The sequence below is a fragment of the Balearica regulorum genome, chromosome 29 (genome assembly GCF_011004875.1).
Source record: "Balearica regulorum gibbericeps isolate bBalReg1 chromosome 29, bBalReg1.pri, whole genome shotgun sequence".
NCBI classification, from domain to species: domain Eukaryota; kingdom Metazoa; phylum Chordata; class Aves; order Gruiformes; family Gruidae; genus Balearica; species Balearica regulorum.
This window is the reverse complement of record NC_046212.1, coordinates 1,373,569-1,509,976: the sequence shown is the minus strand read 5'-3', so window position 1 is coordinate 1,509,976 and position 136,408 is coordinate 1,373,569. Positions and strand designations below refer to the sequence as shown.

The following is a 136,408-nucleotide window of genomic DNA, read 5'->3' as shown; positions in this document are numbered from 1 at the left end:
GGGGCTCTGGACCCCACCACCCCCAGTCCCTGGCCACCCAGGTACAGCAGGAGGGTCAGGGTCCCGCAGTGCCAGGACAGCCTCTCCTTCCTGGGCCCAGGCAGAGGAGAGGAGTTCAGCGAGCAGACCCAGCCTGGCAAGAGCTGGGTCTCCCCGTTGGGGCAGCCCAGAGGTAGGTGGGTGCCTGGCAGGCATAATGGCAGCAAAGTGGCTCTCTCCGATCCCGCACGTTCCCCCTGCTGAGCACCAGCATGGGGGAGGTGGGGGGTGTCTCGCAAGGCAGAAAGTGCCCGGGGCCCACAGGTCCCAGCTGCAGGATGCTCCCCCCAGCCCACGGGGTCCGCAGGGGCTCCCCAGACCCTAGTGGCCCCCCGAGCAGGGGAAGCTGGAGGGGGCCGGGGATGCTGGGAGCCAATGGGAACTGGCCCGCGGCTCCCCCACCACCGCGCTCGCCTCCCCCGCCTGCCGCACACCGCTGCGGCCCACCCAAGTCGCAGCCTATGGGCATAAATTTGAGAGCCAGGCGCAGCCGGGATTGAGGGGAATCTTCCCTCGGTCTCCTCCTGCCAAGAAACTCAAACTGAAACACATTCCTCCTCCTCTCTGCCAAGAAAACAAGGAGCGCAGCCAGCGGCAGGAGCAGTTGAAGCAGGGCTGGCTCCAGACGCCAAAACACCGCACAGGAGGGGGTCAGGACTGGCCATCCCCCTCCCCCCCAGCTCCTTGCCTTTTATTTCCTGCAAACACATCTAAAATCTGTCATCTGGCTTCAGTTTCCTGAGGACACTGGGGAACTGGGAGGGGGGAAGGAGACAGGGGAAGGCACAAAAGGCAGAGAGGGAAAGGGGATTTAGTGAGCTTGTGCTGCAGGATGACAGTCAGGATGTCTACATCGGGTGGCGGAGCAGAGACGGTGGGAAGGAGGGAGAGACACATGTCGGCACTGGCCGCCCTTGGGAGACGTGGCGGCAAGAGGAGGAGGAAGCTGCACCCCACCGCACCCTGAACAGGGCAGACCCCGACTCCGGCTCCTGCCTTGCACCGGGACCGCTCCCCACTCCTGACCAGCTCTGACAGCCCCAGGCCGGCCAGCCCGCAGCAGTGGGTGCAGCGTGCTGCAGCAGGGTGGCTGCCACCCAGCCCAGCACACGCGGGTGGCGGGGGTCCCCACCTGTGCCTCAGCACTGTCTCCATCATCTTCTGCCCCAGGCCCAGCCCCGGCAGGGTTAACTGCCCCAGAGTCCCACTGTGGAGGAATGTGATGTCAGGGCTGGATTGGCCCGCATGGCCAAGATCCCAGCCGATAGACCAGCAGCGCTGAGCTGTGTGTGGCACAATCCATCAACCCGCCCAGTACAGCCCCCAGCGTGGGGGGCCTGGGGAAGGGCTCTGTGTGTGCATGTGTTTCTGTAAGCATGTGTGTGTGAATGCACAAGTTTGGCCATATGTGTTTGTGTGTGCAGAGAGGGATTTGTCTTTATGTGTGAGTGTGTTTTGGGGAGGTGCTTGTATGTATGTACTCACAGACATATGTGTTTACATGCATGCTTACACTTGTGCTTGTGCCTGTCTATATGTGTGGAATGTGCATATGCGCATGTTGGGGGCTACAACAGTAGCTAAGGGGGAGCTGCTATATGTTTGAAGGCCCAGTCACCCCAAAACCTTATTCGCTGAGGGAGCAAGGGAGGGCCAGAACAGAGAGAAGAGGCAGACAGAGAGCAGGGTCCAGCAATGTGGCAGGGGCTAGGGCGGGGAGATGCCCCAGAAGGCCACCGCCGTGTATCCTTCCCCCCCTCAGGAGAAGTGGGCTCTAGCCCTGGGGTAGGCAAACCCCTGAGTCCACCGCAGGCACAGAGCCCTGTGACACCCCTGCAGCCTCCAGCAGTCTTGTGACCCAAGGTCAGCCACGTGCCCGATTGGTTTAACCCTACAGGGCCTTAGGAAAAACATTGATCTGGCTTAAGATCTGCCTTCCCACACTGGGGCAACAGTTCAGACAGAGCCGCATCTGGGGCGGTTCTGCAGACACAGAGCAGGAACACAGCAGAGGGCCAGGCTGAGCTGCAGCACGTAGGTGCAAGTAGCAAGGCTGGAAGAGAGCTGCTGGGGAGCCAATGTCCCTCATGGCAGCAACAGCTCAGGATCAAGGGGACACGTCTCCTGCATGCTGTATATGAAATTCCTCCCTGGAAGAAGCCCCTTTTCCTTGCCCTGGGACCAAGTTGGGGCCAGGCCAGTCTGCACTAGGGAGCTGCTTCCTCTGACCCCACACACTTTCTCATCTCTGCCTCCAGCAGAAGTGATGTGCAGACCTCCCGCCCAGCTGTCTCGCCATGCATCTGACCCCACTGTTAGGCCAGGCCTTTAGGGCGAGTCCAAGCTCCTCTGCATGGGGCAGCTAATCTGCACAGGACTGCAGCTGCCACAAAGCACATTGCTTCAGGTTCAGGGGGTCTGAAAGGGGACGATTCAGGGTCGTGATCCCATGCTGGTGTGGGCTGCCAAGCTCGTTTCAAGGTGGTCCTTTGCCTGGAAAAGATGAGGGAGAGAAGAACCAGCTTTGGGGGAAGTTTACACATGTGTGGAGGGAAAGGTACAGAGACATCCATGCCAGGACAGATTCAGGACATCCTCCACTCGATTCTTCCTCCCTCCCTCCCTCCCTTCTCCAGCCCCAGCTGCCACCTTCAGAAAACGTAAAACATCCTCATTCCCCACCCCATGCCAAAATTCTTCTCTGCCCTTCGCACCACTTCCAGTAAAGACCAGAGGTCCCTCCCCAGCCCACCCATCCCTCCAGCAGCACAGCCTTATGCAAGCCACGGTACACCACCACCCATACACTGCATCTCAGCAGAGGGGCAAAACAATCCAGCCCCTCGCTCCCACATGCATCCACACCCACTCACGACCATGCACTGACATGCCTTTAGACACGTTAACACATGCTAACACACGGGTGCTTTGGGAAGAGGGGAAGGCAGGCCAGCCTGGGGTACAGCCCTGGCTGCCTGGTCTCCAGTGTATCCCAGGGCACAGCCAGCCTATGGAGGAGGGCTGCAAGGGTGGGAGCTTACAGCTCCACACTTTCTTTGCCTGTTCCCCCTGTAAAGCAGGGACCGCTGGCCCTCAACCACAAGCTGAGCCACTCAGGAAGCCGTGGCAAGCCGGGCAGGAGTGGTGGTGCTTGATAGGTGGTCCCTGGGCAGGCAGGCAATTGTCGCGGGCTTGTATGTTGTTTGCTTTGGCCCCCAGCACACGCTACCTCTGCAAATTGCTCACATAAAGCCGCTTCCCTGGTCCCTACCTTCATTGGGCTGGAGGCTGGGTGGGGGCAAGGTTTTGGGGTGAGGGTAAGGGAGGTGCACACATGGCAGCAGCTGCTATAAGGAATTTTTATGCTTCCCCCTTCCTTCCCAGTGCTGGAGGGAAACAGCAAAATCGAACATGTGGGACTCATAAAAGACCAGCTCTGAGTCATGGCTGTGGGAGCCCCTGCCAGGCACAGCTCCTTCCCATGGCATCAAGGCATCATCCCCTACCCAGCATGCTCCCGTGTTACACGGAGGGACACCCCCAGAACAGGGGCTGCAATGCAGGAAATCCTGCCGTCCCGAGGAGAGAAGGTAGGACATGGCAGGCAGTGGGCTGCAGTGTCATCTGTCCTCCCACTGCAGTCCAGGTAGTACACACTGAGCCTGTTCCCACCCCAATAGCTCCATCCTGCAGGATTCCTCAGAAGATGGGAGCAGGAGGATGTGCAGGACCTGGCAGGGATTTTGACAGTCATTAAAGGATTAGGTGTACAATAGCAATCCCTTTTAATCTGTGGAATTGCCTGTCTCTTGACACACTGAGCATGGAGCAAGGTAAACACAGCACTTGGGGATTTAGGAAGCATAAGTTGCTCCTCCTTTGGGGGAGGAGACCCCCTCTGTCTGCTGAGAGGTGGTTGTAGGGATGCCCTCGGGGTGTTCCCAAAAGTGCCCAGCCATCCCTTGCCTGCTGGGACACATTTATTTCTCCCAAAGTATCTGCCACTGGTGGAGGTGGGTGGCACAGACACCTGCTTTCCTGTTCCTTCGCTGGAGACCTGCTCTGCCCATACACACAGCAACCCCATCACTTAGAGCCATGTACTCTGCCACCATGGGGTCTTTGCTCCCCCTAGCTCAGGGGTGGGACTTTGACAGTGGGGCTGCACCACATCTGGAAACATCCCTCCCACCCCGCCGCAGCCTCAAACCCAGATGCAGCAGAGCTGAAACCCGACTCTGTGTTTTTGCTGCTTGTTCCCACTCCGGCAGCTATTTTATCAGCTGTTCACCTTGTTATTCTGCAGCTTCTGATGGGTTTTGATGTGCCATAAGGATTGGGGTGGGTACACTTGCTGTATCCCTGTGAGGATTTCTATAGAAGAATCCTCAGTCTCACCAAGGATCCACTCAATGGACCTTTTTTATTTATCACATTACTGGGATTGCTAACACCAGACGATATCAAAAGAAACCGAGGCACAGAGAGACTCCAGTACCACAGATGCAACACACCAACCAAGCAGATAATTGTGCACACATGCACATACACAAACAGGTCCCTCTGTATACATGTCCATAGGTGTGCACGCACATATATGCTCCTGCGGGACGCTCTGGGTTTACGAGGATTGCTCTCCCTTCTGACGAAACACCAGACACTCAAGGTTCCCCTCTTCAGGTATGTCAGTACAGATGGACAAGAACAGGCCTGGTGGCCTGTAGAAGGAAGGAAACACAACACCACGAACACCCTTTTGTAAAAGCCATGTCACACATGGGTATGCACATGTACAGGTGTGCATATGTCTGTGTGCAGGTGAATGTGTGTATGTGCATGTACATGAGGGTGCATGCAGGTGCATGGATGTGCAAGGGTGTGCATGCTTGTACAGCATGTTGGAGTGGTGGGTAGAATGCTATTCCCCAGGGACTATGGGCTAGCCAGCCTCTCCAGCACTGCAGCCGGAGTCCTGAGCTGCGGTATGTCACTCAGCATCCTCCAGTTGCACTGGAAGAAGGGCCTCCACGTGTTTCAGCCCATCCGTCCACCCACCCTTCACACATTCTGGACAGCAAGCCACAAATCGCCCTCCAAGCCCAAGCTCAACACCCGCCTCTGCTCAGGCTGCCCTGACACGACAGCACGCGTCACAAGGTGTCCACGCTGACTCACTTCCCTGGATGGAAACCTCCCTGCTCCAGGGAGATTCTCACAGCTCAGCCAGCTCCAGCACTGGGAGGGGAACACAGAACTGAGTTTACTCCACCACCTCCCACTACACCAGTCACAGGGGCCTGGTGACCTTCAGTTCCCAACCTGCTCCTGATTTGGTGCTTGGCTTTGTGATAGAGAAGACCCTGGAACATGGTGGAGATGAGGACCATCCCCCCCGCCCCCAAGCAACCAGTGACTTGGCTCCAAGCAGGTGCCCAGAGGGCCCCACAAGTCAGCTCACAAGCATTACGGGGAGCTCATGCATGTACACAGTGGCAGCTGGGCTGGCAGATGCATGAGGGCATGCACTGGTGGACTCAGGCAGGATGTCCCAGTCTCCTCAGAGGTGCTGGGATCCTTGGTACTTGGGGAATTTGGCATTCTACCAGGCGCAGGGAGTTTTGGTGTGGATCTGCTCCAGAGTCTCCGTTCCCAGCAGACCCCCTTGCCCCCAAAGACCCTTGCTGAGTAACAGTAACCGTCACTGTGCTGGAGAAAGCCTCAAGGGAGGGCGCAGACCAACCCAGCTCGCACTATGCAGAGACACATACATCAATAAACCAGCTTCAAACAGCCACAACAGCACGGAGGGGACAGTGGGTACCTTTGCCATCTCCTGTCTCCCACAGAAGCAGCTTTTGCCTCAGGTGGACACAGCAGACCTAGACACACTAGGAAGTTTTCTTAAGTGTGAATTTCTGAAGGAGAAACTTCATCCAGCTGCTTCCTCTTCTCTTCCCCCGATCCACCCCTGCACCAAAACCCAGTGCCCGCCCTCAGGATGCTGCGTCCATCAGCTCAAGTTTGTCACGCATAGTCTACAGAGCAGAGTGAGGGAAAACTCAGGCATCTGGGTATCCAGCAGCATCTGCTAGCCCCTTCCATCCCTTCCAAGGCTGAGCACAGGACCCTAGCTGCGGTTGGATATCTACTAGTTTCCCAGACCTCAAACACAGCATTGCAAATGCCACAGCCGTCTAGTCCCACTCCGACCCAGCTGCCTGCCTCTCTCCATCCTCATCAGAGAAGTGTAGCCCTCAGGCTGTCACTGTAGTGCTGAGTGCCCCCCACTATGGTTAGGGACCATCTAGGCATCACATGTGCCCGCAGGGCCTGGCCCAGGGCACCATGACACAGAGAGGGTAATTCTCCAGAGAGACGCTTCTGCTGCCTTCAGGCCTTCCTGCATCCCTGGCTCACTGAGAGCTTGGTGCAGTTTGGGGGTGCCTTGCAGGCAGTTCTGGTCAGACCCCAAAAAGGGTGGCCTGTACCCACACAGGCTGCGTTAGTTCATGCTCAGCCGCAAGCTGGGCTGACCAGGTCTCACAACACCCTGCTCAGGGGCTTCTCACACTGGCGATGCCGGTTCCCTCCTGCTCCTCTGTGCCATGCCTGACCCTGGCCAGGCTGCTCCGCCGGCCCCAGATTCCTCATGCCAGCCAGGGAGCAATGCAGAGCCAACACTGAACCAAACGGTCCTGGAGGCTTTGGAAAGGCAGCCAAAGGGTGAGTATCCAGCGGGGCACAGAAGGCACTTGAAGCCATCTGCCAGAGAGGTCAAGCCTGGTCTCAGCTGTAGGGGGGCTCGAGGCTGAGCTCCCTCACCCAACCCACCTGCCCCAGCCCTCCAAGTACTAAAGCCAGCAGCAGCCCTTGTGCAAGCATGCAGGACTGACGGACACTCAGAACTGGCAGAGGCAAGGACTCAAGGTGCTCCACAAGTGATGTGAAAAAGCTCTGCCCTCCCCCCCAAAACCAGAGAGGTTTGATACATCTAGGCTTCCTTTGTCACAAACGGTTGGACCAAATGACCTTTCCAGGTCCCTTCCAACCTGGGCTGTTCTATGGTTCTAAGATTCTAGGTTTCCCTCTACTGTAGCCTCTGCTACAGCCCACATGAGGAGGGAAGAAGCATGGCCCCAGGGCCCATGGGATGAGGGCTGAGAAGCCAAGGTGTGCCAGGACCTGGGCATTTTGCCGTGGTTTCTGGGAGGCTCCTTGGGGTGCACAGAATCTCCCTGCGCCTGACTCCTGCCAGATGCTTGCCCACATGGCCTGGCAGGCTATCAGGGGAGCAGGAGTACCCGTTATTTCAGTGCCAAACCCTCCTGCCCTCAGAGCCTTGCCCAGGGCCCCAGGAATGGTGAGTTCTGTCGGTGGGGATACAGCTGTCTGCTCCAGCTGCGGGGTGCGTGGACTGGGAGGCAGTTCTGTGCCCTGCCAAAGCAGCTGGGTGCAGAGGCCCACGAGGTGGCTGACAGAGCCCTGTGTACATCACGACCGGCCCAGGGTAAGAGGGCCCAGGACGGCCAGCAGCTTGCACCAGCAGTACGAGTGGCACTGCTCACCGTTCACGTGTGCCTGGGGACAGTCCTGCAGCTGCTGTGTCACTCGGGCCAGGGCAGCAACTTCCACCCGGTCGCTGCTCCCCGTCCAACAGCCCCAACCCGAGCAGCGGTGGAGCTGCCTGGAGCCGGGACCGCCATGCCCAGGAGCCTGGAGCACGCTGCTCGGGCTGCGAGGGGCTTCACTGGGCGGGCACTGCAGCGGCGCGGCCGCAGCAGCCCACCCACCCGGCGCACGAAGCGCGGCGGGAGCGTGAGGGCGTGTGAGTGGGTGTGAGCACGAGTGTACGTGACGAGGAGCGCGGCGGGGCTGTGGCGTTCGGCCCGCCTCGCGCTGCCGGTCCCCCCGCGGCGCACTCGCCCCGTCCCGACCCAGGACGGCCCCGGCCGCCCCGCGCGGTCCCAGCCCGCTCCCGGCCCCAGCCCCACTGGACCCCCGCGCTGAGAGCCCCGGTCGAGGTCGCCCGGCGCCGACGGGACGCAGGAGCGGGACGGCCCCGGCGCGGCCCGGCGGAGGGTTTGGCGCCATCCCGGCTTCCTCCGGGGGAGCGGGGCCCACAGGCACCCCGAGCCCCTACCCGCGGCCCCGACTCGCCCGACGGCTCCTACCTCCGAGCGGCTCTGAGCGGCCACGGGCGGGGCGGCGGGTCCCGGGGGTCCGCGCTCCCCCTTCCCTCGGCTGCAGCTGCGGCTCGGTCCGGGCGAGAAGCGGCACATCCAGGGGGACCCCGGCGGTCCGGGCGGGACGGCGCGGCGCCCCCCGCACTTCCCTGGGCGCCCAGAGAAAGTTGCCGGAGCCCGGCGGGGGCGGCGCGTCCCGGTAAAACCGGCGGAGCCGCGGGTCCCGCTCCGCCAACTTGGGCGGCGGGCGGCGGCGCCGAGCGCTCTCGGGACGGAGACCCCGGCCGGCAGCGCCGCCCGGCTCCAGCCACTCCGAAAACCCGGGCTGGATCGCGCACACGCGCGCACGCGGGGCACGCGCGCCCGCCACGGCCATGCACACGCGCGGGGTCTGTGTGCACCCCAGACAGCCGGCCCGTGCGCGTGCATAGGTCCTGCACGCGGGCCGTCCTGCACATTCACAGCTGTGCACATGTGCACCCGTGTCCATGCATAGGGCTGTGCACACGCATAGGTCCCGCACGTGGGCGCAGGTACCCGTGTGCCTTCGTGTAGGCACGTGCAACATTTGCACACATCAGCACATACACAGAGGTGGGCACACACGCGTGCACCTGTGCATGAGTACACAGGGCGCAGACAGCAGGCACGCGCACAGATACCCCTGGCATACATGCATCTGTGTACACTTGTGTGCAGAAGCATGCATGCATGCAAAAACAGACCCACATGCGTACACCCTGCATGCATAGTGCAGACCTGTGCGTAGAGGACAACCACAGCACGCGCACACACAGGACGTGCAACCACCAGCCAACACTCCTAACGCTCAGCCTGGCCCCAGCGAGGCAGCCTAGGGACCAAGGTCCCAGCACCCAGAGAGGCCACAGCTCCCCGTGCAGGTGTCCCAGGAGAGCTGAGGGGGGGAGCGGGCAGACATGGGGTGTCTCAGGCTGGCACCTCCCAGCAGGGCAGCATGGCTTCAGCATCTCAGACAACGCCGGGAATCCAGACAGAGCCTGCACCCATGGCCCCGGGCATCACTGACCACCACCCAGCAGGAGTGAACCCACGTCCCTCAAGAGACCCCTGGCGGGGGTGAAAGGAGCTGGTGGCTTCAGCGAGCCCTTCTGCTCAGGATGCTGCCGAGGAAACCCTGAGCTGGGTTGTGCTTTGGGGGGAAACCGCCGGGAGGAGGGACTGCGATTGATAGGAAATTCTGCGCATTGGCCGAGGTCTGCAGGGGCCACCGTGATCTGGCAGAGGCTCATGGCAGTGACACCGCAGGGCAGGATTCTGAAAAGGAAAGTGCTGCGCGGGTCCCCACCTCTCCGGGGCGCTGCCGTGACACGGGCGGCAGCACACCGGGCAGAGGAGAGCCGACGCCAACAGCAGCCTCGGCCGCTGGGACCACGCAACACCCGGGCCACCCCCTCAGAGTGTCCAGAGCCGCCCTCACTCCAACATCCCGTGAGGTCCCCGGCCAGCCGGCTACCCGGTGTGTGCTGCCGGTGTGCGGGGGAGTCCGGGGAATGGGCAGCGCCTCCTAGCGGAGACGGGCGGAGCCGCCTCTCCACTGGCACCCGCGGGCGCTCGGGCCCGCTCCCAACGAGGTCCGGTGGGGCCGTTCCCCGCCCTCGCCCCACGGGCCGGTGGGGCCTTTCCCCAGCGCCACCGGCCTGGGCGTGGCGGGGACATCCGTCTCTTTGCATCACCCCGCCTTGAAATGATGAGAGAGCAGGATTTTGGGTGCTATCCCCGTGAGAGGGAGCTGGAGCAGGGTAGTCCCCTGGCCCCTCAGGGCGCTGAGGAGGGTACAGGCCTGGGGGGCAGTTATGGTCCCTGTCTGGGGGGGTGCACAGGGTTCAACAAGCAGGGGTTCTTTCTCCAGCCAGGGACTCGCATCCATCTTCATCCACTTTGTGAGGCCAGAGCTGGGTCTCTCCTGGGCTCCCACGTGTTCCTCTGCCCAGCAAGATTGCCCCAGAGCAACGGGGCAGCCAGACAGAGGTGGGGACCAGGTCTTCCTCCCTGGGTCTCCCGAAGGCAGCTGCACCTCACATGCCTACCCAAAGAACCAGAGGGGCTGTGTACAGACCATGTCCCTAAGGTGATCTTGCCTCTAGTGGGCATGCTCTACAGCCTCTTCCTTCCCCTTGAGCTAGCCCTCTTATCCTTCCAGGTGATTCCATTCAGCTGCTTAAGGAGATGAGCCCCCCCCCCCCCCATTCCCACCTGGAAATCCTCCTGCCTCCCCATCCTGCAAGCCACTGAGATGTCCAGCAATCCTCCCGGGGCTGCGCTGATGGGTCCCCTGGGTGCCTCCTGTTCAGCCATAATGTCTGTGGCTCAAAAAGCCTTCTCCCACCCCAAAATCTCCCCTGGCTGCTTGCCCCATGACTCATAGCCCGACTGCTGTCCCAGCAGTTCTCTCACCTGCATCCCAGTGTGGTACCAGTGCCTGCAGTTTAGCCTCTGACTCACCACCCAGATGTTTCTCCACTGCATCAACAGTTCCAGGGCTACCAAGTGGTGGATGGGTTGAGGATAACACACACTGCAGGGCCTGAGACCACCTCAAAGGCCTGACAGCGATTGTTATTGGCATACAGCCTGATGTCCCTCAGCCGCCACCACAGCTGTACATCCCTGTGGGGGCAAAGTCAAGTCCATCTCTGTTTGTGTCACTGTACAGAATGCAAGCAGAGGGCTGGGGCTGAAGCAGCTCAGGAAGCAGATTGCAGAACATTCTGCTCCCTTCCCCAAATGGGTCCTATGCCCCAAACAGCCTGCACAGCCAGCCCCATTTCCTTGAAACAGCCTAGCCTTGGCCATCTCACAGGGTCTACAGGTAGCAAGGTCCGGTCACGTGCAAAGGGAAAGCAGGGCAACATTGGTACCTGCACTGAGACAGACAGGAGAGAATGCGGCTGTTTGAGCAAGAGTGGTAAACGGGGCCTGGGAGCTCCAGGGATTGGGGGCTGGGGGGGGGGGGGGGGGGTTGGGGGGTATAGGCGGAAATTGATTTCTCACCCGGCAGCACTACTTTTCGTTGTTGTTTGTTTTTACAACAAAGGTCAGTCCCCTCCTGTGCCACCATGACTAAATGTAGGGGAAGAGCCAGGCTGGCCCTGGGTGCAAGCAGCTATTTCAGGGAAAGTGGCCTTTGCCCACCTGTCCCTAGCCAGAACGTGACAGCGTGTGTCAGTGCCAGCAGGGCACAGCAGGGAGGCAAGATGACCTCCCCAAGACCTGCTTAGGCCTGGGGACCCTGGTCCTTCCTGCAGCTCTGCCCTCACTCTATTTTCCCTAGTCCTTGCTCCCTGACTGCTGGGAAAGTGAGTCCAAAGCCACGAATGCCCTGCCTGGGCAGCGCCCCACCCTGCCCCCCCCCCGGGACCTCTGGGCCCAAGATTGGCATTGCAGAGCCTTGCAGCCCAGAGCAGACAAGGCAGCGGGACCACCAGGGCTGAAGTGGGGCTGGACCAGGAGCGGGGCTTAGCAAAGGGGCTGTTCCCGGGGGTTCCTGCAGGAGGAGAGCCTGCTCGGAGGGAGCATGTGCCCCACTTTGTGCATGCTCAGCTCCCCAGGTGACCCCAGACACATTTTTGTAGGGTCATGAGCATTCTCATCCTGCCCCAGTGCTCAGCTGCTCCCAGCTCCTGCCAGCTCCATCCTGCTCACTGGGATGATGCTGCCTGTGTCTAGCATGAGCCTGAAGATGATGGAGCTGTACCACACAGAGCCTGACCTCAGAGCCTCTTAGCAGGATTACCCCTGCGGTGGGCATTCTGCCTTCCTCGGCATTAGCCTGTCCTCCCAGTGCCCCTGCGTGTCATCACGCACCGGAGTGCACCACAGGAGTAGCTTTACGGCATGACCCATGCCACAGCTCTGGGAAACACCCTCTCCACTGACCGCATGGGACCCCCAGAGCAGAGGGACAACATGGGGAGTACAGTATGAGAGAGATTTCCGGCAACACCTCAGCTCCCAGTCATGGCCTGCAAAAGATTGCTCCCTGCCTCAGTTTCCCTCCCCATTGTCCTAGCCTGAGATCAGTTCCTTTCCCTGCCAGCCACTCCCAACACAGCAAGGGGCGAGGGGGGTTGTCTCTGCTCCCCAGGGAGGCCCCAGTACACAGGGGAGGTGGCAATGCCTAAACAGCCACACACAAACACACACACTCACACAAGGGGAGAACAGCTAGCCATGTCCCGGGGTGCCTCCGGACAGCTGCAGTGGATCCAGTTCCACAGCATCAGCCCAAAGGTGGTGGGTGCAGGTGAGAGGGGTTGCCTGCATCCCTGTTTTGTAATAGGCATAAGCAGCTCAGCAGATTTACTCCTCAGCTGAGTGTGACCCCAGCTAAGCTACCAGGAAAAGCTCGCCCGGGCATGGGGCACTGTACAGGGCCAGCTGTGCTGCCCACACTGCCACGGCCTGTCCAGGCTTCCCTCCTGGGGTCTGAGGCCTTGCCCCAAGACCATGCACCTCTTCCCAAGGGGCCATCTGCATGGCCAGACAGGTCCAGGTCCCTTTTGCCACCAGCTTTGAGCCCCATGGGTGGAAACAACACTCGAGCAGCTGCCCCCCCAGCAGCTCTCAACTGCCAGACCCCAACCCTGCCACATCCCCCACCCCACAGTTAATCTTGGCCTCCTGTTTAGGAAAGTTAAAGCAGCTCAGAGCAGGACCAGATGATCACCGAGATTAAAGACTTAACGGTACTACTGCAGCCAGCTCAGCATCTCGGCTCTGGGCTGGTGGGTCAGCGTGTCAGTGTGTCAGTGAGTCAGCACATCATGCACACACGTGTGGACAACCTCCCCCCACACGCATGGAAACACACATTCACTGCGCCAGGGAAGATGCTGTGTTGCTGGCAAAGGAAACCACGATATCTGACATTTTTGTTGGAAGTCTCCCTGTCTGCTCTCCCCTCCAAGTTGCATTGGTTAGAGCAAAAGTGCTGATATGAGGAAGGAGCAGGGAGACTGTAAAGACACTGCGCACATACCCGAAATCCATGCCTGCAATTCTTGGCGTGTGCATGGCAGCACATCCTCCTGGGGGCACAGACACCGATAAGGTGCCCCATTGTGTCAGCAACACACATGCTGGGGCTATGCGAGTGCCCAGAAGGCTGAGGAATCCTGCAGGTGCAGTTGGCTTTTCTCCACCAGCGGAGATATTTTGGGGAGCGTGGGTGATATCCCTGCAGCCTGGGGGGGGGGGGGGGGGGGGGGGGGGGGTGCCCGCTGCGGCCGGCTGATGAAAGCTGCCCTTTGTCCACTTGCAGGGTGCAGCACAGGGCCAAGCTGGGAAAGCAAGTGGGTTTGTCCCCAGATAAAACGGCCCCAAACTGAGCTTTGAGCAGGCGCTTGCACAACAAGGACCCAGGCCAGCCATGTGGGATCCCAGAGGGATGAGCAGGGGGCATTGCCTCCCACTCCAGAAGCATCCCACCCAAAATTACACAGGAGACTCCCCATCACACACCAGCTTGGGCATTGCCAGATTCTCTGACTGGCTGCCATGGGGTTGAGACTGGGGTCACTGGATGGTATGAGAGGGGGTTGGGGAAGGTTAGCGAGACACGGTTAGGGTACAATCTCTAGTATTTGTGGTGGGGGCACAGGATTTGGAGGTGGGCTGTGGTTCACTGTTTGAGGTCACCCCCCCTGGGATCAGAGTCTCCAGCACCATGGTATTCTGAGCTCCACTGGGGAACTGATCCAGGTGGAGAACAGCATCAGGTTGGGTTATGCCTCCCAGTAGTACCTGCCCTGCTGGGAAACAGCTTCTTTGATGCTCACATTACAGGCCAGACCCCTCCAGCCCCCAGTGAGGTGGTACCCAGTCCCCAGCCCCTGCCCTATCCCTGGGTCCCTCATCCACAGCGAAGAGCCCTCTGCATAGCTGGGCTCACACAGGGTCTCAGTGTGCAACACCCCATGGCACCCAGAGAGCCCCAGAAGCATCACAGTTCCCCTCACCCCCCAAGCACAGCAGTGCTGCCCACAGCTGCTAACAGCTTGCTGCTCCAGCCCCAGAGCCTAGCATCCTCCCAGCCTCAGGCTTCTGGGCCAGGAGAAGGACCTTCACACCAAGCAGGACCATTTCCCCCAACCCATTTGTGCAGCTGGTGCCAGGAGAAAGCAGGCAGAGCCTGGATGTTGCATTTCCACCCATTTATTGGGGAAGCCGCACCAAAGTATTAAAATAAATTAAAAGCACAGGCCACGTGGGTCCATTGCATACATGAGTATCAGGAAGGCAAAGGCAGAGTGGGATCTTCAGTAGAGAGGTGGGTAGACAGGATAGAGCACCAGAGAGTCCTAACAGCTGCAGAAACCTCTACCGTAAAAGTAGTAATAGCTGCAAAAGCAGAGGTACCAAAAAAAAAATCTGTACCTTTAGTATGGTCTGAAAGGCAGAGTCAGACCTCCTTGTAAGGAGGCACTGGGCTGGAAGAGACTTGACTGGTGGGGTGGGCAGCAGGGAAGAAAAGCACAAACCCAGGGAAATTAAAGGGGAAATACACAGGACCTGGCCAGGAAACAAGGCCATCCTTCAAGGCTTCCTCGGAACAGAGGATTGTATCTAGTCATTGCAGTTTTGGAGTTCTTCACAAAGTCATACCCTTCATCCTCATCTTCCAAACCTGTTATTTATGCCTCATTCCACCTGTCCCCACCAATAGCCCCAAATGTGATGCAGGAAGACTTGTCGCAGTAGGGGAGAAAAGCAGGACTGCCTCTTGTCCTCCAGTTTCCCCCTTAGAGGAAACAGACCCGTTCCCACATCCCACTCTGCTCTCAAGAAAGCCAAGTCCCAAAATGCCACCAGACGCTCTGAATGTGAACAAAGCAGGGCCCCCTCACCCCACACACAGAGGGGAACAGCCACCAGAAATGTGAGATCAGCTCAGGACCAGAGGGATGCTGCCAGTCCAGAGTCACCAACCACCCACAGCTCAGGTTTGGGCAGTCTGATGTGGCCTTGGCTCTGTCCCACATCACCAGAGACCCCTGCTCCAGGTGCTCTCTGGAGAGAACCCCTGCTCCCTCTGGTGAGGACCCTCTCCCTCCCTCCCCTCCCCGCCCTCCCTCCCTCCCTCCCAACCTTTCCAAAGGGGTCCATTGCACCACAATCTGACTCTAACTCAAGGGAGCTCTCCAGCTCTTCCCTCTCTGCCACCAGAGAGACAGAAGGGGGAAGGAGAAGGGGGGTACCCATCAGGGCTTCCCCAACCCTAGCTACAGCCACAGGCATCAACAATCATGTCAGGGATGTCAGTCTTGACAATGTTGCTGTTGCGATCGAAGTAGAGGACGGAGAGTGGCCGGTGTCGCGTGGGCACACAGCAAGAGTGCCCTGATGCCTGGATGTTGTTTGCTTTGACGAGGTTGAAGACGGCTGTGTGGAAAGAAGAGGCCATCCCAGGGCTGCCTGCCACATGTAGAGGGCACTGGCCCACACAGTAGTTTATTTGGTAGCCCTCAGGCTTAATGATCCAGTCGTTCCAACCGATGTCTCTGAAATCCACATAGTAGTCCTTGCGGCAGCAAAGGTTGGAGTTCTGGCTGCAGCGGAGGCTGCGCTTGGCCACATGGTGTCCTGGCTCCCGCACCTTTGCCTCAGCCACCAAGAAGGGCTGGTGGGACCGGCTGGCATTGACTATCGCTGCGATACCACCCCTGTCCCCACGGCTTTCCAGTTCCAGCCGCAGGGTCCTGCGCTCTCCCCCAAAGAAACTCTGCAAGGCAGGCATGAGGGTGAAGGCACGCCAGCCGCTGCCCTTAGCGCTCAGTCGCCTCTCACTCAGCAACGTGCGATTGCCTCCCACCAAATCACCTTCCCCACCAGCAAGGAAGATTCTCAGGGTGAGGCTGGCTACCAGGTCTCGGGGAACTCGAAGGTAGAGCCAAAGCTGAGCCTGCAGGATGTGAATGTCCTGGTCTCGTGTACGGCTGAACTGGAACTGCAGCCCCAAGCCAGAGGGAGATGTGGGCTCTGATGGGAGAAAGGGATGAGGAGGTGAGTGCTGCAGGATGCTAGGGAAGGTAAGGCTGCACCACCATCCTGCACATCAAGGCCAATCTCTCTCAGCTTTTTCTCAGGAAAAACCCGCAGACTTCCCTCCACAGGGCCCTCAGTCCATCCCCCTCCCTTCCTTGGAAATGCAACCTGGAGGGGGCTTGGAACGGGGGACTGTCCCACCCTGCCTGGCAGAATGGGCACAGAAAAGGCGGTATGGGGCACCTGTTCTCACCTGGTGCTTTCCCTTTCCTGCACAGTGCAAGGCTAGAGAGTGTTTTCAGCCTCCCCACCCCCACCGCCCACCCCAAGTTGTCCTCACAGCTCCCAGGTTCAGCTACTGGGAGTACCAGGCACCCTGGGTTGCCCCCATTCTTCAGGAAGGGGACAGGATTTGCCACACTTCAGGTGTAGGGTCCCAACTGGCCAATGCAGGAGCAAAAGAGGGGCCATCTCTCTTTCTCCCAGGCTGAGCCCTCCTGCATCAGCAGCACGAGGAGGTCACCCGTACACAGCAGGTGCATTAACCAACACTTTAATCACAGCCTGCAGAGCTGTAGGCACCCTCACCCGGCTACAGAGGAGGCAGATGGCCAGAACTCAGGCCCCAGTGGTGCTGCAGCACCCCAGGGTTCAGGGGCTGCACATCCTTGTGGGTCCCCACCAGCCCAGGGCAGGGAAACCCTGCCCCAGGGTCTCCTGCAGTCTGGCTCCGGGCACAGCCCAGCTCACCCAGGCCCTGTCGAGGGCCCTCGGGGGCCACGTGGGCGACCACGGGGGTCGTGCCCCGCTGCCCACGGGCCCCACACACCCACCTGGCTCTGCAAAGCTGATGATCTCGTAGCCCCGCTCATCGTCGTCGGGGCCCCGGCGGGCACCACCCGCCTGCAGCCGCCGCAGGGCGCGGGCCACGGCCGCGCGGGGCACGGCGTGGGCAAGTCTTGGCCGCTCGCGGAGTCGCAGCTTCTCCAGCAGCTGCCGCTTGGCCGCCTCCTCCAGCAGCCGCCGCTCCGCGCTCGCCGCACACGACGGGCAGCGCGGCTCCGCCGCCGCGCACAGCACCGCCGCCAGCAGCAGCCACGGGCCCACGCCTCGCGCCGCCATCGGCACCGACGGGACGGACCGGGCCGGCACCGGGAGTGGCGCGGTGCGGCCCGCCCGCTTTGGGCACCTGCGGCCGGGGGCGGGCCCGGCGCCCCCCCGCCATTGGCCGGCTCACCTGCCTGTCCCGTCCCGTCGGGCCGCGGCCGGGGCGGGGGATTACCGGGATTAGCCCCCCCCCCCCCCCCGCGGCGGGGGCGGGTGACGGACGGTGCCCCGCTGTCCTGGGTGAAGGGACTCCGCGAGCAGTGGGGCGCTGTCCCCCCCACTCCGCTCGGTGTGAGGCCGTTGGGGTCCCGCGGGAGGGGCCCCCCGGACAGAGACAGGCATCGAGGGGGACCGAGCACCTGTCTCTGGCCCCGGTCCGGCCCGCGGAGGGCACCGCGGGGGAGGCACACGGGAGGCTGCATGGGGGGCTTCACACGAGTGTGTGCAAATAGCGGTACGTGCAGAGGTGTGTGCACAAGGGGCTTGCACACACGTGTGCACGGGGGCTCTGCCTGCCCACAGCTCACCTGAGCATCTCCCCGGGGGTGCCGAGGGAACCAGCCAGGCACCCCGTGGGTGCAGCAGGGCGCCGAGCTCCTCTGCCTCATCCAAAACCCGCGGGAGGTGGGGGCTGGGGCAAATCTTGGCCGGGTGGAGCAGCACCCATCCTGGAACAGCCTCACCTGCCTGCCCATGGAGCCTACAGACTTGCCCCACAACCTGCGCATTGCCCCCCGGGCACCTCCTTAGCCACCCAAGCAGGGCCAGTCTCCTTTATTGCTGACAGAGGACCTGGCAGGGATCAGGAGCTGTTACCAGGATGACCCCTGCAGCTCCCTGGGGACTGTTCACGTCTCTGGGCTTTGTCACTCCTACTGTGTGATGGGCTTGGGGGTTTGAGCCTGTCCTTTGGACTGCCTGGTCCAGCTTCACCCTGGGACAGAGCCAGGCAGGGCCAGGGAAGGTGTATATTATGATCCCTCCTCCCCACAAATTAAAATGGATGTTTGTATGTACTGAGGACTCCTGAGGTGGCAGCCAGTGTCACATCAACCTGAAGATGTTCTTCGGATTCTTAGCCCCAGATGCTGTGCTTACAGCAGGGCGCATGGCCTAAGCCAGGGCAGGGTTCTGTAGAAATCGCCCAAAAGTGGTGCAAGGTGCCATGCTGTTGGGGGAGTGGGAGAGCCCAGCACTCTTGTGCCAGAGCAGGGAACCCACAGAATGCAGTGGGAACCTGAGGCCCAGCCAGCCCTTCAGGCATGTCCAGTGCCCACCGTGCCCTGCAGCACCGACTCCAAGGTCTTGACCACACAGAGCCCCTGCCTCTGGCCAAGCACAGAGGTGACGTGTAAACAGAGTGGGCTGTCTGGGAAAAAGCACCCACCGGAGATGATGCAACCGTAGTGCAAGGGGCAAAGTTCTCAGCTGGCTGGGCCTGCTGGCAGCTCCCAGAATAGCCCAAGAATGTCAACAGGGAGGAAAGAGTGGGCACAGCCTGGCCTGGGAGAAGAGTTCCCAAAGGTCCTGTAAGCCCCAGATGCAGGCAGCACACAGGCAGCACTGCCTGGACACCAGCAGGGCTGAGCAGATGGCACTTTAATTCAGCACGGGTGCACTGTGCATGTTCACAGTGCACATGCACTCACTTGCACAGATGCTCAGTGGTACATACACACCTGCACACTCCCTTGCAAACACATGTTCAGTCCCCCATCCCAAATTTTTGGGTAGATGCTCCGTTTGTGGTCATGCTCACATGTGCACGGCATGCCCAGTCCCTTCCGTGTTCCCATACTGGAAGTGGAGTGTTTCCTTTCTGACTCTCAGGGCAGGTTAAATTCCCCACAGGGCAGAGCTTCTCCTGCCTTCAACCCATGGAGGGAACCAGGTCTGACATCCTCCACATGCAGCAAGCTGGAGGGAATCCCAAGCTGCACCACTGAGTGGCACAGGCCCAAGTGCCAGGCCGGGGGGGTCGTTAAAACCTCTGTTTTATCTCCCAGCAGCCACACCACAGCTTCACACATGCAGGAAAGGAAAACTGAGGCATGATGCCATGCTGAATTCCCCCTTCCCTGCCAGATCCACAGAGCCAGGATTGGGGCTATGGCACAGCGTGAAACAGAGGAGGCAAAGAGTTGTGGCAAAAAGGGTGAATTACTCTCTAACCCACCATCCTTTCCAGGCTGGGGAGCAGGGTCTGCCCAAAGGGATGAATCCTTTCTAACCTGCCAGGATCCATCTGCACTGGCCAGCACCCCATAGCTGCCACCATGAACCCCCATTTCACCTCCAGCTTAGCAAGAGCATCCAATCTGCCGGCCCCCCGGCACCACAGCTGCATGCCCCCCCGTGCACTCTGGCCCACCAGATCTAGGCCAGGGGTCAGCGCGGAGCTGTGAGTGGTTCTTGCACCCATTGCATAAGTGTGTTGTTGCTTAAGCAGTTCCCAGAAAGCAAAGCCCAGGGACCGGCCTGACCAAAATACGCCCCCCCAGGTCTCCCCAGGCCCAGCACTTGCTGCACACATGGCTTCTGGGCCTCCGACCTCGTGTCCGGTGGGGCAAGCGTGGCACCTGACGACCTGACCTAGAGGTGCCAATGGACTGGGCTAGGCAGGACCCCCCCCCACCCCCGGCAAGAGCTCATGCACCAGCACCTGAGCATGGCTCCAGCCAGAATGCCTGTTTCTGTGCCGCTCTGCCACTGCTGTCAGCCGAGGAAGTGCCAAAGCCAGCTGTGACCCTCGCCCAGGGGCCACAGCACAGGCCAGGCTCCAGCACTGAAGAGATGGAGAGGATCTCCACGGCCCCCTCTCCCCTGGGGCAAGCACTGGAGGCTGCAGACTGGAGGAGTACCCAGGCTGGGGGCTTGAGGGCTGCTGACAGGGCTGGTGGCACAGCAAGTGCTGGAGTAGGTGCCAAACGCTTTTGAAGGAACAGTGCTAAGGGGGTCAGCCCGTGCCCCCAGCCAGCATGGAGAGGGAGGCTGGGGCGAGGACTGGCAGAGGGCTAGAGGTTGGCGGGGCTGGGCAGACCGGGGTCCGGCCGTGGGAAGGGCACCAGGCCAGGGCTCACGGCCAGAGAGGGAAGGTCGCCGGCCCCACTTCCCTCGGCGCCCGCACTCCTCAACCTGCTGCAGCGGGCCGGGCTGCCTACCCCGGCGCCCGCCAAGGAAGAGAGGTGAGGGAGCGACCTGTCCCAGCCCCTCCGCGGCCTGGCCCGGCCCCACTGCCCCCGGCCCGGCCTGCCGTTTCCCCGAGCCGCGGCGCCTCTCGCGGCCCACGGGCGCCACCCGGCGTTGCGGGGCGAAGCCGCTCCCGGTCCCAGGGGCTCCGCCGGGGCCGCCCAGCTCCGCCGCGGGGCCGGGCCTGGCGGGGGGGGCCCTTCGAGACGGGGGCCGGCAGTGGGGGACCGGCACCTCACAGCAGCCAGACCGGAGGCACCCAGTGTGGACCGCCGGGTGCTTCGCAGCCCGGGGGCTGCTGGCTGGAAACTGCCCGTGACACTGAAAATTAAAAATTAACCCTTTTCAAGGCAACAGCAGGGGCTTTCAGGAATTCCCACCCCTCCCCTGAGAGCCAGGCCCTGCCGAGGGACACCCTGGCACACCACGCTTGGACCTTTGCTTCAGGGTCTGTTGATACTGGCAAAGGCTCCTTCCAGGAGCCACTGACAGCAGCCGCACATCCCTGTCCCCTCCCGGAGCGGAGGCCGTGCGGACAGCACCTCGTGGAGCCCGTGTTCCCCTCTGTGTCAGATCTGGCACAGCCCAAGGGCATTGCCCGAGTGCTGGGTCGATGCTGTCTGCATGGCATCTCCCACGCTGGGCCAGGTTGGGGGGGCTGCAGGGCCAGCTCCCTGCCAGGCTTACTGGTCCCTGTGGGACCGATGTGGGGGTATCTCATGGCAGCTGGGCATGCCTGCCTGAGACACCCCCTCCAAAGACCCCTGAGTGGACAGGGGACTCCAGCAGAAGTGTCACAGCAGGGGGAAAGGGGACACGGCAATGTGAACACTGCCCTCATCCCCTCTCTTTTCCCACCAGCGAAGGAGTGGATGCCCAGCGGGAAGTTGCACCCTGCTACTCTCAGGTTTTCTGTTTTCCTCCCTGACAAGCTTGACTTGGTACTCTGCCTTCACACTTGCACCAAGGTTACTTTTGCTGACAAGGGAGAAGACTTGCAAAATAAGCTAAGGCTGTGGTGAAGCCCAGATAGTCATTTTTCCATGTGCAGCTTGCTCGGGCTATAAATACACAGCTCCTGCCTGAGCCACCAGCTGTGTGGACTGAGCAGCTCTTTGGGGGGGGGGGGCCCTGCCCACCATGGGCTCCTGCCCTGTGCTAGTCCCATGGCAGGCAGGGAGGCAGCTGTGCCTAGCTCCAGGGGGTCACCCTTCCTTGGCTGCACCCTCTGCACCCTGCAGTGTTCCCCAGGTGGGAATGCCACTGTGGGATTCCTCAGCCTTGGTCACCCTTGCCCCATGCTGTGAGTAGGGAAGGGGCTGCAGGCTGCACCCAGGAGTCCTGTTTCCTGTGGGAGTGGGACATGCTGCATGCGTGAAGAGGAGGGCCCGTGTTGTGGGACCCTGGACCCTGCTCATCTGGTGAACTTCTGACCTGAAGGCATGTTTTCAGGTGGTTGGCAAACCCCCAGGACAATGTGTTCTGCCCTAATCTCAAACTGCCAGGGACAGGGAGGGGCCTCAGAGACCGGGACCCTTCTTGGGGGAGCTGCTGATAACCGAGGCACCCCAAATCAGCAGGACCTTCACATCCATTGGGATGCAGCTGCCCTGTGGGGCTTGGGCTGGCTGTACCACAGACGAGGTGACAGAAGGCAACATGGTGACGACTCATAGGTCCGGGAAGGTCTGGACTGGGAGATGCCCCCCATCCCTGTGCCTGAGGGCAGAGGCAGTGTCCCCACAGGGCTGGCGGACAGAGCCTGCCTGTCCTGTGGTGTCTAGAGAGCGCATGTGCAGCCCAGCAAAGGGCAGAGCTGGGGTTTGGGGAGCAGGTAGTGAGATGGGGCTGTTTCAGGCAAGGTACCCATGCCCCACAGAGGCTGTGCAGCAGCGACGAGCAGCCAGCCCCACTCTGCTCTGAGCCCCATGGGGAGTGGGGAAGTGCCCAGCAGGAGTGCTGCAGGGCCAAGAAGGGGAACTGGGGGCATCCCAGTCCTGCTCGAGGGCTTGCAGCACCTACAGATGCCTCAGCTCAGGGTCTCAGGCTTGTGCTCCCCTGAGCTGAGGCATCTGTAGGGCCACAGGGCCCAGCCAACTGCTCCTCTGCCCCTTCACTCCGCCCCTTTCTGCCCACGCCTGCTACAGCCTGGAGAGCTCAGCACTGGCCCCAGGAAAGCTGTTTGTTCAATAAATACAGACAGTGAAAGAGGTGTTGGGAAAAGAAGGGGAAAAAACAGGAAAAAAAAAAAAACCAAACACCTAAACCCTCTTTGGATTTGCGCAAGTGGCCTTGGGTCCCAGACAGTATTGATCCCCAAGTCTTCCACCCTGCCTGTGCAGCAGCGGGGTCAGTGGGAACCCTTCAGGTCCGAGTCCTGGAGACACCAGGGCCTGGCAGCCTGGATCTCAGCACTGCGGCTGCTGCGACCTGATGGGGAGATGCGGGTCCCCGCTCCAACAGGGGTCGGTGTGAGTGCCTGCCTCAGGACGCATGCAACGTGGGCAAACACTGTTTCCTGCTAGTGGTTGTTCCACCCCTGCTCAAGGTGTCACAGGTTCCCTGGAGCAACGTGGACCTTGGTCCCCGCTCCGGCCAGAGCTGCTCTTGGCTCTGACCACCACAGCCCGATCCTAGAGTGAGACAGCAGATGCAAAGCTGTCCTTGAGGCCAGATTGGGAGAGGGTCTGACACCACCCTCCTCCATCCACTGACCCTCTTCCCACCTGGTTCGTCTCTGTCCCCAGCCTCTGCGGTGGGGTTGTCGGTGCTTGCAGGGTGGATCACGGGACTGCAGTCACCCAGCTCCACCCCAGCCAGCTGCATGCACCTTGGGGGATTGCTCCAGGAGTTCCCCTTGTGAACCTCCCTCTCCCACCCCCAGCACCCTCTCCCTGCTTTCTCAGCCCTCACACATGGGGGACACGTGGGAAGCAGTGAAGAAACCCTAACACGAGATTACGTAATGGGGCTGATGTGTCAGAGCCGCCCTTTGCCCCCAGCTCTCACGGCACTGGCATGTCCCACTTTGCCGCCAGCCAGGCTGGCAAGGGGCAGTGAAGGGGGCAGCTGCTCTCGGCCACAGGACAGAAACGTGCCAGAAGGTTGCTCCCCTGTGAGGGAGGCAAGGGTGGGTGTCCTGGGCACCGTGGCTTTGGCGGTCTTGCCTGGCAGTCTCTGTTCACTTTAAAACAGAGAAGAGTTGGTCAGTTTTGTCCTGACTTGGGACAAGAATGGCCAAATACAGATGGGTTTGGTGGAATGGAAAATTTGGCCCAACCAAGCAACGGTGCCTTCTCTGGTGGGAATCACAGGCCCCCTGTGTCTGGGGGTTCCCATACCATGTCCTGGATCTGGTTGGGACAAGTCAGGGGTTCTGCATCCCCCTGGGAAAGGCAGTCAACGGGCAGAGAGCATGAGAGCTGTGGGGGCCAGCATCACTGCAAGTCTTTGGGCACAGTGTGTCCTGGTGGTAGATGCCCAACTCTGCTGCCTGGGTTTTATAACGAAGTCATTGGTTAGAAGAAGACTGCACGTGGCAGAGAGGGTCAGTTCTGTGCCATCTCAGGGCTGTCTGTGCTAGGGCACATCCACCACCTTGCACCTTGGGGAGAGGTGGAAGATGCGCTTGCTCATGACAGGGCACACAAATGTGTACACATACATGTGCACACAGTACAGCTAAGAGTCTTTTATTGAATACCAGGTAGCTGGGATGCTTGGAGAGGGAGACACTTTCCTCCCACTGGGATCGATTTCCCCTTCCTCACCCACCTCAACCTCACGTCCAGCTGAGGAGTAGGGCCCCATGGATGGCCCTCTCCCCTCTGGCCTAGCCATCCCCCAGCATCTTTTCAGCTTCTATCTCCTCCAGGACCCATTACCTGAAGAGCACATGTTCGTGCTGCAGCAGAGGGCTGCAACATGGCCTTGGTCTGGGACCATCAGCAGGGCAAGCTGGGGCTGCCCTGAGCGGCTCAGGGAGTCGTGCTCTGCAGAGTCCTGCAGGTAGAAGTGTCTGGCGTCCATCAGGAGCCAGTCTGAGAGGCCGTGGCTCATAGGCAGAGAGGAATCCATGGGCAGATCTGAAGGGGGAAAAGAGCCATGTGGGAGGTAAGGGAGGAGAGGACTTGCAGATTCAGCATCACCTTTGATGCTTCAACCTCAGGAGGAGAAAACACCTCGGCAGAGTTTCCATCTCCCAGCAGCTCGCCAGGTCTCACACTGCCAGAGAGGGGCCAAGAGGAGGGGAGCCCTGCGCAGCACAGGTCCTGCCCTCCTGCCTCAGGCAGCCGGTCAGGTACAACCGCAGGCATCGACAATCATGTCGGGGATGTCGGTCTTGACGATGTTGCTGTCTCGATCATAGTAGAGCAGAGAGAGGGGGCGACGCTGCGTGGGCACACAGCAGGAGTCCACGGCTGCATCCGCATTGTTGGCTTTGATGAGGTTGAGGACAGCCGTGTGGAAGGAGGCAGCGAGGCCAGGGATGCCAGCCATGTGCAGGGGGCAGAGCCCCACGCAGTAGTTCATGTGATACCCCTCTGGCTGGATGATCCAGTCCTCCCAGCCGATCTCCTTGAAGTCCACGAAGAATTCCTTGCGGCAGCACATCTGAGAGTCCCCACTGCAATCAATGCTGCGCCGCTGGACCCGGTGGGGCGTCCTGGCCCGGGCCTGGGCTGCCACAAATGGCCAGTGGGAATCACTGTGGCCAGCTAGGAGGGGAGACCCCCAGCCCTCTGCCACCTCCAGCTCCACAGTGAGCCTCTGGCTCCCTTGGCTGAACAGGCTCTGGACAGCTCGGCCCACATCCAGTGTGGCCCAGCCGGCCCTCTGCACCTCCAGCTGTGTCTCGCTGGCCATTGTCATGTTTGGTCCCGTCGGGTCTGGCTGCAAGAGTCTGACAGTGACAGGGTGCGGCCCGGAGCTGGGGACTGCCCAGAACAGGTAGAGGGTGGCTTGTAGGATCTCGGTGCTCACAGCCAGCTCCCAGGTGAAGCGGAAATGCAAGCGAATGCTGCTGGAGGTGGAGGACCCTGTGCACAGAACAGAAATCAGTCAGAAGGTGAAGGGAGAAGCGGGGCGGGCTCCCCCAGCTGCAGAGCCAGAGCAAATGGGAGGTATCTCAAAACTGGGGAGCAGGGCACAGCACATACAGGCGTCGAGGGGCCCCCACTTCCCTGCACTGCTGCTGCTCCTCCTTCTTATGCCGCTTTAAAGCAGCAGCATCTCAGCCTGGTGCTGAATGCAGCAACCCGGCGCTGAATGCAGCAACCTGGCTTGGTTCCACCTCCTCTGGCCTGATATCCCCCTTGTCAGTGAAGCTGCTGGAGGATTTTGGAGTAGGTTATCTGGCTGTATAAACCAGCCTTGGATTTAAGGCAGATGCGCTGATTTGCACCTCCAGGATTACCTCTGCTTTCCACGGCTGGAACCATCACCTGACATTGCCTCAGCATGTCCCACCCTTGCTGCTGCTCAGGCTACAGAGCTGCATCTCATCCTCAGGAAGGAAGTGCTGACAGGGACCGTGACAGCAGTGCTGGGCTCCTTTGGCACAGCTCTGCCCATGAGGACACGACCCCCCCCCCTCTGCCATGGTCTGGCACAGCGCAGCAGGGCGAGAGACTGGGCTCAGCCCCACGGCTCACACCGGCTCCTCCGTTTCCAGCAGACACTCCACTGAGCCAGGAGACAACTCCCCATTGTCCTCATGTATGGGAACACAATGTACTGCAGAGGAGCATTGTTTCCAGAGGTCTTCAAGGACACGGCAAGCCCTCACTATCCCATGCAAGCCATACAAAGGCCTGCAAGGGGGTGTGTGGCCCCCCCCCCCAAGCAGCAGTTTGGGCTGGGCAAAGTGGCAGTGCAGAAGGATGCTCTGCAGGACGGAGCAGTGATTCTGCTTCTTTCCAAAGAAGGCTGCTTTTGCCTGGGAGAAGTGGGGGTACAGGACCCTGTTTTTCCAGTGATACTTGTCAGGACCCTTAGGCATGTTTTGGGGAGCTCTCTCCTCCCAGGAATGCGGCTGATTCTGGAGTGAAATGTGGCAGCCCACCACTTGGGGTAGGAAGTGGAAACACAGCTGAGTGCAGGGAGCAGATGGGCTTTGGAGACCTAAGTCCACACACTGTGAGCTAATGGGGAATCTAGGCTTAAAATCATGTTTGGAAAAACATGGGCATCTGATCCCTCCACCTCTAGCATAAATGGGGAGGGTTCAACAGAAAGGGACAATAAATTCACATGATACAGCAGTCTATCTCTGCTCCTGCACCCATCCCTTTGCCCCACCATATTCCACATGTAGATGAGAGGGGCCCCAGAGCCCCAGTAGTGCTTCCCCTGCCCATGGTGAGGGGTGGCTCATTGGGGTAAGCTTGGGATGCGGATGCAAAGGTTCTGGATATGGAGCTTCTCATTGCCACTCCTAGCAGCAGCATGCCCACCAGCCCAGTGCATAGCCTGGCATTGCTTGCAGGAGCGTGATGCCCATGTGTGGAGCTTTTGAAATGTCTGTGCAGAGGAAACCTCTGTGAGAGGAGGAAACCTCTCACCACCTTCCCCCAGGCAAGACCTTCCTTCCCTCCGTGCCCCCCACCTCAGGGCCCATCCCACCATGCCCATGGGATGCAGGGTCTGCATCATACAGACCTGACTCGGCAAAGCTCAAGATCTCATATTCCTGCACACCCATCCCAGGACGCACGTGTGGGATGCTGCCATCATGGGGCATCCCTGGGGAGATGGCTGTGTCCATGCGCTGCGCACGCATCCTGCGGAGAGCAGTCAGGAGGGTCCCCCTGGACATGGGCTGAGTGATGTTGGGCCTGTCTGGCAAGCGGAGCTTGGAGAGGATGCTCTGCTTTGCCAGCGCGATGAGGACGTCCCGCTGTGTGGTGGGGGCCAGGGCTGCCAGTCCACAGGCTGGGCACCACACTCCCTTGGGAGCCGCCATCCTCAGAAGGCTCAGTAGTAGGAAAGCTACCGTGGTTGTCATCTCCAGTGTCAGGAGATGACAGCTGGAGGGTCTCAGCAAAGAGCGTTCCTCCAACTGTCGATAAGCCGAAGTCAAAGTGGGACAGCAGCACTGGGGCCGGGAGTGCAGAGCACGGCAGCGCTGGACTCCACGGGAGCAGAGAGTGAGGAAGGGCTCGTTGTCCTGACGTGGCCACAAATATTGGCTGATCCCGGGTGAGATAAACGCCCCTCTGATCCCACAGGAGCCTCTCCCAGGCACGGGGCAGCGGCGGCACAGCTCGCCCCGGGTTAAGGTGGACCCGGGCAGATGGTGCTCCCGCTCGGGGGGGGGGCTCAGCCCGGGGTTGCCCGCTCGGCAGAGGCTGCCCGGGGCCTGGGGCTTGGCCCCAGGCAACCTGCTCCGGTGAAGGGAGTCCACCCCAGTCCCACCTTGCTGCCTCAGGGTGGGTGGCCAGGTAGATGGCAGGGGTCCACGCGTACGGCGTGGAGCCCGGGGCGCAGTGTGGGACCCCCACGGTGCGATGCGCGGCCCCGGAGCCGGGGGGGAGCCCGGGGCGCAGTGCGGGACCCCCACAGGCGCGGTGCGCGGCCCCGGAGCCGGGGAATCCCCCCCGGCTGAGCTTCATCCCGCGTGCTGCGCTGGGGGGGCGGGGCTGCCGCGGTGCCAGTCTCCATCCCCGTGACCCCGCCCCCAGACCCTCCCCATGAAGGCGGTGCCCCAGGCTGGCTCCGCCCCGAATTGCCGTAGCGTCTTCCGCTCCCCGCTGCGGCCTCCGCCGCGCTAGGGGGCGCTGCCGCGTCTCGCCCGCCTTCCACAGCGCTGCGTCTGGCAGGTTGCTACGACAACGGGCGCACGTTGGGCGCGGTATGGTGACGTAGTGCGCACGGAGCAGTGACGCAGCGCGCACGCACGCCGGGGGAGGGGCCCGCCGCTTCTTTCCCCCTTTTTTTTTTTTTTTTTTTTTTAATTTCTGTTTCTTTCCTCTTTTCTCCCCGCTCCGGCCTCCCCCCTCCCCCTCCCATCCTGTCCCCCCGTCCGCCCGCCGTCTCCGCCGCCCCGCCCGGGCGGCCCGCGCTGGCCCAGGTTCGGCCCGGCCCGGCCCGGGGTGGTGGCGGCGGCGGCGGCGGCGGCCCCGCGGCACAGGGCCCGGCCCGGCCCGGTAAGTGCGCGCTGCCGGAGGCGGGGTCCGGGCGCGGTGGGGGGCCGGGGTCGGAGCCGGGGCGGGCCTGGGGCTCGGGGCCGGCAGGGCGGTCGGCGGTGCCCCCGGGCCGGGCAGGGACGCGCCGCCCGCGCGGAGCCCTTCTGCGGTGTCCTCCCCGCGTCCCTGTTCCGGCCGGGCCGCGGTCCTGACTCTGGCGTGTCCCTAGGGCTCCTGCTAGTGCGGGCCAGCGGGTCGGGAGGGCGCGCCCGGAGGCGCTGCCTGACTCTAGGCCACCCCTCTTGGGGGAGCGCTCGGTGCTGGGGTCCGGCTGTGTCTCCGCCATCTCCGGGCACTGCTGGCCGTTGGGGCTGGTGAGGCTCGCCGTGGTTTCGGTGTGTGGAGGAGTTCGCAGCGGGCCGCTTGCCTCGGCAGGTTGGCAGAGCACATGGTAGCTGGGTGCTCCTTGCACTGTGCATCTCTGGCTGGCCCGGATACAAAGGGCATCCCTGTGCGATCCGAAAGTGCCTGAGCTTGCTGTGGCTGCCTCTTCCCCAGCGTTCTGTGTGCAGTGCAGTACTTGCAAGAGGCTAAAGAGGAAGGGGAGCAACAGGTGGGAGAGCAGGCCTCACGTTGTTGATGGCCAGGCATCCGTTCTAGTACACAATAAGGTTTTCTGGTACCCTCACAGACAATGCCTTTGCTTTGAAATGCTTTCCTGGAAACATTTTTGACTTCTGGGGCCCTGCAATGTGTAACAAGAGGAGTGAAAACACTGGAGAGTCAGTTGTCTTCTGATGTGGTTAGAGTGTGTTCAGGAGGGATTTCAGAGGGTCTGTGTAGGCTACTAATAGGATACACGGAAGGGTTGTTTTGTTACTTGTTAACTTGGTGTTCCCTGCCCTGTGACACGTTTAAATCCTCACAGTGCTTTTTTGGGTACCTGTAGATCTTTGGGCTGTCCACCCAAGTGTCAAAGTTGCCTCTTACATCTGCCAGTGCAGTATTCTGGCAGCAAGTTTCACAGGTAAGTTGATATTACTCAAAGTCTTCCTCTGATCTGCTTGAAATGGTCTGATAGAGGTTGTCCTTCTGAGCTTCTGATACAGTGTGTAAATAGATGTAGCTGGTGGATTGTTACCTCTCTTCTGTCACTCACTGTGTGAATATTTTTTAACCCCTTCCCTTAGTTCCTTTAGAATTTGATCTAGACTATCTCTTTCATTGATGGCAATCTTTTCTGGTTTCCAGTCATTATTCTTTCTGGCTTCTTTGTTTTGAGATGGGCAAGAAAGCCAAGCCCAGGCCTAGGCTGCTGCACTGGCCTCTGGTTTTATAAAGGGCTTGATAATCCTCTGTCTTTCAGAAACTGCTTATAGGGGGATGTTTGTCTTTCGAAAGCTCCTGAAATGGTGGGCAAGGCTCTAACCAGTTCATAACTGGCTCTTTGAGGGCGACTTGCAGACCCTGATGGTTTTGTGCTGTCTCTTATTATCGATTGTTCCTTAAATGAGCAGCTATTCCAGCTCTTCGTTAGGCCACAGAGGATCTGAACTTGTTGGTAAAGCCCTTATTTGCCTCTCTTTAGGGTCTGCACTTGCTTCTGCTACAGCTGTGTCCTTTTGACTTACTCCAACTTATTTGTCCTGCATAGGGTTAGGTGTAAAATTCGTCTTATTTCACTCTGTCCCAGGATATGCCCTTTTCTGCCATATCTTCACCTGTTTCCCACTCAGCCTAAGGCTAACTGTTCACTGCAGTGTGAGTGTGCTATGTATTGGTGAGCCCGGCTGCCCTGTACTACAGTTAGCTTATCTATAAAAAACAATGAAGGTGCAGTGGTGAGGACGTTGGGGCTGGCTGTACAGACCCATTCTAAATGTTGCCTTGAATTTTAATTTGAGCATAAGGTTGTTCTTTTCTGCCCTTCAGTAGTCCTACACACAGTAGCCCCCTGCACTGTGAAGTGTTCCTTGTGAGGCAACTCCCTGCTCCTAATAAAATAATAATAATAATTAAAAAAGTGGGAAGGAATGTCACCAGAATCCTTGCTGTTCATTCCTGAACATTTGACTTGTGACCTCTTGGGAAGTTTAAAATTCCCCCACATTGGTTTCCAGTTAAAATGTGACATGGGTGATCATCCCACCCCCCTCATGATTTTTGTCTGAGAACTGTCTGCGATGGTTTCACATAGTGTAATTGTGCCCAAAATCAGGTGTTAGAATTTTCAGAGGGGCAAATTGATTCCTATTACTGAGAGCTGATTTACCAGCTTGGAGCTACTACCAAGCACCCTACTCAACACATCTGTCTAATCTGAATGACCTGTTGTTTGTAGGTATCTTAACATAGAGACTGATCAGTTCAGAAATGCGTTGGCTTTTCTCCTGAGCACTTAAGGCTGAGTTCAGCTGCTTTAGCTCTGCCTGTTCTTTGTTTACTTTTGTGATGCTTCAGTGTTGACAAAAGATGTCTGGAAAACCAAGGTGTATTTGTAGCCATATATGCTGATAATGCAGCTAGGTGTGCCTTGGGAGTGGGAAAGGAATGAGCTTCACTGCAAGGAACAATAAGCAAGCTTCTGGCAGAAGCACCAAGCTTCCAACTTTCCAGCACAGGCTTTATTTTTCATAGAGCTCAAGGATGCCACTGTACAAAGAAACCATGAGTTTATTATAGCTTCTGCTGCTTTTGCAGCTTCTGTTCATGCAAAGTGATCCATTAGAATCTGAACCACTCTGCTGAAGAGGATTCAGATGCAATGTGAGCTGGAAATTCAGAGTTGCCGTTAATCCTGCACATGTCGCTGAGTAGGTACAGATTACTGGCTGTCTTCATTTTTGGAGCAAAGTCAAAGCTTAATGACCGTAAGGAATCCAAAGGGTTGGGGAAGAGAAGTGCTGGAAAGAAGGCTTGATAAAGGGAGATAATCTGCTTGGGGAGCTGGAAATATTGCCAAGCTTTGGTGCCTGTTTATCACCAAAGGAAAGGCTGTTACAAGAGTTACATCCTAACAGTAGGGAAGGGGACGGGGACGAAGAAGCTCTTTGGTATGGTGGTGTGGCTGCTTCTTCAAGACCCATGGAACAGCAGAGCTGTCCTTACCTGCCAGCTGTGCTAAGAAGGCTGACTGGTGTTGCAGAGAACGGATACTGTAGAGAAGAGTGCGCTGTAGGCCACAGATATCCCAAATCATTGGTGTGCACAAGAGTTGTTTTCCTCCATCTGCATGGGGAGCAGTGGGAGTATGTTGTGGGACCTGGTTTGATGTCAGAAAGCAGATGAACGCATGCCTGTTTACAAATCAAAACAGTGTCCTTGCGAATTCTTAATCTTTGTCTCAGTGCTCCAGTGTGTGTGCGCGCATTTACAGATATAAAGTGGGGGGTTTTTTGTTGTTTTGTTTGGGTTTTTTTTAATAGAGTAAACTAGATGACAAGGAAAGATGTTAGACTGATTTTCTTCTTCTCTGTCCACCAAGATGGCAAAGTGTGGTGTTTGATGGCAGCTTCACTGGATAGTAAACCGTTATTCCAGACTCCAGGGATTGCACAAGTGAGGATGGATCTCAACAGGTTGTTTGCAACGATGGCACTTTGCTGGAGTCAGCCACCTGGCTTTTGAGGAGCTGGATTAAGACTCCCAAATCAACTCCTGCCACTTGTGAAGGAGAAGCATCACTTGGATATCGTCCTTTCTCTTACCTTGCCCCCCTGCTCATAAGTGGGGAGTGACTGGGGTCTGGTGGCCTAGAGGTGAGTAGGAGATGGAGCCAATTGACCCCTTAGTTACCAGACACTGCAGTTTTTGCTGAGTGGATTCTAAGTGACAGTTTCAGCTACCCGCATAGCATGAACAAGATGAAACCTGGAGTGATTTAACGATATCGGACAATGGTTTGTAGCATTGTTTTCCTCTTTGGCTGAGTCTTAGTAGCTTTGCTTAGGCCTTTCTAGGATCAAAACCGAGAAGTTACATTCTGTGGTGTAGCTGTATTTCTCTCCACTCAGAGATATATGTATTGATAGTTAGTCAAGCGCTGCTTTGAGCTGCAGCCATCTGACCGATGAGGTCTCTAGGCTGGTAGTCCATTCAGCAGTGTGGAATTAAAGGAACTAGTTAGTTCTCTCAGATTTCTTCTCCAGTATCTGTTGATGTTTTGGGACAGGATCTGCAGTCTTCCAGAGTACTAGACGTTGGGCTGGAAGAAGCAGATGCTTCTAAATCTAGCTGTGCATCTTGCCAGAACATAATGCATCTTAGAGCACACTGTGTGGCCTCTTGCATCCTGCAAGTTGCAACATTAGAAGGTACCTTCCTCAGCAGCCTGCTGTGTGGTGTACAGAACTATGGCTATGCTGACCATTGCAGTTAATCCCTTACTAGGGCAAATACAGTATTTCTTTCTCTATCTAAATGGTTGCTCCAGGCTCCCTACAGACTCAGGGCTAGGAGAACATTTTAGAAGTGGTTATGCTGGGCTTAAGTTTTTGAGTTTTCTTTGTGGCTGAGAGTAGTGCCAAGGTGTTTTGACTGCAATACTCCACATCACATCTAACTAGGAATGAGATGTAGCTGGTTTAAACAGCATGGTGCTGTACGTGGTTTTTTGGCTTGTATAACAAGCATGAGCTAAACCCAGTAAACAAGGTTTAGTGTGATGTACTACGTATGTCCAAAGCTGCACTGACTTGACTAATATTAGGTGTTATGTTATCCCTTGAGTTAAACTGTTGTGACTTTGCACGTCTCGTTCTAGTTAAGTAAAAGCTAAGGCCTGGGAGCAAGCTAGTGCCTTCTCAAGTGAGATGGATGTTTAAGGAAGCAAGTCCCAGAGGACTTGCCAGACTATATGCAGCCACTGTCTCTGTAGCTGGGAAACTGTTGCATAAGGACCTGGGATTCTGCTATTGCCTGTTGTTGGGAGAAGAGGTGGCAGCATTGCTTGGTTTCACAGAAATTGAAGAAATGTTTATTGTTCTTGCCTGTCCCTGTTGTAGTTCTCACAGGTTGGTTGCAGCAGACTTTAAAAGGGGTTGGAGGGAAGAGAGGGGTCTTGTCAACTGAATTAAAAGGGAAGGAAACTGTAATATCAATGGCAATGAATTGGCTGTGGGAGAAGCAGACCCTCCTGTTCAGTGCTGGGCTGCAGATGAGCGCAGTGGAGAATGTCCATGTCAAATCACTTCTTCCAGCTGTTCTCCAGTACCTCTTGTTCTGCCTGTGATATCCTATCCTCTCATCAGAGCACAGGTGCATCAAGTTCCCCTTATAGTAGTGATGCCATTTATGTTGCTAAATTTAATACAGCGTCAGTGCTGCTATTCTAAAATGCCATTTTTAGGAGGAAAATGTATAAATCACCCATTAAAAAAAATAATAATACTTTTTAAAAAAGCCTGTCTGTAGGACTGGTCCCAGGCTTAGCTTCAGTTCAGTGCTTAAATTCTTTTCAGTGCCTAAATTCTTTTAGAATCACTGAATGTTTTGGGCTGGAAGGAACCTTTTTAAAGAACATCTTGTCCACCCCCCTGCAATGGGCAGGGATGTCTTTTAGTAGACATGATTGTCCAAATCCCCATCCAACCTGACTTTGAACGCTTCCAGGGATGGGGCATCCGCAGCTTCTCTGGGCAGCCTGTGCCAGTGTCTCACCACCCTCATCATAAAAAAATTTCTTATATCCAATCTAAATCTACTCTCTCGCAGTTTAAAACCCTTGTCCTGTCATTACAAGCCATGGTACAAAGTCTTTCTCCATCTTTCTTATAAGCCACTTCTAATTATTGAAAGGCCACAGTAAGGTTCCTTCTTCAGGCTGAACAACCTCAACTCTCTCAGCCAGTCCTCAGATCTTGTGTTCACCTCCACCACTCTACCTTTCAATTATTTGTAAATGCGATGTGTGAACCAAAGCTTTTTCTGATTACAGTGGAGTTTGGATTTCCCCCACTGTCTTCCAGAGTTCTGACGGATCTATTTTATTTGTTGTCTTCCGAATGCCAGTGTAACAATGCGATGAGAGGCAGGAAATGCATCTTGGCACCTGAGTGCTGAAGACTTTTCAAAGGGCTATTATTTTGCTAAAGATAAACTCTTAATATGATGTTCTTGCCAATATTCTGTGCCTCTGGTACTTCCTCTGCACGCCTGTGCCGAATTGCGTTTCTTGTCTTAAAAGTCTTCACAAACATACTTTTGTGGCCTGGTCCAAAGGTCCCAGCAGAGACTGAAACCCGCATCAAAATGACTTGATGCCTGTTGAAATTATGATGAACCACTCGCCATGACTGCAGGGTCAGAAAACTTGTTCTTCAGCCCCTAAAGTGAATAAAAGGCAGAAGACATTTGTGTGTCTCTGCTTGTTAAGATAACCCTGGCAGGGAAGTGTAATGTTGGGAGGAAATAAGCCCTGTGTGCCAAGTGTATTTAACTTTTACCTTGGTCTGAATCTGTTTTTAATGACGTATTTTGGAAGTGCCTGCAGCTGTAGATGATGGTGTATCTTAAAGACTTGGAGAGGTCAGAGAAGTAAGTGGCAATGCTGATTAATGCTGCTGGGTCTGTAGCAAGGGAAGGTGGCACTTCAGCTGATGCTACGTTTGCATCTCAGTAACTGAGGCTAAAGCATCAACCTTAAAGAGGTGCAATAGTTAGTTTTGGATGCTGTTTCCAGCTTATGTCAATCCTAGTTTCTAATAATAACCCATTGTCCTTTTCCCAGTGTCTTTCATCTAAGAGTCTCAGTTCCTTAGAAACAGCAGTTGCCCTGGGAATCAATGAGGTGTGAGTAACACTTCTGTACTGTTAAGGAGCTTGTAGCATGGGGTGGAAGTGACTCGGCTTGAAAAAAGCCCAAAGTCCTGACCTTCAATCACCACCTCTGCCTGCATGAACTGCTTCCTCTTTCTGGTGCCAGATGTGACAGAAAGGCTGACTTTGCCTCTCTAGTGGCTTTTTTTACATGACCATCGCTGTTTTTTAAAGTGTAAATTTCTGGAAGTTAATACTTGCAAATCGCTCTATTTAGAGTGATTAGATTATTTTGTTGCTGTATGTTTGTGGTTTATTGCAGAGGTGCTGAGAGCCTTGGATATCTGGGTGCTTCATGTTTGGATGCTGTTTGTTTTGATGGACTTCATGGATGGATGCAACATCTCAGCACCCGCAGCTGGTGGTGGCGGCATGGTCTCCTCACTCCTGCTAGAGAACATTGCTCTGGGGAGAAGGCATGGTGGCGGAAATAAGTTTAAAGCTAATATAATTTGTGGGGTACCTTACTCTGTGCAATGGAATACAAAAAGAGAATTGATGACCAGGTAGACTCTGTTTCCAGCAAGCAGACAGGTTTATGTCAATACATTTGTCTTTAATTCTAGCTGATCCTTCCCAGCACTTCAGATAAAGTGAAGAAGGGTGTTTGCAATGTTTTTTTTCCTTTTTCTTTTTTTTAAATGCCTAAAGGCTCGTTCTCTGGCTTAACTGTGGGATGATTTGGCTGTGATTTAGAGGTAATCAGTGCCACCTATTAACTTCCTCTACCAAGAAGTTTTCCTTTGTGTCTCTGCCCATTAAGATACCTGACGTGGTCTCTGAAGACCAAGCATGGTGACTCTGTGGAAAACCAGCAAAGAGACTTACTGTCACACCTATATTCAGCAGTCCCCAGACATTCAAAATACCTTTGACTTGCTTAATGTGCGAAAGTGCTGGCAAAAGAGACGCTGCTACTCACCCAGTGTTACGGAACAATGATAGTTACAACATACACACCCTGTTGCTTTCCCCACCCACTCTGGCACCATTGCAGACACCTGACCAAGTTCCTGAAGGGTCTCATAATTTGGTTCATTAAAGCCTAGATCCATCAATGATCTAGTGTATATCCTGTTTATTTTTTCATTCTGGATAACTGCTTTAGGATCACTCAGAAATCAGCTGCCTGGCAACATGAAATTGCAGATACCTAAATGAACTGCAATGCTTTTCATCTGTTTCCATAAATGTAGCCCAAGTACCCCAAGCTCACAGCAGCTTCTCCAGCTTCTCCAGCCTGTGTGTTCCCTGTTCTGGAGCACAAGGCAAGTGCATGCTGCAGGAAGCCTGGAGAAGTCCAAAGAGCTTGGGTGGCCAGAGCTGCTTGGAGAAGCACTGGGACATAGAACAAGGAACATGGCAAAGTTCAGGGAGGCCTTCCCTGTCAGTGCCACAGCAGGGGCTAATAACAAAGCTGTTTTGGTCATTCCCCCCTGCCCCATCCTGTCCCTGCCCACAACTGCATGTTGAGGGATTTAGAAGGGGGGTTTGCAGCACTAATATATTAATCCTTTCTACCCCATGGTGAGTAGGTGCATGTAATCCCTGTTTTACAGGTGAATGATCTGAAGAACAGGGAGAAGAAATTATTTGGCTGAGCTAGCATCAAAAGACAGAGCAGAGTGAGGGTAAGAACCCAGGAGTCCTGCACTTTCCTGGTTCACAGGCTGGTGCACTGCCGTGAACAGCTAGGAGGGTTTATAACTCAAATGTGTTGTGCTGCTAAAGTCCTGATTCCACAGGCTAGGTTTTTTCATTTGCTGAATGGCCTTCTTGTATCAGTTCGTTTTGATAAGAGCTAGTGGTTGTTCTGAGAAAAAGGCTGAGGATGCCTGAAGGAAGGAATCATTCTGGAGGCCAGCACAGAAAGTGTCCCTGAGAAATCTATTTTTTAAGTGATGTGACAGCATGAGTATGGGAGCACACAGTACAATCTGTAAGAAAGCCCTATGTTTCTTGTGGCTATTGGGCAGGAGGTGAACTGCAGTAATTGTCTACCTTAAGATTTTTACTGGAAGTATGATTAATCCATTCACACGATGGAGCACTTTAATAAAACCATGTATAGATTTCTTTCTCTCTCTCTTTTTTCTTTTTATTTTTAAGACCTGGATGTGACATTTGAAAGGATAGTGGGATGTAGTTGAGGGCCAGAGTTAGTTTCCCTCCCCCTTCAAATATATCACACTCTCCTCCATCTTTTTTTGAACCTTTTCTTGATTTCTCAGTCCTAGTAAACCCAGCTGGAAGACAACACGACCTACTTCCCAGATTGAAGCAAAGGTGAGGTATGCTTCTGCAGAGACATTTTTGTGTCTGAGTGTGGGCAGAAGCAAGAGGAAGGGCTGATGATTCCCTGCCTGTCAGTGCCGGGATTCCCCTGCATGCGTGTTAGTGGGGCGCATGTGGATTTATGATTTCATATAAAGCCCAGTTTCATTATGTATCGGGAGCACAAGCTGTCTTTGTGTACTGCAGGCTGAGTCACTGCTGCCTCCCAGTGAATTTTGGTGATGATTACTGAGTGTGGGCAGATGCAGCCTACTCTTTATAGCAGCTCGCTTGTATTTTTTTAATGAAGTTTTAAAATTTTTATATTGCTTTGACATCCTTTTGTTTGCAAAACTAATTTCTCTTGAGCTGAGTTTAGACACAAGAGCCACTTTATTACAGAAGGTGTTTGCTATATCTCAAACTGACCTCTTTTTTTAGGCATACTATCTATTAGGAAATTGAATCCTGTCCTGCTTGCTTCCCCATGTCCAAACCAAAATGAGCAGGTGCTTTGAGCCCAAGACTTCAGTTGTGATTTGACCTTGGGAGGGAAGGGGGAGAGCATGGACAGAAAAGAGAATGAAGATCCAACAAGGGCAAGTGTAGGGTCCTGCACCTGGGGAGGAATAACCTCAGACACCAGTACAAGCTAGGGGTGGACCTGCTGGGAAGCAGCTTTGCAGAGAAGGACCTGGGAATCCTGGTGGACAACAAGCTCTCCATGAGCCAGCAGTGTGCCCTCGTGGCCAAGAAGGCTAATGGTGTCCTGGGGTGCATTAAGAAGAATGTGACCAGCAGGTTGAGGGAGGTTATCCTCCCCCTCTGCTCTGCCCTGGTGAGGCCACATCTGGAATATTGTGTCCAGTTCTGGGCTCTCCAGTACATGAAAGACAGGGAACTACTGGAGAGAGTCCAGCGGAGGGCTACAAGGATGATGAGGACTGGAGCATCTCTCTATGAGGAAGGACTGAGAGAGCTGGGTCTGTTCAGTCCGGAGAAGACAGAGAGGGGATCTCATCAATACTTATAAATATCTAAAGGAGGGGTGTCTAGAAGAAGGGGCCAGACTTTATTCAGTGGGGCCCAGCGACAGGACAAGGGGCAATGGGCACAAACTGGAACACAGGAAGTTCCATCTCAACATGAGAAAAAACTTCCTCACTCTGAGGGTGACCGAGCACTGGGACAGGCTGCCCAGAAAGGTTGTGGAGTCTCCTTCTCTAGAGATATTCTAAACCTGCCTGGACGCAATCCTGTGCAACCTGCTCTAGGTGATCCTGCTTTAGCAGGGGGTTGGACTAGATGATTTCCAGAGGTCCCTTCCAACCCCAACCAGTCTGTGACTCTGTGAATCCAGAACACTGGGAGAATGCAGAGGTGCTTGTGTTCTGCCTCCACAACTGGGTGCAGTGCAACTCCAACCTCGAAGTTGCTTTCTCCCTTTAAAATGACAATAGCTATTGTGCCCTTTCCCATGTCTCCCCCAGATCAGGTTCAAATGGAGGCTGGCACTGAGATTGCCTTCATTTAAACCAGGACACAGGGTTTACAGAAGCAGTCTACCTTGTTGGTGCTGGCTGGACATATGCGAAACCCTCTGTGCTGAGTGCATTTCGGACCTTGTCTCGCTAGCACGTAGGTCCCCAAAAGTGGGAAAGTGGTACTGCAAAAATTGCAGTTTTCACGCATGTGATGTATCTGTGGGATTTTAGCAGCCTAAGCAGTGCTGGTACCATGAAAATTCTGCTCTCTGGCCTGATGCTGTGTTTGTATTGGTACAAATGTGCTTCATCTGATACAGCTGCTGCTTGCGGGAACTTGGATAATGAAACCTCTGGCCTATAACCGTCTGTGCTGAGGGTTGTACCAACATAATTACATGAATAAATGAACTGTTCTGTGAGCAGCAGAACTGGTGAGCCTGGCTTCTTAATGATCAACGTCTTGTGGATGGCTTCTGTGCTGAAGCTTGATCTCATGATTCTGCCGCTAGTGGGAGCATTAATGGGTTCTTTTTTATCTGGTCACTTATCAGAAGGGTTTTTTGGAGGTTTTAAGTGTTCTGGCAGAGTACCCTCACAGTGGTTGCTGTGTTGAAATGTTAGTTGGACAAGTAAGAGGCGCACACAAATTAGGTCAGCACAATTATATAAACCTTGATTATTTTTTAAATTTTTTTTTAATTTATCTCTCTCCCTGCCTACCCCCCCCCAAAAAAAAAAAAAAAAAAAGTATGCTGCTAACAGCATGTCCCTAGTGATCAAGCCACCCTTGGCTAAGGAGTCTTCATTACAGGCATAACATGTGCCTGGAGTTAAAAACTTCCCAGAACTGAAACCTATAGCACTGCCGTGCCTTCTCCCTTGATAAGGCACAGTCTGTTTCTTAAGCTTACTCTCCTGATAAATTTAGGTTTGTATCCAATGGACTTGTAAAATGCAGAGCAATACTTTTTTATTATTTTTTATTTATTTATTTTTATTTGGAGAGGAAGCATCTTGGTAACAACTTGTTCGGGAATAGTGTGGTTAGGCGTTGTGCAGAGAAACCCTTGAGCAATATTGGTGGCTAAAAGTAATCCAGGAAAATTCTCCATTGGGGTTGCAGGAGGGAGGTTGGGAGGAGAAGTTGCTACCTGCTGTGACCTCGAGCAAGCAATATTCTAATCGGGGGCTGAGGCATAAGTGGCTTTTTAACGTGGGAAAGTCCCTTGTACATGGGATTGACTTCAGGTGGGTGCCCATTACAAGCTTTTCAAAATTTTAAATGTACAAAACTTTGAAATTAGAAATTCTGAGGCTATTGGGAGATTTATTCTTTTCATAACTGCAATTCTGATAATGTATATAAAATTACTAGGTCCCAAGACAGTGGTTGGACTACTTTCATTATATCTTCCTGTAGTACTATAAAGTAACATTACATGCTTTCCAGAAATAGCAACTGGCTGTAAGACAGCATCACCCACTCTGTGGATAACTCAGGGCCACTCGGTGCCAGGCGTGCAAGTTCTGTTCATTCACCACTGTCCGGTAACAGGCTGACAGCAGCCAGTGTGTGACCCCTGCTTGTAGAATGTGCCAGTGGGACCGTGAAAGCCTGAACTTTGAGGCGAGGCAGGGAAAATCCTAAAGTTAGACCTAATGTGACTTTTGTGGGTTTGCTTTGTAAATGCAGGTGCATGTACTGCAGCGACATGGGCTCTTCCTGGCCGCCCACAGCTGCAGGAGGCAGGCGGCTTTGCAGGGTGCCCAGTGCTCATTCCTCCTCTCAGCTCACGGAGATGCTGGGCTGTTGCAGCATGGGCTTTTCAGCTGTCACACAAGTTTGTGTGTCTTTTTTTCTCTGCCTTTGAAGCCCCTTTTCAGCATCTTCTGAGCAGCAGTTCACATTTCAGGTTAAATGTGATCATGTAGTTAAAACTACATTAGCACCCAAGCAAGGTAACAGGACCACATGAAAGCACTGGAAGGTGAGATACTCAGTTTTAGGCAAGATTTCCATTAAAGTTACCCTTCAGAGAAGCAGATGGGTGTTGACTTGCAGTGCTCCAGTGATTAAGACTAACACAATTTTGTTCACCTTCGCTCAAATTTATGGCAAAATACATTTTGGGGAGATCTTTGCTGAAACCAGAGCAGCCACTTGCTTATGATTTCCTCTTTAAGACTGAGGTTGCTTACAAGCAGGTATCAGGTCTATTGAACTTCCTTTCAGTGGCCTTTTACTTTCTTTTTGCTTGTCCTCCCATGTCTTCAATAATTTATTTTTTTTTAATATTTGGGAGAAAACCCCAAAATACTTATGGAAAACTTCTGGATACAGATTTATTAGGTTTTGAATTAACTGTATGTGATAGTATTTTATTTTTCCTTATCAAAAATTCACTCTGAATTTTCTTATTAACTGCAGTTTCCTGTCTTACAAGTACTTGGGAACCTGGTATCATTCTTCACGAGGAAGCAGGGAGGGATTGGTGTCTTTCTGGTGTTATTTTTTGAAACTGCGAGGAGGGGGGAAAAAGCAGCCATCTGTCAAAGTATTTTCACAGGTTCTGCAAAACCTGGAAAGACCATCTTTTTCTTGAGAGCAGCCCAATGGCAAACTGGGATAAAGGGGCTGTATCTGTGACCAAGGCTTCTTCATAATTAATAGTAAAGGTGAAATGTGGTAGGTTCTACAGCTGAAAGGAGGAACTCCTGGGTCTGATAATGGCCTTTCTAACCTTACTGACATCACTTCTGCTGTGTCTTAATTCCCACCACAAAAATACAGGTGACACCTATATTGCAGACTTGTTCAGACAGTTGAATGTTTTAGGTTAGCACAAAGTTTGGTTTGGTTTTGGTTTTTAACATGCAGTTATTAATGCAGGAAGTGCAATGGAATCCGGAGAGAACAGTTTTCTGAGCTCTTTGTGCTTGTTGCCTGAGGTGGTGATGGTAATGTTTGTATAGTATATTTAGATATTTTTGTATATTACATATATTTTGTGGGATATAAATGTTGGGACAGTTGGCCAACAACTGATGTTATAAATTATGGGTGGAAGTGTCTGAATTTAAGGTAGCTGGATTTAGAAGAGAAGAGCTGAATGGAGAAACAGGCTCTAATGGAAAAGAAACAGTCGGCCCTGGTTTCACCTTCACACCCCAACAGAAAACAGATTGTAGTAAGTTTAAGTTCTTAAAGCTCAGCGTCCATTATCTGACCTTTATGTGTGCTCTCCACCTGAGCAGGACACACAGGTAAATGGACAATCCTTGAGCCTGGACACCAGGCCCATACTGGTGCCCATACTACTGCGGAGTTGCGGCCACCCTTGCAGGGAGGATGGGCAGGTACACACTCGCTGTACGTCCTCCCACTCGTGTACTTCCTGCAAGGTCTTCAGCATGGAGGCTGTTTCTGGTTTTTTGGGTGTATGCCTTGCTGCAGGGCTGTGATCCAGAAAGGGTAGCCCTGGTTGCTGTTGCCATGTTAATAATAATAATTGATTTGGATTCCCAATTTAATGGGTAAGCAAACAAACATCTGCTGGGATCAACGTGGAGAGCTGGGTTGCTGCAGCATCCATGAGCTGACACGCGTGCTTTAGTTCATGCCACCTCTCTCTGCTTTTCTCTCCTTCCCCTCCATTCTTCTGGCATCGGCGCATGTTCTATTTTTAAACCGTGCTGCGCTCTGTATTGCGGCATTTCTCTTCCTGAATTATTTATCAGTGTTTGGAGCTGAATGGAGTGTGCTACGTTTTTTCCACTGCTCATTATTGCCCACGTGTCTGTCTTGAGCCATTGACAGATTTGGTTCATGTCAAATCACGCTAGCCTCAGCTTGAAGAGGGGCTGGTGGGGCTGGGTTGCAGCCTGTGCAGGATCATTTAGATCTGTGTCTAATACCCTCCTTCCTAGAGCAGGCAGGGAGGGGATGGTTGCCATGATAACACATCCTCAGCTGAGCCAGATTTGAATGGAAGGTCCCTTTTTAAAACAGAAAATAAAGTAAAATTTCTTTTTTTACTGCCTGGAGACTGGCTTCAGCCTAGGAAAAAGACACCTCCATGTACATGTGTGTGCACGCACGTGCAGAGAAGACAGCGTCAGAGACTGTGGGCATGGCTGAGGTTGACTCAAAACTCCCTGGTGGGGAGGTGTTTAATTTTTACTTTGTAGAAAATGGTAATTTCTTTTAAATGTAAACCCCTTCTCTGTTCCTCCCTGCCACATCCAGTGCAGGCACCCTTATCCATCAGAGATGGCAGCACAGCCTTTAAAAGGAGGGGGTGGGCAACATGTTTCATCTCTGAAGGGTTTTTCTGGCTACTCACTAAACTTAATTTGCCCCTTCCTCTTTCTTCCTTGAGTGTCTCTCGGCTATCCCTTCCTTTCCCCCCTTCTTATTCTGGCTCTCCTGTATTCTTTTGCCTTTGTTTTGTCCCTCTGAGCTGATGGATTTAGCTACTATGCATCCCTGCTGCTTCTGGACTTTCTTCCTAATGGAGCTGGAGGAGACTGCTGTCCTTTCCGTTGAATGGCTGGAGGGGAAGGGTTTGGCTGGAGGGAAGAGCTGCCCTTTCCTTGCAGTTGCTTTCCTGCTATGGAAGGTGTCAGGAAGAGCAGAGGCGGCAGCTCTGCCTGCATCCCCTTTACAGAGTTGGTCCAGAAACATCTGCAACTAGAAAATTAATCCTGTGCCATGTTCAGCTCCCACATTGGGAATGTCTCGCTGGCATGGAGCAATTGAGTGCTGACTCATAAGTGACATGAGGCTTACTGTGTCTTTATGTCCTTGGCATAAAGCAGAGGGAGGGCTGAAGTGGGGGAGAATTCTGAGGGCAAGGTGGTCCCAGTAACAGTTGAGCAAGGGACTGGACAGTGCATGTTTTTAAATGCTGAAGTGTGGTAGATGCAGCTTGCTGTGAGCACTGTGGCTTTGAGCAGCTGACCAGTGCAATGTTCTGCAGTGTGCTGTGGAAATGCAGCTGTGATTACTGCTAAGCTACATGCTTTAGTCCAATGAAACCCAAATCTAGGCCAGTGTGCTTTTTTTTTTTTTTTTTCTCCTTCCTCTGCTAGGCTCTGAAGTGAAGTACTAATTCTGCCTTAGGATCTAATTTCTGAATTCTTCTCTCTTAGGCCAAGTGCTCACACTGGTTTTAGGTCCTGGGTGTGTAAGAGTCGCAGGTGCCTTTACTTTGTGTGTGTTCATGCAGCACAGGGAGTGATGCTGATTCCCAGCAGCAGGGTGAGCTGAGGACAAGGTGGGCCAGGGCTTGACTTGGACCTGGCTTCTTTGGGCATAAGCCAAATTTGTCTCTTTTCTGGTAGAAGCAGCCATTCAGAGTTCTTGATGGCCTGGGTTCTTCTGTCCTACTCACAACTCTCTGACTTGTGACTTTTGAGAGTGGAGTCTCCACTGTGCAGGTGCTATTATTTTTTTTTCCTTCTATGTCCCCTCTATTCCTTTATTGTGGCCTCTTCTGAGGAGACCTTGGGCCTGATAAGAAAAACATGCTGGTTGTAGGACTTATGTGAAAAGATCTTTCAGGTGGTCATAGTCTTGACAAGGAATTTTGGCTGTTCTCCCTCTCTTCCATTTGTGTGCCCCATGGAAAAGGATGAGTAAGACCAGAACATCCTTTCTTCAGCTCCAGCTGTGAGTATTCTGCTGATCTCCTGCTTTCTGCTCTTCCATGGGTGCCTGGATGTTCATGGAGCTGTTTTCACAGGACGTGTTAGAGTAGGTAGCTTCCAGCAGCAATGTGCTGCCATTCTCATCCTTCCCACTTCCTGACTCCAAACACAAAGAAGTCTTTTCTACTGTATGTACTGACCTACAAAATAGAACAAGCCTGTGACCTGGAGGACTTAGGAAACATTTTTGACTTGCTGTGTGTGCTGGTGGTTATAGTGTCTGCCTAAGAGTGTTCCCTGTCCAAGCTGATCCCAGATGCTTGGTGTGTACCTGGCAGCACCCTCAAGTTGAGTCGCATTATGTAGCCAGCTCTCCAAATCTGTCCTGCAGTCTGCATGCTCATAATGTCCTTGGAAGGGGATGCTGTCTGGAGAATGTGTTTCTACCTATGCACTTTAGTAATTAATGATAGCTTGCAGCCTGCTGCTGGATGCAGTGAGCAAGGTCAGTTCCAATGCAAAGAACAGTCTGTGACAGAGTTCTCTAGCTGCTTGAGGATTGCTTTCTCTCTCTCCTCCCCATGATGATGTGGTGGCTGAGGCTGGCAGAAGTGAGAGCACTGGTGTTTGACATGCCTGCAATGAGGAGTTTGTCCCAAGCTCTTTTGTTTGGGTTTTCTCCCCTACTCTAAGGGAAGAGGGAGTTTTCTGGTCTGGGTGGGTAAATTAATGCATTTAAGTCCATCAGTAATGCTCTTCTCCCTTTCTAGCTGCTGTTGGTGTCTGATGCAGGCTGCCTGGTACGTGTCTGTGACACGGGAGAGCCCGGTCCTTGACTGATGGTGGGGGTTTGCACCAGTGCCATCCCAGCAGTTTGGTGTCACAACTCTTGACTTCCCCCCCCCCCACACCCCTTTCTGATGGGATTATATCCACTACCTAATCGACCTGTCTTCTCTCAACAGAAGCTGGGCTGGGCAAGTCAGAGCCTTGGTTCATTTGATACATGTCTGGCAGGGAGGGAGCATGTCTTGGTGCTTTTTTTTTATTTGCTCTGCAATGTTACTATGTTAGACATAGGTGGGTTCCCAGTAAGCTAGGAGCACAGACGATACCTAGAGCTGCTGCGTCTTTTCTGTGCCCCGCTTTCACTGACCTACCTTGATTGTGTGTGTGCACACACATGCACACATGTGCATAATACCTCAGCCAATGGCTCTCAGGTGTGAAAAGCAGGAGTCCTTTCCACAGGGCTTTGTCCAGGCTGCTGGTGGGGCTGACTCACTCTTCGTTCTCTTCCTCCTCCCACCCAGGATTTACTGTCTCCCCATCTAAGGGGAAAGATGCAGCTTAGGAAATCCTCTTACACACATGTGCTTCATGAAGATGAAATGCTACCCACTCACAGTGATCATGGGCATTGTTTTTTGAAAGAGCTCGACATGCCTACATCTGTCCTGTCTAGGGCAGGTGCTTGTGTCCTAGGGCTGGAAGGCTTTCTCACTCAGAAATCTGTCCTTGCTGAGCCATCTGATAGGCATCTAAGTGCTAGAGATCAGGTTTGCAGGCTCAGGTTATGGAGCTTCTTTTCGTTCTGCTTTAATGTTGATGTTAAGAACTGACAGTTGAGTTTCAACAGAAGGTCCTAAGCTGATTGTATGTTCTTGCTTGCTTAACATGCTCTGCCAGCTGGGCTTCTTTGAAAACAGGAAGACCCAGTAGAAGGGAAGAACAGTGTCCCAAGTTCCCTCCTTTTATAGTACTAAACTTGCCACTGCGGGGCTCTGGAGTAGAGGGTGCCAGCAACTATCCTTAACAATGCCGAGTTGAAACCCAGCAGACCACAGATGCTCCTTAGCAAAATAATGCTCTGTTAGTCTCACTAGGCTTTGTGGAGATTTTAAGGCTCTATGTGGAGCGAAGATCCTTGGCCTGGGCAAGGCATGCTGGAGCACTGCTGGACCTGAACTCCTCTGTGCCTTTCTGTTGCTTTGTCGTTTGCAAAGTAGCTGCCACAGCTTCCTCAGGGCTCAGAACTCCAGGTTTGAAACTCCAGGGGCCTGCCTGGGTGCTAAGTGACAGGAGTAAACAAATCCAAAATAGATGAGCTAAAAAAGGGGCGGGGGGGAACCCTGATGCTGAGTTGTTAACCTAATCTCAGTCTGAATCTGGCAGCTTTGCTGGGTTCAGCTGCCACAGGGAGTCACTCTGAGCACATGCTTTCTGCCAGGCGGACACGAATGGCCAGACTGACTTCCTACTGAGCAATCCACGGAGCTGTTGCACATACAGTCACTTGCTACCTCTCAGGGCTTGCTGTGCAGCAGACTGAGGATCTGTCATAGGAGAGCCTGTGAGCTCAGCTGAAGGCCCTTATCCTACAAGCTTGCACTGCTCAGCCAGTGGTGACTGTTTCTCAAAGCGCTTGGGAGGTCATGGTTCAGTTTCCTTGGACAGGCACCTTCATTTTACAAGTTCTTTGCAGAATTGGGAAGAAAGAACTTGATGTGGCCAGAAATAGGAGGCATAAAAGGAACTTGAATACTTTGGATCTGTCTTCCTTGCACCTTCTGATGGAGAAATCTCATATAACATCTATGAAGCCTTTGCATTCATCCAATGTGGGGTCGATTTAATCGTAGCCCTCCACTTGAAAATGCTGGTATAGCATTGGAAGTGACTTTTGTCTTCTTATCCCCTGTCTTGCCCCTCTGTCATTCCTTTCTCTCCGGTTCTTTAGCCACGGGCCCCCTCTTCAAATTTCCATGTTGCTGTGGGCAGAAGCAAGGAAGCTGTTTACTGCAGGCAGGATCACAGCCGTTTCGGCAGGAAGAGGAGAATGGCTGGCCAGGAACATTCACCTGCTTTCTGCATGGGCATGACAGGCTTGATTCAGAAGGCTTTGAAGCAGATTAAATGTATGCATGAGCTTCTGTCTTAAACTTAAGCCCTTTGCAGAGCAGGGCTGCTTTACAAACTTGAACCTCAGTTTGTCATGGAGCCGAAATGTATCGTGTTTCTGTCGTCTGTCTCCTTGCTTTTTAAAAGCTTTATTGGACTTTTTCTTTGGCTGTAGCAGGGGACCATTTAGAAGAAACTGCATTAATTTAGTAAAAGTGATAAAGGCAAGTCCTGAAGAGGCTTTACCAGCACAGCACTACGCTATTTGCAATGGATGCTGTCAGTTAAAGCTGTGCATCTCAACCTTTTTGCAACTGTCTCACTTGAGCCTCTCCATCTCCTTGAGCCCCAGGCTGATCCTGCCTTCTCCCCTTCATCTCCTTTCTCTTCAAAGCTTTTGTCTTTAGGCAGCTGCCCTGTGAGCCCTGCTGCCCCTTGTTCCGCTACCAGCTCCAGCACTGCCAGAGTTCAGCCTGAGCAAGGAGCCTCCTGGAGCCCAGCAGCTGACCGAACTGATGGTGTTTGAAGTCAGCACTGGCCCTGCAAGACTACACTCTCTTCAGCTCTAGGTGCACCTTGCCTATGATGGTCTCCTGCCCAGCAGGAACGATTGGCGCAGAAGAAGAATGATGCCTACCTGCTGTTGACCAGTGTTTAGAGCCGAAGATCTCCATAATCCAACAAGAAGCAACTTCTGAGCCTGGCGAGGGACAGGACATGCTCGCGATCCTTTGCAGAGTCTGCCTGTGCACGATGCTCAGCAAGGCTGCCTTGTGCGCTTGAGAATAAGCTTCAGTATATGGAGAGGAAACTTGATTGCAGTCTATGTGCCTGTAGAGTCCTCAGGTCTGGGATAGAAAACCCCTTTCTGGGGAAAACTTAAGCAAGTGAGCAGTTTAAAACCTCTCTAGGGCCCTTGGCATTTCTTGTTTCCTGTCTCTGTCAGTGTTTAATCACTAGTAAATGAGCAAGAAAAAAATAAGTTAATTAAAACTATTTACAAACTGACCCCTTAGAAACATTATGTCAACAATGACGGGAGTGAAGCAAGACTGCCTGAAACCTACCTTGGCACGTGTGGGGCATTCTGCAAAGTGTAGTCCATGCACTTGAATTCTTCTGGAAGATGCTGATGTTTGCTGTGGTATCTCTTCTTTGCTCCTGCACTTATATTTGTGTTGCCTCAGTGCTTGGCGGGGGAAGGATGCTGTGTCTTTAAAGCCTTCTCAGGGCTGTGCGGAGGCAGTTCCATTGAAGTATTTGAATGAGAGCAGGAGGGGGGTGTGCATGTGGCTATTGGCAGAGCTCTCTATGACATCCCTCTGAACAGCTGGGCTCTGCTTTGCTTCAGAGCTGCTTGTCAGAGCAATTAGCTTGCTGTAGCAGCAGCAAAGATCGCTAGCATTTTATTCAGAGTTGAGTGCTGGCGGGGGCTTCTAAGAAGCAATATTATCTTGGCAAAATTCCTCTTGAACTGCTTGTGGCAATGAAGTCTCTATTGAAATTGGGAAACAGATGACCTGCTGAGAGTGCAGAACCACCACGGTGAGTTTATTTTTAGAATAAGTCTTCCAATTATTTTGAGCTTGAGAAAGATTGACCAGAGACTTTTCTCCTCCTCTCCCCATACCCCAATCATGCAAAATACAGCATAGATATAAATGCAAGTGAGTATTTCAGGGATGGGGACCTGACATTATTCATCTCTGGTAAGTGATGGGATTTCTGCTGGTTGATGGGGTTAATTTAAAATGGTGCTGTATTAAAATGAATATGTGGCTCTGTGATCCCATTCAGGACTTGAGAGTGTGAGATGAGCTTTCTCCTTCCTCTTTTTTGTGATGCTGGGGATGCACCTACAGGAGACGGGGGAATCCCCAATAAGCATACTGTACTCTTCCATGTCATTAAGAAGTTCCCTGTGACGGTCTCATGGGTTGTCCTTATGTCTTAGCTTGGTGTTTATGCAGCTTGGTCCTGGGTAGTTTCTGTTTGTTTTGGAATGACAAAATACTCCCTGCTGTTCTGCTGGGTTATACTTTAAAGCAATTACTTGTTTGAAGCTGGCTAGTTGATGAGAAATGTTGACTAGTTAATTGGCTAAGTGCCATATTGGTGTTCTATAGGACTATATTTGAGTTCTCATATATATATATTAACCCCATTTTAAAATTATTTTAAACCTATCACAAATTGGGTTTGGTTTTAGTGGAATCAAGAGTTTGGATTGCCTTTACCTCCTTCTCACATGTTCCTCATCCAGTCTTGCCTAAAAACAAGATACTGGGAATGATGCTCCCTTCATTTGAGTTTTAGTGCTAGGAGCTAGTTCTCTTGGGCTTGAGGTATTAGCCAGTTACTGTACTGTGGGATCTTTGTTCAGGTGCATTGGACCTGGTTCCTTTCCCCTTGTGTCTTTAAAATGCTTATTTAAAATGGAAGCATCACCTGTGGCTTGAGGATCTGCAAACAGCAGCAACAGCTGCTGCAGTGAGTGGTAAGCACTTCAGCAGGTGAAGGCTGAGTTCATTTTGCTGAATGCTGTGGGAAGAGGAATACCTAATCTGCTCTTCAGACTCCCCCTTCCCTGTCAAGTCCAACTTTTGCAGCTGGCAGCCAAAAGATTAAGTTGATTTTTTTTTTCTTTTAATTGTCACTCCCCATCTTTGTTCAATTTCTGGGTCTCACCTGGAAAACAGCCACAGTGTCTTGTATTTGCTGCGTACCCCTTGGCTACATAGTGTGTCAGGTGGCTCAGGATCCTCTGCCAGCGTGGTGAGAAGCAGGAGCATCAGCCTTGGAAACAGAAAGGGAGATAGCAGCCCTGCTTTTTGCCTTCCTCCCAAGGAGGTTTGCCAGGAACTGGAATGCTTTGGGCCTGATTAGTAAAGTTTGAGGATCTACTTTGCCAGCCCAGGTCAGCTGAGGAATGGTAAGCAGGGCTGGGGAATACCTTGCTCTCTCAGCCAGCTTTTTAATGTTTGTCTGGCACAGGCATGAGACAAGAATGGTGCGCCAGCAAGAGGATAAGAGCTGTTTCTAATGTTGTGCATTTTTTCTGAGCCTGGTTGCCACCTCTGTATCTGCAGGTGTCTCCTACCTGATGTGGTATTTCATTATGGATGGGTTCAGGTGGAAGGAGTTCTGCTTGGGGTTCTCTGAAATAATTAGGATGTGTCGGTGGGAGCTGTGCCAGGGTTTTCCTCTGAGCCATGGAAGGGTTAACAGAAGTTGCTGTTCAATGCTGTCCTATTGCATCTTGACACTGTAGAAAGTAGGTGGATAATTCCTTGCTAGCTTTTCAGGAAACCCCTGTGGTGGACAGCCCTCATTAATTGTTGCTGGGAAACTGCTTTGACGTCACAGGAGCGGTTCCCTGGTCTTCAGATGAATACAGGAATAGCTTGTCATGGGGAAAGGAAAACCTGTGTGAAATGGAGAAGGGAACTCTCTTGCAGGGAGACTCTCATCTAAGATTTATCTTTTCTTTCTCCCACTGTTCTGCCTAGGGACCCTCAGAGGAGCTGTCTGCAAAAAATTTACAGCACTATGTTTGGACAAAATGTGAGCTGTTCCTTCTCAAGAACTGTTTATATTGATGGCTTCTGTGATACTTTCACTTTTTAACTATTGGCTGGAGGGTTTGGCTTTTTTCTCCCCCAGATTTTGTAAATGAGGGGTGAGAGGGTTCTTGCTTGGATTCATTGCAGCTCCCAAAATAAAAGAACAGAACAGCAGCATCACTGTTTTGTTTGTTTGCTTTTTAATGTCAAACAAATAATATCCCCTGAGACTGACAGAGGGCAGAGCAGAGGGACTGAAGATGGCTCCTATTGCTGTGAACTTCAGGCTAAGAGAACTTTTAAGCCTGAGACTGTTTAAACCTACTTTCTTCAGTATAATTTGAACTCTCTTTCTTTGCAAACCCTCCCGTGGTGTTTGTGCAATAGGTTCCTTTCTCCCAGTGTTGGCCAACCTGTCAGCTTCTGATGGCACGTAGAGCTGTGGGCACCTGATAACTGTAGCAGGAATGCACCACGTCTCTTTTTCCACGCCTGCAAAATAGGTGCAAGCAAAGTTTACCCATACAGTTCAAAGTGCTGAAGAGCTTTTTGTACCCAGGAGAGCAGCAAAGAACGTACTGGGTTGCTGACTGAGGCCCGTGTTTCCAGCTAGGGCACTAGAGGGCTTGAGAGTAAACTGTCTTGCAAAGAGCTGGTACAAGGTGCCTCAATGGTGAGATGGATGAGGCACCACTGTCCATGTTGACCAGGTACTGCAAACAGAACTCCATTCTCCTTTTCTTGTCGGGTCACTTGAACATAAAAGCTATTCCAGTGCATGGTGCCATAACAGTCTATAACAGATGCATTACCTTAAACTGGTTTCTAACCATTTATCAAGGTTGCTCACTTGCATCTTCATATGATACATCCCTCTGCACACCATTTTCTCCTCTCGATGCGTATAAAAAGGAAACATGCATCAAAAATCCAGCAGTAAGCCTAGTTGGGGTGGGGAGGAGGCTTTCAGCGGGATCTGGGGATCTTTACAGCCTCTGGCTTTGGTGCTGAACTGAATTATCTTCCCCAGGAGATCTCCAGCATACCTGAATCCAATGATTGCCTTCTTTCTGTGTCGTCAACTTTTCACAGCAGAAATGAGATCGGAGCTCTGCTCTTGCATAGCATATAGGCTGCTTTGGGAGTAAAAAGAAAGGATCTGAATATGGAGGCAACCAAGCTGGATTCTCTGAACACATTGGTCAACTCTACATTCAAGTTTCCTGTCAGGCATATGGCAACTCTTCCTGCTGCTGTTCCACCCAGTCAGCAGTTTTCATGTATAGGGAAAGAACCCAATGCACTCTTCCTTTGTCGTTTTGCTGTTTTCCTTTGGTTGTGAGCCTCTGAGCCCCTCAGCTGACTCAGTGATGGATGGTGCAGTGGACATTGTCATCTTTGTATTCCTGGGAAATGAACAGAATCTGCGTTACTTCACTGATATGTCATTTCTCCCCTGTGTCTTGGTTCACGTGGCAAGGATGTTTCCGAGCATCACACCTGGGGGTGGCAGGACATGCTGGGATACCCTCTTAACTGTAGTAGGGAATCCTTCCTTGATTTGATACTTTCTCCTGTTTTGAAGGGTCAGAGCTCTGTTATGAATGGAAGTTCTCTCCCTCACTGCTGACATTCAGCCACCTCTGACGTGAAAGCTAGCAATTTAAGTTGCACGAAAATAACAGTGTGGCCTTTGGAGCAAGAAGCAAAGACCTGTCTTGAGTGGGAACATCTGGAATGGGAAAGAAATTAATTGTTCTGCTTTGAATTGTTCTATGCTGAGACAAGTGCAAAGGGTTCTACCATGAGCTTTTCCTTCCACAAGAGGCTGGATCTCAACACAACAGGTACCAGATTAAAAAGTGCAGAATGTCCTGCAGAGCACATGGAGGCATTGGGTAGGTGGCTGGACATATTCGTGTTTCAGACATGATTCAACAGCATCTTCTGTTTCCTTCCCTCGCAGGGAAGAACAAACACCTCTTCCACTCCTCAAAGGACTTCTGCCTTCCACGTGCTGCACAGGATACTGTGTTGCTTACCTTACAAGATCTGATGAAGTTTCTGTCTCAGGCCCAGATGTCGTTCTTCCTGTCCTGTATGAGGGCCATGCTCTCGTGTCAATGGTGAAATGAAACTATGACTTGAGTTAAAGTGGTGTTTTCCTGATTGTTTGGTGCGGTGGAACCCTCCTGCTGCCTGGAACTCATCTGCGTGACAGGCGATTACCTCTGCTGTGTGCTCCCTTCACAACAGCTGCTCTGCCTCATGTGTTTTCATTTTAGTGGTGCTTTTTGTTTTATCTTCTGCTGAAATCTCTTTTTCAGTGAAAACTACTCCATTGTGCCTAGGCAAGATGTGTTGGTTTAATAGCAACTTTCAGACTGCAGTAATGTAGATGTTTATGCATCCCCAGGGTGATGTGGTCCCAAAGGCTTTGGCAAAGGAGGCCTGCATTCCTCTTGCTTCCGTGCCTGCTTGGGGACTGCAGTGCTGCCTCTTATTTTCATGAGCCAAGATCCCTAGATAGAGCAGGTAATTCACGAAGGTAAGGGAAGTGAACCTGCCCTGGGGAGGTGGCAGCCTGCTCATGAGAGTGCCATTTGTCAAACATGCAATGAGTCTTCAGTGTTGACACATCCTTCCTGATGCAGTACTGGTACTACAGTGTCCTGCTTACTGCCTTCCATGGGGCCGGGCTTGGCTGCAACAGCAGTGTTCTGGATAAAAACCCTGAGTTGCATCCAGGTGGAAATGGCAGGCTATTAAAGTTTTTGGCTTTTTGAAGCCCCTGCGTGAAGCATGCTGTATCTTTTTGATTCTCTCTTTCTTCAGATGCCAACGCACCTTTATTGTTCTGGCACATTTGATTCCTGTGCGTCATGTGAAGATGATTTTGGCAGTCCTGACACTAGTTGTGTCACACTCTGGGAGGACAGTAATAGCAAGTTGACACCTATCCTGATTTTAGTGCTTACATTGATTGGGGGAGGTAACTAAATAACTGGTTTTGTTTTGGTTTTGTTTTCTCCTGAAATTATCTTGTGGTTTGAGGCGTTCTACATAATGAAATCCATGCACGTACTGCATAACTGAGAACTACTGCCATGGTCATAATTCAAATGTTTCCCATAATGCACATACTGGCTATTGTGCCATTTAACATTGCTGACTGCGCCTGTACAAGTGAGAAGCCTTTTTAAAAGTATTTGAAATGAAGAGCAGCTCTAGGATTACATCTCTTCTCCAGGCTCCAGTTCCTACATTCAACCAGAGATGCAGAGGCGAGCCATGGCCACCACAGCTCAACTGTCGCAGACACTGGTCTCTTCCTAGGCATTATGGTCGGTGGAACAGACCCAGTAGCTGCTGCGCTTAAGCCCCTCAAAACCAAGCGGGCAGTGGCTCTACTGAGGGGCTGAGATGGGTCCCTCTGCAGGGATTCTCTTGTAGCTGCCCTGCCTTGCAGCACAGGTGTCAACAGCCAGGAGAGCCGTTAGCACCTTAAGGTGCTGCCACCATTTGCTCAGCAAATGTGAACTAGAGCTTGATATGGGGGCTTTCCTCAGCTGTGGATAAAGGCAATTTAACTGGTGTTGTCTTACCATCCTTGGAATTATTTGGGAGGGATATGTTGGAGACCTGATATTCTGGAGAATTAACTTGGAGGGCTTTCTATCTCACTTCTATTTCCTGTCCCCTTGTTCATATAAGTTTTTTCCCCCCCCTTTCCACCTGAAGTGAAATCCTTCCATCTGCATCATAATTTCACCTCTTTGATGTAATGTGGGGGTGGAGATTAAGATTTAAAGCAATGACTAAGCACTTGGGAGCCTATGCACTGTGCAGTCAAATACATCTGGCCTCCTGTTTTGATTTGGTTTTGCTAGGTTTTGTAGGAACTGTATGGTAGTGAGGAATTAAACCCCTCTCTTTGATAATAAAAAAAGCAATGGAGATAATTTGGGACAGGTTACTTCACTGGCTGAGAGAGTTGTAGCTTATGAGTGTTCCCAAGTAAGGTTTCAGGGCTTTCTCAGTGAATCAGGTGCTCATTCTAGTTAAAGCTTATTACAGGGAGCTGTTTTCTCCAACAGGAGGGAAAGGGAGTGTGCTTGAAAGGCTCTTTATCTGCCTGTTTTCAAGCTGAGGCTGCAGATTTTTTTTATGGGATGCCCCAGTTGGCAGTGTTGGTGCAGGCAGCTTACATTTTGCAGAGCAGACTGGGAGCCCAAATGGAGCCTGGGAGGGAGATGTTTTGGGAGCTACGTGGCGTTTGTTGGTCCTACTAGCAAAGCCTTTCATTACAGCCTCTTGTTGCATCTGGTAGGTGTACTTTAATGCAGCAAAAATTTTACCAGCTGCTGTGCCCTGGCAGAAAAGAAGACAAAAGTCTCTCTGAAGATCCCTTGGTGCAGAGAGGGAGCACTGTGCTGCCTGACTTAGTAGAACTGAGGAGGCTTTAATGCCTTGAATTTGCAGCACCCTCTCCACCTCACCGCCTCCACTTTTTCCTGTGAAAACCTTTTTTTCTACAGCAGACGCTGTGCTCAGGAAGGGGAGCAAGGAGAGGGAATCTAAATCACCCCCCAAACTTGTCTGGTTGCTCCTAGTGATAGAGCCCGTTGCCATGGAGCTGCGATTCTGATTGGTTGACCTGGAAGCCAATGAGCAAATTGTTTGTGAGAGCATCATCATTTAACCTTGCAGGAGGTACTTACTCAGTGATATATGATGCTAATACTAAAGCCTTACGCAGAGGGGTGAAGTGAAACGCTCAGATGCTGGAAAAAGGCCGCTGCTTTCCCCCTTCCCTCTTACGGGCTGGTTTGTTGGTTTTAATTACCGGTTGTACCAGCAAACCTCCCTTGCCTGGGCCAGCTCTTCCTGCGCAGTTCTCCTCTCGGTGCTCATTGACTTTGTCCGTCGGAGCAATACGATGGGGACTGTCCTGCCTGCCAGTGAATCGCCAGCCTCAGGTTGTTTATTTCTGACCCCTCAGAGCACTTTAGCTCTGCTTAGCATGTGATTGGATATGTTTTGTTTCTAAGTATGCTTTCTTTACATTTTATAACCAGCCTGAGGATGGAGAAAACCGCTGTTGTTATGGCTATGTCAGGGTTTCTTCTAGGCGGCAAGGCTCTGCAGCCTTCTCTGTTGCATTAATGTTGATGACCTGGGCCGAGCCTAAGGCTTTCACTCTGCCCTGTTGAATGCCTTTTGGAGTGAGTCTCAGAAAGCAAAAAAAGAATTGGTTAATAACCAAGGGAAGGAGCTGAAGGGGAAATGAGTCAAGATTCTTCTTCTTTGAAGCAAATTCTTAATTCTGGTCAAAAAGGCTGTAAGCATGTAAACTTACCGCTGTGGTCGTGGCTTGGACAGACACTGAGAAAGTGGAGCCCACTCACACTTGTTTCCTTTCCCCCTGAAAACTGAGAGGTAGCTTAACTCTCTTGCGTGGTGCGACGAACTACCTCAGATACCTCTGTCCTACTGCAACATAGGAGCGTACATGTAGGCAGCTACAGCCAAGCAGCCATATGTCTCCTTTGCACCCTCATTTAGCTCATAGGAGCGTGTCGGTACTCTGAGAAACAAGGCCAGGAAGAGAGTGTATTTAGCAGTAGGCTTCCTGCCTTCCCCAGATTTGCTGCTGGATCCATCCTAACTGTAAATGCCAAAGTTTCCTGCTTTTATTCCCTGTCTAACCAGGACCAGCTGCTGCCTACGTTATTATGGCTTGGCAGCTGCAAATTGCAGGTAGCAGGAAGGCAGCAGAGGTGGAATTCCGTGTTCCCCTGCAGGGTGAAGAGTGGGATGTAAATCTGTCCTGGCTACCCCTTCACCTGGCCCTTGGCCAGCATGCACAGAGCGTTCATGCTGTCACTGCCTTGACTGGCCTTGTTACTTTGCCAACCTCCAGACCCAAACCAAAAAAAATCAATGGCAGCTCACCCACCTTTCTGTTGCTCCATTATTCTCTTTTCTGACACAGATTTAGTGTCTTCCCTAATGTTGCATCTACGTAATCTTTTCATCTCCCTACCAAGGCACAGCTCAGTCCCACCCACCCCACCAAGTCCTCTGAACTTCCACTTTTTCTGCAAGCCGGTGTCTGTCACAGCAGATCATGTCTGCCGCCCCCTCACTGCATCCCACGTCTGTCCTGGGGGAGCAGAGCTGATTCATTCATACAGAAAGGAAACCTCCTCTTGAAAGCATCACTATTGAGAAGCACTAGCAGTGCATGTATCTTCTTTGAATTTTATGTGCAGGGAAATATCCTGGAGGACTGCTGTCAGGGATGGAAGCTTTATCAGGAGGGAGCAGCCCACAAATGTCAATTCTGTGGCTCTGAGTAGTCCTCTGTGGAAGAGGAGAGGGAAAACCAATGATACTCCCCTTGTTGTGATGCTGAAGTTACAGTGCAGTATGATGAGAAAAGATCCTGTTACCCTTCTCAAATTTGACTGAGGTGCTTGGCTTGGGGGTAAAAACTTGTTATGGGGTGGCTGTTGCAAAGAAAATGAGCTGTAGAAAACCTACTCCTTTTATTTTAGTGCGGAAATTCTCCTTTTAGATAAGTGTCATGTGTGCAGTTCAGGTGGTTCCTCATGCCTCCCTTCCCCAAATCTGCTACAGATTCTCCCAGGCCTCCAGACCTCCCACCAAGGAGGCTGGCGTGCAAATCAAGCAAGTGTTCCCTTTTCCTTTCCTGACCTAGTTCCTGTTGGAGGCATGACAGCAGAGCACGACTCTGTCGCGTGGGGGCTCACCACCCCATGCAGCATGCTTGCTGTAAACCTGGGAGTTCGATCGCGGTTCCTATTTGCAACTCTGCTGGGTACCCAGCCTGCCAGGGTGAAGAACAGACCCTTGCAGCTGGAGGATGGATGCCTCTGTGATTCCCGAGGGAAGCTGCTTCCTGCAGGGGTGCTCCAGGAGACGCCTGCCTATGGGATCATCTGTGGCTCTGCACACTGTCCTGTGGGACTGCCAGGAAGGGGTAGGGAGCAGCAAGTGATCCATGCAAGGATCTGCACTGATTAGCATTCAGAATAGCAGATTGAGGTGCTCTTGCCCTCTCCCCCACCTTTTATTTGAGGTGGATGCTTGGAAATCATTAGTAGTCAGAAGGGTGTTTGCAGTACCATCTTGCAAGGCTAACATCACAGCAGAGTGCTCTCTGGTTCCTTTTCATTAACAAGTGGCTTTTTTCTGCCAGGAACCACCAGTCTGGTTGTGGGACAACCTGCTTGGTACAGTGTGATGATGCTGGGCTGAAGGAGCCTGGCTCAGCACTGCAGCAGGATCTTGCCCAGTTATGTTTGTTCAGTATTGCCCCTTGGGTGAGAAGAGAGCCTCTGGCACCTCATGTCCTCGTCTTGACGCTTTCATGTGTGCTATGTAGGAAGTTGCTTATGGAATTAACAGTGGGTTCTTGTAACCTTCCTGCTCCAGAAGGAACGCACGTGAACGGTGGATGGGGTCTCCGAGCAGTTCTCTCTAGTGAAAAGTACCTTGTTTTCATACAGTGCTGGGATGTACCCGCTTGCCTATATCAACGCATAGTACCCACAGTCGCTCAGCTAGGAATACGTGTATCTGCCTTGAAACATAAAGTGGACAGTGCAGCCCTGTCGGCTTCATCTGTGCCAGCTTTTTTTGTTTTCCTTGCACCCTTTTTTCCATGAATTTTCTGGGGTCAACATGGGTGTTTCCTGCACAACATCAAGTCCTTGAGTTAAGTCACTTTTTCCTTTCCTGGTTCTTCCATCTGTGGCTCTGAGCTGACAGCAGCGAGTTTTAATTGCTGGGGGAAGGTCTAGAACAGGCAATGATAGGTGTGAAAAAAAGCTAAGGGGACCGTAGCTTCCTCCTTTTGTCAGTGTCTTGTTCTCTCAGTCGGATCCAGCGCAGTGCTGGCATCTCCCAGGCACGCTTGCTGCATGGTACTATGGTTTTGCTGGCTGCAGCCCTGCCATGGGGGTAACACACAGCATTTTCCATTCACCACAGGGCATCTGTCCTGGATGTCTTAATAAGCTTGTAACGAATTCTCTGTAAGAATCCATCGACTAAAGCAGTTGATTGCACTCCCTTTCTGTATCTAGATCTGGAACAGATTCCAGTAGCTGCAATAAGAGTCAATTGCATGTTTTATGTTCAGCAGCCCCATGAATTAAAGGGGAATGAGGTTGAATTAGTTAATGAATATTAGCAGTTCCCGTGCAGAGCCAAGAGTCAATAAATCTCTGTGAGATCTGACTCTTTTTCAGCCATGTTCTGCCAAAGTAATTAATAAATTGTTAAACATCAGCTGTGTTTACCAGTGCCTAGGCCTTTTGTTTGAGCCTCTCTCAAATTCAGGCTTCCCCTTTTCTTTTTGGAAACTTGTCTCAATGGGCCTGCCTTCATCCAGCCTCCTCATCCGTCATCGGGACAAACATTGGTTTCTGTGCGAGCAGTGTCTCTAGACAAATGTGTTTCTCAGTACCAGAATCCCTCTGCAGTCCTACATAAGCTGTTTTAGCCCTCACTCAAGTTCATAGAGGCCTGCTTTGAGTTGGCCTAGAGGGCTGATGTTTCAATTCTAGACAATTGGTTTGGAATTAACAGTTAATTTGATGAATGGCTATGTGGAGTGTTCATTGCTCCTGTTTAAGACTGTCAGCAGACTGAGGCACGTATTGCTGCCCTGTCTAGGTTCTGCTCTAATGCAGAGGTGGTTTCGGGGGCTTTCTGGGCTACCTGTGTTCTTGCTAATCAAAAGGAAGCAATTAAATGCAACTTTGTCAGGAAGCATTATTTTTTCATCTTAATCTGTAATTTGACTGTTATTGTTCGACTCCTACTTTTCCTGAAGTATCTAGCCATAGGCAGCTAGAGAGCAGATATCAGGGGTTGCCTTATTTCACAGGAAGAACCAGAGCAACGTCTTGGCTATGACGCTGTTTTCTCACTGAAGATTTGACTAATTGCAAGAAGTACTGGGCTGGGATTTGGGGGGGAAAAAAATGCAAATTCTGTTGTTGTTGTTGTTGTTTGTCCTGGGGCAGAGAACACCTCTGGTTGCTTGAGTTTATTTCGCTTACTGAATTCCCTGCCTCTGGCTGTTTGCTAGCATTAGGACTACCCTCCATCTCTCCCTCGCATCCAGTAAGTTAGAGGGCAGAGTGCACTGCGGGACCTCTGTGTATCTAAGGCTTTGTTCAGCCCTGCCAGTGTCTCCAGAGTCCTGGTGAGAATCATGGAGCTCCTGCAATGTCTCCGAGAGCCAGGCGCTGCAAGGGGCTGCATCCAAGGGGACGAGTGGGTGGGCTGTCATTGGAGTGCTTGGTTTGGGGTCTTTGTGTACAAGATGAGTTACAAGGAAGTTACAACCTACATGTGCAAGAGCTCGTGTTCCAGATAGACACTTTCTCCACCCCCTGGCTCCCTTCTACCCATTCTGTCACCTCTTCTGGCAGGTGCCCATTACTACGTTGTAGGGCTCTGAAGATGTCAAACAGCAACACGACACAGGAGTCTTTGGAAATAATGAAGGAGTCTGAAAAAAAGGTGGTTGAGGAATCTGTGAACAAAACCAAATATGTATCCAGGTCACCAAGCAAGGAGGAAGTGGAGAAGGATGCAGGGGAGGAGGTCAGCGTGCGCCAGGAAGCTCAGGTAAGTGTGCAGACAAGTGGGTAGTCCCTTTGGGCAGCTTGTGGAGCTGGGCCCTCTCCTTCCACTTGGCAACACAAGCTAGTTGCTATCCCTTCCGAAAGGTGCCTAAGCCTGTACTTCCACCTCCCGAGGGGGTACTATGCAGTACAGACTGTGTTGTTCACAGGCTGCTCTCTTTCTCTTTGGCTGAATCTGTTCTGCTTAGAGTGGAATAATTTAAATATTCTTTGAGCCTGGGAGAAAATGAGGCTGGTGTGCTCCTGGGGGCAGGTGTGCACAGTCCCCAGGTTCTAGTCCCATGGCTGTTACCTGCCTTAGTCCTTTCTTTGACCTAAGGATCGCTTAATGTGAAGTCATCCCAGAGGGGTTTCAGGAATGGTGCTTGGCCATTGCTTTGCTGCTATTAAAAATGCCCAAATAGGAAATGAATGTTTTGGGATTTCATTTCAGCAAGGGGGGGGAAATAATCTGTGCAAGCATCATTTGGGGGGGTACTGGGACTTATTCCTGCTGCTCTGCTGTCCTGTCACACGTGTTTTTGGCTTAGTGTTGAGCTTGAAGAAATGTCCCCCAAAAAAACCTGCTGAATACTTCTGCGTTTAAAGCTGGTGGCTGGCACCAGATTTGTTCAACCACTGCATGGGCAGACACCAGCATTGCTCAGAAAGAGCCTGACTTTGGCCACTTCATAGTGTGGAATGGGGAAAGATTTCATAAAAAGTAGGGATAATAGATGACTCAGTGTCTCTTAAATCAGAGCAGCAGTGTGTGTCTCATGATCCACTGTGTTAGAACCCCCTTAGTGTCCCAGGAATGGTAGAAGACTTCTAGTTTTCCCACTTAGAAGTGTGTCATGCACCTCCACCTGTATGCCCTGCGATCCCATGGTTGTGCTGGTTCTGTCAGAAACAGAGGAGCTGAGTCTAATCCATGTGAAGTTTCTCAAGCCATTTTTGCCCACCTGGGGCCTGACAGGACAGATCTCCAGGTCTTCCCATTTGTGCATGCTTCCATTGCTGTCAGGTAGAGATTTTTTTCAGAGTCATTTTAGACACTCGGTGTTGTGCTGCCTTGCACAGTAAATACCATTTACAGTGTATGCATTCAGATTAAGCTTCTTACCTTCTCTTTCCTTTCTTCACAGAGGCGAACTTCAAGTCATGGACATGCCAGAAAAAGAGCCAAGGTACAGCCTCTTCTGACATCCCATTCTTCTTTTGGCCATTCAGAACTGAGTTGTTAGCCCAACCGTAGGATCGTACTCTCAAGTCTTTACTGTCTCCAGAAGCAACGTGCAGCAGCACATGGTGGTTCAGCACACGCTTACCCATGAAGGAACTGTTTGCTGCTATTAACTGCCGCACTTGTCCCCTCCCCAGAGCCCAAAACGCCAGAAATTAAATTCAGAGGTGTCACTGGAGGGACAGGGCAGTGCACTGGCCTGTTACACTCTCCGGTTAAAAACCTGAGTTGAGTATAACTGTCTGGTTGCACATAAGGTCTCTTTTCTTCAGGGAATATCACATTTCCTCCCATAATGATGGCACGTGCATGTTAGTTAATCCAAAACTTTTGCTATTAATAAGCACCAGGAGACACCACTGTTCTAGAACGTCGTTTGTAGGCAAAATCTTGGGGTAAAAATGCAGCCATTGTGTGATTTTTAATTTATTTTTTTTTTACCGTTCTTAGCCTTAACCCCAGTTTTTCTTTGCAAAATGTGATAATTACTAAAGCAGCTTATCAGAAGTGGCCGTGAACTTTCCAGACTTGGCAGTTATAGAAACACAGCATAATTTAGGAGTCCATCTAGTCCAGCTGGGATTCATTCCTATCAAAACAGGGTCAGCTGTGACAACTGACTAGGTTGTTCAGGGCTTAATTTTCAAACTGTGTTTGGAAGGACAAAGGTTTCTTCCCCCCCCCCGCTTTTTTTTTTTCTTTCATAAAAGTTCAAACCCAAATGAAGACAGGTTCTGCCCTGAGGCATGGGAGAGAGGGGAGACCAGTTAAATTTGTAACAGGAGTTCTACCTGGGGTTGTTCTTGATGAAAGTAATGTACGAAAGAGATGTGCTGCTTATGACCTACAGGGTGTTCAGAAAAAAATATTCTAATGGTTCTGTTTGGTCTTAAAAGCCAGGACTCTGTGCAGTACACAAACAGGCTGTGATTCCAGGTCCTGCCCTGTCCATACCTAGGGCAGAATGTGTCTGTGCACCTCAGCCTTTTCTCCATATTGTTGATCCTGCCTGGGATCTCATGTGACTGGTTGATAGATTTCTTTTTTTTTTTTTTTTTTTTCTATTTGTCACCCAAGTGAGTCAACTTGCCAAGAGTCCTGAAAGTGCAAGTTTTATTTTAAGCATTTTCTCTAAGCACTACTACATTACCCAAAATAACCAAAGTCATCAGGTCAGACAGACAAGGTGTAAATGGGATTACAGCCTTTTAATTAAGAACAGTAACAATCTTCACATCTTAAAACCCAATAAAATAGTTGGTTTCAGCTATATCCTTTGTTAGTGGTTTTAATTCTTGCCAGGTGAGGAGGGGAGAGGCTGGAATTGCTCTGGCTGAGAGCAAAGAGTGCGTGAATTAAGGCAGTGAACTTTCTTACCTAGATTTTGGTTGGTTCAAATCTTAATCAAAGCGTGAAGGAAGAAGATAACTGATTTGCTCTAGGACTCCAAGCCTTTGTATATTCCTGTTTGCTGCAAGTAGCTGGTTTGGTAGTCCTTCTTTTTAGCAGTTTAATTAACAATGACTGCATGACTGGCTTGGTAACACAGCAGCATGAACTTAAATGTGTGTGTTTTGGCTGAGGTGTCTTAACTATACTCTTTCTTTTCCTTCTCCAGTCTAATTCAAAGCTTAAATTGGTCAGGAGTTTGGCTGTATGTGAAGAATCATCTAGTCCCTTTATGGATGGGCTACTGGAGTCCCAGGTAGGCCTAGAATGAGACAAGCTGTGGAGCGTGGAAGCCCAGAAAATCCACATCTTGCTCGAAGTGGTGTCCTGTCCTGGGCTTCTGCCTCTGAGAGCCAAGAATTTCTCACAAGAGGCCGCTTTTGAAAGAAGCGGTTATGCCTGTGAGCACTGCTCACGTGTGTACAGTCACAACCCTTCTCTTACGAGGAATCATCTGCATCAACTCATTGGGCACCCACAACTACTCAAGTTGTGCGGGCTCATGCCCCTGGAAGTGGATGGGAATTCACCTTCACAAAGCCCCTGGGGTTTTGGCCATGGGAAGGAAGTTCTTATGCAAGCCCTCTCCTTGCACCTCAGACTGCAGTGACCGGAAACAGCCAGCTCACAGAGAAGTGATAGGCAGTGCTCTGCAGAGATGATCCCTATCTGTGGTCACTATGGGCAGTGACAGAGAAGCTGAAGGTGGGCAGCAGTCAGGGAGGTGCTGAGAACCTGTCTGCCCTGGCAAGAGCAGGGAGGTTGAGCTTTCTCTGTCCACACAAGCTTTAGAAGCATGGGATGCTGCAGTGTGCAGAGATCTGAGCTGTCTCACTGTAGATCAGGTTGGCCTCTAAGCCTTTCCACTCTTGAGGCTGCTAGCTCTAGAGGTTGCTCTCCTGTCTTTTGTTTGGGTTTCACTTAGAACTGTAGGGTCACTAGGAGGACTTTTAAAACAACCATAAGCACGCATCATGGTGCCACGGAACCGCACTAGCATAAAGGCAGAAGGGTGGGGGAAGATCAGGTGGCACAAAAGGTAATGGTTTTATAGTTGGTTTGAACTTGAATTTGAGAAGCGCATCATCTGACATTGCCTTTGACAATCCTACTGGTGTTTAACATTTCCTCCCATGGAGCAGTGAATTCTCAGGCCATGCTGGGCAATTGCAACTCGAGAGAGGAGGTGAAAAGAAACATCAGAAAGCCCCATGTGGCACAGGGACCACTCATCACACCACACACTTTTTGTTGTGTTTTCTTCTCGTGCCCTTTTTCTTTCCAGGTTAGACAGTAGAGTCTTACTGAAATGGTGCATGACTTACCTCACCTTAGGCACTCCTGAGTCCAAAATGTAATAGCATTCTATCAGCTTTGAGCAGGGAAGCACGTGACTTAGATTCTGAGGTGATCCAGGCGAGGCAGGTTTTCAACAGTGACAAATGCTGTTGTGAGTCCCCCCGGAGCCTGCCAAAGGCTTCTCATTGGGAGGAGGGTGGGGAGAGAGACTGCTTCGCTCTCAGAATGGGGCCTCTTATGAAACGTCTCAGATCCGCGGCCTGAATGCCTTGCCTTTCTGTGATGCCTTTCTCAGCCACCAACATCTCCAGCCATGGCAGGGGTTCCAGGGACTGTCCAAGTGACTGAGACCAGCCTGGTTTGTTTTGTTCCAGGACATCATTCAGTTGCACGTTAGCTGCCCCTCTGACAAGGAAGAAGAAAAGTCCATGAAAGATGGGGCTGAGAAAGAAGAAAAAGACAAGAATAAAGAAAAGGCACCAAGGAAAATGCTGTCTCGAGGTCAGGTGCTCATTTGAACAGGGCAGATCCTGTCTTACCCGCTTTGAGGATTCTGCTGGCCAGTGGTACAGTTGGAAGCAGAGCAGTTATCTCTGCCAATGACTGTACAGGAATGTATGATTTTTATAACAGCTGGAGCAAACCATGGGGAGGGAAGGGTTTCTCTAGATTGGGATGTGCCCCAACAGACTTGCAGAGTCTGTTCCTGCATAGTTTATAGTGATCTGGTGGCTTCTTAAATGTGCAGATGCAAACCCAAGAAGACCCACTGTAAAGACTTTTGCTTTCAGTTTAGATTTGATTTCATAAAACCTGCCACAGGTGGCAAGATGTGAGGTTGCAAGAAGGTGAGCTAAGTTTCTGTTGTATGATCCTGCGTGTATGATTTTGGGGCACAGAAATGGCTAAAAGATACACGTTTAATCTGGTGAGCAGATTGCACTTGAAATCCTTCTACAGACAGCAACTCGGTGCTGGTGCAGATTCAGTTTCACTTATTGTTTTTTCTTTGATTGCTTTTAAATTAGAAAGGGTGCGGGGAGAGGGGAAGAACATGTCCAGTGGGGCTTTCCAGCTAAATAGCCTGTGGGATCAAAGGTGCAGAAGTTGCTTGTACAAAAGTATGGTATACTGCACTTGCAGGGGCCTCCTGTAACAGCATGGAATATCCTGAGTGGTTGGTTTTAGAGGCAAGGTTTCCTTCCATGAGCTGATCTGATATCCCTCTCTCTAGCATCCTCCTAATGGGCCTTGTGCTCCTTGTGCCTTGTTGGTAACATACTGACAGTCCTGCTGCCCTCAGGGGAAAGGGTGCACAGTCCCTGTTTTACAGATTGAGAGCGTAGTGAGACACACACCTCTTCCCTTCAGTCTATTCTATTGCAGTGTTTTGTTAATTTGTTCTGCTGCTGTTGTTGTTTCAGATTCCAGCCAGGAATATACAGACTCCACTGGAATAGATTTGCATGAATTTTTAGTAAATACACTGAAAAAAAACCCACGGTAGGTCCCTAGTCAGTAAAACATCTTGCTGATGGAGTGAAGGGAGGGAGTACCTGGCGACCGATGCTTCTTTGATTGACTCTTAAACCCATGGTGTTTGTGTGCATGTGTATATATGTATGTATGTATTCACATATCCTGGGAGGAGGGGGGGACTACAGCAACTACAGAAAGTACCTGAAAGTGTGTTTTACTTTTTGGAATTCAGAGAATGTTACTAGAACTGGGGCCGTGTAGAAACAAAAAGCACAACTGTAATCTTATATGCTGCAGTCAATCAAAACATGTAATTGTGTATTACAAAGAGAGAGAAAGAGGAAAAATAATTTGTTTGAATGCAAGCAGGAAGGAATCTTGATTGCTTTAAAACCCTTTCTATAAACGATTGTCAAATATCAACCTCTAAAGGAACTGCTGCTGTGTCAGTAATAAATGTAATCAAGCCAAATGCTGGCATAGGAATAGCAAAGCTGGAGTCTCTACCAGTGGAGCTTCCAGCAGAGCAGAGATTCGATATTACCAAAAGCCAAGCATTGTTAGCAAAACAACAACTTTAAACTGAAAAAAAAAATTTAAAAAATCTGGCAATTAATTTACTATATATGAAAAAAATGTGGAGTTTTTTAGTTCATTCCTGTGGAGGATATGTGAAGCCTGGTTAATAGTGTTGCTTGCTTCAGGTATTTGTGACTTTTCTCTGTTTCAGGGAGGGAGGTACCAAGCAGAGAAAGTTGTGTTTCGCTGTCTCTAAAGGTGGCCTTTTTCTTTTCTTGACAGGGATAGAATGATGCTACTAAAGTTAGAACAGGAGATTCTGGAATTTATTAGTGATAACAAGTAAGTGATCATCAAGTTTATGTCAAGCAAGAGAGGTTTGTAACTTACCATTTAGGAGCTTGTGCACCCAGGGAAGAAGGGGAGTGTCTTTTGGACACGCTGATTAGGAGCCTCTTCTCTTGTACATCCTCCATCTCCTTTTGTCATACACAAGGTTTCTGAGTATCGTATTGATTTGGTATCGATTCACACCAGATCCACTGTGAAGGAGATTAGTGCCATTGTGCTTCTCTTCCTAGCGTAAATTGGCTGTGGAGAAACTAGGAGCAGGATTCACGTCCCAGAACGTGAGATAGAATAGGTGTCTGCAGCAGAGCTTGCAAACTTCTTTGTCTAATAGGATCGGAGAAGTCGCAGCACAAGTACTAATTCTGGCTCCTGTTCCTGCTTAGAATCAAACGTGCATTTCTGCACAAGCTGGTCTTGTTTCAGGAAAGGCCTGTTCAACTTGAGCCCTTGACTCAGCCCAGCTCTGGCAAAGCAATGTAAGCCCATGCTAATGTTCTGCATGAGGAGCAACGTTTGAATCGTGACTAACTGCTTGGAGTAGGTGGCATGGTCTGCACTGGGATCTGGTTAAAGCATCTCTGGCCTTGATCACAGACTGGTTGGGGTTGGAAGGGACCTCTGCAGATCATCTAGTCCAACCCCCCTGCCAAAGCATGATCACCTAGAGCAGGTTGCACAGGATCACGTCCAGGCGGGTTTTGAATATCTCCGGATATTCCAGAAGATCTCTCTTTTGGTGTCAGATTATCATTGTCTGTTTCAAGGCCTTCTAAATTCTAATGTTTTCTCCCCTCTTCTTAGCAATCAGTTTAAGAAGTTCCCTCAGATGACCTCATACCATAGGATGCTGCTGCACCGCGTAGCTGCCTACTTCGGCATGGACCATAACGTTGACCAAACCGGGAAGGCGGTCATTATCAACAAGACCAGTAACACACGAATGTAAGAGGGAGGGAGGGAGAACAATTGGGCTGGCATCTCCTTCCCTTCCTTGCACAGTGCTACGTGACCCCAGACACAGAGCCCTGGCATGGTCCAGAGCAGGATGGATTCCACACCACATTTTTTTTGCCTCCATAAGAAGGGCAGGTCCCCTCTCTAGAAGAGATGAATCCTTTTCTTCCTGTCCTAAGTGTATGTACTTGCAAGCCCTTCCTAGCTCCCTTTTTGTCTTGGAGAAGGGGCAGGAGCTCTAGTTGCCCTCAGACAGAGGAGAGATTTAACGCAACAAACATCTTTGCACATGCCCTCGCTCCCTGCAAAGCAGTGGGTTTATGAAGACAGTTCTATGCCCATTTCTGCCCTTCTAACAAAGGCTGGTTCTTCCCGCAGCCCTGAGCAGAGGTTCTCTGAGCACATCAAAGATGAGAAGAATGCAGAGTTCCCGCAGAGGTTTATCCTAAAACGAGACGATACCAGCATGGACCGAGATGATAATCAGGTAAGAGATGGCAATGGGGTATCTGCATACTTTGTGAAAGTCAAATGCAACTTTTCTAAGATGAGAACAACTCGAAATTTCTCTTGCGTTTCCTGCAGCAACCTTCTTTAATAGAAGCTTCCACCCCACCCAAGCAGCAGCATCTAGATAAATCATGAAAACTGTACAAAATACTGTGGAAATGCATGAAGAATTTGTGTGGGTTCTATGGGGGGTACTTTTCTGTACCCTGAATACTGACTGGTGGCTAGGCCAGGCTTTAAGTTGAAGCCTTTTGCTAAGGTTTCCTTGGAAATGCCCCAGAGCTGAGTGTTGCCAAGCATTTCTCCCACCCCTCCACGGGGCTTGCGGCGAGTCAAATGGTGAAGTCATCAGGACCTCACAGTGCTGCTGGAAGGAAACCATCGGCAAAATTAAACACTTTGAGCTCAGCAGCATTGCCAGTCATGGGAGCTAAAAACCCTCCTGAATCTCTGGCTGCCTTTGAGCTGTCATAAATGGCACTGCACCCATAACGCAGCGCTAGCTTGTTCATCTGTCGCTGTTTTCCCAGCCTGTGTCAGACAGAATCTTGAGTGTCAAAAACGGGGCAAGAGACAGGAGACCTCTTCACCAGGGATCTCATGCTTTTTGCTCTTGTAGCTCCCATCTTTCTATCGCCCCAACATACCGCTGTCCCTTGCTTTGGGTCATGTTTCTGAACTTAAGTCGTCAGGATGGGAAGCTGGTCATTGCAATCAGTATCAGTTTCTGGTTTCCCCGTGGTGGCACTCTGCAGGTGATTCAGCTACCCACAAAGCACAGAATCTATGACTGAGCAGGAGTTTGCTGTGTTGACATATGCTCCAAAGAGTGGCCTTTAGCTTTTGACCCCTGGGAACAGACTGTCTTCCAGAAGCACATGGTGATATTCCTGATTTGTCCTTTCCAAATCAAGCAGAGTTCAGGCAGAGTAGTTGTGCTTGATCCAGGAGGTGGAGCGCACTAAGACCTCCAGGATGTTCATCTCTAGACCTAGGTATCCAGAAGGTAGGTTCAAAGGCAGAGGCTGTGTCATTGCATCCAGGCATTTTGCGCACACACCATAATCCACATCCACTTACACCGCTACGTAAAAATATCAGCAGCTGACTGCGCCCACTGCTCCCATTGGCAACTGCTGACCCGCTGAGATGTGTTTGTCCCTTCAGATCAGACTCCCCTTGCAGGATGGGAGGAGGAGCAAATCTATAGAAGAGCGAGAGGAAGAGTATCAGCGGGTCAGGGAGCGGATATTTGCACGAGAGGTAAGCTTGGATGACTCCCTTGCCAGGTACCCTCCTGGAACTTTGTGGCAGAAGGTGTCCTTGAGTATCCTAAGAAGTCAGATCTCGTCATTGCCTTTTCTACAGATTTCCTAGTGTTCGTGGTATCTACCATTGAATTCCAGCTCCTCACAAAGATGTCTAAGACATTGAGATAAAGGAGCCACACCTCCACTCCCCACTCTGCTCGCTCCCTAAATTGCCTGTTTCAGGGGGCAATAGACATGTGGGGACTGACAGAGGAGGCAGGTTTGCTCCTTGCTGCCCAGCAAGATTATAAGCTTATGCAGTGGTGGTTCTGGGATGACTAGCAAATCAATTGATCAACCTGAAAGGAGCAGCAGCTGCCTCCCCCAGCTTCTCTCCAGTGCTGCAGCTTTGACCTCCTGACCAAGCAGTGCTGGCCTTGGAGTATCAGGCTCTGTGCCTTACAGGATGAATCTGGGCAGTACGTTTAGTGTCTTATGAAATGTCCAGCTTGGTTATTGCTTCCTTGAGATCTCTGGTCCCTACGTGGAACTACTCTAAGCCAGAGCTGTGTTCCTTGCTCATGTCTGGCTCAGAGAGGCTGCTGTGCTCTGCTGTTTGAGTACTGTCTGCCAGCTGGAGGCAGCTCTCCACGCTGTGCCAAGTGGCAAATGATGGAATCAGGGACAATTCCAAGTGGCCATCTGCCGTGGATCGTGTTCAAAGTCCAGCTCCTTGCCTGCTGCTTTTAAGCATCTTGGGGACAACGCCTTTCATTTGTCCTAATGGGAATTGCCGTGTGCCTGCCCAAGGAGGATGTGAAGGCAGCCGCTGTGCTGAGTCCCTAGTGAAGTCTCCAGGCTTCAGCTGATGACTCTCCAGCCAGTTGTGATCATGGATGTGCCTTACCTGCACAGGCCCAAAGCCATCCAGACGCGTTAGCAAGCAGCTCTGCCTATAGCCCTGGACTAGAGCAGGTGCTGTCCCATGTTAGCACAACACTGGGTGGGCAGGTACTTACCCTTGCTCTGCGTTCATGGGCTGAGCCAGTGCATTGCATCTGACTTCCAGAGGTAGGGGTAACTATTGTGGGCTGGGCTGGCTTTGAGCCCTCTGCCTTTTTTTCATGGCTCTGATAATTGTGCCTGCATTTAGCAAGTGAGGACCCTTGTATGTCTGGCCTTGATTGTTCCATTCTACCATCAAAGCTGTCTTAGAGCAATGAAGTAGGGAGTCAAGGACTCAGATTTGCAAACTCTTTGAGATATCTCAGGGTCGCGGGTATCAGGAAAGGTTCCTGATGGGCCTGGATGGAGAGCCAAATGGGACTGGTGTGCAGAAGGCTCAGCAAGACTCCTGAGTGACCACGTAACTTGTGCACAACACAAACTGTGTCTGAGTCCCATACTGGTAATGCTTTGCTCCTCTTTGCTTTGAAACTGCCTGGGTTTGTTGTTTTCAAAGTTACTAAGTCTCCCTTTTCTTTCCTTCCCATCTCCATGTCTTTCCCGTGCTTCCAGACTGGCCAGAATGGGTATCTCACCGACAGCAGGTTAGTACTGTTTAGCAGACGCTATTTGTATCTCTGGCTTTCTCTACGGAGGACCACATGACTTGATAATGATGCTTTTTTCTGATGTTAACCGACAGAATCTCCAAAGAAGGCTTTTCTTCTAGTTCTCACAAACGGAGGCAGATTTTTAGGTATCTCTGTGTGACTTATTTTGTACATTGTCCTGCTGAGTAAGTTTGCCCCATGCATGGCTGCTTGTGAAGTTTATTGAAGTTGTATTTTTTGCAACATCAATTTCTGAGTCCTTTTTTGCTGATCCATCAATTAAAATGGAGGGGTGGAAGGTGGGAATGGGGAAGCCAGAGGATTCCAGCATTTTTCAAACCATGCCACCTCTTGTTTCCCAAAAGGATAGGAAAGCCCTGCCCTTACAGTGACAGGATCAGCAGCCAGATGAGGTGGGGTTCTCCCTAATCCCTGATTATAAAGGTTGGATTACTTAATGGTGGCAATGAAGGGTCTCGGGCTTCCATTTCAACCAGAGTATGCTACGCAGGGCACTGGGAACGTGTTTGAGCAGCATTTTCTTGTTAAGTAGTTTTCCTGTGGATAAAAGGGCTGGAAGGATGGAGTTAGCCTGACGAGTCACCTTGCACAGACCCCTGCTGCGGGAGGCTGCTGAAGGTATGAGGATAAAGAACAGGATGAAAATGGAGAGACCCTCATGCCTACTGTCTTCTCATTTAATAGCCAAAGCTCTAGAGATGAAGCATCTCTGTGTTATGAACAGGACAGGAGGATCTAAGTGAGTGTAGGAACAGCTTTGCCCCTCTCCTCAGTCTGTCACAGGGCTCAGACTGTCCTTGGAGGGACACTGTCATGGAAAATCAAGTGTCCTCAGCACAGTTACACAGACTGTGTCCTGGAGTCTGCCTGTGGCAGTGGTGGTCAGGGCAAGGGGTGTAGTTTTCAGATCAGCCATGGGGCTGTACTAAAACTCACAGAATCCCAGACTGGTTGGGGTTGGAAGGGGACCTCTGGAGATCATCTAGTCCAACCCTCCTGCTAAAGCAGGATCACCTAGAGCAGGTTGCACAGGATTGCGTCCAGGTGGGTTTAGAATATCTCTAGAGAAGGAGACTCCACAACCTCTCTGGGCAGCCTGTCCCAGTGCTCGGTCACCCTCAGAGTGAGGAAGTTTTTTCTCATGTTGAGATGGAACTTCCTGTGTTCCAGTTTGTGCCCATTGCCCCTTGTCCTGTCGCTGGGCACCACTGAAAAGAGTCTGGCCCCTTCTAGACACCCGCCCTCTAGATATTTATAAGTATTGATGAGATCCCCTCTCAGTCTTCTCCAGGCTAAACTCACCCAGCAAGTGGCAAAAACCATTGCTGATGTGACTGCAGCCTTAGGAGCTCAGCTGCAGCCAGGGCTATGCTAGGAGCTTTTCTGTATGTTGTGCCCAGTCCCTAATGAGCTGGGCTAACCTGCTGTCTTTGTTTTGTGGCTCCCATGGTGGGGAGAGGGAGGATATGTGTGCCTCAGGACCATTTTGAGCTGTGGACAAAGATAGACAAGCTCTTGAGGAGATTGAGGTTCCTTCAGTGGTGGTGCTGGAGATGTCTGTGTGAACTCCAGAGACTGCCCTCAAAGCCCGGCATACAGAGCAGTACAGCTGTCCGTTTTGCTCGCTTAGAAGCGAGCAAGTATTAATGCTGCTGAAGCACAGATCTGATTGCAGAGAGCTCTCTACTGGTGAACACACTTGGAAACAGGCTGTAGTAAGGCTAATGAAGAAAAAGGCATGGCTGAAGCTGCTAGGACAGTGTGGTAGTGTGCCTAGAGTTTGAAGAGCATTCATAGAAAAAGCAGAACCGTTATGCTGCTGGGTTAGCAATAACCAGCTTGAGAGGGATCTGGATTCTTAGGGAACCATAGTTTGCAGCTGAGTCAGAACAAAAGCCATGACATGCCCCTTCCCTGCACACACAAACACTGCCCCCACCTTTCTGAACTTCCCCAGGAGCAGCCTTCAGAGTTTAGGCTGGAGAGAGCTCAAGAGCTTGACAGTGTTGCTTGTTAGGTCAACTGTAATTTGGGGGTTGAAGCTGTGCAGTCCAATTCCGTCACCTCTTTAGGGATATAACCATTGTACTGGTTTCTAAGAGACATGTTTTCTTTGGCTCTTGCTTGCTCCCAGCAGCCCAGGACATCACCTAGGAAGTCCCTCCAAGCCTATCTTTTCCCCTCCGCAACTGTGTGGAGCTGCTGCCGGGCTCAGCCCTGCAGCGTTACATGAGCATCTCTTCCAGTGTTGTCTTCCTCACCGTTCCTCCCCAGTGAAGGCCCAGGAACTCATTACTGTGGTTATGGTCCTTGGTTGGGCTGATGAACCAAGCTCACTGGGATGTTTTGCTGATACCCCGTAAAGTCCTGCAGTGGCCAGACTTCGCCTGGGGCTAAGGGAGGGTGATGAGCGGGAGCACAGCTTGGAGCATAGCAGTATTCCAGCATGTAGTGGTTCCAGCTGGGCAGAAAGCCTTACCAGGGCTGGTGTGGAAAGCGGTCTTGCAAGATCTTGATCAGCCTTGTCTCAAGGCCTCTGTTCTGAGACAAGGAGGGCTTTAGCAAGGGATCATGCTCTGACCCTGCTGGCATCTCTTCCAGGCTGGGATCTGGCTAGGGAAAAGGGCCAGGAGCCAGCTCTCAATACACACCAAGGAAGATCAGCAGTGACTGGGTCTTCACAGTGCATTCCTGAGAAAGCTGTGGCCTGGGGGGTTTGCTGCCAGATCCCTATACAAAGTGCTGATGTGCCTTGTCACAGAACCAGCTGCTGACTGGGCTCACCATCCCGGTGTGGCAGCACTGATGCAGACCCTGCAGGTCCTGCTGCAGCCCCTTTCTGCTGGAGGTGCGGTCTAACTCCTCCGGTCTCTACAGGGGCAACCGGGACAGTTTGAACCGGGCCTCGGGCAGCCACCAGAGCAGCACAGAGAGTGAGATAAAGTCACTGGAGCCTCGGCCATGGAGCAGCACAGACTCAGACGGCTCCATCCGCAACCTGCGACCGCCTGTTACCAAAGCCAGCAGCTTCAGTGGCATCTCCATCCTGACGCGGGGGGACAGCATCGGGAGTAGCAAAGGCAGCGCTGCCAGCAGGACGTCCCGAGCAGGTACTGCAGTGTTTCCCCTGCACACCTTCTGCCAAAGGACACCGAGCAGACAGGCTTTGGGCGGGGGGACTGGGGCTCCTCTGGTCAGTGACTCTGGTTAAAATGGGATATGGTTGGCAACATTTGAATGTGTTCAGTACCTGGGCAGGGATGTGGCAATTGGTTCATCATCTGCTTTTTCAATACTCGCCATCAGATCTTCCTTCCCTTTAACAGAGTTATCTAAGACAAAGGATGTTTTTTAGTCCCATACCCTGGAACACAAGCTACCAGTTTTCAGTTGTTTTCTCTCCCCTGCTGTGCTGCAAGTTACGTTGCCATTCCTTTCTGCTCCCCAGAATTCCTCACAGCCCTAAGGAGACTTAGTCGGGGTGAACCATCTGGCACTTTTCCTTGCTTTCCAACAAAGGAGGTCCAGGGAAGGGTGTCACCAATTAGTCTATCTCATCAGATACACAGTCTATCTCATTAGACAAAGACTGTGTTAATTGGTATTTGGCTACGATGTTCTCTCAGAATGATTCACTATACTCCTGAGAGCAAACGTAACAGCAGGGAGCTGGGCCTGCAGCTCTTCAAGAGGTGTTGAATACAGCTCAAGATTTCAGGAGCACCAAAGGGAATTAGGATCGCAAGTCTCTTTGCCTGCTTCAGATCAGTTCTTCCTTTTCCATCTAGGTAACACAAAGGGTAGCCCTTGCATGGAGAATGTTATTGTGGGGCATCGCTGGTAATCTGTTACTGACAGCGGCTTCCTGAGAAGATGTGCTGCACTTGGCAGGGCACCAGCCCTTCTATCAGTGGGGAGCAGAGGCCTTTATTTTCAACTGACTGCTTGTGAAAGGCATTTGTGGAAGAGGCAGCACAGGTCTTTGCTCTCATTTAATGGGCCAGTGATAACTGAGGAGCCATACGGGAGCTGGTTACAATTGCTGCACAGTGTTGTCTCACTGTGTAGCTTCCTCCGTTCTCACTGGTAGGCAACAGGACCCTAGATGCTTGAGAGCTGTTGTTTTACTGGGGAGAGGAGGCAGATTTGTGCTTGTGGGTGACTAGACAGCTCCAGAAGAATCCTTTCAAATAAAAGGGATGGATCTAAAAGGCAGCCAGGCTGCTGTTCTAGCACCCAGGATGGCTTTGAAAACCACACATTCATCTTGCAGTTTGAAGGTACCTACCTCATCTCTTGGGACCCCGTTTCCATTGTGCTCAGGGCTGCGCTTATTCTGATTATTGCAACCACCTCCAGGACTGATTCATCAGCTGATGGGAGCAGTTATTTGAAGATCTGTCCCAGCTGTGTGCAAAAGCAGAGCAAGAGAGGATCTGCTTTTTTGCTCTTTCTGTACTTTCCCTCCAGGTCTCCCCTGGGAGCAGAAGCCAATTGCTCTCCAGCTTGATATAATGGCAAGTGATTAGAAATGTCTTGGGGAGGGGGGGAATTAAAAAAGCAAAGGAATTTTCACTTGGCTGGGGGGAACTACCACCCTCCATATCCTCTTGTTTATTATGTGGGGGAAGAAGCGCTTAGGACTCTGCGGCTCTTCTCCCATCTCAGTATTCAGGCCCTGGGCAACTGTCAGCAAAGTATTTCCTTCTTTGCACCATGTGGTTCCTTAGCAGAATGCCTAAAGATTAGCTGTTGAAATGCGGTAGAACAGAGGCAGAATTAGTTAAATAGCAGCTACTGGGCATCAAGCAATAGTTTCACAGCCCTTTTATTTCTGGAAGTAGGGCTGAAATACTGAGGAGAGTACTTCCCAGCTGGGTGCCCTGCAGCACGTATTGCACTGCTTCCTAACGATTTTTCCTACCATGGGAAGGATTTGCTTTCAGCCTGCCACCCCCTAGCCTTTTACTCAAAAGATGTGTGTGTGCTAGGTCTATGTGGCCATGAAATAGGATTCCCTCACTCCCCTCTGGGCAAGCACTCAAACAGATCACGATGACGTATTAGTGTCCGAGCAGGGGCTGTAGCTGCAGAACTGAGCTGTGACTGGGAACAGGTCTCCAGCTTCTTTCCACAGGCTGGTTTATGATACTGAGCTGACAGGAGTGTGTCTGGCAGCTCCTTCTTTTTGTAATCTCTGCCTCATGCTGGGGTGGAGAGGCCTCCACCGGGAAGGTTCTGCTGTTAACAGACAGATTTGTCTTCCCAGCAGAACACCCATGGCATTTATAGAATGGTGATTTCCAGACAAGACAGAGGGCACATCCCTCCAAAGAATATTTGCAACACGGACATGTTTTTACTACGCTGTGCCAATCCTGCCAGCACCTGCACCAAGCACGTGCTGCCCTGTGGGCAGAGGCCAGCTAGATTCATCATCTGAGCCTGGCATTGGCCTTTTAATTTCCTGCAGTTCTGAATAGTGTTGAAGGTTTACACAAACAGCAACTACCTGAGAGCTGTGGGTGGGGACCGGTGTGTAGGCTGTCACTTGGAGTGAGGGTGCTAGGTTGGGGTCAGGGAAGAGAGCATGCTCTTGGGAGTAACAGCTGTACAACTCATGGCCATAGTCTGGAACAAGAATTGCATCCTGGTCTTCCCTGTGTGGGGCAGGGCATGTATGGGTCAGGGGGAGGAGAAGATGCTGTGACCAGCTGTTGGAGGGTCAGTGTGTGGACAGAGGAGAGGAGAGAGGTACAATCACTTGGAGTCCTGAGGGTGTCAGCACCTTGGTTTGCTGTGAAGCAGAGGCAAACTAGTGACTTAGCCTGCAGCCTCCTCACCTTGTCCCCCGTGGACGCTCCCATGTGGACAGCAGAGAATGTGATCTGGTAATGACAGAATCTACCCACCACCCTCCCCATCAAGGAATCAATGTTTTTCTCTCCCAGGTACCAACCCTGCCATGCCTTTCTCTGTTCAAGGTTTGGTACTAGGTGCCCCTGAAGCATGCAGCCAATCCCCTTCTTCACAGCCCAGCCGTGGCCTCCTACCCTGCACAGCCCAGCAGCCTCAGCCGCAGCCACCCCAACAGCCACCACCACAGCCCCAAGGACTTCCAGCTGCAGCCCAGCAGCAGCCAGCCATGAGTAACCACATGATGTCCCAGGTGAGTTCCTGTGCACTATCTAGGGCTTAGTAAGCTCCTTGGGCACCCAGGAGGGAGGTGGAAGCAGAGCTGGCATACACCCAGGCTGCTCTGGACTCACAGGTGCCCAGTGGGTTTTGGGTGTCCGCACACTTGCTACCTGTTGGGGAGCGACAGTCTCTCTGTGCTGTCAGCAGAGAGCAGGATAAGGTTGGGGGCCTTGGTGTGCCTGAATATGATGTTGTGCGACATCTCAACTTGCCGGCCACTTCTGTGTATGCTCAGGCCAGCAGCCCTTCTGGCAAGGGATCTATAGCCCTTTGCTGAGTGGTAGACTTGTGTTCTGGAACCAGTTGCCCTGCTGGTGAGGGACTGTCACAAACGGTAGTTGGGTTTCAGCTCCCCAATGCTGAAATCTCATGGCTGGTCATCTGATGTCCTGGGGAGAGGTAGACCTGGAACTGTGCCTGGGTATATTCTCCAGACCCTCCCCGAGTTAAACCCAAACGGTGTTCCACAGCCTGTAGGGCTATTTCTGAGGATGGAGCCCTCTGGAAAGCCCTCATGGCTGTCATTCCTACATACTTTTTCTGCTCCTGAGGTTGTAAGAAACCACAGCACAGTATCTGCCCCTGTGTCACTGCAGGATGGGGAAGGAGTGGGAGACAACCCTGGTGGGCACATTTGGAGACCAAAGCTGCCTCGTGTTCAGCGGGTGCAGAGCTGGGCAGTGGCGGGGGGGAAGTATCCTCAATACCTTCCTATCCTGCCTGATTCAGAGCAGTGTGTCAGTGCTGGACCTCAGCCTGCCTGTGAGTTTTATAGGGATCCGTTCCGGTGCATCGTCTCATACTTACAATGTCTCCTACAGCAAAGAACTGCAAGTTACACTGGAGGTTTTCAAGATGCAACTGGACAGGGAGGGTGCTAGATAATGTTGCCTAGGCTCCCTTTCCCGTTAAAGGTTGAACCAGATGATCTTCCGAGGTCCCTTGCAGCCTGGGCTGTTGTATGATTCTAAGTGTTTTCAATGGGCTGGGATGGGAGGAGGAAACAAGCCTCCTCAAACAGCTTTTACTGCAGATAACATGAACAGACATGCTGTATGTTGCTGTTTGTATGAGGATGAGGGAAGCTTGTAGTTCTTGGGCCCTGGATTGGCTCCAGGGTTGTGGATCTGTTCACAGAGGATACTGACACTCAAGGGAAACATCTCACTTCTACAGATGAGGTGTGTCCCTGAGGTAGCCAGGGTCCAGTGCTAAAGCGAACTGGAGTGTCTGGAGCTGTAGCATGGCATGGGACAGAGCACAGTGCCCTGGGTGGGAGGTTTGAACAGACAGCAGGCTTCCGGAGCTTGTGCAGGATCACTGTGTCTTGCTGGAGTTTTATTTTCTATCTTCTACTGTTTGGCTGTTCTAATTGTTTAGGTCCTGGAAAAACGCTTTTTCATGTGTTTGATTAGTAGTGAAAGGTCTGAAAATGCATTGTCCCCCATGCGCACACACCTTCTATTTCACTAAAGTTCAAATCATATGATCAAAAAAACAATCCAGTACTGACTGTTACAGGTTTGGTGCCCAAAGCACAGTATATGGTGCTTGAGTTAGATGTTGTCGTAAACAGGCATCAGCAGGTCCTCCCAATGCGAAAGTGAGAGGGGCCCCTACAGAAAGCCAGAGTAAAGAAAAGACTTTTACAGCAGGAAATGCCAAAAAGCACTGCAGAGAGAGCTGGGAGTCAGTGCCACACACGAGTGGGCAGTGAAGTGGGAGACACACAAATGTTGTGCGGGAGGGAAGTGGCTCTGCTGCTGCTGTTAGCCGTAGCTGGCCTTTGTGAACTTCTGTCACTGCTCATGCCAGCCAAGAGCTGCTTTGCGGACATGGTCAGCCTTCCCAGCTTCCACAAAGCAACTGACCGGGCTGTGTGTCTTCATAGAGAGATGAATGCTCCCCCGTTCTGGTCTCTGTGCTTTCCAACCCTCTGCAATGCCCCCTCTGTGTGTTTGCAATTGGCTCAGTTGACTAACCTTATTGTTCCTTCTTTCTCTCCTTCCTCCTATCCTTCCTTCCCTCCCCACTGCCCTTTTCCTACCCAAATCTCTCTCCTCTGCTCTGTTCTCTGCTGGTCTTAGCCGGTCCCAGCGCTGCAGCCTGTTCAGTATTCTCCAAGCTCCTGCCCCCAAGTCCTCTTGCCAGTCTCTCCACCCCAGCAGTACAACTTGGTATAAACCCCATTTTCTCTTCTGCACTGTCTCTGTTGTACTCATGCGCTGTGTTTGTGTTGTATGAGCTTTTGCTAATCAGGTATGTCACGGACGCTGCATCCAGTGGGTTTGGGATCCATGTAAGGCTCTGCTGTAGTGGGGTCAAGGCAGTGGGATGCCTGAGGCCATGGGACCCACCAGGGCCAGGCACCACTGGAGTGGAAAGAGCCTGGGGAAGAGCAAGTGCCAAGCCCAGACCTCCACCAGGAAGTGACACTTGTGCCCAGCACAGGGGTCCAGGGGCTATGGCTGCCCTGTGGTCTCAGTCAGCCACTGGGTTGTCTCTGCTGGGTCTTTTGGGAACAGTGCACCCCATGGGACATGGCCTCTGGCCTGGGGCCCCACCTGCCTGTGTGGGGCCCCTCATGTCACCAGTGTTTGCTGAGCATTCGGGCCCCCCCCAGCAGCTCGCATGTCCCTATGCCTTGTCCTGCAGAATGCTCTTGATCTGTGGCTCCTTTCTGGCGACCTGTCTTGGGTGAGCTCCTCCACACAGAATAGGGAGAAGGGGTCTGCAATCTACTCAGCAGAGCTACGTCCTACATGCTGTTGTCCTACATGTTGTCCTTCTCCATCCTTCCCGCTTATCCCCAATGCAGGCTGACGAACTCAGCAACCCCTTTGGGCAGATCAGCCTCAGCCGACAGGGCTCTACAGAAGCACCGGATCCTTCCTCAGCTATGTTCCAGTCATCCCTCATCTCCCAGCATCCTCAGCAGACGGGATTCATCATGGCAACCCCTGGGCAGCCCATTCCCACCTCCAACTACTCTGCCTCAGGGCACACGGCCCCCACACAGCAGGTGCTGCAGCCCCAGGGCTACATTCAACCTCCCCAGCAAGTAAGGACATGTGCAAGCCTGGAGGGGATGTGCACCAGCCCAAAGCTGTCAGGCAAGGGGTTGCTGGGGAGCAGTCCAGAGAACAGTTCCTTGAGAGTGGGAACTTTGCTGCTTTCTGTTTTCTGCTGCCCTCTCGTAAGGGATCAACACGCAGGGGTCCAGGCTCTGGGTTGGCACACAGCCTTGCTGGGCACAGGGTGATCTCTGTCCCATGTCCCTCTGAGCTCACAGGACACTTATCTGGGGACCCTTCTGACCGTTCCTGGCTCATAGTGTTGGGGGAGGGACAGTGACCAGATTCAGGGCTGACACCTCTAAGCTCTCTCTGGGGTCCTGCAGGGCATTATGACCTCTAGGATTGTTCCCCTGAGCTGTGATGAGAATTTTGCCTACTGTGCTCTTGCACTACTGTGCTGGGAAAGGCTTGGATGTGGAGGCTGGGAGGAGCGGGAAGGGGCTGCAGTCCCTGAGGAGCTATCATCTGGCCAGAGCCAAAGCCCTGGTTGGTTTCCTTCGGCAGAAGCCAGGCCAGGTGAGAGAGAAAACTGGTCCCGGGGGACCAGCTTTCTTGGTCCCACTCCCTCTTGTGTTCTCATTATCATGTTTTCTTGATTCTGATAGATTCAGGTTTCTTACTACCCTCCTGGGCAGTACCCGAACTCCAGCCAGCAATACCGATCTCTCAGTCACCCAGTGGCCTACAGCTCCCAGCGCACTCAGCAGCTCTCCCAGCAGTCCCAGCAGCCTGGTAAGGAGGCGTAGAAGGGGGGAGGGAGGGGGCATGCTTCCCTTTCCTGCCACTCTTGTTGGCTCTTAAGGATCTCTCATGCACTGTCTGGGGCCAGGCTGCTCTTCCCTGTCTCCCACTCTCTGCTGGACTTGCTGACTGTAAAGTGCCTCTTGACTGTGCAAAGGAAAGTTGAAACTTGACCTGGCTGCAAAGGCTGTTTTAGTCTTTTCCCTCCTTCTCAACATGTAGCATGCGCTGAGGTGCTGTAAGGTGGATTTAAAGCCAGGAGCTTCCTTCAGGTCTTTTTACATCTGCTGTAAGGGAAACCCTTTTCCTGCTCTTTAGCAAGAGATGGGGGCAAAGCAGGATTTGAGCCCTCATATGCCAAGGCTCAGGCTGTCTTCTGTGGCCAGCTGGGAAGCCGCTCCATTTAAAGCCTGTTCTGACAGGTTTACAGCCAATGATGTCCAACCAGCAGCAAACATACCAAGGTGTAATGGGAGTGCAGCAGGCACAGCCCCCCGGGCTCCTCAACAGCCAGAGGAACAGCATGGGAGGCCAGATGCAGAGTATGATGGGAGTGCAGCAGGCACAGCCCCCTGGCCTTCTCAGCAGCCAGAGGAGTGGTATGGGGAGCCAGATGCAAGGCCTGGTGGTCCAGTACACTCCACTGCCTTCGTACCAGGTAGGCACCAGTTGTTCTCCCATAAGGGGCTGCTGGGGAGGGGGCCTCAGCTGTGAGGAGGAGGACTGAGTGCGGCTGGTCTCTTCATCATTATGTTCACAGAAGAGCTGGATTGGGCTGTCTTTGCCTGGGCAAGATTGCTCTGGGCTGCAGTAGACAACCATCTGGAATCTTTTCTCCCTTGCGTGGATCTCACTGGTGTTGCTTTGGGGCCAGTTCTCCCTGCTCCTGCTCTGTTACCTGTCATTCCACAGGGCTGCTTCTTTCCTTCCTGCGCAGGTTCCCGTGGCCAATGACTCCCAGAGTGTGGTCCAGCAGCCCTTCCAGCAGCCAGTGCTTGTGCCAGCCAGCCAGTCTGTTCAAGGGGGGCTTCAGGCTGGAGGGGTACCCATCTATTACAGCGTCATCCCAACTGCCCAGCAGAATGGCACCAGGTAAAGCTTCTGTACCTCGGGCCTGCTTTGGGAAGCAAGGGGTCCTGCTGCCCACTGAACGGACATAGCATCCTACTCCTGCAGCTAGGGGAGGTGGCTTGGCACCATAGATTCTGGGCAACTCTTGAGCTTGCCCAGTCCTAGCTCCCATAGTCAGTGTTTCCTGGACATAGCTGTCCTACAGCATGTGGTGCTTCTGTGCTCCTCCAGAGGCAGCTGAGAGAGCTGGTGGTTGCCTGCACAGATGGGCAGGCTGTTTCTCCCCATCCCCAGCACCTCACCAGAGCACTCTCTGCTTCACAGCCCTTCGGTGGGGTTCCTTCAGCCACCTGGCTCTGAGCAGTATCAGATGCCACAGTCCCCGTCACCCTGCAGCCCACCACAGATGCAGCAGCAGTATTCAGGTAAGAGGGGCCACTGGTCAGGGTTGGCACTGATCCTGCACAGATTGGATCAGGTTTTGTAGGGGCTGCAGTGAACAGAGCTGCCAATTCACAGCCAAGTCTAGCAGCTTCTGTGGAATGGGTTTCCTTAGTCTTACCCATCCCGCGGCCGATTGGGAATTACCAGGTCGTGGCACAGCAACTTTGCTCCAGGCTGATGCTGGCCTGTGCCTGGCATCTCCTTGCCATGGTGGGCAGGCAGGGTAGGAGCAGGTGGAGGGAGCTGCTGCGGGATGCGGACTCCCTCTGCTGGCAACGTGGCTGAGTGTCACCAGGGCAGCTCATGGGACTAGGGAACACACTGGATGAGGGGAGCATCAGGATTGCTGTATCCTGTCCTAGCTGCAGGGACATGGGCTGGGGCCTGATGAATTGGTGCAAGAGCTGGAACCAGGACACTTGGGCTCTGCGCCCAGCTCGGGGATTAGATCCTTTGCCTGAAGTTTTGCTGTGATGCTCAGAGAGGTCACCCGAGTTGCCTTCAACTTGTCCCCTTTGCTCACATTTATCCTGAATTAAAAGCAACCTGTGATATCAGAGAGGGATCCCGACCGGGTCTTGGTAGTGCCTTTTTTTCAGTCCACCTGGGCAGGCAGGAGTAGCAGAGGAAAGAGTGGGGAAGGGGTGTTGTAGGGAAGAGTGCAAAGTTGCACAGACAGGCAGGCTGCCTCTTGTCCCACAGCAAGCAGCAGCAGCAGTGTGCAGAGCCTGGGCAATACTGCTGCTGTCGTCTCTCCCCAGGGGTGTCTCCGTCGGGCCCTGGCGTGGTTGTGATGCAGCTGAATGTACCCAATGGCCCCCAGGCCCCCCAGAATCCCCCTGTGGTGCAGTGGAGCCACTGTAAGTACTACAGCCTGGACCAGCGGGGGCAGAAGCCAGGAGACCTGTACAACCCAGACACCAGTGCTCAGGTATTGAGAGGACTGGGAAGAAGGCAGCTCATCTTTTGGAAGCAGCCTGGTGGGAGAGAGAGGACCCCAGCATCCGTGCTGTCTGGATGGGCTGGGAGATGGGGGTGGTGAGGCAGGTGTGGGACCGGTCACAAGCATTGGGGCTGTCTAACGCTCTCCCTCCCCCAGGCCAGCACCCAGCTGAACAGCCCCATCACATCCCCCACCCAATCCCCAACACCGTCTCCTGTCACCAACCTCAACAGCGTCTGCACGGGGCTGAGCCCCCTTCCTGTCCTTGCACAGTTCCCCCGGCCCATGGGCCCAGCACAAGGTAAGGCAGAGGAGTGGGGACAGCACAGGGCTGGGTCTTTCCTGTGATTTCTTCAGCCCCCCCAAACATTTGCTTCTTTTTGGCAGGTGATGGGCGCTATTCATTGCTGGGCCAGCCGCTGCAGTATAACCTGTCTATCTGTCCCCCACCACTGCTCCACAACCAGCCCAACTACAACACACACCAGGTAAAATTGGGCCAAACCTCCACCCACCCTTTCGCTGTCCTGGGAGTAGTTAAGCAGCGAGTCTCACACCCTGCCTTGTGCTTGTACACCCCTCGATTAGATAGCAGGCTACCTACCCCACGGTCTTACCGTCCATCCAGCAGAGCTGCCATTGCAAATGGATTTCCCTAGAGCCTGGCACTGGGCTAAAATTTCATCCTTCTCCCAGCTTTGCCCAGAAGCCACGTCAGCCCCAAGTCCTTTAGTGTCCTGGAACCATGGCTGTGTGTTGATGTCCTCTGACTTACACAAGTGTGGTGTTAACAGTGCCAGGGGTGCAAGGTTTATCCAGGTGTCCTCGTTCCCCTTCACGGCCATGGCCTGGTCAAGTTTGGTCCATCCGTGTGCGTGTCCCGTGTCATGTTCCCCACACACACACACAAAGGATGCTCCTGTGTGAGGAGCTGTGCTGTGAGGCCACAGTGTCTCCTCACGTAACACACTACCATTTTTATTTAAGGGGCAGACTGGAATGAAACATGGAAACCGGAGCAAGAGACAGGCCCTCAAGTCAGCATCCACTGACCTTGGGACGAGTGATGTAGGCAAGTGATACTCCTCAAGCAGTTCCCTCTTTGCCCTCGAACTAGTCCCCACTGCATGGGTGTAGCTGGCATTGGCAGAGACTCCAGATGCCGCTGCTGCCCACACCAGCTTCCCACAGAACCTGTTGCTGGGGGTGGTTGTGGAGAGCAGTTCCTGCCTGCCACTGCCCCCCCCAACGCGCATCAGGCCTGGCTTGGGGGGGGTGCAGCAGAGCCGGTCCCAGTCAGCTGTGCCCATCGGGAGGTGGGAGGACAGGGGTTCCTCAGGAACCCAGTAAACACTGCCTGCACTGAGCAAAGCTTTTGAGAAAGAGTGGGGAGAAATGGTTGGAAAGTCAGCGATGAGCACCAGGACACCTGGGCCCTATTCCTGCCTCTGTGAGGGTGGAAATGATGGAGCAGGTAGAGCTGGCAGAACTCCTGGGATTTTATTCCTCTCTATCAGGAGAAAGTGAGTGTCCAGACCCCTGAGATCTTGTTCCCACCATTGCCTTCCCAAGTGACCCTCCCCTCTCATGTTTCCATTTCCCAGTGGGGCCAGGAGCTGCAGAGCTCCTGAGTCCCAGAGTCTTTGTGAAGGGCTTTGGGATCTTCCAGGGGTGGCTGCGAGGGCTGAAATCCCCAGTGGATTGTTTCTCTCCAAAGGGGAAGGGAATCCCTGTTCCTCGCCCTGGGGGGGGTCTCCACTTGCTAAGTGGGCCTGAGCTAGACAGCCTGGACAGGAGGCAGCCTTCACTGGCTCTTGAGAGGCTTCAGATTTGTCCCCCGTGTCACCATCACCACCAGCAGCTGGTGGCAGGGGGCTCTTTAAGAGCTGCTTGCCGGAGAGCTGCCCCCCTCCCTGCGGCTGGTATGTTCATTACATGCTGTGTTAATATTAGCAAAGAATCCATTCAGCCAGCTCTCTGCTAAGCCCAAAAGCCAGGGCTGGAGCCAGGAGGCAGCAGACGTGTTTGGGTATCACAGAGCAGAGGCAAAGAGGTTGGCGTGACACTGGCTTGGGCACACGAGAGTGAAGCACGCAGGGTAGCGTCACGTTCGGGATCCACTCATGTCGATGTCCTCTGTGGGTGCAGCCTTTCTCCCTTCCAGGGACAGAGGGCAGGAGAGCTGGGTTAGCTCCCAGTCCTGGTACCCAAAGATCAGGGTAGGAAGATGGCAGAGCTCCTGGGAAAGCCCTAACTGAAAAGCCCAGCCCAGCCAAAAGAAGCAAGAAGGACTTGGTGTTGCTGGAGCCCTGGGAAAATGGGAAATAGTCTCCTCTTGAAGCAGGCCATGAGGGGACCAGGGTGTGGGCAGAAAGGATCAGGATGGGGCACAGTCAGGATGGAGCAGAATTATATGGGCAGTTTGAGGGGGAAGAAGTGACTGACTTAAAAAAATACATTCCTAACGTGTGGAGCAGCTTAGCAAAGTGCTGCTTTCACAGGCAAAGCAGAGGTGACTGCTCCAGCCCCAGCGCTGGTGGGGAGCCCACGCATCAGCTCTCACTGTGCTGTTGCCACCCAAGAACCTGCTGCCACTCACACATACTGTCTTTCCACTGCAGTGCTGGGCCGAGTGCTGGAGGTGACAGACCTGCCCGAGGGCATCACACGGACAGAGGCTGACAAGCTCTTCACCCAGCTTGCCATGGCTGGTGCCAAAATCCAGTGGCTCAAAGAGACTCAGGGGCGCCACGGAGATGGGAGTGGCGGGGACAACAACGGGACTCCAGAGAACGGCAGGCACAGTGACCTTGCTGCCTTATACACCATCGTGGCCGTGTTCCCCAGCCCGCTGGCTGCCCAGAATGCCTCCCTCCGCCTCAACAACTCCCTCAGCCGCTTCAAGCTGCGTGTGGCCAAAAAGAACTATGACTTGCGGGTGCTGGAGCGTGCCAGCTCACAGTAGGGCTCACACATGGGCACAGAGCACACTGGACTGCGGGCACTTCCCTCTGCCTTCTCTTTTCCTTTCTGCCCTCCCTTCATCTTGCCCTCCTTCCTGGATATATTTATATGGACATAATTAAGAGACAAGAAATTGATTTTTTTTTTTTTGAGTGATGCCCATGCCCGCCTACCTTACCCTGTGTATATTGTTTTGTTAAGCACTGTGTTGAACCGCACATACAGGTGTTGATTGGTATGTTCACTGCACATTTTATTTAATCTGATTATTATTTGGGGGGTATTTTTGGTTTTATTTTATTTGGGGGGTTGTTTTTAAATATAAAAAGAAAACTTGTCCATCACTAATGCTGCTTTCCCATTCTCTGCCAGTACCAGTGCTAGGGGCTATCTGTGCTGCCTCTTGGGGGTGCAATGACAGGAAGCAGAAGGGGCATCACCAGGAAGATGTGTTCCTGCCCGGATCCTGGCCCCATGCTTGGCATGTACAGACGCTGTGAGCTCATGGCTTGCCAGGGCTGGGAGCCGAGACTGGTAGAGGAGTGCTGGCACCTTGACCTGGGGCTGGTCCTGCTGTCAGATATTCATAGCCTCTTTTCCCATCTGCTGGCTCCATGCAGCTGTGCAATGGCAAGAATGGGGGTGTGGGGCGTCCCCAGCTGTATCCCCTGCCAGGAAGCAACATATTTCTCCCGATGATGGGAGCAGCCCTCAAGCTGATAGGTACAGGTATCACTGTGTCCTCCTGTCCTGTGGGTACAGGACTCAGGCTGGCACCCCCTTCAGCATGGCATTGCACACAGCAGCTGGAGCCTCTTGCAGCATCTTCAAGAAGCAGGCGCAAGTGGAGAGATAAGAGCTGCCAGGAAGGGATGGGCTCCAACCCCAGCCTTGGTGCAAAGTCCTGCCCTACTGCCACCTGCAGCCTGGCAGGTACACAGCTCCAGAGACTCTGACACTGGGGTGCCTGTCCAACTCCAGGGACCTGACACCCACTGCAGGGCAGCATGATAGCAGTGGGGTCCCCAGCTCTCTCCTCCGTGGCCAGCTCTCTTAGCAGAGAGCAGATCAGCAGGATCTGCTGCTACAGAGGATGGGGCAGCCATGAGAGTTCAATTTTGAGAGCAAATGAGACGTCAAGGCTGGAGCACTTGGTGTGCCCCGGCTCTGCTGCTGCCCCATGCCAGGGGGTGGGTGGGCCTCTGTGACGCCCAGCAACCCACTAACGCAAATAGCCAGTGGCTCCTCTCCACCCCGCTCCCCTCCTGGCTCATGCATGGGCTCCAATTTCTCAGCGTCAGCCTCCGCCAGCGCTCAGCTGTCGGTTCCCCTCTGTCCTGTCACTCCTACTCTCCACAGGACTGGGGCAGCTGCCCCCCTCCCTGTGCACCCAGCACAGAGGGCTGGGGGGCTCTCTGGCCAACGGGGCCCCAACATCGGCCACCCTTTGTAGGGTTTTTCATCGCAGGACAAGAGCTCCACAGTGTAAGTGTGTTTCCGTGCGCGGCTCCCCCTCATCGTGGCCACTGACCCCCATGGGCTGCAAGACATTGCTGCAAGACCCCAGGGCTCTCTGCTGCTGCAGCACGCCTTGCCCCAGGGTTCCCAGCACCCATCGCTGTTTCCCTGATGGTCGTCCTGGTTGGTTTCCACAGGGGCGAGGGGGGGGCTCGTGTTGGGTATAACCAAAAATAGTGCTGTCTGCATAGAAGGACTATGGGGATTGTTGACAGTCAAAGGTGGAATCGGGCAGGTTTAGGGGGATGCAGGAGCAGATCCTGCTCCTGCAGTAGCACGGGGCTTCTGGGGAGAACAAAGCAGGGCTGTGTGGTGATACCAGACAGTGTCCTAGGCATGCCTGTCCTAGGGGGCCAAAAGTGGCACCATTTGCAGTTTAATTGTGAGATGGAGATGTCTAGACAGAGATGGATGCGTGCAGGTAGTCCAGGGTCTGGCTCGCAGCACCTGGCACCACGTCCACCAAGCAAGCAGCAGCGCTGTGCATGCTGGGCTGGGAGCCTGCTGTTCTCCAGCCTCCACAGCAGGTCCCAGCAGGTACCCTGGGGCCCTGGGACTTGCCCACAGCGGAACTGGCCCTTGCTGGGGCAGGAGCGGCAGGTGGGGTGGCAGGAGGTGGTGCTGCTGGGGCAGAGGGAGGCACTAGCTTGGGAGATGCTTCCCATCCAGTGAGTTCTGGCCATTTCTGCCCCTGCTAGGCACCTGCAGTGGGAACAGCCCCAGCCAACTTCATGTCTCTTTTTTCCCCCATAGCATGACAGAGAAGGAAGTGCCAGAGCCACCAGCTTCACCTGCTTCAGGTGGGAAACCCAAAAGCAGGGTAAGTGGGTGCCCACAGGGCAGCTTCGGTGGGTGGGGGAAGTCACCTTTCTAGCATTGTCTCTGCCTCAATCCCAGGATTTCTGTGGGGCCAGGGATGCCTGGTGGGATCCCAGTCCAGCAGGGCACTGGGTGGCCATTTCCCAGCTTGGCTTTTCCCCAGGGTGCCCACATCCACATGGTGCTCAGGAGTTACAGTTTCTCCTTTTGTGGGAACCTCATGAGGAAGGGAGAAGGGTCCCTGTCCTTGCAGCATTTTTGCCCCAGGACACCTGGGGTCTCCTCCCACTTGGGGAAGGAGGAGTCTTCGGGTCAGAGCAAAGAGGCAGGGAGCCACTCTCTGCCTGCCTGCCTGCCTCACCCCATACACCTGCTGTGTGTGATGCATCCTCTCCTGCCCCAGCAGCTACAGAAGCTGAAGCAACTTTTCCAGCGAAAGCCCAAGGAGGAGACAGCGCCAGAGCCGCAGCCCAATGGGGAGCTGGTCAGCCCCTCGGGGGGGCCCATCTACTACATCTACGAGGAGGAGGAAGAGGAGGAAGAGGAGGAGGAGCCTGAGCCCCCTCCTGAGCCCCAGAAACTTGTCAATGACAAACCCCACAAGTTCAAAGATCACTACTTCAAAAAGCCCAAGTTCTGTGACGTTTGTGCCCGCATGATTGTCCGTGAGTTCTGAGGGTGCTGGGGCTGGGGGCCATGGTCAGGGCAAGGGCTGGGGGCCAAGGCTGGCGAGGGCTCCAGCCCAGCCTTCCCCACAGCTGCAGTGTCACATCGCCTCTCCTTTCCACCCCTCCACGCATCCCCCACCGCCAGTCAACAACAAATTTGGCCTGAGGTGCAAGAACTGCAAAACCAACATCCACCACCACTGCCAGTCCTACGTGGAGATGCAGCGTTGCTTCGGCAAAATTGTGAGTGTTCCCACCAGCCCCAGGCTTGGGGGCACCTCCTTGTAGGGACCACCGGAGTGCCACGGCAGGGAGCGGCTGGCTCGGTCCCTGTGGGCATGACCTAGGTGCCATGACCTACGTCTCTTCCTGGCTCTAAAAGGGGGACCCAGGCATCTCCCCCCTGCTGGGTGGTCACCCTCTGGGTCCCCAGCATCCACTTGCTCCCTCCTCAGCTCTCACGGAAGGGCCCACAGGTCTGGGTGGTGGTTGATGCTCTGACGTCCTTGCTCTTTCCAGCCACCAGGGTTTCGCCGGGCATACAGCTCACCCCTCTACAGTGACCAGCAATATGCCTGCGTCAAGGAGCTGCTCTGTAAGTACTGTCCCCACGCCGGGGTGCCCCATCTCCTCACATCCTGTAGCCAAACCTCTCTCACCATCCCTGTGCCCCAGCGGCAGCCAACAGGAGCGACCCTGTGTTCGAGACCCTGCGGACAGGTGTCATCATGGCCAACAAGGAGCGCAAGAAAGGACAGGACGACAAGAAAAACGTGAGTGTGGGGTTGGCCTTTCGCTCCAAATGCCCAAGGGTTCTGGCACCCCATTGCCACCCCCACCTCCCTGCCCGCTCTGCACCCCCTGACAGCTCTCTGCCTTGCAGCCTTTGGCTGCTATGATGGATGAGGAACCAGAGGCCACAAAGCCAGAAGGGGGCAAAACTGAAGGTGGTGAGTGTTGCGACCGTGGCAGGGCTGGCTAGGGAGGGGGCTGAGCTCCAGCCACGAGCATGGGGCAAGGAGGGAGCCTGATGTGGAGACTGTATTTGGGGAGGCTGCTGGGGTGGGGTTTGCCCTGCAGAAAGCAAGTCTTCAGGTCTCCACCCTGGGGTTCTCTCTGCTTCTCCTTGTTGACCGGGCACAGGAGATCCTTGGGAGGAGGCTGGTCCTGGGGTCGGGAGGCAACACCCGGAGAGGTGTAACCTCCTTCCTCCTATTTCCAGGTACCTCTGAAGGGGACAAGAAGACTGAGAAGAGCCCAACAGATGACAAGGTATCCGTCATCCTCACCCTATGCCCTAAAGGCCCCCAGCCTTGGAGCAGCATGGGCAGAGGCTGCAGGGATCTCCCTGCTGGGCTCCCTGGGCTGTCTTCAGCCTCTCTGGAGTGCTGATCCCCTCTTTCCTCCTCCCCTAGAACAAGAAGCCACAGCCAGGGATTCGTGGTGGCTATCTGCAGTCTCACTATTTTGTGGCACTTTATCGCTTCAAAGCCCTGGAGAAAGATGACCTGGATTTCCCGTAAGTTCCTAGCAGTGTAGTGGGCACAGGGATGATGAGAGGAAGTATGGTATGTGGGGTGTCCAGTGGGGACAGGGGGAAGTCTTCACCTCAACAATGAGGCTCTCATGACCAGGAGGGGTCTGTGAATGAATGAATGAGGGCAGAAGTTAGAGCTATGCTGACTGTGGTTTGGGTTTTGTGGCTTTTCTGCCTGCCCCACTGGGCTACACATTGAGCAGGGGTCCTGGCTCTCGCTGAGCCAGCTCTCAGGCTTTAGGCACAAGCCTCATTTCCAAGGCGGCTGGTGTTTGTCTTGACGTGGTTCCACTGATTTCTTGCACCCCAGACTTGAGGCTGAGCTGTCATGTACAGGACCTGTCTGTCCCTGAGCCTGCAGGCTGTGTGTATTCCTCGATCTCCCCGACACAGGGCTCTAGGAGCTGGTGCTGTGGGAAGAGCAATTTTCCTTGCCAACCTCAAGGTCTCCCATGGCAGGGGGTCCCTGGGCCCCCCCTCACACTGAGCCCTTCCTTCCCTTCACAGGCCAGGGGAGAAGATCACGGTGGTCGATGACTCCAATGAGGAGTGGTGGCGGGTAAGGCTGGTGTCCTACAAGCACAGAGGGGAAAGAGGCAGAGCTTTAAGCAAAGGGAGAGGTCAGCTGGGAGTGCAAATCTGCTGTGTCCTCATGCCAACCCACAACCTGCAGGCTGTTTGTCATGGGGGAACCTGGGGGTCATACAGATTAGCTCCAAACCCCACCTTGCACCCATCCACTGACTTTTTCAGGGGAAGATTGGTGAAAAAATTGGCTACTTCCCTCCAAACTTCATTATCCGGGTGCGGGCAGGCGAGCGGGTGCACAAGGTGACGCGCTCCTTTGTGGGCAACCGGGAGATCGGGCAGATCACGCTCAAGAAGGATCAGGTGAGACGAGACCATGTGCTCACAGCCCGTGGTCCTCCAGCACCAGCCTGCATCTCTGCCCTGGCCTCCCTCCAGGCCCCCACCCGTCACGGCCGCCCTGGCACCCTGCTGCACCCCATAGCCACTCTCAGCCCTGGCCGGCACTGCTGTCCCCATGCTGCCCACCTCCCCCAGCCCCTTGGATGAGACCCACTCTGCCCAGCCCCCTCCCTCTGCCACCTTCCCCCTCCTCTGTCTCACCTGCACCCCTCTCACCCCCAGATTGTGGTACAGAAAGGTGAGGAGGTGAATGGTTACGTCAAAGTCTACACCGGCCGCAAAGTGGGGCTCTTCCCTGTGGACTTCCTGCAGGAGATCTGAGCGGGGCAGCATCCCAGGGCCCCCCAGGCTCGGGGACAGATGCACCCTGGCTGCAGAGAGCTGCTGGAGCTGGGCAGGGATGAGGACCGCAAGCACCCCTGTCCCTGGTGCCTGCAGCAATGGGGTTTCTGGTAGGGACCATCTCCGCCAGAACCGAAGCAAGCTCGGGGGGTGGGGGGATGCTGCTTGGGCTGTTTCCCCATGAGGTTTTTGGTGCCTTTAGAGCCACTAGATACAAGGAAGGGGCACCCCTAGACTCACTTTGGAGCCACCCAGCCCCCCCTGCCTGAGGTGGTGGGTGCTGGGTGCCTCGGGGGTGTCAGTGCAGTCCTATTCCACTGCTCTGGGCTGTGTAAGTCTGTGTTTTGGCAATACATGTCTGCTCCCCAACCCTGAGCTCTCCCTGGTTTGGATTTCCTGAGAGGGTCACGGTGGGGCTGCCGCTGGTCCCAGCTGCTGTGGACTGCGCCAGGAGGCTGCACTGGTACTTTCCTGCTGCATGTGATAGCCTGTGCAGCACACGCCTGTGGCTCGTGCATGTGTGCATGTACAACCCACCCCACACGGTATCCACGACCCAGTGCAGGGTCTCCACAGCTGGGCACGGGTGGCAGAATCCCCGCGTTGCCCCGGCCGCATCCCCTGGGGTTCCGGGGCCGCCTCGCGGTGCCGAACGCTGGCGCGGGGCCCAGCAGGGCCCGAATAGGGGCCGCGGGCGACAGGTGACGGGGGCCTGGGGACAGGACGAGACCTTGGAACGGGGAGGGCGAGCACTGAGCTCGGAACAGGTGCCCGGGTGGGCGGTGCGGCGGGGGAGCGCCCTCCCCGGGGCGGGCACCTCGCCGGCCCCGCTGCCTCCACCGGGGGCCGGGGCAGGGCCGGAGGAGACGAGGGCGGCGCGGCGGAGGCGGCTGCGCGGGCAGCCCGTGACGTCCCGGAGCCGTGATGCCGGCGGTAACCACGGTGACGGGCCGGAAGCGGGGCCGCGGGGGTGGGCAGGGCGGTAACCACGGCGACGGGGGCCGGTACCGCGTGCCGCTCGTCGCCATGGCGACAGGCAGCCGTGGGACAGGGCGGCACGGCACGGCGGGGCCGCCCTGTAGCGAGGTAGTGATCGCCGTGGAACCCGCCGGGACGGGCCAGGCCGGGTGGGCTCAGCCCTGGGCGCTGCGGGGCTCTTGGCATCGGCCTCGGTACGCTCGGCCGGGCCGCCGCGGCCACTCCAGTGCTGCCGCGGGCCGGGCGGGGGCGCTGCTGACGCGCCGTGCGTCCGCTCCCTATGCAAAAATATGCAAATTACTCGGCGTCCGCCGCTGCGCTGGGGAAGCCACGGCGCCCCCTAGCGGACGGCTCAAGGGACAGCCCCCCCCCCCCCCCCCCCCGCGCTGGCTCCCGCCACCCCCGCTGCGGACGCGGGTGCCCCCCCCCCCTCCCCGGGCGGCGGTGTGCGAGGGGCCGGGGCGGGGGGGGTGTGTGTCTGCTTGTGCCCCAACCGCCCCCCGGGGCCGGCTGTTTGCCATGCAGGTGGCGCGAACCCCGTCCTTGTCACTGGCTGCCGCCACCGTGAGTATTCATGTCCGAGCCCTCGCTGACGAGGGGACCGGGGGATTCGAGGGCAAAGCAGCCGCCCTTCCGGGAGGTCGTCGTGATGCTGTCGGCCCCTCCCGGCGCACGCCGGTCCCACAAACCTGCCCCGGCCCACAGCGCCCGCCACCGGGGCTGCTCTGGGGAAGACCACCGGCAGGAGCGTGGGGAGGGGCCCCCCAGTCCTGGCCCAGCTGCCCCCTCCCTCCTCGCCTCCACTGCCTGCAGGATAATCGGGAGATATAAATGCATCGAGGGGTCCACGCAGGGGCTGCGCCGGCAGAGATGCGCCTCCGCTGGAGTGATGGGGCGTCGGGAGCGACGCCGAGGTGGCGGCATGGAGATGGCTCCACATCGCCCGCGGTTTTGGAGGGGCTCCGGGAGCAGTGCCGGGGCTGCTGGTGCCCAGGACTAGGTCCTGGTGATGGAGCAGGGAAGCAGGCATCACCCATCCCTGGATTCGTTCACCCAGAGGATCGCTGCCAACTAATTGGGGAGTTTATGGTCCTTGGCCCCAGTCGCCTGCTAGTCCTGACCCGCTCGGTCCAGGTTAACCTCCCCCAGGCGCTGCTGGCACCATGAGGTGCTGCAGATGTTCCAGAGGCTGCTGCAGTCTGCTGCCAGATGAGGGACATGGGGCAGATGCCTGACCTCCACATTGAGGGTCCTCCCCCAGTCCCAGCAGCTCAAGCACCAGCTGAGAGATACACTGCTCAGGACAGCAGAGAATGATGGAAATTGGGGGGGGCGGGGCAATCCACAGCTCCCAGGACTGTTTCCTCCCTGCTCACTCACGTTCCCTACCTCTTGTCAGACAGCTTTTTAAATACCAAACCATTAAAATTTTCCACCTCATTTGCAGCTCCTCATATGGTTAATTTTACTGGGACTGTCTATTTATTTATTTCCAGAGCCCGGGGCGGGGGAAGAGGGGGCTGGAAGCTGATTTGCTGCATCTGAGAAGTAGGGAGGGGAAGAGGGGGAACCACCCAGGGAAGGGGGGAGGGCTCCAGCTAATTTAACAGCTGAAGAGAACAACTTAATTAGAGTCATCTGGAAAATTGGGTAAAACCCCTTTCATCAGCCTCCCATCCCCAGACTCTTTCCCTGCCGGTGCTCACAGACTTCTCCCGTGGCTGCACAGGATAGCACATTCTTTGGGATGGGGTGGGAGTCCTGGGGGCCAGTCCTACCAAGCAGATGGCCTTCATTACATGCAGGATCTAATTGGATTGATGAGCAGTTAATAGGAAATTAAGAGGTGAATCCCTCCCCCCTCCCAGCTCCATCTTGGCTGCCCAGGTGCTCCTCCTGCCTTTCCAGCTGGGTGCAGCCCAGTCCCCTGCTGCCCCCCTCCTTCCCCGGGAGGTGTGGCTATATGGCAAGTGAGATGTGAGGGGCAAGCAGAGGTGGGGAGAGTCATTTGCACCTGATGGACAATGGGTTGAGAGTGCCACGGCCTTCTTGTGCGGGGGGAGGATGGGTGGCCGTGTCTGCTTCTGTGCAGCCACGAGGGCTGCTCACTGCACGCTTTCCTGGTGTGGGCACAAGTGCATGTGCTCAGGGGAACGTATGCTCCAGAGACACTGCAGTGTGCACCCACCAGGCGTACGGCTGCTGAGCAGAAGTTTAGGGTTTGGTCTTGTTCGTGTTTTTCCCATTCCGGGTGCCACAGCCTGGTTGTTACCCAGCTGTTTGCAGAGAGGGGCTGTGACTGCTGGCATGGGGATGCTCAGTATCTCACTGCTAAATCCTCCACAGGTGGTTTATGCAAAGGGGTTTGCCACCCACCCCACTCCACGTGACACATAGGGAATGTCAGAATGGAGGAGCCACCCCGACCTGCCAGATTAATCACCTCAATTTCTCTCTGCATCTTGTGAAAGGTCAGGAGTCTTTGCAAGGCCCAGAAATTAATTGAAATACCACTAGTCTTGTGCCAGATCCATACATCATCCCAGGAGAGCTGCACTGGCATGGAGGGGATGGGGGCACCTACCTCCTGCACACCCTTTCTGGGGTGCGTGCGAGACCAGTAAGCCCCAGGGAGTGCAGTGGGAGGTGGAGGTGTCCGGGTGCTCTGCCCCGTGGCCTGCCCACCTCTTGTCCCCACAGGTGAGGCCCCTCACGTCCAGCCTGGCCCCAGGGTACTCCCATCTGTGTGGCTCTGCCCAAATCATCTCCTCTGGCTTGGCAGATGCAGTGCTCAGAGATTGTTCTCCATCTTGAGGCAGGGAAATAAATGCATCAAACTAAACTAAACCATCTCCCCTCCCCACCTGCCCCCCCCAGCCATAAATCAGCATAAATGCAATTTACATATTCATGGTATTTATCCAATAACTGTCCTGTCCCAGATTAAACGTGCCCTGGGGATCACTGGGGCTCCTTATCTGTGCTAGGGTGCTCCCGGGAAGGAGCAGCTATGTTTGGGGATTCGGGGGGGGGGGGGGGGGGGGGGGGAAGCTGTGCTCATCATCATCCTCTTCCATCTCTCCCACTCTAGACAGGTCCTGGGAGAGGAGCTTGGAGGGGGAAATCCAGGGCTCAGCAGCAGTCTCAGCCCGATGCCTCTCTTCTCAGGGCTGCCTGCACTCTCTCGTCCGTCCTTCCGTCCTTCCTTCCTTCCTTCCTTCCTTCCTTCCTTTTCCTTTCTTCCTTCCATCTCCCTTTGGCCCTAGCAGTGTTGCAAGGGGAGTCCCAGGGTCCCCACACAACTCCTTGCACCTTGAGTCTCACCCCATGCCCAAGCAGCAGTGTGGGCAAGGAGAGGGGGCCCATCCTGCACCTGGGGGGGGGGCACACTTACCTTCCTGCCTGGCTCGGAGGGAAAGGCCTGAGGGGAGCTGGCAAGATTTGGGGGGTAGGTGTCCCCAGCTCTGTGGTGTCCCCCACAGTGTGCCCCCATGGGCTGTGCTGGGCATGGGACACACACCCACACCCCCACACACATGCATCTCCCATTTTGACAGGTCCTTGTCAGCAGTAATGACCAGCTCTGAGTCCAGCTGGGCCCCAGGGCTCAGTGCTGAGCTTGTTAGGGGGGATTTAATGAGGGCAGGAGGCAGGCACTGCCTCTGGCTGTTTGTCACACTGTCTCTGGCCTCAGAGCCTGCCTAGACCCTGAGCTGTGCTGTGTGGTCCCCTACAGCATGGCACAGCACAGTGCCCTCCACAGCCTCCAGCTCAGCCTCCTGCTTCTCTCTGCCCCTAGGCACAGCTGGGGGGACTGGGAGTGCAAGCTCTTGCTCCTGCACCCACTGAGCGACAGCCGCTGGGACCAGCAACCTGCCTCTGAGGCTGTCCCCGCATCTAGGCTGCACCCCTTGGACACAGGGAACCACACTGGGGCCATTTGCATTGCCTTCCCCCACCCAGGGATCAGCATAAGGGCTGTAAACACCCCACTCCCTCAGCTAAGGGCGTAAAGATGAGGGGGTGGGTGCAGCTGGGAAGTGTTCCCCTCCTGCCCCTGCTCCAGGCTGCCCCAGACTCTCTGGTGCTGCAGAGGAGGGATAGCATTGCTGAGGGATGCTTGGGGGTACAGAGGAGTTTGGGGGGCCTTTGGACTGTGGGGTGGAAGCAAGACACACCAGGAAAGTCAGATTTCAGGGGGGGCAACAGAGCCAGGGTGCGGGTGCATGGCACAGGGAAGTGGTGCTGGTGTCTGTCGCACCCACAGAAGCAGAGGGGGTGCCTCTCCCAGGGGTAAGGCACCAGCTCTGCAGCGTGCATGTGCCCCACATCCCTGGGGCTGCATGGTGCTTGATGGGACAGGGCTGGTCCCAGCTGTGGGCTGTGCAGTGCTGGGCATGGGGGACATGCAGGGCTGTGCACATGGTCTCAGTGCTGGGCAGGGGCTCAGCTGTGCGTGGCAGGCAGTACTGGGGACAGCCCCGGTGTCCAAGCCCTTCTGGGAGGTTGAGCTTTGTGCCTGGGGGTCCTATTTGCAGTTTGCACCGTCTTTGCTCTGGGGCAGCCAGGAGTCCTTCTTGGCTCAACAACAAGCTGCATAAACAGGAGCCTGCGGGCACCGTTAATTAGTTAAATATTTGGCAAGGGAAGAGGCACAGGCAGAATCTGAAAGAGCTGGGGAGGGCTGTGCTGTCACCTGCTCCACTGCAGAGCAGGGCAGAGCCCAGACATCTGGGGACGGTCACATCCTGCTGGGTGCTGCTGGCCTCTCCCAGCTGGACCAGCGCTGGGACCATTGCCTGCTCCCCAGAGCAAAGCAGCCCAGTCTCCAGACCAGACCTCAATCTGCATTTAAAAGGCTGCTGGTGAAGAGGCTTCCCCAGGGACCTCCTGCCACCCCCCCCCACCCCCATCGCTGCCTGGCGCTGAGCCGTGCAAACCAGTAGCTCCTCGCTCCAGCCCCAGCTCCTGACAGGCCCAAGTCCCTGGGTGGTGAGAGCCCCCTCTTCTCCTTGGCACCTCTGTTTGCCCCATCACCTCTGCTCATTACCTCTGTGATCCAGTAATATCCCACCTGGGCACTAATCAGGGACACTGATAAGGCTTGGGAGGGGGCCTGGGGGGTAGATCGGCAGCATGGGGGATGTCCTGGTGAGGGGAAGCTATGCGGGATCCTGCATGGCAGCTAAGCGTGGTCAGAGGGACCAGGCGTTTTGGAGCAATCCCTGCTCTTCCTGCTGCCCCCACCCAGGCTCCTGACCTCCAAACTGTGGGGTCCACCCTCTCAAATCATTAACTGAGGATGAAACACCCCAAAGCCTGGCTGGGGAGGGACGACTGTGTGCAGTGTCTGTCCCCACAGCCCCTGTGATGTGAACTAAATCCATCCTAATTAGCACTGATTTGCATGGGGAAATGAAAATTAATCTAGCCTGGGTTTATTGGAATTAGTGATTCTAGTTGGGCACATCAGAAAGTGGCAGACATCTGGGCAGGCAGGACTTGGTGCAGCAGAAAGGTGTCTGCCCCAAAGATGTCTGCCCCGCTGCTCTCCCTCCCAAGCCCTACTTTGGGGTGCCTTACTCAGCACTGCCTGCCAGCGTGCCATGGTGCGTCAGTGCCATACAGCTGCGGGACTGCCAGGGAGCATGCACTGGGACCGGGCTCAGATGCCTGGGTTCTGCTGAAGCACCCTTCCTGGGTGGCAGGGGGATGTTGGGGTGCCCCACTTCCCCCTCACACACCTCCCAGGTGTCCCTAGTTGTGAGATACAGAAAACAGCACTTTTCTGACCCGGTTGGCCCATCCCACAGGTTGTTTCTGGGCACAGTAGGAAGACAGTGAAGGGCAGGGAAGATCTCACCCCTGGGGAGATGCAGCAAGGCCTCCAGGCCAGCAGGGTGCTGTGGGGGTGCAAGGTGTCATGTGCACATGCACGTACTCATATTTGCATGCCTTCGTTCACATATTGCTGTGCTGATATTTCCACATGTCTCTGTGTGTGTCCCTGCGTTCGTGTGCATCCTCCCATGTGTGTCGATATGTGTGCGCCCGCGTACACATCCCGTGAGTGTGGCCCCTGTACACACTAACCAGGAGCACATGCAGGAGCACATTCTCATTCTAGAGGCAGGGACCCACCAAGGAACAGATGCACCGGGGAGAGCCCTGGCCGTGCCCCCTTTGGAGACCTCTGGCCCCAGCTGTCTCCTGACGCCAGCACTGCCTGGCCCAGGGGTAGCACTGTGGCTCATTGTTATGGGGTCCGTGGCAAGGCGCTGAGCAGAATTATCATCGTGCTCATGAAAAATTAACGAGGTGAAAACAGCTGGGCAGAAGCTTTGTCCACCAGGGCTGGGAGTAGCACAGTGTGGGCAGGTTGGTGTTGGATGCAGGATGGGGTCTGGTGCCTGTCACTTCTTCACGGATCACCCCTCCTTGGTGTGACCCTTCCAGCCCCAAAGCCTGGCCATCCGTCTGGGATCATGTCTCCCTCCCTGGCAGGAGGATCCAGACCTTGGGCAGGTGTGTCCCCATGCCCCATCACCACTGTTGGGACATGTCTGAATGTGATGACCCCCCACCCCCACCCCCCCAGCTGGCCCTGGGGATTTCAGCCCAGCCGACAGGAGCGAGACCTCTGGCTTCTGCGACTGCATTTGCAAGTCAACCACGAGCACAAGGGCTGCCGGTAGTGGTGGTGGCAGGGGTTACCTGTCTTGTCTACCTGGGGACAGGGACGGGGACGCCCCGGGGAGAGCAAACCCTGCTGCAAAGGGATGGGGCTGTACTGTCTGTCCCCCCGCCATGTCTTCTCCAGCTGGGGGGGGGTGTGGGGTGTTGCTTTTCTGAAGAGCTGTTATTGCTCCCCCTCACAGGGCTGTAAACACTCAATTAAGCACGAGCGCCTGGTCCTGCCTTCCCTGTCGCTGCTGGTAATTATGTAGGGTTTTCGGTGTCAGGCACCGCGGGGAAGCGCGATTACAGCTAATTGGACCGGCTCTCCCCAGCCCAGGCCCTTCTGCAGCTGCTGGAGCTGCCGCGTGACAGCAGCTTCATGTGTCGTGTCCCCCCCCACAAATCTGTGCCCGCAGGATGCCTGGGTCCTTCCCATCCACCCGCCACATCCTTTTGGTGTTGCCGGTCTGAGCAAAAAGCCTGCTGGGTGCCTTCCTGCTACACTTCACCCCAGGATGGGTTTGCCTTCCCCCCGACATTGTGGGGACCTGTTTGGGCTCCCCAGTCCCCACAGTCACCTCGGAGGCTGCAGGAGGATGGGATGGACCTGCCAGAGCCACTGGCCAGGGCACTTAGGGCTCTGCACCGCTGGTGGGAATGAGCCTGGTCTTGTGCGATAGTGCAGGGCTGAGCGTACCCGGCAGCTGGGGTGCACAGAAGTGGGGAGACTTTGGGGAACCAGGGAAGGCGCAGGGTCTGCAAGTGAGAAGGGAGGTGCCCTGCTGTGCCAGAGCTGGGGCCTGGCGAGGGGATCTGAGGGTTGGGGGGGTGGGGCGGGAGAGCAGGCTTGAGGACCCGCTGCTGCCTGTCCCAAGGGAGATGCATCAGGAGTGCAGTGTCTGCCATTGATTTCTTATTATGGAGTTCAGCAAGAAAAATGAGGCGCTGGGGCTGCGGAGCAGCAGCCGTGATTTGTCGCCTTCTCGCTGTGTCCTGGCGGGGATGGGAATTGATTTTGGAGTCTCTGGCATCAGTCAGCTGGTCTGGGGGTGGGAGATGGGGAGCTGGAGAGGGGACAGCTGCTGGGGGCTTGGCACAGGCCTCCAGGATGTGGGAGACAGGACCCAGACCTGCTTGTGGTGTTCCCCAGCCCAGAAGCCCTCACTCGCAGCCGCAGGGCTGTTACGGGGTGCCTGGGCTCTCAAGTGCCTCCCCGGGAGGCTGGAGTCGAGGTGCTTTTGCGGTTGGGGTCCTTGGTCCTGGTACTGGGCTGCCTCCTAGGACCTCGCTGGGCGGGAATAGAGCGGGTGGTCCCGTGAGGGCTGTGTCTGCAGGACGGGCCGAGTCCCCTGGCCCCCTCCCAGGGCCCTGCACGGTGGCAGCAGCAGCAGCAGCAGGCGTGGGCACGGCGGGAGCCACGGGCTGTCCCTCCGCCCGTGTCCCGGCGCTGTTGGCGGCCACGCTGCCGGGCTGTTGCGCGGCACCGGGGCCAGCCCCAGCAGCGGGGCCAGCCCGGTCCCGGTCGCCGCCGGCCCGTCCCTGCCGCCGCCACGAGAGGGCGCCCCAGGACTCCCGGAGGCCCCGGGGCAGCCCCACGCGGGACGGCGGCCCCGCGGGCGTGTGCGCGCGCGTGCAGACGTGTGCCTGGCGGCGGGGGCTGGGGGGCTGCCCGTCCACGAACACACACCTTCGCACGCGCTGCCGGTGAGGGGACGGCGCGAGTCTGTCGGTGGCAGCAGGCCCAGCCCCGCAGCAGGTCCCCCGCAGGGGCATGTTCCTGCCTCTCCCCGTGCACGCGTCTCAGCTGTGTGTGCATCTCAGCTGTGTGCACGCGTGTCAGCCACGTGCTCGCATGTCTCAGCACGCATGTATCAGATGTGTGCTTTCATGTCTCAGACGTGTGCACCTCAGCCACGTGCATTCATGTCTCTGATGTGTGTGCATGTGTCAGCCATGTGTGTGCGTCTCAGCCATGTGCGTGTGTGTCTCAGCCGTGTGTTCCTCTGCTCAGCGCAGCTCTGTCCTCACCAGTATCTTTGTCACAATGAAGGAAGAGGCTATTATGTTTATTAAATTGTATCAAGGCAGCATTACAGCAATTGGCAGCTGGTGACCCCGGTTATTTATAAAACAGGCTTTGGAAATCACAGCTCTGGGCTTGGGCTTTTCTTCAGAGAATTATGGAAAAAAAAATCAATATTGCAGGACAGGGCCGAGTCGGTGGTTAATTGTGGGGTCGGTTCCAGGAAACGCCTCCTGATGCGACAGCAACCATGGAAGAGCTGACACCCCCACCCCCCCCACCCCCAAAACCCGCAGCCAGGGCTCCTGTCCTGCAGTTCCTGCCCTCTGTGGTTGTGGGGCTGTGGCAGGGGATAGCCCCCCCCCCCCCGGCTTCTCAGGAGCCAGCACTCTGCCTGGGCTGGCAGCTCTGGGACCAGAAAAGGCCAAGGAGAGCGGCTCCTTCCTTGCACTGGCTGGGGTGCTGGCTCTCTGAGCTGGTGGGGACAAGGAAGGGCATTGTCTCCTCTACCTTTTGCAGCATTACCGGCGGGGTGTGCGGAGTCTTGGGGTATTAGGCTGGTGTCCCTCCCCACATCCTGCAGTGGTTGTGGGTCAGAGATAGGCTCCTCTGGTGCTCATCACACAGCGCCTCATGATTAATGGGGGGAATTAGGATGATAATAGCCCTTTAAATGAAGGTGCCAGTTACAAATGATGTGTGCCCGTGCTGTGTGATGGATGGTGCCAGGGCCAGCCCCTGGGTGCTGGTAGACAGGAGTGCTTAGAGGGACATTATGGCCAGGGCACGATCAGTGACATCATGGAGTGGGCATGACATCACACACTAAGAGTGCATGTGGTAGGTGGGACAATCCCAACACTGTGTGCACATGGCAGTCTGGCAGGGAGGAAGGGGTGTGCCAGGGGTCCCGGGCAGCAGCCCTGCAGAGCCAGGAACACCCTTCTCTCCCCAGGAGCGGCCAGGTCGCCCCAGGATCCTGCCCCTTCTCCCCATGCTGGGGCTCATCCTGCAGCGTGGCTCTGTGGGGCTATGAAATATATCCCGTTAATTCACCATTTAATTATTGGCTGTTTGTTTATTGTTTGTTTGCTTTAGTTGGTATGAATTTTTTATGATGGTTTCCATTGCGCTCCGCCAAAAGCCAGTGAGATTTACAGCTTCGGCATGAGCAGAGCCTTAACGAGGGAAAGGTCCCCGTTAGCAGCGAGGGATGACTCTGTATCACCATCAGAGGAAGGTTTGGGGCAGCTCCTCCCAGGGCTGGAACCAGTGGGTGCCGGCTGTGGGGCCAGGAAGGCTGTGGGGAGGCTGTGAACTGTGGGGCAGTGGCCCGTACGGAGATGGTGGTGGGGATGTGTTTGTGTGGAGCCGGGACGCTGGTTGGGTGGCTGGGGAGGGTTGTGTGGGAACGGGGTGGGGGGGGGGGCTGAGTGCCAAGGCTGGGAGCCAGAGGAAACAGCATGCTCAGGTGTGGGCACGTTCAGCCCCAAGCCTCAGCATCTCCATTAATGAAGCACTTCATCACAGCGGCGTTGCAGGGGGGGGCACCCAATTCAGAATGATAAATTCCCCGCGACGGCCCTGCGCTCGCTTGCAGCAGCCGTGATTCTCCTTCATCTTGAATAATATTTTTGGAGTGGTTGTAAAATAACCCGCCACAGCAGCTGTGAGTGGAGACACCAAGGCCCAGCGGCTCTCTCCAGCCCCCCACCCCCCGTTTTTGTCTTTCCAGCTCCCCACCCTGCAGGGGCAGCTCCCCATAGCCCTTGTATGGGGCCAGGGACTGCACCAGCACAATGTGAGTGTGCACCTAGCCATGCACGTTTGTGTGTATGCACATGTGCAAGCATATGTCTGCTTATAAAGGAACATATATGTCCATGTGTCCATACACATCTCTTGGGACATGTGCACATGTGTGTGCAGGTATGTGTAGCTGTGCAGGAAGGAGTGTGTCTCTGTGCACATGTGTACGTGCATGTGCAAGGCTGCCTAGATGCGCACGTATGTGTAGCTCTGCATTTGCAGGTGCCTGTCCATGCACACGCATGCTTCCTGAGGTCAGCTGCTGTAATTCTTTTCTCTCTAGGACGTATTAGTGGGCTGTCTTGTTCTTCCCCAAAAGCGCTGACCCATCAGATCTGCATGGTGCCAGGCAGGGGCAGCCATGAAAGAGAAGCAGCTCCAGCAGCATCTATTCGCTGGCGTTTATTGTGTCTCCTTCAGGGGTGTGTGGGTGGGTGCTGGAGCCCTCCCCAGCACTCTGTAGGGCTAAGCCCCCTGTGACGGCCGCTCTCATGGGGCTGTGGACAGCCTACCCAGGAGGGCTCCTGAGCAGTAGGGCACACGCTGTAATCACCCCAGAAGAGGGAAGCACAGCGCAGAATTAAACTGTCTCTTTATTATAGTCATTAATGAGCATGGAGGCAGCTGGGCTTTGTGGGCAGGGAATCCCGCTGCATCTCTAGGAGAAGTCCTGGGCTCATCTGCAGGGAATTAGGAGCATGTATTGGGCCAGGGTGCAGAGATGCAGGTTGCTCCAAAGCAGAGCTGGCTGTGATGGGACTGGGATCCTCCCAACGTCCTGCGCTCCTAATGCTGCCGGATCCCTCCTAAGATCCCTGCTCAGTGCTTCGGTGCTGTGCTCCAAAGGGGTTATGGCACTGCACGAGTCCCACCATGTACATACATGTGCACATGTGCATACTTCATGACCCCCTCCCGCACACCTCTGCTGTGATCTTACTCACACATGCCCTCGCCATACACCACGCTACCTGTGCCGCAGCAGCCGTTGGCAGAGGAACACAGCGAAGGACACGCACGTGCCTGTGCTGAAGGCAGGATGCACTCTGTCTTGGGGAGTGGCACTTAATCAATCCTATTTCAAAACTCTAATTATATCAACAAAGGCCTCAAGACAGCGCTGCAATTCAGGCCTTGTTTATTTATTTCCACACACTCCAGAGAAGTTTCTCCTCTTTGTCCTTTTATACTTTGCTGAAACAAATGAGGTTAAGATGGAGTGGCACCACCGACAGGGCTGCGCTGTGCCAGGTGGAGGGTGCTGAGGTGGGGGGGGAGGCTGGACTGTCAGGCAGGGGGTAGGGACAGCAGCTGGGCTCTGGGTGTGTGTCGGAGAGCGGAGGCTCCCTGGAGTGCTCAAAGCCAAAACGTCAAAGTCGGGGGCTTACAAGTCAGCGGTTAAAAGAATTGCCGGAGCTCTTGTGTGCACATGTACATGCATGTATGTGTAGGGGTGTCCATGTGCAAGTGCCTGCCACCGTGTCTGCATGTATATTGCCTACTTGTGCGTGCATCAGTGCATGCATACATACATCTGCATGAACAAAGACTGGTCTACTTGGGGGCACTGTATTTTGGCCAGGGACTGGCCTGTGCCTGTCAGGTGTGTGACACTGCCACCATTGTCCACCACCTCACCATGCTCTGCACCCAGACAGGGCTGCAATGGCTCTTGCCACTGCCAGAGCATGACCAGCCCCCCTCCCACCCTGGATAAGGGTCGGGGCGGGGGGGGCAATTCCTGCTCAGTTCCAGCCTGCTGCCCACTCTGTCCATCTCCCCAGTCTTTTGTTAAGAGCCAGTGGATACAAATAGCTGGTTTCCATATGCACAGCAGCATCTGTTACTGCCAGGGAGATTTGCATTGCTAAATGTAAATTGGGTGTTATGTCATTTATCATAAAAGGAGGGGGGGGGCACTGAGAGGAGGCAGCAAACATTGGCAAAGTTGTCATAACAAATCACACGACTCATCATTTGCCATGGCAGGAAGGTGCGGAGGAACCTGTGAAGGATTTGCAGGTGGAGGGAAGGGGCTGGACCCTTGTACAGAGAGGGAAACTAAGGCACAAATGCATTCTGGGGTGCAGCAGCATGTGGGGACCTCAGGTGTCCCAACCCAAAGGTTGTTGTTAACCCACTCATCGGGGCTCACTGTGAGAGAGGCTGGAAAGGGCAGAGTGCAGCTGGGGCTCAGGACCTGATCCTCAGCCTCCCTCTCCCCTTCCAGCCTGCAGTGTCCCTGGGCCGGGATCCCCACTCTGTCCCGCCCCGTCCCTCCCAGCCCTGCCGCAGACGCCTCCCTCACATCTCCTGCCCACCCTCCATCCTCGGACAGCACTTGGGAACCTGACATCGCAGCCAGACCTTCCCCACACCCTCGCCATGAAGGGCCCCCTTCTCGGAAGCATGTTCTCCCGGCATGTCAAGCGGCACCCCGGAGTGAGTCACCCCACGCCCTCTCCCTCCAGGGACCCCACATTCTTCCCCATCTCTCTGCATCCCTCTGCCCCTCTCCTGCTCCCAGGGAACCCCCACAACCCCTGTCCTGTCCTTGCCCTTCTCTTGCCACATGCCTTGGGGACGCCGTGCTTCCCCACACTCTTCTCTTTCCTTCTCCCCCCCCCCCCCCCCGCCATTCCTCTTGCCCTCTTCTACCCTTTGTCAGCCCCCTCTTCCTCCCACTCCCCAACTCCCTTCTCAGCCTCCCAGTCTGGCTCCTCTGCCCTCCCAGTGCCTTCCCAGGCTGTCCCTGCTTGCCAGCTTCTCCTTCACACTGCCCTCCCAGCTCTTGCAACATCCTCTGGGTAAGCAAGCCGGGCGGTCCCGGTGGTCTCCAGCCCTCCTGTACTGAGGAAAGGTGAGACCACCCTGCCTGCCTGCCCCACTCCTTCCGTCCAGAGCTGTTGAGGGGCCAAGGGCTCCTTCGCTCAGCTGGGCTGGACTTCGGGCACATCGACTCTTACACACATACACACAAGCTTACTTACCCTGCCAGGCATGCCTGCTGGCAGCTGCTTGGGTGAAGGGTGCTGCTCTCTGTCGTCTCCCCCGCTACACCCTGCTCCCGGGGCGTCTTTGGGGGCGGAGGAGGGAATGGAAATCAACCCCCTTCCCCACTTACCCCAGTAGCCCCAGGTTTGAAGTGCAAACTCCCATCCTTTCAGCTCAGATCTGTTCCCTGCTGTCAGAATTTCAAGCTGAGGGTTTTGTGTGCAAAGCTGTTTAAAACGCGATAAACTGCAGACCCCTCCAAGACAGCGGCAGCTGGGCGAGTATCCCTGCCCTCCCACGACGGGCCTCTTTTGCTGCCAAGCTGGATTCCCTCCTGCAGCAGGACTCTTTTTAGAGCGTTCCTGCCTGCCCCCCCCCAGCCGGTAACCACTGCCCAGTGCCCTCCCTGGGGACCTGGCTGGGGCTGGTGGCACAGGGAGGGTTAATGAGCTGCAGGCGCCAGGCTGAAAGTCACGTAAGGTGTTGGCAGTTGGGTTTGGGGGGGGGGGGGGCAGGTAGAGCAGCCAGGCTGGAAAGGATGATGAACCATGGCTGAGCATCCGGATGCCTGGCTCGGCAGGGGCAGGCTTGAGCAGGGGAGAGGAGTCCAGGGCTGGAGCAGGAGGCACCCTGGGGCTGGGCTCGTCCAGGGAAAGGAAGAGCTGGCACTGCCAGCACCAAGGGCACAGGCAGCCAGGACACCTGGGTGCTTTTCACATCCTAGGTGAGAGCAGACAGATGGCCAGCACGGGCCAGGGCTCCCGCACTATCTTCACAGCACTTCTGTGTGTTTCTGTGTGCAGAATGGGGAGATTTGGGGCTTTTCTGTTCGTGTCTGCCACAGTTTCCCCAGCTGTCAAACAGAGGACTGTGTGTGACTTGGGGGACGCAACACAGAGAGGTCCCCCCAAACAGTATGTGTAAAGAGGAGGTGGTCCTGGGTACTTGCACATGAAGTGCCTGGTGTGCACCCGGTGCTGTTAAGCAGTATTATTGCTGGCAGAGGTTGCTGGGGCAATTTTTGACATGTCATCCATTACATGTGATCAGCTGCAGCTCGTGCCAGGCAGGTACATCAGCACTTTCACCTGGCAATAGACTCTCCCACCACAGCACGCCCGGCTGCCCGCCCGCCTGGCAGTGATTAATGTCCAGGTATGCCAGCGGAGCACTGTGGCGGTGAAGTGCAGGAGCTTGGCAGGAGAAGAACTTGCCCAGCATGGCAGTCTGGGGGCTGCACGGCTTCAGCAGGCGCCTTTCAGGCACCCCATGTCCACTCACCTCAGCACATAGTCCTGCCACAGGAGGGGATGCTTGTCCGCACCCTGGCATGAGGTGCTTGTCCCACCTCGTCCAGGCACGGGCCCCCCCACACCTCACCCAGCACCTTCATGTGTTTGTTTTCTCCTTCCTGCTATTTTTGTAGGCGGAGCAGTAGGAATGGGGCCAGATTCCCCACTCCGGCTTGCTGGCATGTCACTTGGAAGAGCTGGGTGATGGCTGGGGCTGCAGCTGGCTTGTGGTGGGGAGCAGTCATGCCGGGGGCGGGGGGGGCTCAGCCCTGCTGCCAGCAGAGATGGGGGTCCCGGGGAGCAGGGCAGTGCCTGCCTCAGTCCCAACAGGTCCCCACAATCGGGGTTAAAGGGCAAATGCTGCATGCACACAAGCAGCATTTTAACTTTACGCTTAAGGTCAAGCTCTCAATACGTCTTGTTTATTTTTATGCATGTCTTGGGGGGGATCAGGCCCTGCAGCCTGCAGCTGCAGCTCCAGATCCCCTCGCCTGCTGCACAAGTGGTCTCCCCAGCTCCCCCTGCCCTTAATTCTTCCCAGGCATTAATTACCCAGAAGGTGTCAGCAGCAGATGGTGAGACGAACCCGTCGCCCTGAATCTCCTCCAACAGACACCACAATTCCCGGCGCTGTGGAGCTCGTCTTGATTAGCCGGTGCGGTTGGGTAGCGGCTACTGCCAGCTCCTCTTGGCCCCCAGCCACACACGGCGCAAAAGATCATTATCTGCTGATGCCTCTAACCTCCTGAATTGGCGCTGGCATCTGCCAGGTGCTTGGTCATCCGGCACGAGCACGGAGCGATGCTTGGCTTGGACCATGCTGGGGGCACTGGGTGAGGCGGGGGGGGTCCAGCTGGGGAACGCAAGCTGGGCAGGGAGCACTTGGGGAGGGGGACACATCTGACCCATAAGACCCACTCCCTGTGCAGGTCATTGAGGTGGTTGGCAGATAACAGAGGAGTTTGGACTGACCCTTTTCTTCATGTTTTAGAGTCGTCGTCCCCAGTCTCATCCAAGCAGGGAAACTGAGTCAGCATGTGGTGGGTGGGCGGGTGCGGGGTTCAGAGACACTTGCTAAGAGCTCAAGCTGCCAAGCAGAACTGCAAATATAACCCAGGCGCTCAGGTGCTGGCAACGCGAACTGCACGGCATGCACGGCTCTTGTGGTGATGCCGGCCCCCGCTCTGTGCTAATGGGCACTGTGCAGCGCCAGCCGCGTTTGCCTTCCCAGGGGCACGGGTTGGCGGGAGGTTCATTACGCTTAGACCGTCTTCCCCGGCACGGGGGCTGCGGCAATTTGGGGGAGGTCAAAGCAGCCTCGTCTCTGCTCCGATTGAGGCCACGTCCCCCCGGGCGCTGGGGGATTGGCAGCATGAGTGGGGGGGGGGGGAGGGAGCGCAGATGAGAAGATGGAGCTGGTCACCCTGCAAAGGCACAATGAAAGCCCCTGTGTGAACGGAGGGGGCTGAAGGGACCTCCTGCTCACAGGGATGCCCGCTGCAGGGCTGGGGCAGCTCCCTGGGGTCACTGAGTGCCCCCCAACACCCCACTGTCACTACAGCCCTGAGACCTGCTCAGCTGCTCGGCCACCACATGGCCCCAGCATGTCCCAGCTGTAGGCGCAGGGGAAGACGAACTGAAACCTCCTCCTCATCTTGTCCTTCACTGGGAAATGGTGCAGAAGGGGTGCGGGGCCCAGGGCAGGAGGGGCCGCTGCAAGGGGTGTAGCACAGCTTGGGGCCAAATCCTGCCCAGGCTGCAGCCCTGCGCTGGGCAGGGAGCAAGTCCCTCAGGGAGGAATCTTTAGCTGATCCTGACCAGGGGCACCATACACACCAGGAATGGCACCCCAGGGCCCTTACCTGCGGCTGTGCCAGCCAGCACCAGCGCCGGGCGGCAGCAGGCGGAGGGGAAGCGATTTCTCATTCCAAATCCAATTCCTCTCCAACATGAGCCGATTTTTCTCTCCCTCTTTTAATTCAGTCACTCAAGCTGACAGCTACACTGTGTACCGCAGCCCAGCTACAGGATTGCTCTGCCATATTTCCCCTGTAAATCTCCCGGTGTGTCAGCTCTCCCTTTCACTCTCCAGTCGGCCTGATAAATATTCATTTTATTGGGGTATTTTTCATCTCTCTCTCTCTCTCTGCAGCTCATTCCCCTCATTGGCTTCATCAGTGTTGGCCTGGGCAGTGCTGTCCTGTACCTGCTGAGGCTGGCCCTGTACAGCCCGGACGTCAGGTACGAGTCGGGGTGCCCCTGTGAACCCCTTGGGCGCTGACCCCGTGCTCCTGGAGCTGAGGGGGGTGATGCCTGGGTGCAGCGGGCAGGCGCTGGGGTGCACAAAGCGCCTGGACGTACTCTGACACCTTCATGGTGAGCAGGGGAGCTATGGGGGGACAGCCAAACTGGGGTGCAGAGGTGCCCAGAGGGGGTGAGGGAAGCTGGGGCACCATCTGCCCTCTCCTTACTTGGGGGTGGAGAGGACAGGGGCCCCTTCAACCTGCTGCTCTGGGCCCTGCACCAGCTGATGGGAAACTGGGAGCGGGCAGAAGGGAGCCGCAGAGGGGTTACAGGGACGGCAGAGGGAGCGGGACGGATGGTTGGATGATGAGGCAGATAAAAGCAGTATGTGACTGATGGAGAGGGGGAAAGACAGCGTGGGGAGGGATGGATTGACGGAGGAATGGGAAACCAGTGGGATGGCTGGTTGGAGAAGGAATAGGGAGAGAGAGGGAGGATGGACAGACAAAAACAGTGTGCGAGGATGAATAGATAAGAAGAAAAGGGAGACAAGGTGTGAGGATGGATTGATGAGGAATAGAAGGTGGATGGATTGGCACAGGACAGACAGGGGTGCTGTGGCGCACGAGGATTGGATTATTTTTTTTTTCCCCCCCCTTGTAGCTCAGTGGCCCACGGTCCCTGCAGCCCCATGCTGTCTAATGCCTATCTAATATTTGTTTGCTCCTGGTAAAATGCTCATTGATTTAATTTGACGCCAGCTGCCCAGGGTACTTAGCTCAGCAATTAGCAGATCCAGGCACCTTGTCTTTGATGGTGGAAGCGCAGGGGCATGCATGTGTGTGCTGGGGGGGGGGAATAAAACAACAGCAGCACCCCCACAGCACATTAATGCTATTAAACAGCACCAGGGGTCTGCAACTGCAGCACACAGACACCCTCCCCATCCCCCAACATGCACGCGCACACATGCGCACGTCTTCCCAGATGGAAAATTCTGCTCTTGGCCAACACCAGCGGATTGCAGGGGGACGGGAGAGGGGGAAGACGTGAGCTCCTCCCTCTGGGGACCCATCCCACGGCTTCACTGGCCTTCCACAACCCCTCCTGGGACAAGATGGGACACGTCCTCTTTGGGAAGGCTTCATCTGACTGACACCAGCCACCCCGTGCAGTTGGCTTGCACACTCATGAGTGCTGCACATGGCTGCTGTGTCCCTGCCTGCTGATAGCAGGGCATGCCCAACAGGGCAGGCAGCAGCTTCCTTGCTCACCACCCCCCCCCCGCAAAAGGGGGCTCATGGGGGGTGGGGAGGGTTTTGGGAAAGACGAGGGGGGCAGAACAACCAAGGCCAGAAGGCAGCCCCCCCCCCCGCCCCCACTCCACGTAGGGGTGCAGCAGGGCAGTACCTGCAGAGGTGCCGGCTGGGGGGGGTGGGGGGAGGTGTTACTAGGCAGATGTGCACCCCTACACGTATGGCTGGTGCAGCAGCTAGCGGACCAGCCCTGTCCCGGGGCAGCGGCCAGGCTGCAGTTTGGGTGAGTCAGTGCATGGCTGTGGGACAAGCCTAGGCTGGGGTGCTCTGGGAGCAGCTCCACAGGGAGCCTGCCCGGCCCCCACCCCAGCACCTCACCACAGGGGGGCTGGAGGGACGCGGGCAGAGCTGCCAACCACAGCAAGCTGGGCTGTGTGGCTACGATGGCATCTGGGGTTATTTCTGCAGAGACCCGGGGCTGGGAGAACTAGTGGGGATAAAATGGGAGGGGGCTGTGGGAGTGGGGCGGGGGGGGCTGTCTCCCCCACTCTCCTTACAGGTGCTGATGGCTCCATCATCCTTGCAGCTGGGATCGAAAAAATAATCCTGAACCCTGGAATAAGCTGAGCCCCACGGACCAGTATAAAGTGAGCACTGGGTAAACTGGGGGGCTGGCACTCTGGGGGAGGGGAATGGCCACATTTAGGGCAAGATGTCACGTTTTCCTTGGAGAAGAGGTGGCATCAGCCCTGGGGCAGAGATGCATGAGCCCTCCAGCTCTTTGTGCTCAGATTTGGGGAGGGGAGCGCTGTCCCCCCCACTTCACAGCCAAGGCCAGGCTGCAGCGACAGCCGTGCCAGACCTCACACCCCCCCCCCCCCCCGGCTCACGTCCCTCCCTTCTCCAGTTTCTGGCAGTTTCCACTGACTACAAGAGCCTCAAGAAGGACCGTCCCAATTTCTGAGCTGCCCCAGGGATGTGGTACCACACTGGGGCAGGGGAGAGCATGCGCACCCCCTTGGCAGCACAGCCACAGCCCCCACCAGCCCTCCTGGCTCTCCCCTGCCCCATGGCTCCATGATAGGTCACTGCGCATGCAGGCCTGATTGCTTCCTCGGCACCCCCAAACCATGGGGCTGTGCCCCCCACAATAAACTACATCACTCTGGGAGCAACATGATGGCCACGGCCGGTGCCCCCCCGCCCTGCCTGGCACACTGCTTGCCATCGTGTCTCTCCTGCATTAAACTTGTAGGAGAGTAATAAATTATTGCGGGGAGGAGTGGAGGGGGGGGGCAGCAAAAGGGATTATGTATGCTGTTTCCCAGGCCCATAAACACAGGAGACATTCAACAACCCCCCCCCATGAAGGCTGGGGGGGGGGGGCTCCCATCCTGCTGGAAGCGGCAGTTCATGGCCCCTGGGTGCCACATTTCCGCTCTCCCACGCTCTGGGGGCTGCCCAGGGACCACCCCGGTCCTGACCCAGCCCCACTGGAGAGGAAAAGAGCTGGGTGGGGTGGAGGGGGGGGGGTGTGTGTCACACACACGCACGCACGCTCGAGCATATCCTCCACTCGTGGGCAGCCCCTGCTCCCCGGAGGCTATATGCCACAGGGCAGAGGCTGGCGTTTGCCATAGGCAGGGGAGCCCTGCCCGGTGCTGTTTGGTTTGGCTAAGGCTGTAGGTGGGAACTCACAGCCAGTAAATATGGAACAGATGACCCAGGAGAGTGGGACGTGCTGGGAAGCAGGCAGCTGCCTGGCCTGCCAGGGGCTGTGCTACCTTCAGCCAGGCAGTGCCCCGGGGCGGGGAGGGACCTCACTGGGGGCTCTGCACACTGCAGCAGCAGGACAGCAGGGAGGGCAGCCTGGGCCACTGACCCCCGCCCATACCAGTCTCGCTCTGGGGCTCAGTGGAACCCCTCCACCCTCAGAACCCACTGGCTGAAGCACCAGGATGGAAGAGAAGGAGTGGGGACACTGAGGTATGACCATGGGCAGTGGGACCTGGGGGTCTGGGCCCCACATCCACCCACTGCACCCTGGCATAGTGCTGAGGGGCTCCATGTACACTGTTCCCCACAATGCCTTGTCACCGACCTCTCCCTCCCCAGCTCAGCATCCACACACCTCTGCACAGGCAGCCTCTGCCCCCACTTTTATTTAGCAACCCCCTGCCCCGTAGAAAAGTGCAAGAATTGCTTGGACAGAGGGGATGAGGCTGGAGCAAGGACTGGTCCCTCCCCCCATCAGGGTCTGTGGGGGGGTCTCTGTACCCTAACACTGAGAGCAGGATGGGAGTGGGCTGCCCCCCACCCCAGGGAGGGAACGCCCGATCCCAAAGGTGCTGGTGGGGGACAAAGGGGAGCAGGGAATGCAGCGGTGGGGGGGTTAAGCCTCCCCTTGTCCCCAGGGAGTCCCGGCCTGGCAGGAGGGGCAAGAGCCCCCGCTCAGTGGTCACTGAAGCCAGGCATGGGGAAGGCACGAGCAAAGGTCTCCACACGCTGGCGCAGGTCGGCCAAGCGGCGCTGAGTCTCGGCATCCTGCAGCAAGAAGGTCTTGAACTCCTGGAGCTTGCCTGGGGGCAGAGGGGGAGCTGGTGAGAAGGGCGGGGGGACATTACAGCAGCCCCTTTTCCCTGCCCAGGCAAAGGGGGAGGCTGGCACCAGCTCAGGGTGCAGTCCTCGCACCCCAAATGAGGAAATGCCAACTGGCACCCAGGAACGGGGGGAGACCAGGGCCCCCACACACTCACTGGTTTTGCTCTTGACGTCCAGGGCCAGCGCGATGCCCTCATCGATGAAAGCCACGACTTTTTGAAAATCCTCCTCGCAGAAGTGGCGGGAAGTCAGCGCAGGGGCACCTGGGGGACGGAGCCAGTGAGGGCCAGGAGCTGCTCAGGGTGACCATTATCTGCAGAAGCTGATCCCACCAAGGGGCTCCCCGAGTCCTGGCGCCCATGGGGTCCCATACCCCTCTCTGAGCCAGAAACTGGCTCCAAATTCCCACGCGGAGTCCTCAGAGAGGGCTGAAACAGAGGGGGGATGCCCCGGGGTGAAAGCCTGGGGACCCCCACCTAAGGGAAGGGGCTGGATGGAGGCAGGAAGACCCCCCCTGAGCAGGGCCCGTCCCTCACCCAGGCGCAGCCCCCCTGGCGTAAGTGCACTCTTGTCCCCAGGACACGTGTTCTTGTTGGCAGTGATGGAGACGAGCTCCAGCACCCGCTCAGCCCGCGCACCGTCGATGCCCTTGGGCCGCAGGTCCACCAGCACCAGGTGGTTGTCGGTGCCACCTGGGGAGCAAGGGAAAGGGGTGAGGAGTGACGGCCAGCCCTGAGCACCCTCAGGCACCCCCTCTCACCACCAAATCCCAGTCCCTTCCCCACTCTGCAGCGCTGCCCCCGTGCCGCCTCCCGGGCCCTGTTCTGCCTTGGGCCCCCTCCTCTGCCCCCCAACCCACTCATGCTCCCCACTGCTGCCTAGGGGCACCAAGGCTGAGCAGTGCCACTTGCGACCTCCCGCAGCCTTATCCCTCCTTGTCCCCAAAAGCGCAGAGGAGGCATTACCTGACACCAGGGTGTACCCGCGCTGGAGCAGGGCCTGCGCCATGGCTTTGGCGTTTTTCAGCACCTGCTGGCAGTACTGGCGGAAAGCTGGCGAACTGGCCTGGTGGGGGAGACCACATCAGCACGGGGCCCAGGTCACCCCCAGCCCCGAGCCCACTGCCCCAGCACAGACCTGTTTGAGGGCCACGGCCACGGCAGCAATGGCGTGGTTGTGGGGTCCCCCTTGCAGGGAGGGGAAGACAGCAAAGTTGACCCTGTCCTCCAGGTCGTAGAGCATCTCCTTGCCTGTCTTCTTATCCACCGAACGCACACCCTTGCGGTAGAAGATCAGTCCCGACCTGGCAGCGAGAGAGAGCTGGCACCGCTCCTCCCACCTGCCCACCATTGTCCCACGGTGGGGGCTCACCCCCCGCCCAGTGCCACAGCGCAGTGCTGACACTGCTACCACCCTCCTGCTCAGCTCCGACCCCAGCCAGAGCACAAAACACAACCTCTGGCTCATGCTCCCCCACCATGGTTAGGCATCATCCCCGGGCAGGATGCAGTCTCACCTGGCGCCACGCAGGGTCTTGTGCGTGGTGCTGGTGACCAGGTCTGCATGCTCAAAGGGCGAAGGGATGGCCTTGGCTGCCACCAGCCCGCTGATGTGCGCCATGTCCGCCAGCAGGTAGGCTTTCACCTCCTCGCACACCTGGGGACATGGGGCACAGGGAGTCACGGGTTGTCCCTGTCCCCATGGCCACGAGTGGGGTGTGACTGTTCTTGAGCCACCGCAGGCACGAGAGCTCCCATCACCCAGGATGGACCCTGCTACCCTATACCTTCTTCATGCGAGCATAGTCGATGAGGCGGGCGTATGCGCTGGTGCCAGCAATGACGAGACGAGGACGGAAGAGTCGTGCCGTCACCTCCAGCTGGTCATAGTCAATGAGCCCCGTGGCTGGCTGCGAGGGACAGACAGACAGCTTGCTGAGGCACATGCACCTCCCTGCCCCCAGCTCCGAGCACAGCATGCCTGGCTGAACCACCAGCAGCTCTCAAGCACCCTGTGGCACTGGGACACAACTGGGACATGGTGAGGGGAGGGCAGGGGATGGCAGAGCAGCTTGGGCACCCCCAGGGCACCGCCAGGCTCAACAGCTTGGCCAGATCCCCCCTTCCCCTGGGAACCTGCCCCCCTCGGCTCACGTCAAGTTTGTAGGGCATTGACTCGAAGAAGATCGATGTTGCTGAGATTCTCTTGATGTCCGACATGTACCCATGTGTGAGGCTGCAGGGGAAGGCAGAGGCACAGGATCAGGCTGGGCCCCTCAGGAGGCAGCAGGCTCCAGACTGCCTCCCCACCCTGCTACGTACTGGCCTCCATCGGGCAGGTCTAGCCCCATCAGGCGGTCGTGGGGCTGCAGCAGGGCTGTGTAGGCTGCAAAGTTGGCTGGAGACCCTGAGTAGGGCTGAACATTGACACCCCAGCAGGCAGGATCCAGGTCAAAAGCCTCCAGAGCCCGCTGCTCGCACAGCAGCTCAATCTGGTCCACCACCTCAGCTCCCCCGTAGTACCTGGAGAAGAAGGGAAGTGGTTACGGGGGGGCCTTCCACAGCCTCCCAGCCTCCCACCTTGCCACACAGGGGAGAGGGCAGCCTCCCCTCAGAAGCACCTGCTCCTGCCCTGGGGCTCCCCTTAACCTTTCCTGCAGCCGAATGCTGGCTGCAGGAGGACCCCTGATGCCACTGGTGCCCTCCCGCTCCCCAGAACCCACTCCCCCTCTTTACCTCTTGCCGGGGTACCCCTCTGAGTACTTGTTGTTGAGGCAGGAGCCCAGGGCTTCCAATGCTGCCCGGCTGCAAAAATTCTGGGGGAAAAAGGGAGGTCAGAGATGGGGCAGCAAAGCTCCCACCTGAGCAGGGGTCCCCCAGGACTGTCACCACCCCCTGCCCCAAGCACCCCAAACCTCACCTCAGAGGCGATGAGCTCCAGCCCCCGGCACTGCCGATCCTTCTCTTTCTGAACCAAGGTCCACATCTCTGGGTCACTCTCGGCCAGACTCTCCTGTCCTGTCCAGCTGGGCACGTGCCCAGTGGCAGCCACCGCAGCGGTGCCATGCTGTGCCCACTGGCTGCCAGTGGCCACCTGGCCACCACATCGCTGCAGGGCCTGCGCAGAAAAGGGGGGGCTGACAGGCTGCAACCCCACAGAGGCAGATGCCAGGCCCCCTTACCCCCCAAGAGCCCCTGGAACAGCAGGTGACAGCGCCAGGAGCAAGACCCTGGTGTTCTGTCTCCAACCACCAATGCCAGCCCCCAGGGTGGGCATGTGGGGACCCCCAAGGTTCCCATGAGGCACATGAGGACCTCCGACCACAAGGTCTCCCGTGCCCATGGCCAGGGCAGGAGCATCTCCCCTCCGCTGAGAGCAGGGGGAACAGCAGCCAAACCCACCGCAGGTGCAGAGCACGTGTGCAGCAGAGCTGCACGTGCGTGTGCACACCCAGGCGGGACGGTCGGACTCTCAGCCACCCTGCAGGGGCCCCCCGTTGTGCACAGTGTTGTGTGCAGGGTGCTGCACGGGGGTCCCGCAGCACCGCGCACAACGGGGGGGCCCTGCTGCTCTCTTCAGCCCGGGGGCCACAGAAGGGGAACTGTGCCCCCCCGCTTCGCCCTGCCGGCACTGCCCGGTCCCGGGTGATGTAACCACCGCGGCCCCATTGCATCACCCACGGGGCCGCGGTCGCCGGGCAGGGGCCAAGGCCGGCAGCTACCGCGGCCCGGGGACTTTGGGACGGACGCAAAGTCCGCGGGGACGGGGGGCGGGACGGGGGTGCCGCTGCCCAGCCGGGGCGGGGGGGGCGGGAAGTCAGGACCAGGCGCCGCTGCCCCGAAACCCGCCGGGCAGGAGCTGCGCCCCCCGGCTGCAAAGAGGCGCTGGGGCGGGCGGGGGGGGGGGGAGAAACGGGCACGCAGGGAGCGACCCCCCCGGGCACCGGGACTTCCCGCGGGTACCCGGACGCCCCCTCCCCGGGCACCAGGACCCCCTACGAGCACCGGAACATCCCGAGGACCGGGACACCCTGCGAGCACCGGGACACCTGTGGGCACTGGGACTCCCCCGGGCACCGGGACCCCCCCCGGGCACTGGGGCCCTGTGCGGGCACCGGCACTCCCCGGGCACCGGCACCGCCCCGGGCACCGGCACCCCCGTCCCAGCTCCGAGACTCACCCTGCCCAGGCGGAGCGGCCACATCGCGGTCCGCGCTCCAGGCGGGTCCCGGCCGGGTCCCGGCCCCGACCCCGGTCCCTGCGCGGCACCGCCCCCGCCGACGCCGCGCGAGCGCTGCCGGGGCGGGGCGGGGCCAAGGGGCTGCCGGCACCGCGGGGCCCGACGGGAAACTGGAGGTCGAGGCCCGCCCCCCCCCCCCCCCCCCCCCCCCCCCCCCCCAGCCGGGGGCACCCCCATCCCGGCGCCTCCGCACCCACACCCCTCTTCCCTCTTCTCCTGCGCCCCCACCGCTCCCTCCATCCCGGGGGCGCTGGGAGGACGGTGGGCTCCGCTGCGCGGGAATGGAATCAGCACACTCCACCGCTTTTCCATTTTTTTCCAATGTTTTTATTTTCTACTTTTTTTCCATTTTAATTTTCTTAAAAAAATATGAAGAAGCCCCTGCCCAGCGCCAGGGTGGCGGAAGCCCCCAGCAGGAGCCCTGCCGGTGCCCCCGGCGTGGCACTTCTTCACGGCGTGGTGGCGAGCGGGAGCGGCACCCGGGGGGCTGCAAATCCGGGTGAGGGGCAGTGCATCGGGGCAGGGTTCTCCCCAGCGGCGGGGAGCGGTATCCGCGGGGCACTAGGGGCTTGGTTGGGTGTCCCAAAGCTGCTGCAGCCTGGGAGGGGCCGGGGCGGGGGAATGAAGGCTCCAAAATACCTGGACAGGTGTCCTCGCATGCGCACAGACTGGCGTGCACACGCGTGACCACATACACACGCACGCAATCTCCCACGGCTGCAGAAAGACAAAAGGTGTCGTGTGTCCCCCCCGCCTCTCCCAGTGCACGGATGGAGCCTGAGCTCTCCCGAGCACCGTGACCCGCCGGCACGCAGCAACCCTCCAACCGTGCCTGTGCCCACCCCGGAGGTGACACACGCCCAGCCGATGCCATCGCATGGGGCTGTACCCCCCGACTCACCCACACGCTCCCAGGGACCCCAGCTCAGCCCCCGGCGTGGGGTGGGCGCCGGGCTCTGTGCCTGCACCCCCCCACCCTGCCGCAGGGATGGAGCGTGGCCGCCCCAGGACCCCCTGTGCTGCCCCAGGACCCCCTGTGCCGGCCTTCCCCGGCCCCCTCCCCGCCCCTAAGACGTGCTGCAGTGATGAAGGAGGGGCCAATGCAGGGACGATGGTGAGCACCGTGCCACCGGCACGGGGTGCAGGAGCCCCCGGCCCCCACCTGCCTCCAGCTCTGCTGCCCGCCGCCCCTTCCCACGGCCATCAGCCAAAGTAAGGGCTGTCGTGCTGGAAGTTGTAGTCGGGGCAGACCTTCTGGACCAGCTTGTAGTCGATGCTGAGGAAGGAGATGAAGATGCAGATGACCTTGAAGGGCTTGGCGCAGAGCCAGGCGGCGTGGCTCTGCGTGTGCTCCGTGAAGCACACCTTGGAGGGGTCGTACAGGCAGGGCTTGTTCTTCCGCGCCCGGTTGGTCTTCTCATACTCCACGTGGCAGTTGAGGGCCTTGGCCGGGCGCCCCTCGGGCAGGGTGCTCTGCTGGGGGGGCGGGCGGGGGAGCGGTGGGGGGGCTGGCACCAGCACCTCAAAGCCCACTGCCTTGGAGGGGGGCACGATGCTGACCGAGACATTGCCCAGGCTGGAAGAGTTGTGGCGGAAGTAGACGCTGAAGGTCCCGTTGATGTGGTCGACAATCTTTCCCGTGACCAGCAGGCTGAACTTCAGCGTCTTGATGTTGAAGTAGAAGTCACCCCAGCCAAAGATCTTCTTGGTGCGGCCAGACTTGAGCGAGGGCTTGCGCCGGGCGCGGGGGCTCAGCAGCTCCCCAGCCGTCTGGTTCTTCTGCCAGTCCCAGGGGCTCCACGTGGCACCCGAGGGTGTCCCCGCACCCCGGGGGGGCTCGGCTGGAATCAGCCGCCTGGGATCAAGCACTGGGGGCTTCAGGGTGCCATAGGGGACATCCTTAAGGAGGCCGGAGGTGCCCAGCTCCAGGTACCCCAGGGTCTTGGTGATATGGCCCCCAGCACACACCGTCTGGAGAAAGAGGGCAGAGACTGCACAAGCTGTGTCTGCTGCCCCCGTGCTCATCCTCCTGCCTGCTGCCCCTCACGCATCCTCCCTTCTGTGTCTGTGTACCCCTCCTGCACCCCTGCATCTCTTCTGTGGCCATGCACCCCTCTGACACCACGTGCCCCTTTGGCACCATGCCCCCCGTCTGCCATGCCCCCAGCCATGGCACCCCCAACCCCGGCTCAGCCCAGCACAGGCCTGTCCCAGACACACCCCAGGAGCCCGCGCTGCTTCTTCAGCATCACCCATGTCCCTGCAACAGGAAGAAGCAGGACAGCAGACAATTCGCGACAGCCTGCCCCACCACAGCTGAGGCCTATTAAAATGCAGGGGGATGGGGGGCAGTAGCGTGTTCCGAGAGAGGAGGCATCAGAGTCCTGCGCCGCCTGCCAGGGAAGCCTAATTGCATTACCCAGTGCCTCTGATCTGCAGCTGAAATTACAGAGACCCCTGCCAGGCTGCACGGCAGCCGCTCCGCCCTCCAGGATAATTGCACTGGGTGGACACGGCTGAAGAGTGGGGTGCATTGTGTGCAGAGAGGGGCACACAAGGAATGAGCAGGGACCCCTTGCTCTGCTGGGAGAAGGGGGGCTGGGGTCACTTTCTGCATTCTGGCAAGGGAGGGAATTTGCAGCAAAAGCAGAAAAGATGGGCAGCGGAGGGGAGGAAAATGCCAGATGGGTGCAAGGTCCCTGCATCAGCACAGGGACACCCCCTCATCTGACACAGAGCCAGGAGCCCTTGGCAAGGGCTCTCAGAGTGGGGAAAGGCAGCTTCTCTCCGGGTGGGGTAAATTGAGTCAGGGAGCTGCAATGGAGACCAGCTGCTCTCTCCAACCTGGGTGAGCTGCAAGCCCGGTTACAGAGGCACTGAGGGGCACTGGCACCGCAGGAGCCTCTGGAGACACAGGCAGCGCTGGGGTGTCATGCTCCCAGCCACACCAGTCGAGAAAGGGACTCTGTGCACCGAGGGGACTGGGACCCACCTCTCGCCAGGCACCATCTGGGATGGGACCGCAGTGTCCACATTCCCGAGGTTCCCCACAGCCATTGCTCTGCCTGGCTGACATTGCGTGGCTCAGCAGCAGTGAGCAGAGCCAGCTGGCACCTTTTCAGCCCTGGGACCCCATCTCTGACGTGTCCCATGTCCCTCCCTCCCTTGCCCGAGACCGTCTGCCCCCCCTGCTTCCCCACCCTCAGCCTGGCTGCTCCTGGCTCTGCACCCCGATGCCCAGCGTGCCCCTGCCTGCCCTGCCAGCTGCTCCCGGCACGCAGGATGCTGCTCCATCAGCCCCGGCCTCGTCAATCACTGTCGCCCGCGAGCTGGCAGGTGCTCAGGCTGCTCTGGCAGTTTTTGCTCTGGACGACCTGTTTCCTGAGGGGGACGTGGGGAGGAGGGGAGTGGGGAAGGAGGGTGTGGAGCAGAGGCGCCAGCTGGAAGGGCCTGGGGCGGGGGGGGGGGGGGGGGGGGGGGGGGGCTCTGTCCCTATAGGAAACTGAGGCATGCCTCAGCGCTGAATCCGAGCCAGTGGGGCTGGAGGCAGGGCAGGAGGTGCTGGGGATGGCTCCTGCCTGCCATTGCTGGAGGGGACTCATCGTGGCACCAGCCACCCTGCAGCACTGTTAGAATGGCTCGATGCTGTCTCCCCCTCAGAGCACAGTGTGCTCTTCCCATACCCCCCCATCAAAGAGGGGTTAGCCCCCCCCGTGCCCCCTCCTCCACAGCCAGGCAGGTCTGTGTGCAGGGACCAGTCTCTGCTGGGCACCCACCAGGGATGTAGCAGCACCAGGGGGGCTGCCCTGGACACGGGCCCCCGTGCTTGCCCCATTCCTCTCCAGCTGCTGAGCTGGAGTCTCCAACCAGTCTGCGCACTGCTGTCTCCGGGATCTATTGCCTTATCCCCCTAATGTGCGTGTGCCGGGCTGAGCCTGTAAATCTGCTCTGGCATGTGCTCGCTCTCACCCGTGCCGCACCGGCAGGAGGAGGCAGCCCGGGTTGCTGCTGCCGGCACCGGCCGTTCTGCCCCAGGGCTCTGCCTCTGCCCCGGGAACTGCCCGGTCCAGGCAGGGCTGCCTGGCCCCGAGTCCGTAGGCAGGGGAGGAGGATTTGTAGGGTCTCAGCTCAGCCCGGGGAGGGGGGGGCAGGGGAGCTGTGCAGTGTAAAGCTGCGGCTGAGCATCCCTGCAGCCCCCCACTCTGGTCTGGCCGTCCCCCGGCTCCCTCCCCAATCTGTCTTTGAGCGCGGCTGCTGCCTTCGCCCTTATCTATATTTCAACGCAGCTTCAAAGCCGGGTGCCTTCACCAGCCAGAGAGAGAGAGGGAGCGAGCGCGGCAGGACCGTGAGATGGAGAGATAAATGGGGGAGGGCAGCCCCCCCCCCCCGCACCCCTCTCCGGCCAGGAGAGCGGCGTTTGATGGGAGGGAGGATGGGACAGTGGCCCCAACGAGACCGCTGCTCCCCCTCCGCCCCAGCTACGCTCCATCATTTACCCCACTCATATGTATTCATCAGCCTGGGAGCCCCCCCCCCCCCCGTCCCGTCCCACCACGGGGAGGCAGTGGGCCTCCCTCACCGTGAGACAAGCACAGGCAGGCAAGGGGCACTAGTAACCCTGCAGGTGGAAGGGAAGCCCCAAAATCCACTTGCACCCACAGAGAGGCGACAGGGAGCAGCGTGGAGACTGCAGCCCGTGGAGGAACAGGCGCACATGAGCACACACCACCCAAGCCCCCACCAGCCTGGGGAAGATTTCTGGAGGTTTCTCAGCTCTGTGCTGGCTTTCCATCTCAGCTAGGGCTGAGAGCCAGGACGGCTGGTTCCCCCCAGCGGTGCTACGTGACCCACCATGGCCCTCCTCCCTCTGCCTCAGTTTCCCTTTCCAATTCACCCCCCTTTCCACAATCCCCTGCTAGCAGTGAGGGGGATGCAGTGGAGACAAGGATGCAATGGGGATGTGATGGGAATGGGGCTGTGATGGGGAATTGATAGAGACAGATGCAGTAAGGACAGGGTAGTGAAAGGGCAGTGGGGAGGGGATGCGCTGGGAAACAGTGGGGATGGGCATGTACTGGGGAAGGAGGCACTGACACCAGCTCTGTGCATTAATGAGGGCTGCAGGTCCCCAGGCCAGCCTTGTGCAGGAGGATGGGGCAGGGTGGGGTCAGTGCCTGTGGGGCACGGACCGGGCACAGGCAGGGCACCGAAGCGCAGGGCACTCCTGGGGGAACACCGCCAGGGAGAGAGATGCCCCCCAGCCCCTCAGGGCAAGGGGCCAGGCTGGCAGCCTCCCGCCCACCCCCAGGAGCTGCTGGGGGAGTGGGGGATGAAAGGGAATTGCAGAACAGGGCAGCGACTGCCGATGCAGCCAGGGCTATCGATTGCAGCACAAGCGCAGTCAGGGGCCGTGGGCAGCACGGAAGTGTGGGGGAGACCCTCACTATCCAGAGCCCCTGGTGCAGCCCTAGGAGGATGGCTTACCCTGGCCGCCCGGGGGTCTCAGAGCCTGCAGGCAAGGGGTGCGGTAGAGCGGGGCCACGGCAAGCCTTTTCCATGACAGTGCTGAGGGGAGCCAAGGTCAACCTCTGCACCCTGCTGGCGCTGTCGGCATTCAGGGCAGGTCCCACTCACACCTCGCGTTAAATATTAATGTTTCTGCTTGTAAGTGGTTGGGGTGCACCATGCACACACATGCATGTGAACCTCTTGGACACGCTTCACAGGCATACGTGGGGGCCCCAGTGCCTCCTGGCCCTGCATGGGTGTGTGCAGAGTCCCCTCCCTCCGTGGCCACACCAGGATCTGTCCCCTGTGCCAGAGGAGGGCCATGCCTGTCTGCTGTGTGCTATGTGCTAGGCTCCGGCTGCCATGCACCATTCATATTTGTTTGTCTGGTACGCTTGGTTTTTTACTGTTACACATGCATGTGCTGCTGCATCCACGCCTTAGCCCAAGACAACACTACATGCTTTTGCTGCTCTCGAGCCCCTTCTGCACTTTCCTGTGTGTGTGTGGCTATGCAGGGCTGCCGTGCGTCTGCAGGCACCCAGGTGTCACTCCGCATGTGCACAAGCAACCAGGCAAGGATTCAGGAAGGGCTGGGGGTGGCTGCGGAGGGACTGGGAAGGCTCTTGGTGCCGGCATCAATTTGGCTTGTCAGGACCAGCAGTGATGGCCACTCACATCCCATTTGCTGGCGGGGCCAAGCACCGTCAGCTGCTCCCCCTGGGACCCACAGTCACCTTGGCAGAGGGAAGCAGATCAGCGCGGGGAGAGGCAGGGTGGACCAGCTGCCCCAGCATGGGCTGCATTGAGCTCCCAGCACCCTGAGAACAGGGCCGTGACAGATGGGGCAAAACAGCCCCTGCGTGTACCAGAGGCAGAGCACCCACGACAGCCCCCACCAACGGCCCCGTCCCTACAGCCAGCCTGGCCCCTGCCTTGGTGGGGGTTGGTGGCAGAGCAGGTGCTGATCTGTGAATTGGGGTCTCCAGCTCTCCCCATGGGCACAAGGTCAAGCCGGCCTCTCCTCTGTCACCCCACCACCTTCGTTAGTGCAAGGAGATTAATTGGAGGTGGTGAGTGACAATCCCTGCGGGCCCGCTCCCCCCAGCGCAGCGCAGCCCGGGGCGGTGTGGCATTTCCAAAGGTTAGCAGCAAACAAGGTGCCTCTGACAGCTCCCATTTATCTCGCTAGCGCCGCGCGGGTGCTAATGCGGTGGCAGGGTGACGCGGTGCAGCGGTGGGCTCTGCTGGGCTGTGGGGAGGGACCCAAGCACGCGCCCGAGCGTGCTGAGGTGTGCAACACATGTCTGAATGACTGTGTGTGGGCGAGAGAGCAGAGTGAGCTCTGAGTGTGTGCGCTCCCGTGTCTGTGTGCCAGCATGCACACCCGCAGGTGCCAGCAGGTGTGCACCAAGATTGCCCTGTGCGTGCCCGGCCCAGTGTGCACCTGCAGCATGCAGGTGAATGCAACAAATGCCTGCGGTTGCTCGCGTACGCATGCACCACTCTGCATGCAGCTAAATGTGCACGAAAGCCTTCATGTGTCCTGCACAGCCCTGTGAGCACATCTGTGTACATACATGCATGGTTAGACATGCACGCATGAAGCGAGGTGGCTCTCCGTGTGTGCCTTTGCAGGGGAGCCTCCACTCCTCAGGGTTTGAGCACCCCAGGAGGAAAACGTGCCTGTGTCTCCTGTGCCCCTGCCCCAGTATGTGTTGGGGGGTACGGCCGTGGCTCTGCCTCTACCCCGCTGGCTGCACGCATGCTGCTCCGCCTCGGCAAGTGTAAATGGGGCTGATGAGTGGCAGGCTGCTAATGAAAGTCCCCATGAGGCAAATCTGCAGTGATGGCTCCTTGGTGCCAGGACAGCGTATTAACCTGCTGCTAGAGACACCTGGGCTGGATCCAGGGTGCTGGCCGAGCTGGGAGGAGCTTGGGGGCCGCAGAGCAGAAGTGCAAAGCGAGACCCAGCCTGGGTGCCCGTCTCTGCCCAGGGAGACTGTAACCAAGGGTGCTGCTCCTCGGGTGGCGAGGACCCAAGGGCAAAAGGACAAGGCTGCAGGACGGGGAGTTGGGCAGATGAGAGGGGGCCCAGGGATGGCAGCGGTGTGCAGCCCAGCGGGGGTTACAGGGGAGGGCTGCGGGCTACCGGGCAGGCGTGGGGTGTCATGGGCAGGGGGTGCAGGAATGGGGTGCAGGACAGTCTTGGCAAGAAGGGCAAAGCCCCCCATCTCAGCCTCACAAGGGCAAGAGGAGAAATCCAGTCAGCTGTCCCCAGCAGCCACCCCCATGTCCCACTGACTCCCAGCTCAAAGATGCTAGAAAGCCCATCCCTGGCCAGCAGCTCCAGGGCCAGGGCACCCAGGGGGAGCTGGCTCTGCTCAGTGCCCCCCGCCACCCTTGCCGGCACAGCCAGCACCAGCCCTGCCACACACAGCGCACACCACCCCACACCTGTGCAGGCAGTGGCTCGCCCCACAGCTGGACCTCCCCACTGCCCATGCATGGTCCATCCTTTCCTCACCTCACAGCCCCCCGCTGTCACGCAGCCTCCTCCTCCTGCCCCCCCTGCTCACAGACAGGAGCCCCCACTCAACCACAGGCAGCAGCACCGGCTGCTCCACTCACCCCAGCACAATGGGTGGGATGGATGCAGTGGGGAGAAAGGGCGTTGTGCTCCAGGGGATGCTGAACCTGCCCCAGTCCAGGCACCGAGGGATCGAGCAGGTGACAGACAGGGACAAGTTGGGATGCACTCATGCACAGCGCCCTGCCACACATGCACACAGAGTCACAGTGACAGCCGGACAAATCCTGCCCTGGAGGTGAGCTCAGCGTGACCACCCAAAGGCCACCTCGGTCTTTCCTCTGCTGCTTCTGTGCTGCCGCCAGCAGTTTGCACGCAGCCGAACACAGCCCAGTGGGCAGGCAGCTGCAGAACCCCCAGCACCAGGACATCTTTGGTGGGGGTAGAGCCCAGATGGGCTCACCAAAGCCAAATCCACATCCACCATTGGGTCATTACGGTGCCGTGGAGCTGCTGGCACCCACCTTGCACGAGCAATCCATGGTGGTGGTGGCAGGACCTGCGGGAGCTGCACCTGGGTCCTGTTCCTGGTGACACCCCTGCCCAAAGCAGAGGCCTCGTGCAGGAGCACGACCCATGCGGGGCCAGGAAAAATCATCTTCCCACAGACGCGTTTGCCTTCATCCCCTAAACAGATACCTCGCTCCTTGCAGACAGAAAAAATATGCAAATGCTGTGGCTTTATTAACGCGCTCGGCACGCGCTGGCTAATAAATATTTCATAGCCCGAGTAGGACTTTTTTTTTCCCTCCTTCTTTCTTTCGTTTTGGTTCCTTTTCCCTGTCACTCGTTTCCTGCCTTTTCTTTTCTCAGCCGTTGTTTTATTTATTTATTACTTTTAAGGGCTTCATGGTGAGACAGGAGCTGGTAGGTGGCTGGGGGGGGGGGAGCAGGGAAAAATGTACATCCCCAGTCTCTCCCCCCACGGGTGAAAAAGAAAAGTGCTGTTAAGAGCAAAGGAAAAAATATAATAGAAGGGAGGAGACAGCACCAGGCAAAGGATTCAGGGCTTGTGTGACTCATTGGACTCAAGGAAGAAAAGAGAATGAATGAGAAAATGAGGAGATAAACGGAGCGGGAAGGGGGAGACGGGTGTGCAGGCGGGTGTGCATAAGCCAGCGGCAAGGGGGCTGGGGGGTGGCAGGAGGGACGGGGACACGCCAGCTGATGGGCTCAGAGGAAATTGAATCCTGCTCGCCCAGCCAGCACGATGCCATCGTTCCCTGGAGCCAGCCGGAGCCCAGCCTGCCTGAAACACCCGGCTTGAAACTGGCGCCACATGGGGACGGGGTAGAAGGGGCTGTGGGGTCACTGGGGAGAGGGGCTGCTCCCCGGCCAGTGCACCGCTGCACACCCAGTGCGAGCCACGCTGCCAGGGCTGAAGCTCCCTTGGCTGAGCCCGTCGTGCTGCCACAGCACTGGAGGAGCTGGGGCTGGGTACGGGCAGGAGCATGCAGACACGGGCAGCTCACACAGACAGCGTGTGGGGAAACGGCAGCAGAGCTGGCAGGCACTGGTCCCAGGTTGCTCCTGCATCCCCAGCAGCCAGGGGTGCCCAGCCAGGATGTCCATGTTCCCCCTCCTTGGCCCCTTCAGCTCTGCCTCAGTTTCCCTGCAGTGGAACAGGCTGTGAGGCTCCCTCCGCCCCTCTGGAGCTGCCCTGGCTCTTTGGAGGACTTGGTCTTTCTGGGCGGTACAGAAAGGTGGCAGCTTCCCCTGAGCCCCCCTCCAAACCAGAGGGACCCCAGGCCCCCAGCAATGCAGCCCCCACCTTCTGCCCAGCTGCCTCTCCTCCCTCCCAGCCCACCCCCACCCCCTTGCCTCACCATTTCACTTTATTATTGCAATAAATGTAGCCATAAAAGTGGCAGGTATCGGCGTGCGAGGAGATCACTTCTCCTGAGCTATGGAAATGTAATTTCGAGTGTGCCCGGGAAATTTTATAAGATTGTATCAGGCGGGATCATAAATTGCATTTCCAGCACACACCCCCCCCTTGCACCACATGCTCCCCCCCCAACGAGGCAGGGCTGGTGCGAAGGTCATTGCAGAGATGGGCAAACACGGGGCTGTCCCCTCAGTGGGGATCTCATCCCCATGCCCCCCGCCCCAGCACTGCGCCCCTCCGCTGCCCCCCCGTCTCCCCCCCAGCACGTTCCCAGGGCCAGCTGGGATTTATTTTCCCCAGGACGAGAAGGAAAAGAGGAGTAGTGGCAGGAACACAGCTGTTCCCCGCATCCCTCCCAGCAGCAGATGCTGATCAAAACCCTCCGAGAGACCCAGGGGCGCCGGGGACCGCTGGGGCATCGCTGGGGCATCGCTGGGGCTGCAGCTCCTCTTGTGCCATGCCGTCCAGGGGTCCCAGGGGCTGTGCCCTGCAGCAGTCAGGCACCAGCTCCCACCAGGAGTAGTGGACGACAGGTCCCTGCAGCCCACCATCCTCTGAGAGCCCCCTGGTGACCCCCAGGGCCAGATTCAGCCCCCCTATGCACACCCCACCCTGCCCAGGCTCCTGGTCCCAAGCAGGCGCCAGGTGAAGCAGTGTAAAGCATCCCTCTGCTCACCAAGGGACTGAGGACAGAGGCTCCACTGCCCGGTGCTGGGGGAACAGGAGGAGGAGAGAGAGGGTCTTTGCCCACCGCGACACCTGCTGAGGCCAGCCCAGCTGCCGGGACAGCCATGGGGGTCGGACAGGGTCTGTGCTGCCGGTGGCACTGGGCTGAGCAACCTGCTGTGCACTGGCTGTGCAGCGGTCAGCCCCTGTCCGAGCAACAGGGTCTGATGGGGATTTATTTGGGGAGGGGAAAATTAATCCCATTGTGAACACAGGGCCCTGCAGGCTCTTTGCAGCTGATCATTTCTGCAGGCTGGGTGCTCATTTCCACAATGACTTTCCTTTTGCAACAGTGATCAGGAAAAAAGGCGGGGAGGGGGGAACACGGGCACAGGGACGTGATTATTTCTTTAGTAGCAATCCAAGCGGCTGGAGAGGAAGCTTCATCTTTCCTGGGCCATTTACCTTCAGCGCCCGAGCGCGAAGGCTGAGCCAGGCAGCTCTTCAGAGATGCTGGAGCTTGGCCAGGGCAGGCGGGGGGGGTTGTGTGTGGGGGAGGCTTCAGCTGCTGGGGTCTCAGCGCAGCATTGCCCCACTGTTGGGCCACCGGCTGCCGGGACTTTGGCTGCCTGTGAGGAGGAGCTGTGGATGCGGGGGGGGGGGGGGGGGGCGGCAAAGTCATTAATCTGGGACTGTTAATTGGCATGGGTGTGATTAGCAGTGGGGCTGATGGGTGCTCAGCCTAGGGCTGCTGTCATAGAGGGAAGCACCTGCTTTGCTGGCTGCCTTGCTGTCCCAGCTTGGGCCACCCCTTCCCAGCCCCCCTGCCAGCGCCCAGCAGAAAACTGGCAATTAAAAAAACAAGGCAGGGGACGGGGTGGGGGGAAGCAATAAAGCAGGCCCTGGATTTCAGCCAGAACAACACAGTGGAAGAACAGGAGTGGGTCTGGCTGGGGGGCACCCCTCGGTGCCCCCCCTCCCCAGCCACCGCTCCCCCCCGCCTCGGCAGGAGGCTGAGCTGCGCCACGCTCCAGGCTCCAGCCTTATTGAATCTCCCAGCTCAGGGTGCAAAGGGCACCACAGGGAAGAGTTATTAAAAAAAGGGAAATGAGTCGCTTGGAAACCTTCTTTCGGAATAACAGTGTGTGTTTGTTTGGCGATAGATTAGCTCAGCCATGCTGAGCACACAGCACCCGCCGCAGCGACGGTCAGCTCAGGAGATCCACAGGAACCAGGAGAGGGGGGATGCACAGAGCTGCTCCCCTGGCACCAGCAGACACGGTCCAGGCACCATCCTGCTGGGGCCGGTCCCTGCAGCTCTGTGCCCAGAGGGACCCCTGGCCAGACAGGGGCTTGCAGGGCTGTGCCACCACCTGAACCCCATCTCCCCTCCCCTGGCCCCAAATGGGGTATACGTCTCTGAGCCATGAAAGGGTTAAATTCTCCCCATTAATGAGAGCAGGGTGTGTGTGTGTGTGTGAATAGGGGTGTCTTTGCACCAAAAAGGCTGGCAGCATCTGCTTAAGAGCAAAGCCATCTGTCAGCCAACAACCCAGTAGATGTGTGACAGGTCTTGGGTGACAGCAAGGGAAAGGGAATGAAGTGGGGTGAATTTCCCAGAGGCTGGCGTCCCATGCCACCAGCCTCCTGCTGTCAGGGTCACCGGCACTGCAAGGCAGGATTTTCCCGGGAAGGGTTAATCCAGGAAGGAAAACCTGCCAGCAACACTCCAGGTGCTTCGCAGACACCAGGTATCTCACTATCTTGCCTGCCAGGAAGAAGGGAAACTGAGGCACGGTGCTGGGGAGGCACGTTCTTGCAAAGGCACAGGCAGGCAGCAGGACCGAAGCAGGGGCAAGGAAAGACACCCAGTGCCCCGGCTCCAGCCCCGCTGCTGCACCGAGCCACCACACCCTGCTTTCCTCACAGGCAGCCTGGCTGCACCCTGCTTGCACCTGCCTGCTCTGGGGCCAGTGGCATGCCGCCCCCCTCCTCCATCGCTGGATCTTGTTCAGCACCTGGTGTGGATCACGCTGTCACCTGGACATTGGGGACCTCGGGGCTAACGCTGGCATCTGCCTCCTGGGAAGGCCAGGAGGTTGCTGGCCAGGAATTGCCCTTCCTCTCTGCAAAATTACAGCCGCTTCTTTGAGCCCAAGGACGGCTGTAGGAAGCATGCAGGAGCTATGCCCAGCCTGCCCCAGCTGTGGTCTCCCCCAATGCTCCTGGGTGCATCTGGGGGGCTGGACAGGACCCAAACTAGTGGGAAGCCAGGCCAGCCCTACTCTGAGGGACCCCCGAGATTTAATGCTCAATGCACAGAAAAAATCTAATGCATAAACATAAACGGGCATCCTGAGGAAGGCTGAGGCAGGGAGATCACCTGCGGGGAGCACTGGGCAGCATCTCTCCTGCCTGCCCAAGCACTGGCATCCTGAGCCCAGGCACAGGGAGGGAGAAGGCAAATCCCAGGCAGCAACAGTCATGAAGGGCAGGGGGGCTAGGGGGAAGTGATCTGCACACACACGGTGGAAACAGGCACCCGCTGGGCCCAGAGAGCTTGTCCATCCCAGCAGGGAGATGCACACCGGCACACACACCCAGCAGGACAATCAGCAAACACACAGCATGGTGGGGAGACACCCCAGGGGTCCGTCCTTCCTGCAGCAGGAACGCTCTCACAAAAAACACCCCCCAGGGGTGAACACACCCACTGTACACCAGGTGCTTGCCTGGGGGAGGCAGCCATATCTGCCTCCTCACCCATCACTCCTACCACAGCCCTGGTGGGACGCACTGGGGAGCTCAGGTCCAGTACAGCACCTGGGGCTGGGGGGAGCCGACAGGGCTCCCCTGCCCATCAGGCTGCCTCCTGTCCCCCCAGAGGGGCCGGGAAAGTTTCTCCACAACAGGCCCAGAGGACTGAGGTGGCAGGAACCACTCCATCTCCCTTCCCCTGTGTGCATGGCTGTGCAGACCCCGTCCCCTCCTGCAACCTGTCCCCATGCCAGGAGGCCCACAGACCGCCGGCCTGGCCCCACACCACAGAGGGCTTGGTCTCCTGCACCCGCATGCCCACCCTGTGCCCTGGGACAGGCCCGCTCCCCCCAGCCACGTGCCCCCACCTCACACCCCACCACTGCTGCCTGTGCGGGCAGGGAGGGGGACAGGGGCAGCGCCCTGCTCCTGATTTCATCAAAACAAAACCATTTGTCTTGAAGCAGCTCCAGCACCGACAGATGCTCTGCGTTAGATGGACACGGGGAGGGGGGGGTCACGCAGAGCCACCCCCACACACAGACACACACAGACACAGGTCTATCCATCTATATACGTACAGAGAGGAGCGTGCCAGAGAGACAAGTTGCAAGAGCCTTCGCCTGGGGGGTAGGGTTGCGCAGGGAGGGGGGGTCCCTGATGTGCATCCAATTCCCGAGAGGGAATTGACTCGTTTGATTTTATTCATGAAACACAGAAAGTAAAAATGGAGTGTCAGGAAATCAGATCTGCTGGGTGATGAGCCTGCCCCCCCCGGCAGGGCTGGGGGGGGCACAAATTCCCCCATTCATGACCACCACAGATACTGGTGCCAGACACAGCTGTAGCCCCCAAACCCAGCAGCTCCTGATGGGGGAGAAAGCCTTGCTGGGCTCCGAGAGGAGGTGGCAGAGTGGAGACATGCAGGGGTGAGTGGCCTTGGGAAGCATTTAGTATCTGGGACCGGGGGACATCACGGGGAGGGCTCTGCGGGTGGGGAAGGTGTCTCTGCATCTGCAGCCTCTCCTCAACCTCCGCAGACAGGCGAAGGGGCAAGAACAGGCAAAGTCCCCCCCGCCTGACTCGGCAAGGCCAAGGCTATCCCTGGGGTAAATATGCCTGGCTGAGGGGGCACCCCGGCGAGATGGGGGGAATGGAGCTGGTGGGGAGATGCCCCCCCCCGCAGAGGTGAAGGCCACGCTGGTGCTGGAGCTGAGCCCGCACCAAGTCAGGACAGAAATGAGGCATCACCTCTGCAGGTGGTTTCAGTGCTCACACCCTTGGCAGAGCTGGGGAAACCTCTGTCACCCCAGCTCCACTGGGGGTGCAGCAGGGCCCCCCCCTCACTCCCCGGCACAGCCGGCCGATGGGGGTGGGCTCGCCCGGACCCCCTCTGCTGCACGCCCATGCCCGCTGCTCCCACCCGCAGGTGCGATGCAGGTGCGGGACAAGCGCACCCCACGGTGCACAGGGGCCCGGGGCCCCTCCCGCAGAGCCCCTCCGGCGGAGGGCCCGGCCCGCCCACGCGCGGCCGCCCCCACGCTCACGCGCGTCTCCGTCTCGCGCGTCTAGCTGCCCCCCCCCCCCGCACCTGCCAGACGGCGCCTTCAGCGCTCTGCAACGGGGCGGGGGGGGGGGCTGCTCGCAGCTGGGGGGGTGTACGGGGGCTGCACCGGCAGCGGGACCTACGGCTGCTCTCCCCGCCCCACGGGCCCCCCCCGGCCCCCAACTCCGCCCGATGTCCGAGCGCGGCGCCCCGCTCCCCCCGCTCAGAGTCCGGGACAGCCCCAAGCCCTCTCCAACTCGGGCGAGCAGGACCCCCCCTCGCTGCGCAATCCCTGCCCCGTGCCCCCCCGCCATACAACTCTCCCATCCACCTCCCTGCAAACGCTCACCCCCTCCCCGTGATTGCACGACCCCCCCAATTGTCCGCTATCTCCGTGACTGCCTGAGCCACCGCGCGATTGCACGACACCCCCCCCCCCCCCGGAACTGCACGTCTCCCCAGTAGCCGCACGTCCCCCCCACTGCACGTCCCCCCCACGGAATGGCACGAACCCCCCCGGAACTGGACCACCCTCCCAATAATTGCACGACACCCCCCCCCCCCTCCTAGAACTGCACCCCCCCTGTTAATTGCACGCCCCCCCAAGAACTGCACACCCCCCGGCGGCAGCAGCAACTTTGCCGCCCGCGGGCGGGTGCGGCCGGGGCGCGCCCGGTCCCCCCCGTACCTGCAGCAGCAGCCAGGGCCCGAGCAGGGGCAGGCGGCAGCGGAGCATCGCGGGGCTCCGCGGGGCTCCCGGGATGGAGGGAGCGCGGCAGGGCGGGCGGAGGAGGGAGGCGGCGGCGAGGGGAGGCAGGAAGAAAGTTGGAGACTTGCTGGGGCCGGGCGGCGCCTCCACGGCGCCCCGCCAATCCCGGCCCGCCACCCCCGCGGGGGGGCACCGGGCTGCGGGCGGCGGGCACCGGGCAGCGGGCGGGGGCGGCTCCGGGGGGCGCCCTGGAGACCCTGCACCCAGCCCCTGTCCGCACCCTGGAGCGTCTCCGGGCCATCCCCGCGCCCGGGGAGGGGCCAGAACCGGTCCTGCCCCCCTCTCCCGGGAGACCCCAGCACCCCGGGACGCCCCTGGTCCTGCTCCTGTCCAGGGGGGGTGTGCTAGCACCTGGAGGGGGGGCGGTCCTGCCCATCTCCATCCTGCCCAGCTGCACCTGGGGAGGGGAGAGGGTCCTCTGCTGCTGGCCCCCCAAACCAAACTCCAGCAGAGAAGGGAGACCACCCTACAAGAGGGTCTTTTGGGGGGCAGCCCCCAGGTTCTGCGCAGACACCAAGTGTGCCTGCACACAGGCACCCCTGCCTTGCACACCCTGGAGCATGCAAACACCCCCACCCGCAGCACGCACGTTGTGTCTCAGGCTGAACATGCAACCTGTGTCACCTGCATGTATGCACGCGTGCGTGCACATGCACACACGTGTGCTCATCCCTCCAGCCCAGTGCCGGGCCCCTCTCAGAGGGGTCTGCCAGGTGTTCTCACCCCCCCTTCCCAGCTCACCAGAGATCCGTCCCCAACACTATCACTTTATTGTTATTACTATTAATGTTACTGTTATTACTATTATTATCTACTCGCCTTCCCTGGGAAGCTGCTGGCAGGGGCTTTGGTATCAGCAGGGATGGGGGCAAGCACAGGATGGGGGGAGCATTGCAGAACCACGCATACGTGTGGAGACAGAATGAATAAAAGGTAAAGGAGAAATAAGCAAAGGAAAGGGAGAGAAATGAAGGGAAATGGGAGAGAAAGGAAAGGGAAAGGGCAGTGCTGACACGGAGCGGGGGGGATCAAGAAGTCCTGGCAGCATGGGGGTTGTGGGACCCCAGCCAGCCCCATGCCAGCTCCACCACAGCCCCACTGCAGCCCTGGGCAGCACAGTGCCTGCCTGCTTTGGCACCCCACTGCAGCACCACCCTGGCAGGGGCACCTGGCACCCCGTGCTCAGGGTCCGCAGCTGGGGCGCAGGGGAGCCCTCCCTCCAGGGAAGGTCGTGTCAGCCCCATCTCTTGGCTGCTGCCGCGGTGCCAGCACTACCGGCTGGTGTGAGAGCTACTGCCAGCCCCACAGCCCATGTTACCCTGTCCTCCTCGGCTCCCCACTTCCCATGCTGGCAGGAGCCTCTGCACCCCAGTCCCTGCCCAGCTGGGATCCCACAACAATCCCCCAAGGAACCAAAGTGCTGCGCCCCCCCCATTTCTGCATTTACCCTGTTTGCTACCAGCTGGGGCCTTGCCCCACATTGCCAGAGCAAACTCCCAGGGCGGTCCTGGTATCCCTGACGGTCTCGCCAGGGAGCAAAGGGACATCGGTCTGCAAGACGTCCAGGGGGCTCTGGGAAGACCCCTCCCACACAATTAACAGCCCACTGGCCTAAGATCTGGGAGGGCAGAGTCATGGCAAGGGGAAACAAGTGAAGGTT

General features: G+C 55.9%; 8 protein-coding genes across 28 annotated transcripts in view; 3 read left to right on the top strand and 5 right to left on the bottom strand.

The window, feature by feature from the left end:
- The window catches only part of GLI1 (GLI family zinc finger 1), a 20,201-nt gene extending 11,707 nt beyond the window's left edge, over positions 1-8,494 (bottom strand). Inside the window, 1 exon segment of the mRNA XM_075737775.1 lies at positions 8,211-8,494. The gene's annotated coding sequence lies outside the window, so the exon portion shown is untranslated.
- Positions 8,495-15,350: 6,856 nt separating this feature from the next.
- Positions 15,351-17,392, bottom strand: LOC104639155 (inhibin beta C chain-like). The gene is made up of 2 exons (XM_075737698.1): positions 17,081-17,392; positions 15,351-16,241 (listed from the first exon to the last, which is right to left on the bottom strand). Exons 1-2 carry the CDS (start codon positions 17,367-17,369, stop codon positions 15,481-15,483), a joined length of 1,050 nt encoding a protein of 349 aa, XP_075593813.1. The 5' UTR covers positions 17,370-17,392; the 3' UTR covers positions 15,351-15,480.
- Positions 17,393-24,214: 6,822 nt separating this feature from the next.
- Positions 24,215-27,942, bottom strand: INHBC (inhibin subunit beta C). The gene is made up of 2 exons (XM_010300345.2): positions 27,204-27,942; positions 24,215-25,582 (listed from the first exon to the last, which is right to left on the bottom strand). Exons 1-2 carry the CDS (start codon positions 27,547-27,549, stop codon positions 24,840-24,842), a joined length of 1,089 nt encoding a protein of 362 aa, XP_010298647.2. The 5' UTR covers positions 27,550-27,942; the 3' UTR covers positions 24,215-24,839.
- Positions 27,943-28,513: 571 nt separating this feature from the next.
- On the top strand, positions 28,514-87,440 carry R3HDM2 (R3H domain containing 2). 21 transcript variants are annotated; one of them, XM_075737954.1, is made up of 28 exons: positions 28,514-28,690; positions 29,619-29,696; positions 32,154-32,427; positions 35,748-35,991; positions 60,830-61,028; positions 62,173-62,214; positions 63,889-63,975; positions 65,393-65,519; positions 66,443-66,521; positions 67,299-67,358; positions 68,169-68,309; positions 68,700-68,808; positions 69,999-70,094; positions 71,600-71,631; positions 71,730-71,783; positions 74,536-74,768; positions 77,643-77,827; positions 79,944-80,033; positions 80,675-80,917; positions 81,539-81,665; positions 82,097-82,332; positions 82,612-82,766; positions 83,070-83,170; positions 83,951-84,120; positions 84,289-84,433; positions 84,520-84,620; positions 85,120-85,204; positions 86,754-87,440. In XM_075737954.1, exons 4-28 carry the CDS (start codon positions 35,789-35,791, stop codon positions 87,095-87,097), a joined length of 3,444 nt encoding a protein of 1,147 aa, XP_075594069.1. In that variant the 5' UTR covers positions 28,514-28,690; positions 29,619-29,696; positions 32,154-32,427; positions 35,748-35,788; the 3' UTR covers positions 87,098-87,440. The 21 variants fall into 21 exon arrangements, with proteins under 21 accessions (XP_075594069.1, XP_075594066.1, XP_075594067.1 ...); XM_075737951.1 differs by having other exon boundaries at positions 77,610-77,827; XM_075737952.1 differs by having other exon boundaries at positions 29,598-29,696; positions 77,610-77,827.
- Positions 87,441-88,436: 996 nt separating this feature from the next.
- On the top strand, positions 88,437-93,285 carry STAC3 (SH3 and cysteine rich domain 3). The gene is made up of 12 exons (XM_075737771.1): positions 88,437-88,585; positions 89,368-89,434; positions 89,837-90,098; positions 90,247-90,344; positions 90,621-90,696; positions 90,777-90,874; positions 90,985-91,051; positions 91,324-91,373; positions 91,517-91,620; positions 92,146-92,197; positions 92,392-92,529; positions 92,791-93,285. Exons 2-12 carry the CDS (start codon positions 89,369-89,371, stop codon positions 92,887-92,889), a joined length of 1,110 nt encoding a protein of 369 aa, XP_075593886.1. The 5' UTR covers positions 88,437-88,585; position 89,368; the 3' UTR covers positions 92,890-93,285.
- A 13,401-nt stretch (positions 93,286-106,686) lies between these two features.
- Positions 106,687-113,432, top strand: COXFA4L2 (cytochrome c oxidase hypoxia associated subunit FA4L2). The gene is made up of 4 exons (XM_075737776.1): positions 106,687-106,840; positions 110,837-110,925; positions 112,771-112,831; positions 113,092-113,432. The coding sequence occupies exons 1-4, from the start codon at positions 106,784-106,786 to the stop codon at positions 113,146-113,148; spliced, it is 264 nt and encodes an 87-aa protein (XP_075593891.1). The 5' UTR covers positions 106,687-106,783; the 3' UTR covers positions 113,149-113,432.
- Positions 113,433-114,325: 893 nt separating this feature from the next.
- SHMT2 (serine hydroxymethyltransferase 2) lies at positions 114,326-119,111 on the bottom strand. The gene is made up of 12 exons (XM_075737610.1): positions 118,965-119,111; positions 117,705-117,902; positions 117,521-117,600; positions 117,107-117,307; positions 116,939-117,020; positions 116,572-116,694; positions 116,302-116,441; positions 115,923-116,088; positions 115,751-115,850; positions 115,322-115,477; positions 114,941-115,048; positions 114,326-114,763 (listed from the first exon to the last, which is right to left on the bottom strand). Exons 1-12 carry the CDS (start codon positions 118,986-118,988, stop codon positions 114,636-114,638), a joined length of 1,506 nt encoding a protein of 501 aa, XP_075593725.1. The 5' UTR covers positions 118,989-119,111; the 3' UTR covers positions 114,326-114,635.
- A 230-nt stretch (positions 119,112-119,341) lies between these two features.
- NXPH4 (neurexophilin 4) lies at positions 119,342-134,958 on the bottom strand. Its single transcript, XM_075737609.1, has 2 exons — positions 134,668-134,958; positions 119,342-120,995 (listed from the first exon to the last, which is right to left on the bottom strand). Exons 1-2 carry the CDS (start codon positions 134,713-134,715, stop codon positions 120,228-120,230), a joined length of 816 nt encoding a protein of 271 aa, XP_075593724.1. The 5' UTR covers positions 134,716-134,958; the 3' UTR covers positions 119,342-120,227.
- Between the last annotated feature and the right edge of the window lie 1,450 nt (positions 134,959-136,408).

What these genes read in the sequence shown, in the direction of transcription:
- R3HDM2 (XM_075737953.1), top strand. Translation starts at nt 35,789, where the DNA reads ATGCTGTTTGTTTTGATGGACTTCATGGATGGATGCAACATCTCAGCA. An exon ending in AGCGGATATTTGCACGAGAG is followed by an intron (nt 70,095 to 71,599) that starts GTAAGCTTGGAT and finishes CCGTGCTTCCAG; the next exon opens with ACTGGCCAGAATGGGTATCT. An exon ending in CAGCAGGACGTCCCGAGCAG is followed by an intron (nt 74,769 to 77,609) that starts GTACTGCAGTGT and finishes TTTCTCTCCCAG; the next exon opens with GTACCAACCCTGCCATGCCT.
- NXPH4 (XM_075737609.1), bottom strand. Translation starts at nt 134,715, where the DNA reads ATGCTCCGCTGCCGCCTGCCCCTGCTCGGGCCCTGGCTGCTGCTGCAG. An exon ending in GGCCCTGGCTGCTGCTGCAG is followed by an intron (nt 120,996 to 134,667) that starts GTACGGGGGGGA and finishes CTCTTTCTCCAG; the next exon opens with ACGGTGTGTGCTGGGGGCCA.
- LOC104639155 (XM_075737698.1), bottom strand. Translation starts at nt 17,369, where the DNA reads ATGGCGGCGCGAGGCGTGGGCCCGTGGCTGCTGCTGGCGGCGGTGCTG. An exon ending in CATCAGCTTTGCAGAGCCAG is followed by an intron (nt 16,242 to 17,080) that starts GTGGGTGTGTGG and finishes TTCTCCCATCAG; the next exon opens with AGCCCACATCTCCCTCTGGC.
- COXFA4L2 (XM_075737776.1), top strand. Translation starts at nt 106,784, where the DNA reads ATGAAGGGCCCCCTTCTCGGAAGCATGTTCTCCCGGCATGTCAAGCGG. An exon ending in ATGTCAAGCGGCACCCCGGA is followed by an intron (nt 106,841 to 110,836) that starts GTGAGTCACCCC and finishes CTCTCTCTGCAG; the next exon opens with CTCATTCCCCTCATTGGCTT. An exon ending in GCCCCACGGACCAGTATAAA is followed by an intron (nt 112,832 to 113,091) that starts GTGAGCACTGGG and finishes TCCCTTCTCCAG; the next exon opens with TTTCTGGCAGTTTCCACTGA.
- INHBC (XM_010300345.2), bottom strand. Translation starts at nt 27,549, where the DNA reads ATGACAACCACGGTAGCTTTCCTACTACTGAGCCTTCTGAGGATGGCG. An exon ending in CTTGAGCTTTGCCGAGTCAG is followed by an intron (nt 25,583 to 27,203) that starts GTCTGTATGATG and finishes TTCTGTGCACAG; the next exon opens with GGTCCTCCACCTCCAGCAGC.
- SHMT2 (XM_075737610.1), bottom strand. Translation starts at nt 118,988, where the DNA reads ATGTGGCCGCTCCGCCTGGGCAGG. An exon ending in GACCTGCCCGATGGAGGCCA is followed by an intron (nt 117,021 to 117,106) that starts GTACGTAGCAGG and finishes CTTCCCCTGCAG; the next exon opens with CCTCACACATGGGTACATGT. An exon ending in CAATGCCCTACAAACTTGAC is followed by an intron (nt 116,695 to 116,938) that starts GTGAGCCGAGGG and finishes TGTCCCTCGCAG; the next exon opens with CCAGCCACGGGGCTCATTGA.
- STAC3 (XM_075737771.1), top strand. Translation starts at nt 89,369, where the DNA reads ATGACAGAGAAGGAAGTGCCAGAGCCACCAGCTTCACCTGCTTCAGGT. An exon ending in AGCGTTGCTTCGGCAAAATT is followed by an intron (nt 90,345 to 90,620) that starts GTGAGTGTTCCC and finishes TGCTCTTTCCAG; the next exon opens with CCACCAGGGTTTCGCCGGGC. An exon ending in CTGCGTCAAGGAGCTGCTCT is followed by an intron (nt 90,697 to 90,776) that starts GTAAGTACTGTC and finishes CCTGTGCCCCAG; the next exon opens with CGGCAGCCAACAGGAGCGAC.